The sequence below is a fragment of the Manihot esculenta genome, chromosome 10 (genome assembly GCF_001659605.2).
Source record: "Manihot esculenta cultivar AM560-2 chromosome 10, M.esculenta_v8, whole genome shotgun sequence".
In the NCBI taxonomy this organism is placed as follows: domain Eukaryota; kingdom Viridiplantae; phylum Streptophyta; class Magnoliopsida; order Malpighiales; family Euphorbiaceae; genus Manihot; species Manihot esculenta.
Genome location: NC_035170.2, coordinates 29,169,049 through 29,312,021, shown reverse-complemented (window position 1 = coordinate 29,312,021; position 142,973 = coordinate 29,169,049). Strand labels below are relative to the sequence as shown.

The 142,973-nt window shown below is 38.6% G+C and overlaps 11 protein-coding genes and 1 pseudogene across 13 annotated transcripts; 2 read left to right on the top strand and 10 right to left on the bottom strand.

The window, feature by feature from the left end:
* Positions 1-4,894: 4,894 nt before the first annotated feature.
* Positions 4,895-7,124, bottom strand: LOC110624321 (ankyrin repeat-containing protein BDA1). The gene is made up of 3 exons (XM_021769420.2): positions 6,631-7,124; positions 5,918-6,104; positions 4,895-5,841 (listed from the first exon to the last, which is right to left on the bottom strand). The coding sequence occupies exons 1-3, from the start codon at positions 6,999-7,001 to the stop codon at positions 5,059-5,061; spliced, it is 1,341 nt and encodes a 446-aa protein (XP_021625112.1). The 5' UTR covers positions 7,002-7,124; the 3' UTR covers positions 4,895-5,058.
* A 1,679-nt stretch (positions 7,125-8,803) lies between these two features.
* Positions 8,804-13,260, top strand: LOC122724842 (MAP7 domain-containing protein 1-like). Its single transcript, XM_043960731.1, has 6 exons — positions 8,804-9,030; positions 11,215-11,273; positions 11,361-12,274; positions 12,334-12,459; positions 12,529-13,066; positions 13,121-13,260. The coding sequence occupies exons 1-6, from the start codon at positions 8,804-8,806 to the stop codon at positions 13,258-13,260; spliced, it is 2,004 nt and encodes a 667-aa protein (XP_043816666.1).
* A 19,491-nt stretch (positions 13,261-32,751) lies between these two features.
* On the bottom strand, positions 32,752-34,312 carry LOC110624320 (ankyrin repeat-containing protein BDA1). The gene is made up of 2 exons (XM_021769418.2): positions 33,706-34,312; positions 32,752-33,628 (listed from the first exon to the last, which is right to left on the bottom strand). The coding sequence occupies exons 1-2, from the start codon at positions 34,306-34,308 to the stop codon at positions 32,843-32,845; spliced, it is 1,389 nt and encodes a 462-aa protein (XP_021625110.1). The 5' UTR covers positions 34,309-34,312; the 3' UTR covers positions 32,752-32,842.
* Positions 34,313-39,613: 5,301 nt separating this feature from the next.
* LOC110625282 (disease resistance protein RPV1) lies at positions 39,614-43,413 on the bottom strand. Its single transcript, XM_043960730.1, has 7 exons — positions 42,862-43,413; positions 41,622-42,717; positions 41,211-41,510; positions 40,303-41,121; positions 40,045-40,195; positions 39,968-40,001; positions 39,614-39,863 (listed from the first exon to the last, which is right to left on the bottom strand). The coding sequence occupies exons 1-7, from the start codon at positions 43,341-43,343 to the stop codon at positions 39,614-39,616; spliced, it is 3,132 nt and encodes a 1,043-aa protein (XP_043816665.1). The 5' UTR covers positions 43,344-43,413.
* A 480-nt stretch (positions 43,414-43,893) lies between these two features.
* Positions 43,894-46,165, top strand: LOC110625283 (pentatricopeptide repeat-containing protein At1g33350). The gene has a single exon (XM_021770892.2). It carries the CDS (start codon positions 43,961-43,963, stop codon positions 45,569-45,571), a length of 1,611 nt encoding a protein of 536 aa, XP_021626584.1. The 5' UTR covers positions 43,894-43,960; the 3' UTR covers positions 45,572-46,165.
* A 311-nt stretch (positions 46,166-46,476) lies between these two features.
* LOC110625284 (ankyrin repeat-containing protein BDA1-like) lies at positions 46,477-47,908 on the bottom strand. Its single transcript, XM_021770893.2, has 2 exons — positions 47,294-47,908; positions 46,477-47,216 (listed from the first exon to the last, which is right to left on the bottom strand). The coding sequence occupies exons 1-2, from the start codon at positions 47,891-47,893 to the stop codon at positions 47,028-47,030; spliced, it is 789 nt and encodes a 262-aa protein (XP_021626585.1). The 5' UTR covers positions 47,894-47,908; the 3' UTR covers positions 46,477-47,027.
* Positions 47,909-61,514: 13,606 nt separating this feature from the next.
* Positions 61,515-134,821, bottom strand: LOC110625231 (disease resistance protein RPV1). Its single transcript, XM_043961317.1, has 5 exons — positions 134,272-134,821; positions 133,033-134,128; positions 132,622-132,921; positions 131,714-132,532; positions 61,515-62,376 (listed from the first exon to the last, which is right to left on the bottom strand). The coding sequence occupies exons 1-5, from the start codon at positions 134,751-134,753 to the stop codon at positions 61,798-61,800; spliced, it is 3,276 nt and encodes a 1,091-aa protein (XP_043817252.1). The 5' UTR covers positions 134,754-134,821; the 3' UTR covers positions 61,515-61,797.
* Positions 62,385-65,174, bottom strand: LOC122724942 (disease resistance protein RPP2A-like). Of its 3 annotated transcripts, none has more exons than XM_043961320.1 (4): positions 65,042-65,174; positions 63,800-63,921; positions 63,389-63,688; positions 62,484-63,302 (listed from the first exon to the last, which is right to left on the bottom strand). In XM_043961320.1, the coding sequence occupies exons 2-4, from the start codon at positions 63,917-63,919 to the stop codon at positions 63,159-63,161; spliced, it is 564 nt and encodes a 187-aa protein (XP_043817255.1). In that variant the 5' UTR covers positions 63,920-63,921; positions 65,042-65,174; the 3' UTR covers positions 62,484-63,158. The 3 variants fall into 3 exon arrangements, with proteins under 3 accessions (XP_043817254.1, XP_043817255.1, XP_043817256.1); XM_043961321.1 differs by having other exon boundaries at positions 62,484-63,055; XM_043961319.1 differs by lacking the exons at positions 63,800-63,921; positions 65,042-65,174 and having other exon boundaries at positions 62,385-63,302; positions 63,389-63,559.
* On the bottom strand, positions 69,252-72,662 carry LOC122721268 (disease resistance protein TAO1-like). The gene is made up of 4 exons (XM_043961318.1): positions 71,742-72,662; positions 71,330-71,629; positions 70,137-71,240; positions 69,252-70,030 (listed from the first exon to the last, which is right to left on the bottom strand). The coding sequence occupies exons 1-4, from the start codon at positions 72,660-72,662 to the stop codon at positions 69,557-69,559; spliced, it is 2,799 nt and encodes a 932-aa protein (XP_043817253.1). The 3' UTR covers positions 69,252-69,556.
* LOC110625239 (disease resistance protein RPV1-like) lies at positions 72,577-73,535 on the bottom strand. The gene has a single exon (XM_021770843.2). The coding sequence runs from the start codon at positions 73,463-73,465 to the stop codon at positions 72,980-72,982; it is 486 nt and encodes a 161-aa protein (XP_021626535.1). The 5' UTR covers positions 73,466-73,535; the 3' UTR covers positions 72,577-72,979.
* Positions 134,822-137,460: 2,639 nt separating the features above from the next.
* On the bottom strand, positions 137,461-137,880 carry LOC110625245. Its single transcript, XM_021770849.2, has one exon. It carries the CDS (start codon positions 137,839-137,841, stop codon positions 137,476-137,478), a length of 366 nt encoding a protein of 121 aa, XP_021626541.1. The 5' UTR covers positions 137,842-137,880; the 3' UTR covers positions 137,461-137,475.
* A 1,702-nt stretch (positions 137,881-139,582) lies between these two features.
* LOC110625252 lies at positions 139,583-142,181 on the bottom strand (annotated as a pseudogene).
* Between the last annotated feature and the right edge of the window lie 792 nt (positions 142,182-142,973).

The window sequence follows — 142,973 nt, the reverse complement described above, 5'->3', positions numbered from 1 at the left end:
AAGAAATCAATGCTTTGGCTTAAGGTTTTGAGAGAGAGAGAATGAAAAATGCTGTAATCTCAATAAATATTTGCTTAGATGGTTGTTGTAACCTCACAACAACAAAAACAAGTTGTATTTATAGTCCTATCATAAATATGGCCGTTGGGGGTGCATTAAATGCAAATAAAGCCGTTTATGTTCAGAAATAACCGTTACACCGTGTTCAGAAAAATTCAGGTTCGGCGGCCTAAGCTTAGAGTTCGGCGGCCGAACCATTTGGGGCGAAGAAACTATTCCATTAAAACTGAACTTTCGGCGGCCTAAACCCAAGGTTCGGCGGCCGAACATGGTGGACTTTCGTTTCTGTTCCTCACTTTTGGAAGCCAAACTTCAGGCTTCGGAGGCAGAACCAAAGCATACTTTCGGCGGCCGAAAGTTAAATGTTCGGCGGCCAAAAGTGTGGGACTTTCGTCTCTGTCCCTCACTTTCGGAAGCCGAAGGTTACATTTTGGGGGCTGGTTGAAAAACCCACTTTCGGCGGCCGAAAGTCAATGTTCGGCGGCCGAACATATGGGACTTTCGTTTCTGTCCCTGACTTTCGGAAGCCGAAGGTTGAGTTTAGGGGGCAAAAATCCCTTTCTTTAAAACTTTGAAAAATCATAACTTAGGCTGTAAAAATCCTTTTTTCAAACCGTTTGAACTTTTGCAACCTATATTTTTAGATCTTTCATATTGATGAAAAATAATTTCAAAATCAGTTCTTTTGGAAAATTTCATTTTAGTCCCTGAAAGTCAAGTACTTCAAAAAATTGGCCATATTTAAAAAACTTTTAGAGATGAAAGAAACCTTGAGCCATCACAATCAATTACTTGAAATTCACAATGAATAGAATGACAAGCATAATAAATAAATTATTTTATGATCCCTTTCTTGTAGTATGCTTCCAAAGTTGGCACTTTTCGCAATATCATTTGTTTCAATAGGGGACCTGCAAGCTCAATACAAACACTCTTGGAAATAATTAGTAGCACACCAATTATTTATTAATCATCAAAATAAGGATTAGGATATTTAGGTCCAACAGTACTCAATGCCCGGCCTTTCTAGAGGCACCACAGGACTTCGTGACTCAGAGCTATTGCCCGGCCTTTCTAGAGGCACCACAGGACTTCGTGACTCAGAGGGCTAATGAATCATCCTATGTCCATCCACTATCATCTATCACAGCAATGCAATGCGTCATCTTCGTGAATACTAATGCAACAACCTAACATCACATGGCATTTATGATGCATGTCCTATGCTCATACCATTATTATCCTAATGCAACACCCTAATATCTCATGGCATTTATGATGCGTGTCTCATGCTCATACCTTTATCATCTTTAAACATCATTTTAAAACATGCATAGTTAGTCCCACTCACCTCTGGTTGACTTTGGACTGACTCTTGCAGGTTCTGTAGCAGTGCTCACTGCTGATCTCCCTGGTCTCTCTGGTCCGTTCCTACACAATTGGACTCAGATGAGGAACCAAACTAACTCCATAATATCTCTAGAAACTCCCCCAAAAACCCTTTAAGAGACCTTAGAACTATCACATAAAACATGCAAAAGCATGCTGAACAGGGCACTTTCGGCGGCAGGTTCGGCGGCAGGTTCGGCGGCCGAAACTCCCCTCCAGAGACGAAACTCGCCTACTTTCGGCGGCCGAACCTCTACTTTCGGCGGCCGAAAGTCACTTACTCTCCTTCGGGTGCACCTTCGGCGCCCGAAAGTCTCGTCCAGAGACGAAACTCAACCTTCGGCGGCACTTTCAGCGGCCGAACCTTGCCTCCAGAGACGAAAGTCCAAACTTTCGGAGGCAAGCTTTGGCAGCCGAAACTACCTCCACAAGGGGTTCGGCGGCCGAAACTCTACTTTCAGCGGCCGAACCTGGCTTATGCTCGTTGGGCAAAAGCCTGCTCTGCTTCATGCAAAGCTTCCCAAACTCCTCTCAACATGCACACACAACTCCTCAACATGCATATACACTTGTACATGCTCAAAGGGGTCCAAAACTAGCCTATAACCCCAACAAACACATCAAACAACACTTAAAACATGCTTAACACATCAATCATCAAAAACCTCCTATAAACCTAATCATGCATACTACCCCATAAACTTTCATAAAACCTTTAAAAATCATGTTAAAAACCTAGGATCTATCCCTTACCTCTTGGAAAACTTGAGGTTGGAGGACTCTAACGTGGAGTTGTGAAGAAATTCACTCTTCTAGCTCCAAGCTCCAAAACTCACTCTTTTTGCTCAAAACTTCAAAATAACCATAAAACCTTTTAAACTCATGGGAGATTTGAAGAAAAACTCAAAAATCTTCAAAGTCAACGTGGGAAGGGTTTTGCTCACCTTTGGCTGCTGGTGGGAGGAGAAATATCCTCCTCTCACCGACCCTCGGGCCTTTTATAGGTGGCTGGCCAGACCACCTTCGGCAGCCGAACGTGAAGCCGAAACCATGCAAGGTTCGGCGGCCGAAAGTGACCTTCGGCGGCCGAACATTAGCATTTCTCCCTTATTATTTCTCTTTCAAAAACTTACTTTCTCTAACCCTTAAAACCTTTATACTCATTTAAAACATACTTAAAACTCTTTAAAACACATGTATCACCCTTTTAGAGGATTCCGACACCCGAGATTCCACCGGACTACAGGAATTCCGATGCCAGACTCTAGCCAGGTATTACATAACCTGAGGTACTTCTTCTGTCCTCCAAATATCCAGTCCAATCACTGTCACTAAAACCAGATAGTCTAAAATCTGCAGCTTTATATACCACAACCCAAAATCAACAATACCAGCTATATAACATATGACTCTTTTTGCAGCTCCAAGATAATACTTTGAAGGATAGTGCATGAACCTGAAAATTACTCCAACTGAAAAGGCAATATCAGGTCTTGTATGCATCAAGTAAATTAGGCCACCAACCATACTTCTAAAATAGCTTGCATTAGCTAGTTCAGTTCCATCATCAATCTGCAACTTCTCATTTAAATTCATGGGGTAGTTGCAATTTTACAATTCAACATATTAAATCTCTTAAGCAAATCAATTGCATATTTCATTTGAGACACAAAAATTCTATATTCAATTTGTTTGACTTTCAATCCAAGGAAATAATGTAACAACTCCAAATCTGACATTTCAAACTTTTTATCCATGCACAACTTGAACTCATTAATTAGAGAAGAATAACCTATATATATCATATCATCAATATAAAGGCACACAATAAGAAGATTTTTTATACCTTGTCTCTTTAAGTAGAGTGTAGATTCATTCTTATTTCGTTCAAAATCATTCTACAGAAACTGCAGGATACGTGAGGGCAGCTGGTGATGCATGCAATTAGCAGAAATAAACTGATTAAAAACAAGGAATAGGGAGTGTAGAGGATGATTGAAACTGAGGGATGAGTAGGTGGCCTAATGCATAGACAACGTTTATTGACTAAAAAGACATTGCATTTTATAATGATTTGGGCAGGTGCCAGGTGGATAAATTTTCATAAACTTTTGTCTTTTTTACTTTACTATAGTGGCTAGACATTTCCGAGATGCAGATTGATGAATGATAAGATATATAAATCAAGTGATCGACTTTTGTCTTTCCTTGCACCTTCCTACTTCAATCTGCTTTTTCTCTCCGATTTTCTATTTTCTGGTTATGGATTTCACAATCATAGCATGATAATAAAAGGATCTGTTGCGTAGCCTGTCTAATTTTTCTTTTCCTAAAAAATATTAGGATTTTATTCGGATAAAAGGGAGTACAGCCCATAATAAACATACCAAAACCCTAGACCCAGCCATGCCCAAAAAGAATATGACAACTACAGGTTACTAAAACTCACAAGAAAAAAAGTCCCAAGAGACAACCAAATCCTAGCACCCCAGATCCATCTTGACTCGATCTAATCCAGCTGAAAGTAGACCACACCGCCGCTATCTCCGGAGAAGGACGTCAACCATCATTGTTGTCAGTACCAAACAAAAAGGAAAAAACTCTCTATAATAGTTGTGAAGGCCGTACAATGTTTAAAGAAGCATAGGAGAGGAAGAGAACCCACAAACCATCAACTTTGAATGCACGAACAGTCGGAGAAATGTGGTCGATAGCTGACAGAAGCACATGCAGAAATGAATCAAGACGTACAGAAGGAGGTCGGTTCTAAGAGAGAGGAGACGTCCTCAATCGCACCACCTTCTCACTGTCGGAGTCAAGGGAGAAAAACCCCTTAAAAACAGATATGCAAAAGAAGAAATAAAGGTATTCCGTTGAGTCGCCGCCCAACCAGTTCTTCATCGGCCCTCCCATGAAAACCCAGAAGGGGAAGATCTCAAAATCTATAAAACAAAGCAAAAACACAAAAAGAATAGAACCCAAAGAAACAATAGCCAAAATAGTCTCCAATGGGCCGCTGCCAATAATCCAAATAACAAAAGTAAAAAACTATCTACATCTCTCTGGGAGAGAAGCGAACCTACAGCCGGGCGAAAAGTGGATTCCTTTCATCTAAAGGACAGGGGAAACCTCCAATTGAGTCAAACAACCAACAAGACCTGAACTAATAGAGGCCAGAAACCTCAACGGAAGGTAAACTCTCTCCTCAAATGGGAGAGAGAGTCAAGTGCCTGTATTAGTTTAGCGATTGAAGTTATATGACTAGCTTGATAAACTTAGGGATCCGACTTTACCCCTGAATTAAATTCGTGAGTGCTTTTGAAGATATTCATTAACATTGAAAAGGGTCGAATACAAACCAAAGGTTTCCCGTTAAAGCTCTGAAATTTAATTCAATAGAAGGATATCCGGCTCCCTAAATTCATACAAATTAAAGGGAAATTTGAAAAAACAATAAAGAAGCAATGAAGAGATGTGATCGAAGAAAGCACCTTCAGGCCAAGATCGAGTCCACGCTCTCTTTTTCATGGAGTGCCTTTCATTGCATAAAGCTCAAAGGTTGCAATTAATAGAAATTATCTCTTAGCAAAAAAAAAAAAAAAAAAAACTTTAAAAACATAAACTCGATATTAATTTAGAAATACATCCATAGATCTTCTGAAACAGCCAGATCAAAAAGGAAGCAAAATGTATCAAAATAATAAAGCATAATAAAAAATAAATTATAGTGGGAATTATCAACAATGTTTTCTCTGCTAAAGTCCAACCATTTTCTCCCAGCCTCATGTTTGATGCCGCCGCAAAGAAATATGTCTGTGATATATATAGGATTGCGATGCACATGATAATTACTAGGAAAACTCCTAAAATCTTATTTTTAAAAGGAATTCCACTAAACATCAGCATAATAATAATAAGAGAGAGCATCAAAGAAACAGTGTTGCAATACCAGAAATTTGTTTCTGACCCCTGAAGGAGATCACCAATATAAGAAGGAGCTGAAGCTGTAGTTGCATTCTGGTCTTTATTAAATTGGGGTGGGTTTACCCCAGCTTGAAAAGCTATAGTTGCTGTTAGAGTAGCTGCTATCAGAATATTGCCTCGTGCCTCTTCGAATCTCTTGCCGACTTTCTTTAAGTAATTATTCCACCATTTACAGGTTCTGGCAGCTAGGCCTCTCTTTCTTTGTACTGTTGATGATCGAACTTTACTATTGCGCTCTTCGTTCCTCTGAGCATGGCATGCTTCAGCTTCTAGAAGAATGATCTTTATTTCCAGGCCTTTTGAGTCCATTGGACTGTGCTCTAGAGCATCCAGTGCTGTGAATCCATTCTTGTTCAAGGTATTTGCATTTTCTTTGATGCTAGTCTCCAAAAGTAAGTATTTTGTAATCTGTATAAGCGAAAAAGATCATCACTTTTGGGTCTATTTTCCCAGTTAATATGGCTAGCAGTGACGATCAACAAACCTGCACATGTTTGAGGATGGCTGCAAGGTGCAAAATGGTATTGCCATTATCATCCGCGGCACTGACAAATTCATCATCTCGTACCGTTTCCACCAACAATTTCAAAGCCTCCAACCGATTATATTTAACACATAAGTGCAAGATTGTCTCTCCATTATCCATCTTCTCTCTTATTGACTCAGGATTCCTTTACAACTGCAACTCTTGTCCGATATTTAACAAATTATTTCAAAAGAATCATAAAAATATTTTGAAATAAGTTATAGATTTTAAGTTTGAAAAAAAATATTTTTTTTCACTTTAAAATTATTTTAATCTTTATCCTAACTAAACTAGATTATTTATTTGATTTTGTGGATATCTTAAATCTTTATCTTAACTGAATAATATTTTTATCTTATATTGTGGATTTAAATAATGTTAAGCACTATAAATAGCAGTGCATTTATGTTATTCTGGATCACACACAAAAACTAAATACTTCTCTTTTTTCTCTACTTCTCTATTGCTTCTTCTCTATTTCTGGGTAATTAATAATTGATGCTGTTCTTGCTCCTGGGTTACTTGTAATTCAGAAGACTTGTTGAATCGCAGCCGTAGGCGAATTATCGACAGTGATTATTATCACGCCTCAAGCAATATTCTGCTCATATTTAATTTATTTTCTATATCTTTTTTAACCATTTTCCAACAACTCTTCCTTTCATGGTAGCCAAGTGAAGTGGGATTCTTCCATCTTGATATCACGTGCCCAGCAAGCATCAGGATTCACAGTTACCAACTCTTTAACAATATGGGAGTAGCCTTCTGCAGAAGCCAAGTGAAGAGGCAAGCGGCAAAGAGAGTCTAACTCCTCGGCTAGTTTGGGCTTCAGATTGAGGAGTGCTTGAGCAAACTGAAGGTGACCTCGCATGGCTGCAATGTGTAAGGGAGTTTCATGAAAGGAAGAAACAGTGACTCTATCAAGAATGAGCTCATCTTGTTGAAGCAATGCATCTAATTCAGCTACATCCCCTCTCAGTGATACTTGATAAATGGTGAGCTGGTCATGCTCGATTGAGTTGTTGAGGTTCTCTATAGACATCCTAATATGCAGAAGGCGGTGGTGATGAGGGCTTTTGGTTAGAGGGCCTTTGCTTCTTTATGAAATTAATGACGGTGGTAATATATACAGAGAGTTGATGACCAATGTGGCCAATATTTGTCACCTATTAACTTCCATATATTTTCATATTATAAATTAAAATTGATATATTTTATCAATAACAGCGTAAATTTCATGTAACTTCTCATAAATTTATCGTGTATTCTTTTAAATTAGAAAAATAAAATCAAAACGTAATTTGATTGACCAAACGTGTCACTTCAAAGTCAACAAGTGCCGTGCTAGACAAGCCAACAGGACTCTTCCACGAAAATGATATCTAAATCGAAGTCGTCGCCTAGTTGGTCCGTAGAAACTTCAAGGAAAGAAACCCAAAACTTGCTATCTAGGCATGTTGCTACCTGACACTCTTCTTCTTCTCTTCGCCTCAACTTTGCCCTTGTCCACAATCAGCCGGCTTCCGTTTCTCTACCACAAATTTATATTTTTTTACATACATTGGGTCTACGATTTCCTATAATATCAGCCATGTTCGTTTGACTAGCAAGAAGTACTGTTGAAGAATAATAATAATTTTTTATTATTTTAATTTAACATTTAATCCTTCTATATCATTAAATAATAATGAGTTATTATAGATAATTATGTAGTTATTTTAAATTGGAGTTATATATCTTTGGATTTGCAAAATATTTATGATAATATTTGATGATCTGAGATCCAATAGAATAGGGTTTTACAAGGGTTTCTGTATTGAATCCCCAGACATACACTTTCAGAGGAGGGGACTCCCCTTTTATACATTGTCTCGCTTATTGGTGACGTGTAAAGGCCTCTCCATGATTGGGACACGCGTCTCTGACACACAGATTCGGGTGTACGAGGGTATCAGCCGCCTGCTTTATGCGTAACGGCCTCTGATTCTCCCATGCGTACGTCCGTGCAGATCTGCCAGGTTGTCTGAATTTGTCTCTATATACTAGACTGGGCCAATGGGCGGGCCGGACGCTGAGCCCAAGAGAAGAAGGCTTGCTGGGCGCGGGCTGGGCCGACCTGAATAGGAGAGCAGGGTGGAGCCCGGCCTTGAGGAGGCACGGGCCAGGCTTGACTCAAGTGTGTGGGCCTCCACTTGATGGGCTTTTGGCTGTGGCCGAGGCCTTGGTCCGGGGTGAAGAAATCCAGCGGTCATCAATTGCCCCTTCACCTTCTTGGCAGTTATTGCTCCAACTGCCGAGGGGGTGAACATCAAGAACCATTATGACCGCGTCTGTTCATGTTCAGATGCCTTTATAACATCCTTTCATCTTTCTGTTATCGCGCAGTTTTTGAATCTTGTCTGTCTTTTCCCTTTCGGGCTTTTCTTTATTCTCCGCGTTCTCTGCCATCTTTGCTTTCACGTCATCGTTGTCCGGACATGCTTTTTCTTTCCTTTTCCATGAATAGCTTTTAAAGCTCCTGACATCGTAGGCTGGGAGTCTGGTACAACCTTAACCTGCACAAAAATTCAAACTTTCGGATATATATTAGCGTTACCTCTTCTTTGTTCCCAGGCACTCTGTTGGAGCGAGGGAATTTTTTCTTCCGACATTTCTGCCAAGGCTCGGATTTTACGTCTGTGGAGGATCTGTCAATCGCCTCCTTCAAGCGAATAGAAGTAAACTTGGGATTTTATTATTTGATTACCCCAGAGGTTTGTTTCAATTCTGCCTTCATTGTCTTGACAAAAGGTTATTCTGGCTTATCTCTATTTTAGAAGCTTTTTTGCAGTACCTGAAACAAAAATGGGTCAGTTTAGTCCTCCCGGGAATTTGGTATTACCTGTAGGGGGTTTGACTGTTGCTTCGGAGGCTGTCCTGGTAAGGCGGTCGATGGGCGGAATCATTCGGCAAGTTGCTGGAACTACCTCGCCCAGGTCTTCTGGCCGACCTCCCCCCCTGTTGTCTTCTTTTGGTATAAATGGAGGTGGCGAAAGTGCTCGGCTCATTGTTCCCTTTGGTGTGAAGTACCAGTATTATTATTCCCTTTAATGTGAAGTACCAGTATTATGCGAGACTGAGATCTGCTGCACTCAGTCAAGCTTCTACTGGTTCTTGTTGCCCGAAGACTTATGTTTTTTATGCGTGATATTCGAACAGCTCATAATATCTGAGCTTGTTCGGATGTACCGTGAATCACATTTGGGCAACAGAATACCGGCCTGCAGGAGAACAGTAAGAAATGCTTATGGGAATCAACTTGTTCAGTTCTCCTATAATAACGAGACAGAGCTCGGCCTTTCCTCCGGACTCCCACTTTGGCTTTTCTGCCAAACTCACATATCGAGCTGCGAGAGTTCCTCCGAACTGAAGACTAGAATATTGAGGTCGGTGACAACGATGTGATCGTAGATGATAAAGTGTCCTGTAAATCTTTTAAGGATAGTCTTCCATTCTGTAATGTAGGTCCGGACATGTAATTCCTTTAAGGATAGTCTTCCATTCTGTAATATTCTTTTCCTTTAATGAAATTCTTATTTTTGTTCGTGCTTGAGCTCTTCTTTCTTTGTCATGGATGAAGTACTGAGATTGCCTTCTTCGTAGCTTCAGCTGACTAAACTTTGTTTTACTTTATCCGGACTGGCCGTACTCGTGAACTCTTGCTCTTAGTTAATGAACCGGACTCCGGACCTAGCCCACTGGGAGGCCAGTTTGCCTTTCCGAGCTGGGTTAACCGTTCTGCTTTTAATGTGCTGACCTTTGAATCTCAAGTCGGCTGAGTTTTTGAGCTGCGTTTTCCGAGCCTGACTGACCGATCTGTGAGCTCTACTTTTCCCGGGCTAGAATACCGACCTTTGAGTTCGGTCTCTTCTTGGATTTTGAGCCTCCTTAGCCAGCTGAGCTCTCAGGTTATATATTCCGAGCTGGACTATCCGAACTGTGCACCCGGTCTCAGTATACTTTTTCTGGAGTGGCGGCCTGTGGGCTCTACTTTTCCCGAGCTTGAATACCGACCTTTGAGTTCGGTCTCTACTTGGGTTTTGAGTTCTCAACTTTGTACGGCTCCGAGGTGCCTTATTTGCTTTTTTCTGATCTCGTAATCCCTGTTTAATAACAGCAAGTAAAAAACTTACAACTTTTTAAGTGATAAGCAGGTCTGACCTTTAGTCGTGCCCCTATTTGCTTGTACTCTTGAGTCTTCTCACGACTTGTACTTTTAAATTGCTCTGGTGGGTTGGGCTTGTGCTATGCAGGCGATAAATGGGCTTTCGAATGATGGGCTGTTGTTGTGGACCTGGCCTTTGGTGGACGTGGAGAAACCCAGCGGTCATCTTTTTGCCCCTTTACCTTCTCTCCGGTTATTACCTAACCGTTGAGAGGGTAAACTTCGAGAGTAATTAATGATCGCGCCGCTCCAGGACAAAACTGTTCAGATCCACGTTCCGTCTCATTATTGCCTTTTCATTTCGAATTCCTTCTGTTTTCTGAAGAAAACTAATTCTCTTCTGCTCTCTGTCTTCCTGCAACTTCTTCTGCCTTTTTTACCCCATAGTTTTCTCAGGTACGCTTTTCTGCTCTTCCATGGCGATTTTAGAACTTCCTGATGTTGTTAACATTGAGTCCCACATTACCCCTTCAAACATAACTAAATACATTTGTCGGAGGCTTTTAGATACTCCTCTGTATCTGATTCGAGTGCCTCTTCAAAATGAGAGGATAGTCCTTCCTTATCCTCCCCCTCCGGGTTTGGTGGATCCCCAAGAGGATCGTAGTATAGTGTTTTTCTTGAAACAGAGAGAGTTTGGTCTACCACTTCCCTTTACCCCTTTCTTTGTTGAGGTTTTTGATTACTTCATGGTAACTCCTCGGATGTTATCCCCGAATTCCATTTTGTTCATGTCTTGTTTCGAGTCTATCTGCCTGAGTTGGGGTTTTACACCCACGGCCTGCTTGTTCGTTACCTTTTTCCGCTTGGTAAAGGCAGTTCAAAACTTCTATTACTTTTCCCCCCTTAGGGGGTTATCTCTTCTCACGGGCTACAAGGATTCCATAAAGGGATGGGTAGAGAATTTCCTTGTGGCAGAGCTAAAATCAGATTCTGCCCGTACATGGGAAGTGGATCTGAGTTGGGGAGAGGTTTATCCGGGTTGCAACGACCTACCCGATTTGAGTATTATTGAGCAAGTGGGGTTGCTCCGACTGACTTCCGTTGATAGGAAGTATGACGTCGAGAAGTGTTTGTACGTGTCCAATCGTAGGGATGTCCGGGCCATGGGTATAGCACTTCGTCCAGTTATTATGTTTCTTCTTTGCTCGTAGTATCAGTATGTATGCTAACTTTCACGATTTTGTGTTTTTGTAGCTTCCGAAGTTAAAATGGACAAAATCAATTTTCCCAAAAACTTTGTCCTATCTCGGGACAATATTCATGCAATCTACGACGCCTTTTCAGCTGGTCGTTCAGTATCTGAGGCTGCTGCGGAAGTGGTTCAAGCTACTTCTTCCAAGAAGGTTAGCCGACCTCCCGCCCAGGCTTCCCCTCAAGCTTCAAAGCCGAGCTCTCGTAGTACCAAGTCGAGTTCTCGCAGTACTGGCACCAAGACGAGCTCAACTTCGAGGCCTGCTGAGGGGTCCAGGTCTGCTCCAACTTTCTCAGAGGTCGTGAAGGAGACCCCTTTAGCTGTTGTGGAGCAGACCCAAAGTGCTGATCAAGTAGAGCAGGGTGCTGCCCACTCTCCTGAAAGGGTATCCGGGGGAAAGTCTAAGTCCCCTGTGAATAAAAACCAGGAGGCCTCTGGGACAGGGCAGGAGATTGTCCTTATAGAGGATCCAAGTCCGGAGGTTCTTACCCAAGATGCCTCTGCCCCTGTGAGGACCGAACCTGAAGGCTTTGAGGGCGTTCCTCCGAAGACCGGGGACAAGCGCCCAGCCCCTTCCGGAGAATCTGCCCCGTCTCCTGCTCGGAAGAAGTCCAGATCTGCCACAGGATCTTCCCCGGCTCTTCCTCCCATTGGGAAAGGGAAAGGTGTTGCTGCCGAGCCTCCGTTGCCTTCTTTTGGCAACGTTCTGAAAGCGTCGGACATTACCTCTGAATCTCCTGCCAATGCTGTTGCTGACCTTCTCAGAGAACAGATGTTCGGTGGGGTTACACATGCTTCGGATCCTCGTCTGATTGCCCTGACTGGTCTCTTGGCCAGTTCCACTAAGGAGCAAGCATCTTTTCGATCCCGCTCTCATGAGGAGCTCGGATCTTTGATCAGGGAGATGCTTCTGATGGTGAGTCATTCCTCCCCCTTTTTTTTTTTTTTTTTTTGACGGTTGCTTTTTTATGTTAGGTGACGGGCCTCTTCATGGAGGTGGATGCTCGTAATCGTTCCCTCCGGGAGTCTGTAGACCGCCGGATTGAAGAGGCACGTCTGGAAGAGAATATATCTGCAACCAATGACGCGAGAGGCAATCTGGTAGCTGCTCGGGAGCAGATCCAGTCCCTCCAGGTGGAATTGCATTCTGCGCTGGAGGCCCTCAAAAAGGCTGAGGAGAAAGAAGCTGAGGCAGCAAAGCGTACCTCGTTTTTAGAAGATGAGCTGTCTCGGACTCGCAATGTTCTCAAAGAGTCTGGTGAGAGGGCAGCTCCCTTGGAGATTCGCTGCGAAGAAGTTTTGAAGCAGTTGTCTTCTATGATGGAGGCCCTTCGAGAGAGGGACGAGGCTGTGAGCCAAAAGGCTGAAGCCCAGCGCCAATATGATGCCTTAAAGGCAGATTTTGAAGGACTTCAGACTCGTCTGAAGGAAGTGGAATCTCAAAGAGAGACGGCCCTAGCTCGGGTACAGGTCCTTGAGCAGGAGTTGAGCACAAGTTCTGATCGTATCAGAGATCTGGCTTCTTCGGCTGAAAAATTCAAATTTCATTACAATCAACTTAGCCAGGAAGTCAGGGCTTTGGAACGTAAGTGTTTAGCCTTGTTCGAGGTAATAAAGCATTCTGAAAGCAAGGCTCAGCTGGTACGTGAGCAATGTATAGCGGAGTACCAGGAGTCTGCTGAGATGAAGGTTAAAATTGAACAGGCCTGTGAAGTTCATCTTCAGGACTACAAAGACTCTTCTGAGTTTAAGGAATTTGTAGCTGAGGCCTGTGAAGCGCATCTTGATAGATATTTAGCTTCTGATGAAATGAAGTCGACTATTGTCAATAAAGCCCTTCGTTATTACTCATCCGGCTATAATCGTGGTTTAAGAGAAGCTAGGCAGGCTCCTGATACCTGATAAGCGGTTGTCGAAGCCGTAAAAAATAAACCTATTATCAATCAACAAATAAATTTGCAGATAGTGGCAATAGGGTCGAATCCACAGGGAATTGATACTTACTTATTTTCCTAGTCAAGACCAAGTAAATAAATAGACAATAAAAGTAAATTGGGGGGTTTTGGAGGTGATGACTAAACTAGCAATAAAGTAAAGCAGATAATTAATTGAAGGAAATTCAATAATGAGAAAGGCCTAGTTGAAGAGTTGGATCCACTTTAGTTATTGGGATTGATCATTGACACTTATATTCTTTTATTTGACTCAATAAATTAGTTATGGAGGTGGAAGACGCTTCTCACCTACCATATCCCTCCTTAAGTATAAGTTAATTAGGGAACGTCCTCTAATTAACCACTAATCAACAAGTTGCCAAGGAACGTCCTTGGGCCTTAGGCATCTAACAACTGTTAATTGCATTAAGAAATAGAGAGACCTAATTCTAGCTACCCAAACGTATGGTGATATTGCTAGATTATGCAATTTCCTAGGTTTTTACACCAAGGGTTACTTGTGTTTGAATAATTCAAGCAATTACGGACTTCAAACTATCCAAACTAACAAATAATTACTTTGCAATCAAGAATCAAGTGGCCAATTTGATCAAAACAACAAAGCAACAATGAATTAAGCACAAAATTGCATAAATACTGATTAATAAAAGAATAACATGAAGGTTCAGATCTCCCAATCCATAAACAACCAAAGTTTCACCTTATTCTTCAACTAGAAAAAGGGTTTCAGCCACTCATGGCTGAAACTAACATAAAAGAAAAGAAAGAAAGCAAAAAGAGATGGAGAAGGGCTGGCGCAAGGGGTGCGCAGCTGCTGGAGTGGTCCTGCCGAGGATGAGTTGATCCCAAGATGATTCAAGAGATAATTGATCTACTGGTTTGCATGCCCTTTTATAGCTGGAGAGGCTGCCCTAGGGTTTCCTTGTTGAGTTGGGACTCCTTTTCTCAATTGGAGTTGAATTCTTGGAAGGTAATTGTATTTTGATGAGATTTGCCTTCCTAAATATGTGGGATTGAGTGCTGAGGTGTCTTTAGGGTTTGCTGAGCTGTCCACACGTGTTTGGGAGGGAAAACACTTCTTGAGCATTTGAATTTTGGTTTTCCCGCAATTTACTGTCTGCTGGTTGCTGGTGTTGTTTGCCCGGGTTGTTTGGGCAAACAGCTCGGGCAAACAGTCTATTTTCCCTGTTGCCTGCGCACTGCTGGCCTGTTTGCCCAGTCTGTTTGGGCAAACAGTCTGGTTTTCCTGTTGTTTGTGCTCTGCTTCTGCCCTGTTGATCTGTTTGCCCAGTCTGTTTGGGCAAACAGTCTGGTCAAACAGCAGATTGTTCCTCTTCCATTTCAGCTTCAACTTTGGTTTGGGCAAACAATTTGGGCAAACCATGCTTGTGCAATTTTGCTCTCTTTTGGGCAGATTTAAGGCCATTTTTGCCAAATTACCATTTTACTCCATTTTCTGTAAAATAAGGTTAAAACCACAAAATTAGGTAGAAAATGTGTAAATTAACATAAATATCAATATGGAAAATGGGTCTAAATTTGGCTCTATCAAATACCCCCACACCTAACCCTTTGCTTGTCCTCAAGCAAATAGACCTAGTGAAACAAGCTTTCTTTACTACTTGATCCTTATTTCCACTTTAGCTCTTACTCTAGACCCCTACTTTGAAGCATTGTAGTGAAGAGTGTATGCACCAAGGTTACTTTCCTCTTTTCCTTGTCTCTTTTTTACCTACCATGGTTAGGATTTATTTTCCTCAAGAGAGACCATGCATGCATATATTCTTGTTTATTTAGACTTTTTCTAGCTTTCGGAGTGATTTGCCCTTTACTTGAAGCACTTTACTTTTTATTCAGCTTTTTGCACTTTTATTCTTGCTTGAAAAATTCACCAACCTTTTTACGCGAAGGTGCATATGGGTGATACACCCCCGGTTACTCAGTTAGTCACTTGTTCAAGTGGCTACTAGCTCTGTTCATAGTCTAGACCATCGAAACTTATTTTTGCCTGAAAAAGTCACTAACCTTTTTACGCGATTGTGTACATGGGTGATACACCCCCGGTTACTCAGTTAGTCACTTGTTCAGGTGGCTTTTGGGCTCAGTTCATAGTCTAGACCATCGGAACAATTTTATGATTTGTGCTTTTGAGGTCTTTGCCTTTTGCTGAATTTTCTTTCTCTCAATGATTTGGGCAAATCAACACCAATTGCTAAAACAAGTCATGTTAAGTTCATTCACACAACTTTTAATTCATTCTCTTCAATTGAGGGTCATCAATATATTTTTCACCATGGCAGGCTTAAAGATTCAATTCAAAAAGAAATTCCCAAAAATGAATACAACTTACTACAAGTGATGCAACTTAGGTTTAAAGAGTTATCACATCAATGGGGTCATGGAAAGAAAGCTCATTCACCATAGCCTATGTGTTTGAGTAAAGCATGTCAAAACAGAAAAACTGTGGCTAAATGTGTGTGAAGACTGTGGCTATGTGAAGGTGTGTGTGAGTGTGAATTGAAAAATAACTAAAAATGAAAAAAAAAATTTAACCTAATGTGTGCTAATTGAAAATTAAAGCTTAAAAGAAATTAAGAGGAATCAAAAAGTATGCATGAAGCATCAAAATTCAGAGATATGCACCCCACACCTAGCTCAAGCATTGTCCTCAATGTATGGAAAAATTAAAGTTCAAGTGAAAAACTGATACTTCCCTGGTATGGTTGTTTGCCCAGTTTTGTTTGGGCAAACAGCCGGCTTTAGGTGCGTCTGTGTGCAGATGTGTGCTGGTTGCTGGTACTGATTGCTGCACTGGTGGTTGGCCTGCTGGCTGGTAGGCCTGCTGGTCTTATCTGCTGGTAGGCCTGCTGATATAGGCTGCCCACTGATCTGCTGCAGTTGTTTGCCCAGCTTGCGTGGGCAAACAACTTAGTATGCTGCTGATTGGCCCGCTGGTGTTGTTTGTGTGATGCCCAAACATGCTGTCATGCAGTGGGACAGCAGAAAAATGTGAAAGGTGCTACCCATTTGTGCAGCAATGAGAAGTTTTGAGAAGAAGAAGAGTTGTCATGGAAAGGGCATAATAGAATATTGAATAGAGATGAAGAAGGTACTGCCCTGTTTAAGATTTCTTCCTTGTCACTTCTGCTGCCTTGGGTGTTTGCCCAGCCTATTTGGGCAAACAGCTTGGTCGAACAGTGATCTGGGGTGTGGTCTGCTGATGTGGTGGACTGCTGTGGTTGTTTGCCCAGCTTGCGTGGGCGAACAGTGTGCCCTGGTAGTCTTCTCTGCTGTTTGCCCAGTGTGTTTGGGCAAACAATTTGATCATCCAGCCTTTACCTACAAAACAGCTAAAATCTGGAAGTGGGTTAACTCTGGTTCCTGCATCTCTGGTTGTTTGCCCATGCTGTTTGGGCAAACAGTCACATATCTCTTTTTTTTTTTTTTTTTTTTTTTTTCGTCTGGAAAATCTTCCTTGATTGGGCATGTCTCCGCTGGGTTGCCTCCCAGTAGCGCCTTAGTTTAAAGTCGCGGGCTAGACTTTCTTGACTTGATCAAGGCTTAAGTAATTGGAGGAGGGAAAATGGTTCCAACTGCATTAAGTAAAAAGTGTAGCGTGCCTTTTGATTTAGTCACAACCCATCCTATTTCTTTCATGCACTCATAAAGTAACATGATTAGCTTCTCCTCTTTCATATGAGGTGTGCCTCTAGTCCTTATGTGTGCATATTTGAGATGATTGGGCAGCACTTTGAACTCCAATTCATATTTCTCCATAGGTGGCTGCAATTTGATATTGAATTCGGGCAAAACAAATTCTACCTTACCTTGCTGTTTGGGCAAACAGCAATCTTCTTGTACAATCTGCATAGCTTGTTTGGGCAAACAAGTTTCTGCCTTGGCTTGCTGTTTGGAAAAGCTGGATTCTCCTTCTCCCTGCTGTTTGGGCAAACAGCAACTTTCCTCATGCTCCTTTGCTGGCTGCTGTTCGGGCAAACAAGATTCTACCTTCTTTTCCTCTGCTGGTTTTTCAGGTGAACAGTGTTCTGCTGGAGCTGTTTGCCCAACTGGTTTGGGCAAACTGAGTTCTTCTTGCTGGAGTGATTTGGGCAGTCTGCCATTAGTCTCATCTGGTTGCTGAACCTGTTTGGGCAAACAGGGGCTTGCCTGTTCTGCCTTTGCTGGCTGTTTGGGCAGACAGCAGTCTGCCTGTTCTGCCTTCTGTCTGCTTGTTTGCCCAGGCTGTTTGGGCAAACAACAATCTGTCCTCTGCATGCAGCAGTCCATTGCTGTCCGTTTCAGCTCTACTTGGCTTTTTGCATCTTCTTGGCTGTCCTCCCTACAAAATTCATCGGTTAGCATATCATTTTGATTTATATCAAAAATTTCTTGGCTCAAATAATCAATGATGTCTAAACTATCAACAGGTTTTGATTCAGTTGGGGCACTTCCAGCAGTTGCTGGTTTATGGACAGCAGCAGGGGATGTAACAGGTACTTCGGCTGGTGCTAATTTGCGGGCAGCAGTGGTTGTGGCAGTTTGACAGCAGTTGCTGTCTCTGTTTTCAGCAACTTGGACAGCAACAAATTCTGTAATTTCTGGTGTAATTTTGGCAGTTTCAGCAAGTGCAGCAACTTCTGGTTCAGTTGGGGCAATTTCTGAGGTTGCTGATTTTTGGACAGCCGGTGCTGTTTTTGCTGCAGGAGCTTCGGTTGGTGCTGATTTTTGGACAGCAGCAGGTTCTATTTCAAGTGCAGTGGTGACTTGTGCAGCAGACTCAACAGCTCGTTCTGTTTCTTGAGAACTTTCGTCATCGTCCCATAGATCTTGAAGCTCTTCCTCTCTTCTTAATATGTGCGCGTTCACTGAGTTGACCGCTTGATCCACTTGCTGTTGGAGAATTTGCCCAGAAACTTCCAGCCTTCTCACCATCTCTTCAAGTTCCATATTGGAGTTTTGAGGTGTTGCTTGGGCTTGATAGTTTCGGTAGTAGTTAGCCCTTGTATAGTCATAATTCGGGTGGTCCCTCCAACATGGATTATAGGTATCAAGGTAGGGATCACATCTTGGCTGGCTATTGAATCCTTCAAAGGCATGTACTTGCTGGTAATCCTCATAAAGTGTAGGACATCGATCAGTTGGGTGTCCTACATATGCGCAAATCCCACATGGCCGAGACTGCTGAAGTTGTTGAGCTTGACCTATGACATAACTTCTCAAAACAGAGGTTAGTTCAGAAAGTTGAGCAGTGAGAATAGATGTACTTACCTCATCCATGAATCAGTTTCTTGAGTCCAGATCTGGTCATGAAAGAAAAACAAATAAGTTAAATCAATTCCCCGGCAACGGCGCCAATTTTTGATAAGCGGTTGTCGAAGCCGTCAAAAATAAACCTATTATCAATCAACAAATAAATTTGCAGATAGTGGCAATAGGGTCGAATCCACAGGGAATTGATACTTACTTATTTTCCTAGTCAAGACCAAGTAAATAAATAGACAATAAAAGTAAATTGGGGGGTTTTGGAGGTGATGACTAAACTAGCAATAAAGTAAAGCAGATAATTAATTGAAGGAAATTCAATAATGAGAAAGGCCTAGTTGAAGAGTTGGATCCACTTTAGTTATTGGGATTGATCATTGACACTTATATTCTTTTATTTGACTCAATAAATTAGTTATGGAGGTGGAAGACGCTTCTCACCTACCATATCCCTCCTTAAGTATAAGTTAATTAGGGAACGTCCTCTAATTAACCACTAATCAACAAGTTGCCAAGGAACGTCCTTGGGCCTTAGGCATCTAACAACTGTTAATTGCATTAAGAAATAGAGAGACCTAATTCTAGCTACCCAAACGTATGGTGATATTGCTAGATTATGCAATTTCCTAGGTTTTTACACCAAGGGTTACTTGTGTTTGAATAATTCAAGCAATTACGGACTTCAAACTATCCAAACTAACAAATAATTACTTTGCAATCAAGAATCAAGTGGCCAATTTGATCAAAACAACAAAGCAACAATGAATTAAGCACAAAATTGCATAAATACTGATTAATAAAAGAATAACATGAAGGTTCAGATCTCCCAATCCATAAACAACCAAAGTTTCACCTTATTCTTCAACTAGAAAAAGGGTTTCAGCCACTCATGGCTGAAACTAACATAAAAGAAAAGAAAGAAAGCAAAAAGAGATGGAGAAGGGCTGGCGCAAGGGGTGCGCAGCTGCTGGAGTGGTCCTGCCGAGGATGAGTTGATCCCAAGATGATTCAAGAGATAATTGATCTACTGGTTTGCATGCCCTTTTATAGCTGGAGAGGCTGCCCTAGGGTTTCCTTGTTGAGTTGGGACTCCTTTTCTCAATTGGAGTTGAATTCTTGGAAGGTAATTGTATTTTGATGAGATTTGCCTTCCTAAATATGTGGGATTGAGTGCTGAGGTGTCTTTAGGGTTTGCTGAGCTGTCCACACGTGTTTGGGAGGGAAAACACTTCTTGAGCATTTGAATTTTGGTTTTCCCGCAATTTACTGTCTGCTGGTTGCTGGTGTTGTTTGCCCGGGTTGTTTGGGCAAACAGCTCGGGCAAACAGTCTGTTTTCCCTGTTGCCTGCGCACTGCTGGCCTGTTTGCCCAGTCTGTTTGGGCAAACAGTCTGGTTTTCCTGTTGTTTGTGCTCTGCTTCTGCCCTGTTGATCTGTTTGCCCAGTCTGTTTGGGCAAACAGTCTGGTCAAACAGCAGATTGTTCCTCTTCCATTTCAGCTTCAACTTTGGTTTGAGCAAACAATTTGGGCAAACCATGCTTGTGCAATTTTGCTCTCTTTTGGGCAGATTTAAGGCCATTTTTGCCAAATTACCATTTTACTCCATTTTCTGCAAAATAAGGTTAAAACCACAAAATTAGGTAGAAAATGTGTAAATTAACATAAATATCAATATGGAAAATGGGTCTAAATTTGGCTCTATCAATACCCCTTTGGCAGAGCTTCGCAAGCGTGAAATAGATTCAGATGGTGAGTCAGTGCTATACGGGGAAGATGATTTCCCTTTGCCCCGAGGAGATTCTCGGAGGATCATAGACCGGCCAGCTGAGTCTTCTTCAGAGGGATCCGAGCAGGGGTCGGAGGAAGATGACTCTAATTATAAAAAAGAAAGCCTCCGCTCTGGGTCAGAGGTTGCCCCTACTATTGATGTTGAGAGCTCTGACCCAAGGGACACCGAACTTCCTTCAGAGGTGGTTGTAAATAGGGATAATGCAGGCGAGGAGGTTACTGATGTAAGTCCTTTAAGGACTATTTATCCTCCTACTTCGCCAGAGAGATAAATTGTAATATTTGTTTCAATGAAATATCAGTTTTCTTTTTCTCGAACTACTCTGATTTTTTCATTTGTCTTTTATCTCTACTCCTCGTATTTGTGATGTAAGCTACATATTTTAATTCATAAGCTCTGAATTAATCTTAAGTTGCTAGCTCAGCTTTTAGCTGATAGTCTGAGAGGTCAAATCTCATACCTCTTAAGGGTATTTAGTGTAACGACCTGGAAACCGGTACCCCTCTGTAACGGCCCGAACCGCCCGGCACTAGGATTCAGATCGGCTTAAGGCCGCCTAAATCCGTAGTAAGCCTGCTATGGACTCTGTGTACCTGATAAAATCCCATACATGATCCGACAACTGTAAAACTTTTCTTTAAAAACCTACCAGACTTAACCTTTAAAACACTCTGTAGGTCCAATCACATGAACCAATGCTCAGATATACTAGTCTGAGCTACCCCTCAGGGGCTAACCAGCGACGCTCTACCAAGTAACCTCCATGCACTATGCGCACTGCAGCATAGAACCCACTCTGTAAGGGTCAGCATATCATAAGTAAACTTGGCTACCACAGGGTCACAGGAATCAAACCCGGTCTTCCCTAATGGCCTCTCTGTGGATCACAGGAATCAAACCTGGTCTTTCCTCTGTATATACTGTATGTCACTGGGTTTTCGAAACACAACATCTATTAAGTCTGGTCTGACTCATTTCTCATCAAGAAACTTTAAAAACAGGATACATGTATACACCAAGGATAAAACATACACTATAGGCAAAAGCACATTCTATCTCAAATACAACTCAACTGACTATCTATTACATCTTTTACAATATCTCTTTAATATACATCATGTCCACTATTCTATTACACATGCAATACCATAGCTGATACTCTCTGTTACTTTTCACTTCCCAGCTACTCTGAACCTGCAAAACTGGGATTAAGGGAAAGGGATGAGCTATAAAGCCCAGTGAGTAGAAATACTGAAAACAGTCCATTCATACGCATTTTATATGAGAATGCATCACAACTCAAACATTCCACATCTTGGATTAGACATGACCTCAAAACTCCCTCTAAGGGCTATTGATGTCGCCTTGGTCCAATCCTCACTATCAATGAATAATGCAATGCAACAACTTTGTGATTCTAATGCAATCACCCTATATAAATCATAGCATCCATGATGCATGAACTATGCTGACAAGCAATCTGTATCTTTAAATAAAAAGATTAAGTTTAGTTCTACTCACCTCTGCTCCTCTGGCAGAAACTGTACTGACTCTGAAACCTCTAACTCTGATGACCTCCTCGATCTGTCGGGTCCAACCCTATACAAATGGACTCGAATGAGGTGTCAAACATACTCTATCATAACTCTTAAACAAACCCCTATAATCCCCTCTGAACCTCTGAAAACAGTCACATAAACATGCAAAAGATAAGCTGGACAGAACACATTCGGCGGCAGGTTCGGCGGCCGAATGTCCTGAACAGAGCCGAAACTGGCATACCTTCGGCGGCCGAATCCTTCTTCGGCTACCGAACCTGAGTTCATCAGGAACTCAGCTTCATGCACAGCCTCTCTCCTTCATCCTCTCCTCCTCTCTACACATGCATAACTCAACTCCTCAGCTAACATATACTCTGGTATATGTACACAGGGGTCCAAACTACTAACAACCCCACACAAACAACAATCATAACACATATACATGTTTACACCATTAAACATCAAAATTAACTTAAAAACCTAAGCATGCATCTCTACCCTTACCCACTTTAAAAGTTGTTAAAAACCAACCAAAAGAAACTTCAGATCTTCACTTACCTCTTGATTCAAGAAGCTGAAGACTCTGAACACAGCAACTCCTCCTCCAAGCTTCAAACCTCACAACTCTTCTTTTTCTCTCAAAACCCTCAAAACCTCTCACAAACGATCAACCCTCTGCATAAGCTGATTAAAAGCTTGCAGATGAGTCAAGGGAGACGTGGCCTAACCTCTGGTCATGAACTGGAGGCGAACACCTGGCCAAATCACGGACTGAGGAGCGTGCACCACTTAGCCGACCATCCCAGCTTCGGCTGCCGAAACTGCATGCAAAACCATGCAACTTTCGGGGGCCGAACTTAACCTTCGGAAGCCGAACATTGGGCACTTTCGGCGGCCGAACTTAACATTCGGGGGCCGAACCTGGCCTTTGTCTCCAAAACCTTTCCTCTCCAAAACTCAACTCTAAAGCACTCTAAACTTTGAAAACACTTTAAAACGTTTAAGATCTTTTAGAAAACCTTCACTCTACCCTTCTAGAAACTTCTGGCATCCTCGAATCCCACCGGACGGTAAGAATTCCGATGCCTGATCTAGCCGGGTATTACATTTAGTATATCTGCTTTTTTTGTTTTTAGCCCTTTCTTCATGGTTGTGAATTTGGATGCTCGTCCCGGTCAAACTGATTTGGGCTCGGAACATAACCCTTTTTCTTCTATCCTTCTGAAGGTTTCTTCGTTTTATGAGTCTTCTTTTTCGTAATGAGCTTAGGCCTTTTTTCTTTGGCCTTCATACTTTTAAGCTTTTGGGGATGTAAGTCTATCTGGTTTGGGAGCTCGGTTTTTTGTTCTTAGCCAAACTTTTAGCATTAGTATCTGTTCTAAGGTCGGCGTTCCTTAGCCATTGCACTTCGAACCTCGTTAGGAGGTCGGAATCTGATTTTACTGGTAGCTCCGAGCTCTTCATTTTTGATTTAGCCTCTATTTTGAGGTCGGTACTCATTAACCATTGTGTCCCGAGCCTCTTTATGAGGTCGGAACCTGATTTTACTGGTGGCTCCGAACTCTTTGTTCTTTTATGAGATCGGAACGGTATATTATAAGTTGTCCCTGCATGGGAAAATTCTTTTATTTTTGGGAAGCTTTTAAGGCCTTCACCTTCCGTTCTTGTTTTGTTTTTCCGGGAGTTCTGAGGGTTCCTGGTCTTTTGGTTTACCCGGGAGGTCTTGGGAGTCCCGGTCTTTATCTTTTTCCCAGGAGATCTTGGGGATTCCGGTCTTTTTGTCCATCCAGGAGATCTTGGGGATCCTGGTCTTTTTTATTTTTCCGGGAGATCTTGGGGATCCCAGTCTTTTGGTTACCCAGGAGATCTTGGGGATCCTATTTTTTTTTTTTTTTTGGTTACCCAGGAGATCTTGGGGATCCTGGTATTTTTTGTTCACCCAGGAGATCTTGGGGATCCTGGTATTTTCCGGGAGATCTTGGGGATCCCGGTCTTTTTATTTTCCGGGAGATCTTGGGGATCCCGGTCCTTTTCTTTTACCCGGGAGATCTTGGGGATCCCGGTCTTTTTGTTTACCCGGGATATCTTGATGATCCCGGTGTTTTTCGTTTTCCCGGGAGATCTTGGGGATCCCGGTCTTTTTTGTTCACCCAGGAGATCTTGGGGATCCTGGTATTTTTTGTTCACCCAGGAGATCTTGGGGATCCTGGTATTTTTTGTTCACCCAGGAGATCTTGGGGATCCTGGTATTTTCCGGGAGATCTTGGGGATCCCGGTCCTCTTTGTTTTTCCGGGAGATCTTGGGGATCCCGGTATTTTTACCCTGGGAGGTATCTTTAAAATCCTCGTCATCTCGGCTTGGATTTGGAGGCCTAACCGAGGTATGGATCTTTTCTGAGCCCTGTTCTTCTTTGTGGGAGAATATTATTCATAAAGATAATCATATTGTGTAGACGATTTTATTTACTCATATTTTATAAGAATACAATGTTTACAAATATTTCAAGGGAAATACCTCTTTAGGTGTTGGATGTTCCAAGCGTGGGGCTCAGGGTTTCCTTGCATGTCTTCAATTCGGTATACCCCTGGCTTGACCATTTTTGTTACTTTGAAAGGTCCTTCCCAGGTCGGTGCTAACTTTCCTGCGGCTGCTCTTTTGCCTGTGGCTTCCAGGTTTCTTAAAGTCAAGTCTCCCACCTTCAAGCTTCTCTCTCTAACCTTTTGATTATAATATCTTGCTGCTCGTTGCTGGTAAGCAGCAGTCCGGACTTGGGCTTCTTCCCTAACTTCTTCAAGGGCATCTAGATTACTTCTGAGCTTGTCCTCGTTAGTATTCTCACTAACGAACTGGACTCGATGGGTTGGAATTTGTAGCTCGACTGGAACCACAGCCTCTGTGCCATATGCAAGTGCAAACGGCGTTTCTTTAGTGGGCGTTCGGGGAGTGGTCCGAAGTGCCCATAGGATACTATTGAGTTCTTCTGCCCAACTTTCTTTCGCGCCATCCAGCCGTTTCTTTAACCCTTGGAGGATAGCTCTGTTAGTGACTTCAGTTTGACCGTTAGTCTGAGGGTGAGCCACAGATGAGAACTTATGCCATATGCCCATGTTCGTTGTGAAGGCTCTGAAAGTATTGCAATCAAACTGCCTGCCGTTATCTGAAATGAGCACTCTAGGTATGCCGAACCTGCAGATGATATGTCCCCATACAAAATCTATCATCTTACGGGCTGTGATGGTGGCTATTGCTTCTGCCTCTGGCCATTTCGAGAAGTACTCCACAGCCACTACTACAAATTTCCTTTGCCCCGTAGTTTTGGGGAAAGGTCCCAGGATGTCGATCTCCCATTGTGAAAAAGGCCATGGACTTGATATGCTTGCCTGAGGAGTGGCAGGGGTCCTGATGGCATTAGCAAATCTCTGGCATACGTCACACCTCCGGACAAATTCTTCTGCTTCTTTTTTGACCGTGGGCCAATAGTATCCTTGCCTGAATATTTTATTGGCTAGCGTCCCTACTCCTTCATGGGCTCCACATAGACCTCTATGTATTTCTTCCATTACTTTTATAGCTTCTTCCGGGCTCACACATCGGAGCCATGGGCTGGACTTGCCTTTTCTGTATAAGGTTCCCCTTATCACTTGGTAATTGGCGGCTCGAGCTACTATCTTTCTGGCTTCGTTTTTATCTTCAGGAAGCTCGCCCTTTTCCAAGTATTTTAGATATGGAGTCATCCAGTTCGGGCTCTGTTCTACCTGCAGTATCATGTTTGTATTTTCAAAAGCAGGTGTATGAACATGTTGTATGTATACTTCATCAGGGAGCTGCTCCAGTTCTTCTTTGGACAGCCGACTGAGCAGATCTGCCTCCTCGTTTTCATCCTGAGGTATCCTTTGAAATCTGACAACAACTCCTCGATTCGTGAGCTCGGCTTCCAAAGCTTTCGCTTTGTCGAGGTAGCCCTGCATGACGGGGTCTCGGGCTTGATATACTCCTGTCACCTGGTTGATCACCAGTTGGGAGTCACTGTTTACCTCGAGGTCGGTTGCCCCTACCTCCAAAGCTACCAACATTCCGTTCACCAGAGCTTCATATTCAGCTACATTGTTGGAAGCCTTGAACTCTAGCCGTAAGGCATAGCATACTTTAAAGCCATCCGGCCCTTTAAGCACTATCCCAGCGCCACTGCCCTCAGAGCCTGATGCTCCGTCTACATATAGCTTCCAGCTGAATTTTTGGGAAGGCTCTTCTTCTCCTTCCTTTCTCGGTATCTCTGAGAATGATCCCTCCTTCTCCTTATTAAATGCGCACTCTGCTATGAAGTCAGCCAGCGCTTGAGATTTTATAGCCGTCCGAGGTCGATACTCCAAGCAGTAAGGGCTGATTTCTACGGACCATGCCAACATCCGTCCTGACGTTTCCGGCCTGCGTAGAATCTTCTTCAGGGGTTGATCTGTCATCACGACTCCTTGGTGGCCTTCTAAATAAACTTTGAATTTCCGGACTGCCAACAACAGTGCATAGGCTATTTTTTCAATGTTTGAGTATCTGACTTCAGCATCTCTAAGTACCTTGCTGACGTAGAAAACAGGTTTTTGTTCCCCTTCTTCCACCCTTACTAACACTGCACTGACTGCTTGTTCTGAGGCCGCCAAGTATATCAGAAGTTCTTCTCCTCTTACGGGGCTGCTGAGCACGTGGGGGGAGCTGAGATATTTCTTAAGCTCTATGAAAGCTTTTTGGCAATCTTCCGTCCATTCGAAGTTTGGTACCTTCCTCAGTTTTTTGAAAAATGGCAGGCACTTTTCGGCCGACCTTGACATGAATCGGTTGAGCGCTACCACTCTCCCGGTTAGTCTCTGGACGTCCCTTACACAGGTCGGCTCTGGCATATTCAATATGGCTTCTATTTTCTCCGGATTGGGCTCAATGCCTTTTCCGCTCACCATGTATCCCAAGAACTTTCCTCCTCTGATAAAGAAGGCACATTTCGCTGGATTTAACTTCATTCTGTATTGATCCAGGACCCCAAACACCTCCCTCAAATCTGCTATGTGTTGTTGGAAAGTTGAACTTTTGACCACCATATCATCCACATATACTTCCACATTCCTGCCGATCTGGTTTTTGAAGATTTTATTCATCAACCTCTGATAAGTTGCCCCGGCATTTCTCAATCCGAATGGCATGGCTCTATAACAGTAAGTCCCATCTTCAGTTATAAACGAGGTCTTTTCCTCATCCGACCTTTCCATTGGGATTTGGTGATAACCAGACATGGCATCCAAAGAAGACATATAATCAAATCCGGCCGTTGAGTCGACCATTTTATTAATATCGGGGAGAGGGTAACAATCTTTAGGACAGGCCTTGTTTAGGTCGGTAAAATCTATGCACATCCTATATTTGCCATTGGCTTTTTTAACTAACACAGGATTCGCCAACCACTGTGGGTATATAACCTCCCTAATGAAGCCTGCCTCTTCTAACTTCTGCACTTCTTCCCGGGTGGCCTGTTGCTTTTCTTTTCCCATTACTCTCTTCTTCTGTTTCACTGGCTTAGCTTCAGGGACGACATTCAGTTTGTGCGTCGTCACCTCAGGGTCAATTCCCGGCATGTCAGAGGGCTTCCATGCGAAGGTCGGCGAGTGACTTCGGATCAAGGCCATTACCTCAACCTTCTGTTCCTTGGTGAGGCCGGCGTTGAGGTTGAAGACTTTACTTGCCTCTGCTTCTGACAAGGAGAAGGTCTCTAGTTCTCCCACGGGCTTTGTCCGAGCTTCTTTTGTCTCATCCCTGACCTCCAAAACCTCCGAGTCGAGCGTTTCTCCGGTTGGGCTTGGTTCTGACACCGTGGCCAAATATACTGCTCTAGCCTCCTCCTGGCTGCCTCGGACTATTCCCACTCCTCCTTCTGTTGGGAACTTGAGTGCCAAATACCGGATGCTAGTGACAGCTTCGAAATCGAACAGCGCCGGCCTCCCCAAGATCACATTGTAGTACAATGGGAGTTTGACCACCACAAATACCTCGTGATGAGTACGAGCTCTAGGCGCTTCTCCCAAGGTGACAGCCAGCTTCACCTTTCCTTCAACGAGCACCGGAGCACCTCCGATCCCTTTAATTGGTGACTGGTCTCGAACCAGCTGTTCTTCCGGAATCCCCATCTGCTGGAAAACCCGGTATGGCAGTAAGTTGACTTTACTACCGTCATCTATCAGAACCTTCTTCACCCGAAAATTATTAATGACAGCCTCAATGACTAACGCGTCATCATGGGGCATCTGAATGCCCTGTGCGTCTTCCGGGGAGAAAGCGATGGTCATGAGAGAATGTTCCATGATCTGCATAACTTCACCATTGCTGGTCTCCCCTTCCCTGTTTCTCTTCTTCCCTCGACGGCTCATCCGTCCTCCCGTTCCTCCAACAATCATGTTGATGGTCCCACTGGATCCATCGTTCACGGGCCCAGCTCCTGTTCTCCTCGGCATCTGTGCTGCCGGACTGGTTTGGGGTCTCTGTCCCTCCGGTTTTTTCACAAAATTTTTGAGATGCCCCCTCTTTATCAGCCTTTCAATCTCTGCAATCAACTGAAAACAGTTGTTTGTATCATGGCCATGTGTCCGGTGATACTGACAGTACTTGTCAGGGTTTCTTTGGTCTGCTTCCGATCTTAGGGGTTTCGGCCACTGGAGAAACTCCTTATCCTGGACCGCTATGAGCACCTCGGCTCTGAAGGCGTCGAGAGGAGTTGGTTTTTCAGGCACCCAAGGGGGGAGCGTTCTGGGCTCAAGAGCCCGAGGAGGTGGGGGAGGCCTTTGATCCCTTTTCTCCCAGGCCTGCTTATACGGTTCTGTCCTCTTCCCATGTTTCTTTTCATGTCTCTCTGGCCTTCTCTCCTCCAGGGCTTTCTCTTTTCCTGTCATCCCTTTGGCAAATCGACTTGTTACTAGGGCATCATCCTGCCTTATGTACTTCTCCGCCCTCTTCATTAACTCAGCCAACGAGGTCGGAGGTTTCCTGCTCAGGGAGCCAAAGAACTCGGCAGAGGTTGTCCCCTTCTGCATGGCCTCTACTGCTCTCCCTTCGTCGAGCTCAGGGATCTGCAGGGCCTCCGTGTTGAAACGGGCGACATATTCTCTGAGTGATTCTCCCGCTTTCTGTCTCACCGTTTCCAGATAGCTTATTTTCCTATCTGCTGGCACCCCGGCTATGAATCGGCTGATGAAACGAGTGGCGAGATCCCCAAAGCTTTTAATGCTTCCGGCCTCCAAGCTATTGAACCACGCTCGTGCTGGTCCCGAGAGCGTCGTTGGGAATACCTTACACATTAAGGCATCTGACAGAGTTTGCAACTCCATGAAGGTCTTATAGTTCATGACGTGCTCCCTCGGGTTACCAGCTCCATCATAGGCCGCCGTTGACGGCATCATGAACTTCTTAGGGACGGTCTCCTGCTGTACCACCTTTGAGAAAGGAGTAGAAGTAGGCAAGGAAGTTAGGCTTTGGTCTTTCTTACCTAGCTCGGCTAAAAGCTGCTCTTTCAACTCTTTCAGTTTTTGGCTCATCTTTTCATCCTCCAGGCTGTACTCCTCCTCTTCCTCTGCTTTCGTTTCCGTCTCCATGGTTGTTTCAGCGGCATAGTTATCCGCCTCATCGTTTTCTATCATTTCTCTCGCCCGTCTCCCATGGATTCGGGCCTGTGGTTCTTCTTCTTCCCTGTTTTCGTGGCTGTTAGTTTGGGGGCGGTCGGAGGTGGGTCGGGGCTCATTGGTTCTGGGTTCCTCCACTACTGGGATTGCACTTACTGGGGTGCTAAGGCCCCTCTGTTGCATTATCTGCCCCAACCAGTGAGCAGTAGTCTGTAGCTGGAGAGCCATGTTTTGGATGTCCTGGTTGGACAGGGTCATAGTGGGAGTATTCCCTGCCAAGCTTGGCGAGGGATTAAGGGGAACAGGTGTTTGGTTATTCAACGTTGTAGGGCTAGAAAAAGAGAACTGCTGCCCTTCTTGGGCAGAGCTCAAGTCATTTGGAATGTTAAGGTTACTGTCTTGGTGATTTGCCATCGTGGATCTCAGTGGGTTTTGAAAGTGGAAACTCCGGTGATGAAAAGATCTCCTTCGTTTCCCACAGACGACGCCACTTGATGATCTGAGATCCAATAGAATAGGGTTTTACAAGGGTTTCTGTATTGAATCCCCAGACATACACTTTCAGAGGAGGGGACTCCCCTTTTATACATTGTCTCGCTTATTGGTGACGTGTAAAGGCCTCTCCATGATTGGGACACGCGTCTCTGACACACAGATTCGGGTGTACGAGGGTATCAGCCGCCTGCTCTATGCGTAACGGCCTCTGATTCTCCCATGCGTACGTCCGTGCAGATCTGCCAGGTTGTCTGAATTTGTCTCTATATACTGGACTGGGCCAATGGGCGGGCCGGACGCTGAGCCCAAGAGAAGAAGGCTTGCTGGGCGCGGGCTGGGCCGACCTGAATAGGAGAGCAGGGTGGAGCCCGGCCTTGAGGAGGCACGGGCCAGGCTTGACTCAAGTGTGTGGGCCTCCACTTGATGGGCTTTTGGCTGTGGTCGAGGCCTTGGTCCGGGGTGAAGAAATCCAGCGGTCATCAATATTTATTTTGATATTTTCAAAATTCATTATATATAATTTTTGTGTAAAAACATTTAGATTTTTATGAAAAATAAGATAGATAATTTGAGTTTTTTTTTTTTTAATTTTCTAACGGACTTGTAATGGTGAATATTTTTTAAGTGAATTTTTTATTTTTAAATTTGAAAAATAGAATAACAAAAAATATTGTCTATTAATAATTTTATGGGAACGGTCCTCTATTATAATGGATAAAATTATTATATTTGGATAATCAAAATGAGATTTTATTTAGAGTTTTTGAGTCTGTGGGATGTTGCTGAAACCGAACAGATCCATATGCCCTTAGTCCTAATCCAACTTTAAACCAAATTAAAATCATGAAGAATTGAAGGCAAGAAAGCCAATAGCTTTTACGTGTTTGCATACTAGTTTGACAGAAATAATTTTTAATAGATAATAAAATGAATTATTTTTCTAATTAATGATCGACCGTCAAATCTCTAAATTTGATTATCTTGAGCTGAATTTTAATTTAATTATTTGTTTCTCAATTTTAATTGCATTGTTTATTTTTTCTTTTAAGTCTATTTTTCTTGATTTGCCCAAGACAAGATCAATTTCAACAAAAACTCTTTTTTTTTTTATTTTTTGTATTAAACTACTCTTCTATTTTAACTAGTCATTTAAATTAAATAGAAGTAAGATCTATGTGGGATCCATACTCACTTATCATATCTACAACTTCTAAGTGAAGTAAATTTTAAATTGACAGATTCAACATCTAGTTAAATTTTGGCGACAGTTTGTTTTTGTGTTTATAACCAGATCCAGAAATAACATAATTCAATTTGATTCAAAAATCGAAAAGACTGCAAAAAGGTTGAGAAAAGCAACCAAGTTGCAAAAACGGGCTAATTCAGGAGCCTCTCAATCATCTGCCCAATCACCTTTGCACACCAAAGACACCTCATCTTCAACACCAACCGAGCATCCAATTGATACTAACCGAGGAGACACTATGGCCGCAGTTATTGCAGCTGAAAAACAAACCCCTGTGCATCACATACCCAGTATTGAATGCACTTTTGGAATTGCGAACACATATAATTCATATGTTACCAAAATTCCAAAGTTTGGAGAATAAAGACCCCATCGTCATCATTTTATGTGGTTTGTTCAAGCATGAGACTACAAGTTATAACTGACGAACAAATAAGGTTAGTAGCTTTTCCTTTCACTTTAATTAAATTTGCTAAGGATTGACTCTACTATTTGCCATCAAGTTCAATCATTACTTGAGTGCAAATTAAAGACTTATTCTTAAAATGATTTTTTTCAGTAATCAAAACATCTTCAATACGAAAGGAAATAAGTGGAATTAAACAAAGAAAAAATAAAATTTTACATAAATATTATAAACGATATAAAAAATTAATTGCTAGTTATCCAAAACATGAAATCACTCTAAAACAGTTTAACCTTAACTTCTACAAAGGGCTTTTGCCATTAAAATGAACGATGATAGATGTTGTTAGTGAATGTGCTATTTCAGAAATGAAACCTGAAAAAAGTAAAATTTTAATTTAAAAAATGGCCACTAATTCTAGACAGTAATAATTATAAAATATTGTAGATATCATATTGAGGTCTCCAAGAAAAAAAAACTGAAAAGAAAAATTAAAAAACAGTTGTGAGCAACTTAGAAAAAAAAAAAAAAAACAATCCATGCATATAAAGCACAACAATCAAATCAAAGATAAACAATTTGCCTTTTGATTGGATCATCTCTTGATTGGGAAGTTGAATTTTCTGATATAGAGCAAGAGAAAATAAGGCTAAGCATTTCCAATTTGCCTTTTGCTTATGTGGTTGCTTTGATCTCCAAAAACTAGCACTTGATTAAGTTCAGAGGTCTTGAATGAAACTGCCAATAAAACACAATCAAATCAAAGATAAACAAGAAATCAAATTTGATGGGTTTAAGGCAATTTAATGACTGCAATAAAATTTGAGAATTCTAAGTTTTTCTGCATGTAATTGCTAGAATTAATTTAAAAAGCAGTAATTTTTTTCCTTGAAAGATTTTTCATGGTCAATAATGAAATTAAACAAGATTTTGTTACAATGATTGTAGGAAGATATAAAATACATAAAAGTTATGACTTTTGATCCATTGAAATTCTCTATTTCGTGGTCTAGAATAATATCTAATTATACGCATTATAAGAAATATTAAAGCTAACCAGAAACTTCATTGCATAAAGCTCAAAAGTTACAATTAATAGAAATTATCTCTTAGCAAAAAAAAAAAAAAAAAAAAACTTTATAAACATAAACTCGATATTAATTTAGAAATACATCGGTAGATCTTCTGAAACAGCCAGATCACAAAGGAAGCAAAATGTATCAAAATAATAAACCACAATAAAAAACGAATTATAGTGGGAATTAACAACACTGTTTTCACTGCCAAAGTCCAACCATTTTCTCCCAGCCTCATGTTTGACGCCGCCGCAAAGAAATATGCTTGTGATATATATAGGATTGCGCTGCACATGATAATTACTAGGAAAACTCCTAAAATCTTATTTTTGAAAGGAATTCCGCTAAACATCAGCATAATAATAATAAGAGAGAGCATCAAAGAAACAGTGTTGCAATACCAGAAATATGTTTCTGAATTACCAAGATAAGAATCAAGATAAAAAGAAGAAGTTGAAACTACAGTTGCATTCTGGTCTTTATTAAATTGGGGTGGGTTTACCCCAGCTTGAAAAGCTATAGTTGCTGTTAGAGTAGCCGCTATCAGAATATTGCCTCGTGCCTCTTCGAATCTCTTGCCTACGTTCTTTAAGTAATTATTCCACCATTTACAGGTTCTGGCAGCTAGGCCTCTCTTTCTTTGTACTGTTGATGATCGAACTTTACTATTGCGCTCTTCGTTCCTCTGAGCATGGCCTGCTTCAGCTTCTAGAAGAATGATCTTTATTTCCAGGCCATTTGAGTCCACTGGAGTGTGCTCTAGAGCTTCCAGTGCTGTGAATCCATTCTTGTTCAAGGTATTTGCATTTTCTTTGATGCTAGTCTCCAAAAGTAAGTATTTTGTAATCTGCATAAGCAAAAAGATCATCACTTTTGGGTTTATTTTTCCAGTTAATGTGGCTAGCAGTGACGAGATCAACAAACCTGCACATGTTTGAGGATGGCTGCAAGGTGCAAAATGGTATTGCCATTATCATCCGGGGCACTGACAAATTCATCATCTCGTACCGTTTCTACCAACAATTTCAAAACCTCCAACCGATTATATTTAACACATAAGTGCAAGATTGTCTCTCCAGTATCCATCTTCTCTCTTATTGACTCAGGACAAACGCTGACTAATTCCTTTACAACTGCAACTCTTCCTTTCATGGTAGCCAAGTGAAGTGGGATTCTTCCATCTTGATCACGTGCCCAGCAAGCATCAGGATTCACAGTTACCAACTCTTTAACAATATGGGAGTAGCCTTCTGCAGAAGCCAAGTGAAGTGGCAAGCGGCAAAGAGAGTCTAACTCCTCGGCTAGTTTGGGCTTCAGATTGAGGAGTGCTTGAGCAAACTGAAGGTGACCTCGCATGGCTGCAATGTGTAAGGGAGTTTCATGGAAGGAAGAAACAGTGACTCTATCAAGAATGAGCTCATCTTGTTGAAGTAATGCATCTAATTCAGCTACATCCCCTCTCAGTGATACTTGATAAATGGTGAGCTGGTCATGCTCGATTGAGTTGTTGAGGTTCTCTATAGACATCCTAATACACAGAAGCCGGTGGTGATGAGGGCTTTTGTTTAGAGGGCCTTTGCTTCTTTATGAAATTAATGACGGTGGTAATATATACAGAGAGTTGATGACCAATGTGGCCAATATTTATCACCTATTGTCTTCCATATATTTTCATATTATAAATTAAAATTGATATATTTTATCAATAACAGCGTAAATTTCATGTAACTTCTCATAAATTTACCGTGTATTCTTTTAAATTAGAAAAATAAAATCAAACGTAATTTGGTTGGCCAAACGTGTCACTTCAAAGTCAATAAGTGCCGTGCTAGACAAACCAACAGGACTCTTCCTGGAAAATGATATCTAAATCGAAGTCGTCACCTAGTGGTCCGCTTTCCGTAGAAACTTCAAGGAAAGAAACCCAAAACTTGCTATCCAGGCATGTAGCTATCTGACACTCTTCTTCTTCTTTTCGACTCAACTTTGCCCCTGTCCACAATCAGCCGGCTTCAGTTTCTCTACCACAAATTTATATTTTTTTACATACATTTGGGTCTATGATTTCCAATAATATCAGCCATGTTCGTTTGACTAGCAAGAAGTGCTGTTGAAGAATAATACTTTTCTTTTTATTTTAATTTATGTTTTAATCTTTCTATATCATTAAATAATAAATTATTATAAAAAATTATATAGTCATTTTAAATTGGCAATTTGTGAGATATTTATGATAATATTTATTTTGATACTTTTAAAAATTATTATATGTAATTTTTGTGTACAAAAAGATTTCAGATATTCATGAAAAGTAAGAGAAATAATTTGAGTTTTTTTCTTTTGTAATTTTCTAACGAACTTGTGAGGATGATTTTTTTTTCTTTCTTTTGCTAGTGAATTTCTGATTTTTGGATCTGAAAAATAGAGCAACAGAAAATGAATGTTGTTTAATAACAATTTTATGGGATTGGGTCCTCCATTTTTTAATGGATAAAATTATCATATTTGGGTAATCATTATTTAGAGTTTTTAAATTTGTGGGATGTAGCTAAAACCGAGCAGATCCACCTGGCATTGGTCCTAATCCAACTCTAAACCAAATCAAGAATCATGAAGAATTGAAGAAGAGAAAACTGAGACCTTTGACGTGTTTGCATGCTAGTTTGACGGATATGATTTTTACTAGAATTATGAATTGTGAAACTCTAAAGGAAGTATGGAATAAGCGCAAGGAAGAGTTTGAAGAAAGCGATAGAATAAACACACCGTTAAGCTTCTCACTCTAAAAAGACAATATGAGATGCTTCAGATGAAATAAGGTGAAATGGTAAAAGAATATGCTGCAAAGTTGATGGATTTGATGAACAAGATCAGATTGTTCGGGGAGTAATTTTTATATTTTAAAGTTGTGGAGAAAATGCTAATTAGTTTGCCATTTAGGTTTGAGCCGAAAGTGTCCGCTATTGAAGAATCCTGTGATCGGACTAAGATGTGGTGAACTTAGCAAATTACAAGCTAGGAGCAGAGGTCTAATTTGAGGGAGGATGAAAGCAGTGAAAGGACTTTTCAAGCCAAACAGTATTTTGATCGAAATAAGAACACTATTCCAGATCAGCAATCAAAAAAGGTTCTAACAATGAGGGAAGGAGGAAAAGGCAAGTTTCTGCCTTGTTTTTTTTCCCCGAAAACTAATCATTTGGTAAATGATGGTTGGGCTAAAGACAGATCTAAAGTTCAATGTAGATTTTGCAAGATGTATGGCCATTTTGAGAAATTTTTCATGATAAAGCAGAATCAGTTCACTGTTCAGAATATAAATTAAAATTCTAGTTAGCAGGCTAACTAAGTATGATCTTGTTCTTAACATGTTCATAACTCTCACTCAATCCCATTAGGAATTCAATGAGCTTATTATCATTGTCAAAATCAGTTAAGGCCATTACCATCCTGCAGTTATAGTTATGCTAAAACTGACTGATTTTGAAAATGATAATAAGCTCGTTAAATTCTTAATGGGATTGAGTGAGAAAGAAATAGAGAAAAAAAGTAAGAAAAGATAACTTAATGGAACAACATATCGTTTCATTCTATTCTGTCGTTTGTTCTTGATAATACTGTGACATTTTTCCTTGAGTATAATCTTCCACAAGCCTTCTGCAGAAGCCAAGTGAAGAGGCAAGCGGCAAAGAGAGTCTAACTCCTCGGCTAGTTTGGGCTTCCGCTTGAGGAGTGCTTGTGCAAATTGAAGGTGACCTCGCATGGCTGCGATGTGCAAGGGAGTTTCATGATAGGAAGTAATGGTGACCCTATCAAGAATGAGTTCATCTCGTTGAAGCAATGCATCTAATTCAGAAAAAATATTTTTCAACTAGATAATTTAATTTTTATTATTCAATTTAATTTAAAAAATAAAATTTATTAATAAATTTATATATAAATTTTAATAATAATCTCAAGATATATGAAAAATAAATTTTTATTTTCAAAAGTCAGAAAAATACTTTTCTTAAATATCAGAAAATATAAAAAAATATTTTGAAAGCATTTTCCGTGAAAAATAAAAAAACATAGCCTTATTTTTGAAAGGGATTCCACTAACCATCAGCATAACAATAATGAGAGAGAGCATCAGAGAAACAGTGTTGTAAACCCAGAAATCTGCAGCTGACCGGAGATAATCAAGATAAGAAGGAGAAGGAGAAGGAGTTGAAGCTATATTTCCATTCTGGTCTTTTTCAAATTGAGGTAGATTTACCCCAGCTTGAAAAGCTATAGATGCTGTTACAGTAGCAGCTATCAGAATATTGCCCCGTGCTTCTTGGAATCTCTTGCCGACGTTCTTTAAGTAGTTATTCCAGCATTTACAGGTTCTAATAGCTAGGCCTTTCTTTGTTTGTACTGTTGATGATGGAAATTCTCTAATGTCCTCTTTGTCTCCTCTGAGCATGGCCTGCTGCAGCTTCAAGAAGGACGATGAGCTGTATTTTCAGGCCTTTTGAATCCCTTGGACTGTGCTCTAAAGCATCCAGTGCGCTGTAAATCCATTCTTGTTCAAGGTATTGGCATTTTCTTTGATGCTTGTCTCCGAAAGTAAGTATTTTTTGTAATTTGCATAAGCAAAAAGATCATCAAATATTTTTTTAATAAATATATTTTTGAAGTTATACATGGTTAGATAATATGAAGCCTTCGGTTGTTTTATGAAAATTTTGATAATTTTATTAATATTTTTATATATAAATTTTTTAATTTCATTATTTTTTAAATTATAATTAAAGAATGCAAAATTATAATTAACTAAGATTCTTTCTATCATATTGTCGTATGATATTTTACACACAAATTAACTTATTTATTTATATTGTTTTTACTATATATTTATTCTATTTTTATTTTTTAACTGTCATTATTTTTATTATCATTTTAATTTTTATATTTAAATAATATTTTTTCGTTAATAATTTTTACCAAAATTTATGATTATATAATTTATTTTTTACTAAAGATATAAATAATTATTTCTCTCCTTTTATTTCTCTCCTTGTCTGTTAGTGACGCATAATAACCTTTCTTTTACAGTATCACCTGTCTCTGTCATATAGATTCGCATGTACGAAAACGTCAGACGCCCTATCAATATCTACATACGAAAACGTCAGACGCCTTATCCACACCAGACGACCATTTAATTCCCTTCCGCGTACTTGCGGACAGAGTTGTGAAGTAACCGGATTTGCTGTTCTTTTTCAAATCACGTCATCGGACTGAGCTTTTACTTACTGGATCTGGGCATGTGAATGATCTAGCTCGCTCCATGTATTTAGATCAGAACTGAGGGTGTTGGGCCGATCGGTCGGGGGAGTCTCATAGGCTTTGGATCAATACTGCCAAATTAGGGCTGAACTCTTCCCGATGATGAAGCCTAGCAATCATCAATTTGCATAAATATATTAAAAATATAATATGAGAAATATAAAGAGGAAAAGTTTTATAAATTCTATTAAGTAAAAAATATTAATTTTAAATAATTTAGATCAACATTAGTTTGATGGGCTATAATTAAAATAATATTTTAAAATTTAAACACTAAAAAGGTGTTAAAAATATATTTTTTATAAAAAATTAAATTATTTTTGAAGAAAAATAATTTATTTTTAGATTTTGAGAATTTTTTAACACTATTAATTAATATTTTTATTTTTTAAATGATAATTACAGAACACATAATAAATTGATTTTTAAAAATTATTAAAAATATTTTTCGTATCTAAATTATTTTCTGTGGTAATGATTGATTGGACAGATCACTAAAGCTATGGTAAAGGCAATTTATTAAATTGGAATTAATTAAAAAAAATCTTTTTCTTTAGCATATGAATAGATTAATTTACAGATTTTAAATGTTGGATCAATTTTTTTTAAAGGCAAAAAAATTATATTTTCAAAATTATTAAAGTAGCAAAATTATAAAAGAGATTATTTTAAAAAAATAAATTCAAACTCCACAGTTTAATTATCGTATTTATTCAAATTCATAATATTCTAAACATAATGATATTATTAAAAAAGTAAATAAATTTCTTGACTTTTCAATCCCTCCGCAAGTCATAATATTTTTTTTTAAAAAAAATCATAAAATTTTTCGTTTTAATAATTTTATCATAATTTTTTTCATAATAAATTTATTATAAATTATGCTTACATACTTAATTTAAAAGTTAATGCTAACTAGAATTTAATCTAAGTCTAAGATTTCTTTAGATGTGAAAATAATTTATATTTAAAAATATTTTAATAAAATAACTCATTTTTAATTTTTTAATTTTAATTTAAAAATAAAATATTTTAATAAATTTATACATATATTAAAAAAAGTCTTTTTTCCTGAAATAATTTATTTTTTTTATAAAAAATATTTTTCATTAATTAATTTTTTAAAAATATTTTAAATATAAAAATAATTTTAATAAAACAATCGAAACCTAAATAATGAATAAGCGTTGATGTGACACTAGAGCGATGTTTAAGAAAAGTAATTAACAGTATAGCATACAATTAATTCAATTAAACTAAATTTGTTAATGGAAAATTAGAAAACATTATTAAAAAATACACAAAAATACTAATTCAGCGTCGATCATATCTCATCCCTTGAAGGTAGATGAGTAGTAGTTTTTCATGCAAAAAGCAAAGCAAAACTGTCTTGGTTTGCAATTATTGGCTTGTATTGCTTTGTCAATTGCCATACATTTGAGAATTTTTACAATGCAACCGCTGTATAGATAATAATTTCATAGTAGTAATTGATCATAATGAATTTCATGTAGTTTGATCAATGGTCAACATCAAGACAAAGTTCCTCTTCCTGTTCCTGATGATTTATCGTGCGAATGCGAAGGTTCTCGGTCTTGTTTTTCAATCTTTGAAGAGAAGGTTCATCTTCCTTATCTTCTTCAATTCTGCTTCTCTTTTTATCTCTGGAAAGACGATCCTCTCGAAATATAGGATGCACTCCACACATTATTATAGAATCGTAATCACGATCCAGACGACATGTTGGCTTGAATGAGTGCCTGGCAATGCTGAATTGAAAGGAAGCTTCAAGGAAACTCTCTTCCATGTCCAACAGTTTATTCCAAAGGAACACGTGTTCTGAATAAAAAGGATGATGTAAAGAAAACAGGACCTCGCAAATGAAAATTTCACTGCTATGTCCAGATTTATTGATGAAGTTGGCTGTGCAACAATTGAATATAATATGATCATGAGAATAATTTTTTGGATCAAAAACAGCACATAAAGAAAAACCAGTCAAATTTCCCTGATCTAGTCTGAATGAAAGAGAAGATCCACTTTTGTTCTTATATCTCATCGTTTCAGGCACTTCAACCCCCGCTATGCATAACTTAACAATCTGTACCATGGAAATTATAAATTATTTTATGAAAACTAATAATAATAAACAAAAATTGTACACTCAAAAGGGTTGATTCTTGTAAGACCAGAGAAAGTAAGGCATACCTTGTGTTTTAACAGATGCGTCTTCAATACATCCTCCATTACTTTATCATGTACGTTCTTATCCAAATTGATGCAATTACGAAACTCAAGTCGTTTTGCTTCTTTTTCATCATCATGTTCTAAGAAAAGGAATGAAGTTGATGCAGATTCCAAAGATGTGCATTCTGATGCATCTAAATCTTTTAAGCATGACGGAAGCTCTGGTAAACATTTAAGTCTCTTGCAACCTTTTAATAAAAGCTCCTTCAACTCAGTTAGATGTTTAATGCTTGCAGGTGTCGTCTTGAAATTGTTTCCACCTAAATGTAACTCTTCCAATGACACTAAAAACCAAAGACTCTGGGGAATTTCTAATATACCACAGTCACTTAAATCAATTTCCCTTACACAGGACAGTCCTGTCAAAGGAGGCAATGTCAAACCTTTACATCCCACACATCTTAACTCTTCCAATCTTCTCAATTGATTGATGGAGGATGGCAATGTTTTTATTCCACTTCCACATGTATAAAGGTTCTTCAGCAATTCTAGATCCCCCATGTTCTCTGGCAATGCTTTGACATTCCTACAGCCTGTGATATCAAGGCGTGTAAGAGATTTCGAATTGCAGATGCTTTGTGGAATACTATGCAGTTTTGAGCAGCATACGAGATCAATTTCTTTTAGACATTTACACTCGCCAACGCTGCTAGGAATCTCAATCAAGTTGCTACATCCTATCAAACATAAAACCTCAAGATTCGGGGCACTAGACAAGTCTGGAACTTTAGTTAACTCAAAAGAGCAGCTGAGGTCTAAAAATTTCAAACTTTCAAGAGCCTGTAATCAAAACGTCAATAAAATTAGAAGAAGCTAATTAACTTTGCACAATGTAGCTAAATTTTATAAAGCAGCATAATAACTCTAACCTTCTCTTGATTCCAGAGTTGGATGAGGTTGCTGTGTGGCATGCGAAGTTCTACAAGATTTCTCGGGCAAAAATTTATTGGCAAGGATTTCAAAGGGTACCCTTCCCAATGAAGATATCTTAGCTCCTTTGGTAGAAATTCAAGGCCACTAGGCAGAAGCACTCGTCCTGGTCCGGATGTAGAAACATTGAAGAATTTGAGGAATCTAAGATTGCACATGTTCATGAAAGCTGTGGGACTTAGCTCCAAATATCCATTTCCATACGTATCAAGTAATATGCCTTCAATATTTTCAGTTCCCTAAGAAAATAACAACAAACATTATAGGCACCGCACTTAATTCTTAAAACTGCATATAAATAATATGTATGTATAATTAAGAATATGCACATTAATTCTTTTGGTCCATACCTTGTCTCTTGTCAATACATGACAAATATCCTTATATTTCCACAACCTGCTGCGTGTCCCAAGTTGTTTGGACTCCTCACAAACAACATCCTTGCCCATTTGTTGTAGCAAGTCATGCATGCCTACCTTACCATTTGAAACAGTTATGAGAGATTTATCAATTAAACGGCTTATTGCTCTTCTTGGAAAGAAACCACAACCTTCAAATATTCTTTCAACACGATCTTTAGGCTCGCCTTTAAGGAAACATGCAATATCAAGAAATATGCTCTTTTCATGACGTTCTAGTCCATCATAACTTATTCTCAAAACTGCCTGAATATTCATATCAGGAATTTCTTTCAATTTTTCCAACTCACTTTCCCATTCTTCAATCCCCTTATCATACAAATTAGAGCCTAAAATTACAAGAGCCAACGGAATACCTTGAGCATATGTTATCAACTTCTTTGATATTTCCACATATCCTTTCTTGGGATGAAGTTGTTTGAAGGTATACAAGCTAAAGAGACAAAGAGCTTCATCATCAGTTAATTTTTCAACCTCGTATATGTATCCCTCAGAACAAACATTTTTAAGTACTTGTCTATCTCTGCTTGTTACAATGATTCTACTACCATTGTGGTACAAAGCACACTCTCCTGCTAAAAGCTTTAGATGGTTTGGATCATCCACATCATCAAAAACAATGACAACCTTTTTACTCTGAAGTCTTCTCCTAGTGGAAGGGGGTAGCAGAGATGTGCTTACACGTAAATCCTTTTCTCCTAACAATTGGTTAATGATTTCATCTAAAAAAACATGTGTTTGTTTTCTCATCTTCTCTCTGACATTATCAACAAAATAGTGCCCATCAAATTTATCCATAATTCGATTCAATACTTGAAGAGCAATAGTTGTCTTGCCAATACCTCCCATCCCCCAAATTCCTATTACTCTTCTATCATATTTCGATTCAATACATAACAAGGATTCCACTTTCTTCAGACGTGATTCAATCCCAACAAAGTTGTCATTGTAAGAATCACTTGAGGAGATGAGACTTAATTTCTTGCAAACATCATTGGCAATTTCCTCAACTAGTTTGGATTCAGACCTAATATATATGAAGAACAAATGCTAGTAAGTCAAAGCAAACCACCCTTAGATGCTTAGACTCGCTTCTAAGTAAATTGATAATACACGATTACATATACATGCAAACAAAAACAAGAATAGTAAAAAAAATCAACAGAATTACTTGATTTTCTTTGAATCCCATCCTGATAAATTGCTTATTTCCATCAGAGCACGACGCCACTTATCCACCTTGTCTAAACAACCTTTGAATTCTTCTCCATGCTCAGCAACCGCAAATGCCTCGCCGAAATTCCCAATGAGATCTTGAATATCAGTTGGATCTACATGGTAAAAAATTGGTAGGACTAATTGTCCTAAAATTTCCTTGCATTCAAGTATCTTCACAAGCTCATCCAAGCACCATGGAGAATCTGCATAATTTTGAGAGAAAACAACAATTGAGACATAAGAATCTTGAATTGTTTCCAAGAGAGCAGGTGAGATCTCTTCTCCTTTACGAAGGTTTTCATCCATGAAAGGATTGATTTGTTTTCGCTGCAAAGCATCAAAGAGATGGGAAAGAAAACCCCCACGAATATCTTTGCCTCTAAAGCTAATAAAAACATCATATTTGCAAGGAGGGGTTGAAGAAGTAGCCTCCATAGATAAGTGATGAAAGAATGCTTGTGTAACTGCAACTGAGCTTGAAGAAGTTAAAGAGAGCAGAACGCGTTAGATTAGTATTTCGTTGCCTATTCTGAGACAAAAAGACGCGTCTGACAATGAATTTGGAGGTAAAAAAAAAAAAAAATTTAAAGTAATATTTAGATATGACACGTATGGAATTTTAAATTTTATAGCCGATTTTCTCGTAAGATTATTGTAACTTAAAAAAAAAAGTAAGATTATTATAAAGATATACAAACTATAAACAAATAATTTTTTTTCATTTTATAATTTTTATTTTTTTATTATTTTAAATTATAATAATATATAAATTAATTATTATAATTTTATTTTATTTTTAAGAATTTTTAAAATATTCTTTAATATTTAATGAAATTTAATGTATTTAAAATAAATATAATTAAATAAATTATTTTTTTAACATGCGTAAATAAAATATTATTATATGTTTATACATATATTTTATTAATATTATTAATTTATTTAATACTTAGTAATTTTTAAAATTACCACAATTAAGAAAATAAATTTGTCATTTCAATACTCTGAATCTCCTCCCGCGAACAAGGAGTTTCAAACAATGCACAAGCAGAATGGAGTCCAACCATATTTTGAATCCACCAAATAAGAATCTAAATCAGTTAGTCTTAGCAATCCTTTCCAAATGCAATCATCTCAATCATCTCAAACAACTCCAATCTTTTCTCACTGTTCTCGGCCACTCGCAAACCCAATTCTACGTCTTCAAGCTCCTCCGCTTTTCTATTCTCAAAATCTCCAATCTTAGCTATGCTCGCTATGTTTTCGATCATGTCTGCTTTCCCAATATCTATCTCTACACTGCCATGGTTACTGCTTATGCCTCCAAGCTGGATTACCTTTCTGCCTTTGAATTTTATCGCAACATGGTTCGTAGAGGACACCCTAAACCCAATCATTTTATCTTCCCCCACGTCTTGAAATCCTATCAGACTACGCAATTGGTGCATGCCCAGATAGCTAAATGGGGTTTTGTCCAATACCCAGTTGTTCAAACTGCTCTTGTTGATTCGTATTCCAGGTCTTCATCTGATATTGGAGTTGCAAGGCAATTGTTTGATGAAATGTCTGAGAAGAATGTTGTGTCTTGGACTGCTATGATTTCTGGATATACTAGAGTTGGCCAGGTTGGAAATGCTATTTCTCTTTTTGACCAAATGCCTGAGAGAGATGTTCCGTCTTGGAATGCTGTTATTGCTGGATGTACACAAAATGGGTTGTTTTCAGAGGCTATTTCGCTATTTAGAAAGATGATGCAACACCGTCATAACAGGCCCAATCAGGTTACAGTTGTGTGTGCTCTCTCTGCTTGTGGCCATACTGGCATGCTTCAGCTTGGAAAATCGATCCATGGATACGTGTATAGATATAGCCTTGGTTTTGATTCGTTTATGTCCAACGCCCTGGTGGATATGTATGGGAAGTGTGGAAGTTTAAAAGAGGCCAAAAGGGTTTTTGATATGACGTCGAAGAAAAGCTTGACCACTTGGAATTCCATGATAAACTGTTTTGCTCTTCATGGACATGGCGAGAGTGCGATAGGAATATTCGAGGAGATGATACAACATGGAGAGGATGTAAGACCAGATGAGGTTACTTTTGTTGGTTTGTTGAATGCTTGTACCCATGGAGGGCTGGTTGAAAAAGGACATTATTATTTCCTAATGATGACTCAGGATTATGGGATTGAACCTCAGATTGAACATTATGGGTGCTTGATAGATATTCTTGGCCGGGCTGGAAGGTTTGAAGAGGCCTTGGAAGTTGTGAGGGGAATGAAGATTGAACCTGATGAAGTTGTTTGGGGTTCTCTGCTTAATGGATGTAAAGTACATGGTCAAATAGATTTGGCAGAATTTGCTGTTAAAAAGCTTATAGAAATTGACCCGAAAAATGGAGGCTATGGTATAATGTTAGCAAATTTATATGGCGAGTTAGGGAAGTGGGATGAGTCTCGCATGGTAAGAAAAATGTTAAAACAACATAATGCTTACAAGACTCCAGGTTGCAGTTGGATTGAGGTTGATAATGAAGTTTATCAGTTCTACTCTGCTGACAAAACACATCCTAGATCCGAAGAGATATATAAGATCTTGGGAGCTTTGTTGGGCTTGAGCTTGAGGTTATGGTATTCTCCATATATTGACTGCAGCACACAATTATAGATGCGTTCTCAAATATGGATTGCTGTCACTTTCCAAATAAGAAAACACATATGAAGAGTGAAGAGTGAAGTGCATCATTTTGTTGTGGGAGTTGGTGTTTCAAAGCTTTGCTACTTCCAATTACAAAACTCCACTGTGTTTTTTGAACTGCCTGCAACTCTCAATTTCTACCAAACATGGAAGGCAAGTTTTATTTTTGACATCCATGGTAACGCGTGAATAAGAATATCGAAAGAGTGGCCAGAGGCAGGGTAACTTTTGTTGGATAATGATGCCCAGATGATATTAAAAGTCAGACACTTGAAATTAACCTCTGATAAATAGGTGAACCTGCATCTAAATATGTCAATGGATCCGATCTTTGAATCCAAGTCCAAGTAGTTTGCTCATAGGTGAGGTTGGGCGCACAAGTTTTGTAATTCGGGAATGGTCTATGAGGATAGGAAATGGACGAAGTTGTTCATTTTTTTGGCTGAGAAGGAAAACATTGGACCTCTCAGGTTTGCAGCTTATGGAAGGCATTAAGTCTGTCATGTAAGACTTTCTTGTTAGTCTTAATTGAATTAATGTACCATTTATTTTATGATTTCATTTGTTTTATAGTATATACAGTAATTTTATCATTGATCTCAAAGTAAATATTTAGTTTGATTCATGCGATGCTTCGGTGACTGGAAATCGAATGTAAAATGTCTGAAATTTAATTCGATAGAAGGATCCGGCTCCCTAAATTCATACAAATTAAAGAGAAATTTGAAAAAACAATAAAGAAGCAATGAAGAGATGTGATCGAAGAAAGCACCTTCAGGCCAAGATCGAGTCCACGCTCTCTTTTTCATGGAGTGCCTTTCATTGCATAAAGCTCAAAGGTTGCAATTAATAGAAATTATCTCTTAGCAAAAAAAAAAAAAAAAACTTTATAAACATAAACTCGATATTAATTTAGAAATGCATCGGTAGATCTTCTGAAACAGCCAGATCAAAAAGGAAGCAAAATGTATCAAAATAATAAACCACAATAAAAAACGAATTATAGTGGGAATTATCAACAATGTTTTCCCTGCCAAAGTCCAACCATTTTCTCCCAGCCTCATGTTTGATGCCGCCGCATAGAAATATGTATGTGATATATATAGGATTGCGATGCACATGATAATTACTAGGAAAACTCCTAAAATCTTATTTTTAAAAGGAATTCCACTAAACATCAGCATAATAATAATAAGAGAGAGCATCAAAGAAACAGTGTTGCAATACCAGAACTTTGTTTCTGACCCCTGAAGGAGAATACCAAGATAAGAATCAAGATAAGAAGAAGCAGCTGAAGCTGTAGTTGCATTCTGGTCTTTATTAAATTGGGGTGGGTTTACCCCAGCTTAAAAAGCTATAGTTGCTGTTAGAGTAGCCGCTATCAGAATATTGCCTCGTGCCTCTTCGAATCTCTTGCCTACGTTCTTTAAGTAATTATTCCACCATTTACAGGTTCTCGCAGCAAGGCCTCTCTTTCTAGAAGAATGATCTTTATTTCCAGGCCTTTTGAGTCCATTGGACTGTGCTCTAGAGCATCCAGTGCTGTGAATCCATTCTTGTTCAAGGTATTTGCATTTTCTTTGATGCTAGTCTCCAAAAGTAAGTATTTTGTAATCTGCATAAGCAAAAAGATCATCACTTTTGGGTTTATTTTTCCAGTTAATGTGGCTAGCAGTGACGAGATCAACAAACCTGCACATGTTTGAGGATGGCTGCAAGGTGCAAAATGGTATTGCCATTATCATCCGCGGCACTGACAAATTCATCATCTCGTACCGTTTCCACCAACAATTTCAAAGCCTCCAACCGATTATATTTAACACATAAGTGCAAGATTGTCTCTCCATTATCCATCTTCTCTCTTATTGACTCAGGACAAACGCTGACTAATTCCTTCACAACTGCAACTCTTCCTTTCATGGTAGCCAAGTGAAGTGGGATTCTTCCATCTTGATCACGTGCCCAGCAAGCATCAGGATTCACAGTTACCAACTCTTTAACAATATGGGAGTAGCCTTCTGCAGAAGCCAAGTGAAGAGGCAAGCGGCAAAGAGAGTCTAACTCCTCGGCTAGTTTGGGCTTCAGATTGAGGAGTGCTTGAGCAAACTGAAGGTGACCTCGCATGGCTGCAATGTGTAAGGGAGTTTCATGGAAGGAAGAAACAGTGACTCTATCAAGAATGAGCTCATCTTGTTGAAGTAATGCATCTAATTCAGCTACATCCCCTCTCACTACTTGATAAATGGTGAGCTGGTCATGCTCGATTGAGTTGTTGAGGTTCTCTATAGACATCCTAATACACAGAAGGCGGTGGTGATGAGGGCTTTTGGTTAGAGGGCCTTTGCTTCTTTATGAAATTAATGACGGTGGTAATATATACAGAGAGTTGATGACCAATGTGGCCAATATTTGTCACCTATTAACTTCCATATATTTTATTTTTTTTAAATAAAAATTAAAAATTAAAAAGCATAATATTAAATTTTTTAAATTTATTTAAATATATTTATCGATAAATTAAATATGTAAATATTATATTTTTATATTATAAATTAAAATTAATATATTTTATTAATAACAGCGTAAAACTCATGTAATTTCTCATAAATTTTTTTTTTTTGAAATGAGAATTAGAAATCAGTGGAAAAGCTCTCAGATTTACTCATAAATTTTAATTTCTCATAAATTTACCGTGTATTTTTTTAAATTAAAAAAATAAAATCAAAACGTAATTTGGTTGACCAAACGTGTCACTTCAAAGTCAACAAGTGCCGTGCTAGACAAGCCAACAGGACTCTTCCTCGAAAATGATATCTAAATCGAAGTCGTCGCCTAGTTGGTCCGTAGAAACTTCAAGGAAAGAAACCCAAAACTTGCTATCTAGGTATGTTGCTACCTGATCCTCTTCTTCTCTTCGCCTCAACTTTGCCCTTGTCCACAATCAGCCGGCTTCAGTTTCTCTACCACAAATTTATATTTTTTACATACATTGGGTCTATGATTTCCAATAATATCAGCCATGTTCGTTTGACTAGCAAGAAGTACTGTTGAAGAATAATAATATTTTTTTATTATTTTAATTTAACATTTAATCCTTCTGTATCATTAAATAATAATGAGTTATTAAAGATAATTATGTAGTTATTTTAAATTGGAGTTATATATCTTTTGAATTTGCAAGATATTTATGATAATATTTATTTTGATATTTTTAAAATTCATTACATATAATTTTTGAGTAAAAAAAATTTAGATTTTTATGAAAGGCAAGAGAGATAATTTGAGTTTTTTATTTTATTTTCTAACGGACTTGTGATGGTGAATTTTTTTTTAAGTGAATTTTTTATTTTTAAATCTGAAAAATAGAGCAACAAAAAATGTTGTCTAGTAATTATTTTATGGGAACGGGTCCTCTATTGTAATGGAGAAAATTATTATATTTAGGTAATCAAAATGAAGTCTTATTTAGAGTTTTTGAGTTTGTGGGAGGTTGTTGAAACCAAGCATATTCATCTGGCCTTGGTCTTAATCCAATTTTAAACCAAATAAAAAATCATGAAGAATTAAAGACAAAAAAGTCAAGAGTTTTGATGTATTTGCATATTAGTTTGACGGATATAAATGGAAGAGGAAAAAGTCAAGAGTTTTGACGTGTTTGCATATTAGTTTGACGGATATGATTTTTATTAGAATTATGAATTGTGAAATTCCAATAAGAATGAGCTTAAAGGGAGCAAGATTAGAGTAATTTGAAATGCTTCTCACTCTAAAAAGGTAATTTGAGATGCTTCAGATGAAAGAAGGTAAAACGATAACAGAATATGCCGCAAAATTGATGGATTTAGTAAGTAAGATTAGAGTAATTTTCATATTTTAAAGTTGTGGAGAAAATGCTAATTAATTTACCATTAAAATTTAAACTAAAGGTGCCCGCTATTGAAAAATCTTGTGATGTGACTAAAATATGGTGAACTTATCGGTAAATTATAAGTCCAGAAGCAGAGGTCTAATTTGAAGGAGGATGAAAGCAGTGAAGGAGCTTTTCAAGCCAAATAGATCAAAAAACAGTATTTTGATCGAAATCAAAATACTATTTCAGATCAGCGATAAAAGAAAAAAAAGGAAATCTGTTCTGACAATGTTGGAAGAAGGAAAAGGCAAGTTTTCACCTTGTTTTTTATTTTGAATAAAAATTAATCATTTGATAAAGGATTCTTAGGCTATAAACAGATTTAAAAATATATAGTTTGACACTTAAAAAAAGAAAATATTTAATTTATAATATAAAAGTTATAGTGGGGAAAAATTATCAAATATTTTTTTATAAATATATTTTTGAAGTTATGCATGGTTAGATTATCATATGAACCCTTCGGTTGTTTTATGAAAATAATTTTTCAGGTAAATATTGTTTCCTCTTTTACGATTCATGCACTAAAAAATGTTAACGAAAAATATATTTTTAGTTAAAGAAAAGTAAAGTTATTTTTAAAAAATAATTTTATTTTTTTAAAATAGAATGTAATTTTTTAAATTTTGATAATTTTATTAATATTTTTATATATAAATTTTTTAATTTCATTATTTTTTAAATTATAATTAAATAAAATTATTTCTATCATATTCTCGTATGATATTTTACACACAAATTAACTTATTTATTTATATTATTTTTACTATATATTTATTCTATTTTTATTTTTTAACTGTCATTATTTTTATTATCATTTTAAATTTTATATATAAATAATATTTTTTCGTTAATAATTTTTACCAGAAATTATGATTACATTATTTGTTTTTACTAAAGATATAAATAATTGTTCTTCCTTTGATACTCATGTAAATCTTATTTACTGCAGTAAGCACAAGTATATTTATTTCATAAATAATTTGTAATATTTTGAGATTTAGAAAATAGGATTTATGATTGTGTAAGTTTGTTTAAAGAGGAGGGTGTTTCTCTCTTTTTATTTCTTCCCCTTTATCTTCTAATAACGCATAATGACCTCTTTTCAATAGTGCAATCTGTCTATGTTATGCAGGTTTATACGTACGAAAACATAGACACCCTCTTCACATTAGACGATCGTTTAATTTCTTTTGGTGCGCTTGCAGACAGGGTTGCGAAGTGACCGGATCTGTTGTTCTTTTTCAAGCCACATCACTGAACTGAATTTGGGCCTATGAACGATCCGGTCCGCTTTGTGTATTCAGATCAGGGCCGAGAGTACTGGGTTGATCGGGAGAGTTTCATGAACTTTGGGAAAATACTATTTTTTTAAATTTAGTTTTTTCTTGGAGGGGTGAAGCCTAGCAGTTATTAATTTGCATAAATATATTAAAAATATAATATGAGAAATATAAAGAGGAAAAGTTTTATAAATTCTATTAAGTAAAAAATATTAATTTTAAATAATTTAGATCAGCATTAGTTCGATGGGCTATAATTAAAATAATATTTTAAAATTTAAACACTAAAAAGGTGTTAAAAATATATTTTTTATAAAAAATTAAATTATTTTTGAAGAAAAATAATTTATTTTTAGATTTTGAGAATTTTTTAACACTATTAATTAATATTTTTATTTTTTAAATGATAATTACAGAACACACAATAAATTGATTTTTTAAAAAATATTAAAAATATTTTTCGTATTTAAATTATTTTATGTGGTATTGATTGATTGGACAGATCACTAAAGCTATGGTAAAGGCATTTTATTAAATTGGAATTAATTTTTAAAAAAAATCTTTTTCGTAAGCATATGAATAGATTAATTTACAGATTTTAAATGTTGGATCAATTTTTTTTAAAGGTAAAAAAAATTATATTTTCAAAATTATTAAAGTAGCAAAATTATAAAAGAGATTATTTTAAAAAAATAAATTCAAACTCTACAGTTTAATTATCGTATTTATTCAAATTCATAATATTCTAAACATAATGATATTATTAAAAAAAAAATAAATTTCTTGACTTTTCAATCCCTCCGAAAGTCATAATATTTTTTTTTTAAAAAATCATAAATTTTTTCGTTTTAATAATTTTATCCTAATTTTTTTTCATAATAAATTTATTATAAATTATGCTGACATACTTAATTTAAAAGTTAATGCTAACTAGAATTTAATTTAAGTCTAAGATTTCTTTAGATGTGAAAATAATTTATATTTAAAATTATTTTAATAAAATAACTCATTTTTAATTTTTTAATTTAAAAATAAATTATTTTAATAAATTTATATATATATTAAAAAAGTCTTTTTTTTTCCTGAAATAATTTAATTTTTTTATAAAAAATATTTTTCATTAATTAATTTTTTAAAAATATTTTAAATATAAAAATAATTTTAATAAAACAATCGAAACCTAAATAATGAATAAGGGTTGAGGGAGCGATGTTTAAGAAAAGTAATTAACAGTATAGCATACAATTAATTCAATTAAACTAAATTTGTTAATGGAAAATTAGAAAACATTATTAAAAAATAGACAAAAATACTAATTAGATCGTATGGTATAAGTAAATTTTTTGAAATCAGTGTCACATCTCATCCCTTGAAGGTAGATGAGTAGCAGTTTTTCATGCAAAAATCAAAGCAACACTGTCTTGGTTTGCAATTAATGGCTTGTATTCCTTTTTCTATTGCCATACATTTGAGAATTTTTACAATGCAACCGCTGTATAGATAATAATTTCATAGTAGTAATTGATTATAATGAATTTCATGTAGATCCCACTTTGATCAATGGTCAACATCTAGACAAAGTTCATCTTCCTGTTCCTGATGATTTATCCTGCGAATGCGAAGGTTCTCGGTCTTGTTTTTCAATCTTTAAAGAGAAGGTTCATCTTCCTTATCCTCTTCAATTCTGCTTCTCTTTTTATCTCTGGAAAGACGATCCTCTCGAAATATAGGATGCACTCCACACATTATTATAGAATCGTAATCACGATCCACATGATATGTTGGCACGAATGAGTGCCTGGCAATGCAGAATTGAAAGGAAGCTTCAAGGAAACTCTCTTCCATGTCCAACAGTTTATTCCAAAGGAATATATGTTGAAAATCTTCGGACAGTGTGTCTTCCAAAGGATCTTCTACAAAACACATGTTCTGAAGAGAAGGTTCATTTTCACTGCTATGTCCAGTTTTATCGATGAAGTTAGCTATGCAAGTAATGCCTGTAATTGGACCATGAGAAAAACTTTCTGGATCAAAAACAGCACATAAAGAAAAACCAATCAAATTCGCCTGATCTAGTCTGAATGAAAGAGAAGATCCACTTTTGTTCTTATATCTCATCGTTTCAGGCACTTCAACCCCCGGTATGTATAACTTAACAATCTGTACCATGGAAATTATAAATTTTTTAAGAAAACTAATAATAACAAACAAAAATTGTACACTCAAAAGGGTTGATTCTTGTAAGACCAGAGAAAGTAAGGCATACCTTGTGTTTTAACAGATGCGTCTTCAATACATCCTCCATTACTTTATCATGTACGTTCTTATCCAAATTGATGCAATTACGAAACTCAAGGTGTTTTTCTTCTTTTTCATCATCATGTTCTAAGAAAAGGAATGGAGTTGATGCAGATTCCAAAGATGTGCAATCTGATGCATCTAAAACTTCTAAGCATGACGGAAGCTCTGGTAAACATTTAAGTCTCTTGCAACCTATTAAAAAAAGCTTCTTCAACTCAATTAGATGTTTAATGCTTGCAGGTGTCGTCTCGAAATTGTTTCCACCTAAATGTAACTCTTCCAATGACTCTAAAAACCAAAGACTCTGGGGAATTTCTAATATACCACAGTCACTTAAATCAATTTCCCTTACACAGGACAGTCCTGTCAAAGGAGGCAATGTCAAACCTTCACATCCCCCACATCTTAACTCTTCCAATCTTCCCAATTGATTGATGGAGGATGGCAATGTTTTTATTCCACTTCCACATGTATAAAGGTTCTTCAGCAATTCTAGATCCCCCATGTTCTCTGGCAATGCTTTGACATTCCTACAGCCTGTGATATCAAGGCATGTAAGAGATTTCGAATTGCAGATGCTTTGTGGAATACTATGCAGTTTTGAGCAGTATCCGAGATCAATTTCTTTTAGACATTTAGACTCGCCAATGCTGCTAGGAATCTCAATCAAGTTTCCACATTCTATCAAACGTAAAACCTCAAGATTTGGGGCACTAGACAAGTCTGGAACTTTAGTTAACTCAAAAGAGTAGCTGAGGTCTAAAAATTTCAAAAATTTCAAACATGACAGGAAGTAATGGTGAGCCTATCAAGAATGAGTTCATCTTGTTGAAGCAATGCATCTAATTCAGCTACATCCCCTTTCAATGATGATTGATAAATGATAAGCTGATCATGCTCGATTGAGGGGTTGAGGTTCTCTATAGACATCCTATGCAAAAAGGAGTGGTAATAGGGTTCTGGTTAGAGGATGTTTGCTTTTTAACGAGAATAAAGACGACGGTAATATATATAAATGATTTTACAATAAAGCTGATGACCAATTTACGTGGTTAGAATTGATTTTGGCCAATATTTGGCACCTGTTATTATCAGAAATGCCTCGTAATATCTTGAAATTTCAAGACATCTCATGACATGTTAGAACTTTGAAGACATCCATAACATCCTTATTTCATTATCATTAGTCATTATTAATTCTTCATCTATAGCTGAAAGGAAGTAAAACGTGTTTAGGGGTGACATCAAAGTGAAATTACAATAAAGGTCGTCACTAAGAAACACCTTTATAACAAAATATATGGAGAATTACTTTTAATTTTGTAAAAAAGTAATTAATTCATTTTTATTTTAAAATCACTCGATTAAATATTTTTATTTCAACGAGATAATTTATTTTTAATTATTCAGTTTTAATTTAAAAAATAAAATTTATTAATAAATTTATATGTAAAATTTTAATTTCATTATTTTTTAAATTATAATTAAAGAATGCAAAATTATAATTAACTAAAATTCTTTCTATCATATTGTCGTATGATATTTTACACACAAATTAACTTATTTATTTATATTGTTTTTACTATATATTTATTCTATTTTTATTTTTTAACTGTCATTATTTTTATTACTATTTTAATTTTTATATTTAAATAATATTTTTTTCGTTAATAATTTTCACCAAAATTTATGATTATATTATTTATTTTTACTAAAGATATAAATAATTCTTCTTATTTACTGCAGTAAGCACACGTATATTTGTTTCATAAATAATTTGCATAAATATATTAAAAATATAATATGAGAAATATAAAGAGGAAAAGTTTTATAAATTCTAGGGAGATTTACAATTTAGTTCATGTGTATTGTCATTATTAACAAGTCAGTTTCTGCATTTTCAGAAACTTATTAAAACGTCCTTACATAATCAAACCATTAACAAATCAGTCCTTCCATCCACTGTTATCCTTTTTTCCGTTAAAAATAAAATGAAAAGACCAAAATAACCTTAGTGTAACTTTTCCCTAAATCGATAATCTCTCTCCTCTAATCCCTAACCTCTCTCTTCTCCCAAAAATGAAAACATCTCTTCTCAAATCCCTAATTTCTCTCTTCTTCCCTAATCGATAACCTCTCTCTTCCTAAATCCCTAACTTAATGTCTTCTCCCAAGTCGATAACTTCTCTTCTCAAATCTCTAACTTCTCTCTTCTTCCCTAAATCCTCTATTCTCCATTTTGGTGGTTTTTGTTGAAGAGAAATTAGTTTCTGTCGAAGTGAAGTTGTGGGGAGATTTTGTTGGTTTCTGTCGAACAAGTGGGGAAAGATAACTTTTTGTGCTTTCTTTTGTTTGTTTTCTATGGATGTGTGACCATAAAGTTTGTATTATAGTAAAGCATGTGGGTACCACTTACTGTTACTGATAGTTTTAGTGTATTTTTTTTTTTGGAGATTTTATATAATTAAAGAATGTATGATTTATATGTGCAGGTCTGAAGACATGGCTGTGGAAGAGAGATTTACTGTGGTGTTGACATATGAAAATAAAACTGATTCCATATATAATGTCCCCATTGGAAGGTATTCTTACATATCCTTATTGTCTGATGTTTATAAGATGTTTAACATAGCTGCATCATTTGTTACGTTTGTTGTTGGTAATGGGATGAGCGTAGAAAATGATGATGATTTAATGTTGGCTTTTGAGTTGTACAAACCTAGTCATAGATTGCCTGTGACTGTACAAGTAAAAGGGGTCCCTCTTAACACTAAGATGCCTGATGATGACGATGATGATGATGATGTTAGTATTATTGGTGAGGGCAGTAATACTGGTGAGGGCATTAACCTTAGTGAGGGTGGTAATATTAATTGTTGAGGATATTAACCTTGATGATGCCTTAGGTAGAAACACTCCCCCATTAAGTAGGGATGGGTCCACAAGAGGTAGGGGCAGGAGTGTGCCATTAAGAGGAAAGGGAGGAAGAAGCAGTTTTACTAGAGGTAGAGGAATAAGACAGGAAAGGGTTAGTGAAAGTGGGCAGTTAGGGGAAAAGGCCAATGAATCACCACAAAGTGATTCTGAAAGTGATGTATCATTCAATGACAGTGAGGTTGGAGATGATTTACCTGAAGAAGTTGTATTTGACAATGAAATTAGTATTGAGGAGTCAGATGGGTTATCAGATTATGCTAGTGACAATGACAAAGAGATTGAAGATAGTGAGAATGAGTCTTATGATCCAAATAAGAGGAAGAAAAAATATATTGATCCTTATCATGGCATATATGATGATCCCTTCCAACACAATGAAGGAGAAGGGATTTTGTTTAAAGAGGGCCAAGTTTTTAATGACATTGCAACTTTGAGAAATGCGATGAGAGATTATGCTATTAAGGGGGATATGATATTACAAGAGTTAAAAATGACTCTACTAGATTAACAGCTAAGTGTTCCAGTACAGGATGTCCCTAGAGGTTTCATGCATCAGTTCTGTCTGACCAAGTCACTTTCATGGCTAAGACTCTGCATGATGAGCACACATGCATAAGACCATTAAGAAATGAAAATTTGAATTCAAACACTAAGTAGATAGTAGAAAAACTAAGGGGAAAACTGAGGGCAGACCCTGACATGAGTTATGAACTCATGCAGTATGAGTTGATGGAAAAATGGAGTGTGGAAGTTCCTGTGTGGCAATTATATGGAGCCAGGTGCAAGGCTAGAGATGAGAATATAGGCATGCATTGTGAAAGTTTCAAAAAACTTAAGAAATATGTCCATTATTTGCAAACATATAACTCAGGTACAGTTGTAAAAATTCAGCCAGCTCCAAGGGTTAATGAAGATGATCCTTTTATTTTTCAAAGAATATGGATTATGTTTGATGTTATAAAGTTTGGATTTGAGAATGGTTGCATACCCTTTATAGGATTAGATAGTTGTCACTTGAAGGGTCCATATGGAGGGATTTTCCTAGTTGCAATCATACTTGATGGAAATAGAGGTGTGCTACCTCTTGCAGTTTCTATAGTTGAAGCAGAATGTAGTGATAGCTGGACTTTTTTCCTAGAGAATCTTTATTCTTGCATTGGTGGAGGAACTGATGATAGGCCTTTAACTATTATGTCAGATAAGCAAAAGGTATGAATTAATATTCACTTTTTTTTTTAAATTTAGCATATTGAATTATATGCTATTAATTTAAGTTACTAACTATTTTTTTGGTTGTAGGGACTCGTTGATGCTGTCAAAAATATATTTCCCAATGCATCTCATACCGTTTGTTGTAGGCATTTATACATGAATTTCAAGAAAGAGTTCCCTGGACTCATGCTCAGAGATGATTTTTGGAATGCTGCAAAGAGTACTCATTCTTATGAGTTTTGGCTTCACATGAAGAATTTGAAGCCCAAGCGAGATCAAAAGCCATATCACTGGTTGTGATCAACATACCCTTCAGTCAATGGAATAGACATGCATTCTGGCCTAAAGCTAAGTGTGACAATTACACTAACGAATCATTCAATGCATGGATAGTGAAATTGAGAGGTTTGCCTATTATCAATATTATTGAATCAATTAGGCAGAAACGTATGGTTAGGTTGCATAAAAGATTTGTTAAAGCTCGACCATGAGAAGAGATAATTACACCAAGAATAAAGAAAGTATTGAATAAAATCATTACTGCCAATAGGTTTCTTAAGTTGCTCCCTGGTAGAAATGAAGAGTATGAGGTTCATGAGGGTCCATGTAGGTTTGCTATAAGTTTAGCTAAAAGGACATGCAGTTGTGAATGGTGGGATATAAGTGGTTTACCATGCAAGCATGCTGCCAGAGCAATTGCATATGTTAGGAGTAATATTGAAGAGTTTTGCCATGAATATTACACTGTGCAGTGCTATTCAAGAGTTTATGCAGGTGCCATACATCCTATTCCTCAAACTGAGCTTGAACCTGATAATGAACACCCATCAATGTTGCCACCTCCTTTGAGGAGGCGACCAGGAAGGCCAAGAAAGGTTAGAAAGAGAGATGAGAGTGAACCACCAGCAAGAGGAAGGAGGACAGCAACTGTCACTTGTGTTAGGTGCTTACGAACAGGCCACAATAAGAGAACTTGTCAATATGTTGCTGTTGGGGTAACTATATATTTGTTTGCTTGCATATAATGAATCTATTTTAACCTTTTTAACCTTTTTATGTATTTTTCTAATTGCAGGCATGGCTGCAAGTCAAAAGAAGAGGAAACACACTACTGCATTAGGTACAGGGACTTCAAGAGTGGTTAATACTAATCAAGTGGGATCAAGTGGTGGACCAACAACCTAAAGGAGCCTTTGAAATATCAAATTATCTTTTTGAGAATTTTGTTAGTTGATGGGATATGGTTTATACATTTTGGAAAAACATGTTTTTTGGGACATTGGATTGTAAATCTGAGAATATTGTAAATCTGTGCACAGATTCTTTTTTGGGGGAGTTTATCATAGATATTGGTACAGTGTTACAGATATTGGCCTTACTTGACCATTAAAATGGCAGTAATAGATGTATGACATTGTAATGATCAAGTCTGATTTTGTAATACATATTTAAACAAAACGGACATATTAATGAAGTTATGCTTTTAATTTCATTTGCTCAGCTCCAATTTTATTCATTGTGCATTTATAAGATTTATTTGTACTTGATATTAAGTTACAGTTGGATAAATGTAACAGTATCACTCTTCTATTACTTTTAATTTTACAACTTTTTAGTTCATCTATTTAAATATTTAAAATTTCTCAGTCCTTTAAGTTTTAAAATTTATAATTTTTCAGTCCTTATATATTAAATTTAGAAACTATTACGTCCTCCAGTTTTGAATCATTACAACTGTTTGGTCCTTCATTTTAACCATTCACTTACAAGAAACTAATATGCTAAAATTCCAATCATCCAACTTAGAAAAACAGTACAAAATTCATTTATACATAAAGAACATACTACAATCTGGTTGAAAATAACTTCTAACTTCTGCAGCTTTATATATTGCATCTAAACAACTTTTTAAAGTGTTTTTACAGCAAACACGATCAAGAGTAACAACATAATTATCATACAATTCTTCATCTGGTTCAAAATAGCTTCAATCTTCTGCAGCTTTACATATAATTTTTTTGTCTCTTCATTAATCTTCATCAACTCTTCTTTAGTCTCTGCAATCGTCCTTGATAAGTTGGCCTTGAATATCTCTAACCCTTCACCTATACTGTTTGATGTTGGAGAGTTCACATTTATTGGAATGCACCACCCAAGAAATGACACACATTTGTTATCTCGACAGTAATAATACAACTTGTTTGGATTACTAATAGATTCAGATATGCGAACCCCCGCTCTTTTTCCACAACAACAATTCACATTCATGTAATCACCATCCCAGCTTCCCATCGATTCGCTGATGCCAGATATTCTCGTGAAGATAGAATGAATCCTTTAGGTGCTTGATCGTCGGCTATTAGGAACAGAGGTAGAATCCTTTTAGTGCTTGGTCGATGTTGAAGATAGTCCCTCACAGAGAGTGTGCTGAAGCTCGTCGAGGGTGAGAGAGTAAATGGAGGATTGCCTACCGAGAGATGACGAGAGGTTGCTTTTAAGGTTGTGATCGGACTGTTATGGCAAATCTAACCATACATTTCTACCTAATAAGGATTGAAAAGGGTAAAATTGGATTTTTAAAATATTCTCTCTCCTTTTCATCTTATTTTTAATGGAAAAGATGGTAACAGTGGATGAAAGGATTGATTTGTTAATGGTTTGATTATGTAAGGACGTTTTAGTAGGTTTCTAAAAATGCAGGGACTGACTTGTTAATAATGGCAATATCCAGAGACTAAATTGTAAATCTTCCTAAATTCTATTAAGTAAAAAATATTAATTTTAAATAATTTAGATCAACATTAGTTCGATGGGCTATAATTAAAATAATATTTTAAAATTTAAACACTAAAAAGTATTAAAAAGATTTTTTTTATAAAAATTAAATTATTTTTAAAGAAAAATAATTTATTTTTTCAAAAGATAATTTATTTTTAGATTTTGAGAATTTTTTAACACTATTATATATAATTTTATAAGTATTTTTATTTTTTAAATGATAATTACAAAATACATAATAAATTCGATGTGAGTTTTTCTCTGTGGTCTTTTTGTAACTTGATATTTTCGCATTTTCCTCTTCTTAAACCTAATTTCTTCTTTCTCATTTCCTATAAAAGACGATCTGCATTGATTGACTATCAATGAAAAAGAAAATATTATTATGTAGAGATTTAAACATATATTTGAAGAATATTTTTGTCAAATTATTTCATGTATGGATTTGATTTTGAATAATTGTAAATATTTGTTAGATTACTGCTCATATTTTGGTTAAAAAATCTATTAGATATAATAATCTCTTTATTTAGGATGATATCTCCATTTATTTGATGGAATTTCGTTAATACAATTAGTAATTTTATTTTTTTTAAAAAAACACGTAATAAATTTTTTTTTTAAAAAAATTATTAAAAATGTTTTTCATATTTAAATTATTTTCTGTGGTGTAAATAAATCTATTTGAACCGAATAAAAGTTAATTAAAATTTTAAATGGCAGATATAATGATTGATTGGACAGATCATTAAAGCAATGGTAAAGGCATTTTATTAAATTGGAATTAATTTTAAAAAAAAAAATCTTTTTCGTAAGCATATGAATAGATTAATTTACACATTTTAAATGTTGGATCAGTTTTTTTTAACGGAAAAAAAATTCGTATTTTCAAAATTATTAAAGTAGCAAAATTATAAAAAAAATTATAAATTATATAAATTTTAAAAAATTAATTTAAAAAAAATAAATTCAAACGACACAATTTAATTATAATATTTATTTAACTTCGTAATATTTCAAACATAATAATATTTTTTCAATCCCTCCACAAGTCATAATATTTTTTAAAAAAACAATCATAAAATTTTTCGTTTTAATAATTTTATCATAATTTTTTTTCATAATAAATTTATTATAAATTATGCTGACATACTTAATTTAAAAGTTAATGCTAACTAGAATTTAATCTAAGTCTAAGATTTCTTTAGATGTGAAAATAATTTATATTTAAAAATATTTTAATAAAATAACTCATTTTTAATTTTTTAATTTTAATTTAAAAATAAAATATTTTAATAAATTTATACAAATATTAAAAAAAGTCTTTTTTCCTGAAATAATTTATTTTTTTTATAAAAAATATTTTTCATTAATTAATTTTTAAAAAATATTTTAAATATAAAAATAATTTTAATAAAACAATCGAAACCTAAATAATGAATAAGGGTTGATGTGACACTAGAGCGATGTTTAAGAAAAGTAATTAACAGTATAGCATACAATTAATTCAATTAAACTAAATTTGTTAATGGAAAATTAGAAAACATTATTAAAAAATAGACAAAAATACTAATTCAGCGTCGATCATATCTCATCCCTTGAAGGTAGATGAGTAGTAGTTTTTCATGCAAAAAGCAAAGCAAGACTGTCTTGGTTTGCAATTATTGGCTTGTATTGCTTTGTCAATTGCCATACATTTGAGAATTTTTACAGTGCAACCGCTAGAAAATAATTTCATAGTAGTAATTGATTATAATGAATTTCATGTAGTTTGATCAATGGTCAACATCAAGACAAAGTTCCTCTTCCTGTTCCTGATGATTTATCCTGCGAATGCGAAGGTTCTCGGTCTTGTTTTTCAATCTTTGAAGAGAAGGTTCATCTTCCTTATCTTCTTCAATTCTGCTTCTCTTTTTATCTCTGGAAAGACGATCCTCTCGAAATATAGGATGCACTCCACACATTATTATAGAATCGTAATCACGATCGCATGACCAACCGGAAATGAAGAATTGAAAGGAAACTTCAAGGAAACTCTCTTCCATGTTCAACAGTTTATTCCCCAACAGTTTATTCCAAAGGAACACATGTTCTGAATATAAGGGATCAAGTACAAAATTCAGGGCCTCGAAAATGAAATTTTCACTGCTATGTCCAGATTTTCCGACGAAGTTAGCTATGCAACTAATGTCTATAATACGATCATGAGAATAATTTTTTGGATAAAAAACAGCACATAAAGAAAAACCAGTCAAATTTGCCTGATCTAGTCTGAATGAAAGAGAAGATCCACTTTTGTTCTTATATCTCATCGTTTCAGGCACTTCAACCCCCGCTATGTATAACTTAACAATCTGTACCATGGAAATTACAAATTATTTCATGAAAACTAATAATAATAAACAAAAATTGTACACTCAAGAGGGTTGATTCTTGTAAGACCAGAGAAAGTAAGGCATAGCTTGTGTTTTAACAGATGCGACTTCAATACATCCTCCATTACATTATCATTTACGTTCTTATCCAAATTGATGCAATTACGAAACTCAAGTCGTTTTTCTTCTTCTTCATCATGATGTTCTAAGAAAAGGAATGGAGTTGATGCAGATTCCAAAGATGTGCAATCTGACGCATCTAACTCTTCTAAGCATGACGGAAGCTCTGGTAAACATTTAAGTCTCTTGCAACCTTTTAATCCAAGCCAATTCAACTCAATTAGATGTTTAATGCTTGCAGGTGTCGCCTTGAAATTGTTTCCACCTAAATCTAACTCTTCCAATGACACTAAAAACCAAAGACTCAGGGGAATTTCTAATATACCACAGTCACTTAAATCAATTTCCCTCACACAGGACAGTCCTGTCAAAGGAGGCAATGTCAAACCTTCACATCTCGCACATCTTAACTCTTCCAATCTTCTCAATTGATTGATGGAGGATGGTAATGTTTTTATTCCACTTCCAGATATATAAAGTTTCTTCAGCAATTCTAGATCCCCCATGTTCTCTGGCAATGCTTTGACATTCAAACAGCCTGAGATATAAAGGTGTGTAAGAGATTTCAAATTGCAGATGCTTTGTGGAATACTATGCAGTTTTGAGCAGTATTCGAGATCAATTTCTTTTAGACATTTAGACTAGCCAACGCTGCTAGGAATCTCAATCAAGTTGCTACATCCTCTCAAACATAAAACCTCAAGATTCGGGGCACTTGACAAGTCTGGAACTTTAGTTAACTCAAAAGAGTAGCTGAGGTCTAAAAATTTCAAACTTTCAAGAGCCTGTAATCAAAACGTCAATAAAATTAGCAGAAGCTAATCTTTGCACAATGTAGCTAAATTTTATAAAGCAGCATGATAACTCTAACCTTCTCTTGATTCCAGAGTTGGATGAGGTTGCTCCGTGGCATGTGAAGCTCTACAAGATTTCTCGGGCAAAAATTTATTGGCAAGGATTTCAAAGGGTACCCTTCCCAATGATGATACCTTAGCTCCTTTGGTAGAAATTCAAGGCCACTAGGTAGAAGCACTCGTCCTGGTCTGGATGTAGAAACATTGAAGAATTTGAGGAATCTAAGATTGCACATGTTCATGAAAGCTGTGGGACTTAGCTCCAAATATCCATTTCCAGACATATCAAGTAATATGCCTTCAATATTTTCAGTTCCCTAAGAAAATAACAACAAACATTATAGGCACTGCACTTAATTCTTAAAACTGCATATAAATAATATGTATATATAATTAAGAATATGCACATTAATTCTTCTGGTCCATACCTTGTCTCTTGTCAATACATGACAAATATCCTTATATTTCCACAACCTGCTGCGTGTACCAAGTTGTTTGGACTCCTCACAAACAACATCCTTGCCCATTTGTTGTAGCAAGTCATGCATGCCTAGCTTACCATTTGAAACAGTTATGAGAGATTTATCAATTAAACGGCTTATCGCTCTTCTTGGAAAGAAACCACAACCTTCAAATATTCTTTCAACACGATCTTTAGGCTCGCCCTTAAGGAAACATGCAATATCAAGAAATATGCTCTTTTCATGACGTTCTAGTCCATCATAACTTATTCTCAAAACTGCCTGAATATTCATATCAGGAATTTCTTTCAATTTTTCCAACTCACCTTCCCATTCTTCAATCACCTTATCATACAAATTAGAGCCTAAAATTACAAGAGCCAATGGAATACCTTGAGCATATGTTATCAACTTCTTTGATATTTCCACATATCCTTTCTTGGGATGATTCTGTTTGAAGGTATACAAGCTAAAGAGACAAAGAGCTTCATCATCAGTTAATTTTTCAACCTCGTATATGTATCCCTCAGAACAAACATTTTTAAGTACTTGTCTATCTCTGCTTGTTACAATGATTCTACTACCATTGTGGTACAAAGCACATTCTCCTGCTAAAAGCTTTAGATGGTTTGGATCATCCACATCATCAAAAACAATGACAACCTTTTTACTCTGAAGTCTTCTCCTAATGAAAGGGGGTAGCCGAGGTGTGCTTACATGTAAATTCTTTTCTCCTAACAATTGGTTAATGATTTTATCTAATAAAACAACAGGTGTTTGTTTTCTCATCTCCTCTCTGACATTAACAACAAAACAGTGCCCATCAAATTTATCCATAATTCGATTAAATACTTCACCAGCAATAGTTGTCTTGCCAATACCTCCCATCCCCCAAATTCCTATTACTCTTCTATCATTTATTGATTCAATACATAACAAGGATTCCACTTTCTTCAGACGTGATTCCATCCCAACTAAGTTGTCATTGTAGGAATCACTTGAGGAGATGAGACTTAATTTCTTCCAAACATCATTGGCAATTTCCTCAACTAGTTTGGATTCAGACCTAATATATATGAAGAACAAATGCTAGTAAGTCAAAGCAAACCACCCTTAGAGGCTTAGACTCGCTTCTAAGTAAATTGATAATACGCGATTACATATACATGCAAACAAAAACAAGAATAGTAAAAAAATCAACAGAATTACTTGATATTCCGTGAATCCCATCCTGATAAATTGCTTATTTCCATCAGAGCACGACGCCACTTATCCACCTTGTCTAAACAACCTTTGACTTCTTCTCCATGCTTAGCAACCGCAAATGCCTCGCCGAAATTCCCAATGAGATCTTGAACATCAGTTGGATCTACATGGTAAAAAATTGATAGGACTAATTGTCCTAAAATTTCCTTGCATTCAAGTATCTTCACAAGCTCATCCAAGCACCATGGAGAATCTGCATAATTTTGAGAGAAAACAACAATTGAGACATAAGAATCTTGAATTGTTTCCAAGAGAGCAGGTGAGATCTCTTCTCCTTTACGAAGGTTTTCATCCATGAAAGGATTGATTTGTTTTCGCTGCAAAGCATCAAAGAGATGGGAGAGAAAACCCCCACGAATATCTTTCCCTCTAAAGCTAATAAAAACATCATATTTGCAAGAAGGGGTTGAAGAAGTAGCATCCATAGATGAGTGATGAAAGAATGCTTGTGTAACTCCAACTGAGCTTGAAGAAGTTAAAGAGAGCAGAACGCGTTAGATTAGTATTTCGTTGACTATTCTGACACAAAAAGACGCGTTTGACAATGAGTTTGGAGGTAAAAAATAAAAAATAAAAATAAAAGTAATATTTTAGATATTATTAAAAAAATAAATTTAAAAAATTATTTTATTTTTAAATTTTATTATCATTTAAATAGAAAGTTTTTATTAAAATTATCCTTAATAAAATAAAAAATAACCATATCACCCACATTTGATTCAAAAAATCTAACATTCTAACTCAACAGCTCTATTTTTCTTTTAAATATTTTATCAAACATAATACATGCATCTCTCAATATACTCTCTTTTTCTCTACCCATACATTTTATCAATTCTCAATGCCACCAAATCTAATTTCTACCTCGATATTATTGCTATAAAAATTACAGCAAATATCCCTATCACATGCATCTCCAAAATGGATATTGAAAGCTCCTCATCGCTACACACTATCCCTCGGCCTGTGAAGAATTTGACTTGCACGCTGCTGGAAATTACTATTTATTTATATGTGATGAAATTTGTGGAAGCTTTTTCAACTTGAAAGCAAAATTTCCATATCAAAAGAGTTGCAAAGGCATTATGGAGCACAAAGTAGAATACGAAGTCACATATCAAAATCAATAAATTTATACATACCCTATTTCACTTCTGCAATCACATGTATTTTACCCTAATTGCAACTCCTCCTAGATCATATACTTATGAAGAAAATTTGTAATGAATTATTATAGAAAGAATTCACTTGTTGAGCATTAGTATATATATGCCTTGGTGATCCATGAAGAAGTTGAAGATGGTGGAAAAGTATAAAAGGGTACTTTTAAAAATAAAAATTATTCTCTGTTTTTTCATCAACTTTTAAATAATTAAACTACTGATGCGAGAAGTATTTATAGTTTGAATGGTAGTAAAATTACGGAACCGAAAAATAAATTTCTTTAATTTTTTAGAATTAAAATTAAAATTGAATTTTGATATAATTTTAATATGATTTTATGTGTTTTTATTTTGGTTTGATTTTTATTTTAATTTAATTTAAATATTTTTATTTTTATAATAAAATTTAAATTTAAATAAAATAATTAAATACTTCTAACATTATATTAACATTATTTATATTAAATTAACAAATCTATCATTTAAACTTTAAAATAATATTAAATATTTACGATATTATATAATATTTTTATTTAAAATATATCAAGATATTAAGTAACTAAACATAATATAATATTATTTTTATAATTTTTAAACTCTTAAAAAAGATAAAAAAAAATTCTTAATAGAACTTTCAAAAATTTTATTACAATATTTTCATAAAAAATAAACTCCAACTTAACGATATTTTTTTAATTTTTATAATACATTGCAAATTTATTTAATTTTCTTTATTTTTTTATAGTAAAATTATCATATTTAAAACTACATAATATCTAAAATTATATAATTTAACTAAATAATATTTTTTAAATAATCACAATTATTTTAATTTATTTTTAATTTTATTAAATTATATTTATTAATATATATGAACAATAATAATAAGTATATATACATGTATGTGATTTTAATAATTTATATTCTATTAATATAAAAATAGTATATAATATAATCTATTTAAATAGAATAAAATGTAATTAATGAATTAAATTAATTAAATTATATTTTTATAAATTTTTAATAATTAATTAGTGATTAAAACACATAATAATTATATATATATAATTACTAATAACAACTATAAATATACATACATATATTGATTTATATATAATTATTTTAATAATTTATATTTTATTAATATTGAGATAGTTTATACACATAAAATAAATTTTAATGAATGAATGAACTTAATTAAATTATACTATTATAAATATTTGATATATTAAAAAAATAATTTTATATTATTATTATATATGTAGATAATAATAATAATTACAAATATATATACAATATATATAATTATTTTAATAATTTATATTTTAATAGTATAATTCTAGTATTATATATATTATATATATAATTTATTTAAATAGAATAAATTATAATCCACTAAATAAAATGATAAAAATATTTAATAATTAAATACTATTATAATTATATATATAATTTTATTGAAATTATATGATATATAAAATATATTATTAAAATTATATATTTTTGAATTATAATATCACTATAAATTATATATATATATTAATTTTTTAATATAATTTCAGCATAATTATTGATATAAAATTAAAATTAAATATTTAAATAAATTCGATTTACTTTGAATTACATATTAATTTATTTTGATTCAGTTCGATATAATTATTTCATTTGAAATACTTAAAAATTATATAATTTTAAATAAAATATAAAAGTATAGAGGGGTCTTCTTTCTGGTTCCGGGCTGGACCGGAAGATAGGAATAAAACTCAGCCCAGAAGGGGTCGGCTTGAGAAACAGTGAAGGCTGGGCTTGGCAGGTCTGGTTGAAAAATTCAGAGGGGCTCGGTATCAAAGCCCAAACAGGCTGGACCTGTTTCGTGTAGAAGACGTGTGGGCCTCCGAATGCCGAGTCATGGTCGTGGGCTTGGCTCCTGACCGGGTTGGAGAAATCCAGCGGTCATCAAGATCAGCATTAGTTCGATGGGCTATAATTAAAATAATATTTTAAAATTTAAACACTAAAAAGGTGTTAAAAATATATTTTTTATAAAAAATTAAATTATTTTTAAAGAAAAATAATTTATTTTTAGATTTTGAGAATTTTTTAACACTATTAAATATAATTTTATTAATATTTTTATTTTTTAAATGATAATTACAGAACACATAATAAATTGATTTTTAAAAATTATTAAAAATATTTTTCGTATTTAAATTATTTTCTGTGGTAATGATTGATTGGACAGATCACTAAAGCTATGGTAAAGGCATTTTATTAAATTGGAATTAATTAAAAAAAAAAATCTTTTTCGTAAGCATATGAATAGATTAATTTACAGATTTTAAATGTTGGATCAATTTTTTTTTTAAAGGTAAAAAAAATTATATTTTCAAAATTATTAAAGTAGCAAAATTATAAGAGATTATTTTAAAAAAATAAATTCAAACTCCACAGTTTAATTATCGTATTTATTCAAATTCATAATATTCTAAACATAATGATATTATTAAAAAAAATAATAATAAATTTCTTGACTTTTCAATCCCTCCGGAAGTCATAATATTTTTCTCTGAGCTCTCTAAACACAGTTATAAATGCAATGAACTAATTTTTTAATTTTTTATTGAGTTTGCATTTGGCTATGCGTTTGTGTGTGCAGGTGGAATTTTCGCCTTTCAGCTGCTTACAATTGAAAGGAGCATCGGGCTTGCTTTTAAAGGCCAATACCACCTGGAGATATTTTTGGCACTACTCATTCTCAGTTCCCATTCTCTCGCAAGGCAAAAGTGCTTAAGGTGCTCTACTTGCCACGTGACTAGTAGTTTATATACTCACTTTGCACTAAGAAAATAGGATAAAATGCTCCTTTACAAGTTTTAAAAGTACGTCTAACTTGAAAATACTAATTAAGAGAAAAGAAATTCTAATTAAGAGAAAAGAAATCAGCGTTGATCATATCTCATCCCTTGAAGGTAGATGAGTAGTAGTTTTTCATGCAAAAAGCAAAGCAACACTGTCTTGGTTTGCAATTAATGGCTTGTATTGCTTTGTCTATTGCCATACATTTGAGAATTTTTACAATGCAACCGCTGTATAGATAATCATTTCATAGTAGTAATTGATTATAATAAATTTCATGTAGATCCCACTTTGATCAATGGTCCGCATCTAGACAAAGTTCCTCTTCCTGTTCCTGATTATTTATCCAGCGAATGCGAAGGTTCTCGGTCTTGTTTTTCAATCTTTGAAGAGAAGGTTCATCTTCTTTATCTTCTTCAATGCTGCTTCTCTTTTTATCTCAGGGAAGACAATCCTCTCGAAATATAGGATGCACTCCACACATTATTACAGAATCGTAATCACGATACTCATAATATGGTGGCTTGAATGAGAGCCTGGAAAAGCAGAATTGAAAGGAAGCTTCAAGGAAACTCTCTTCCATGTCCAACAGTTTATTCCAAGGGAACAGATGTTCTGAATATAAGGACAGTGTATTCCAAAGGAACACATGTTCTGAATAAAAAGGATCATCTGCAAAATACAGGGTCGTGAAAATATTTTCACTGCTATGTCCAGTTTTATCGATGAAGTTCGCTACGCAACTAAAGCCTATAATACGATCATGAGAATAATTTTTTGGATCAAAAACAGCACATAAAGAAAAACCAGTCAAATTTGCCTGATCTAGTCTGAATGAAAGAGAAGATCCACTTTTGTTCTTATATCTCATCGTTTCAGGCACTTCAACCCCCGGTATGTATAACTCAACAATCTGTACCATGGAAATTATAAATTTTTTAAGAAAACTAATAATAATAAACAAAAATTGTACACTCAAAAGGGTTGATTCTTGTAAGACCAGAGAAAGTAAGGCATACCTTGTGTTTTAACAGATGCGTCTTCAATACATCCTCCATTACTTTATCATGTACGTTCTTATCCAAATTGATGCAATTACGAAACTCAAGTCGTTTTTGTTCTCCTTCATCATCATGTTTTAAGAAAAGGAATGAAGTTGATGCAGATTCCAAAGATGTGCAATCTGATGCATCTAAATCTTCTAAGCATGACGGAAGCTCTGGTAAACATTTAAGTCTCTTGCAACCTATTAAAAAAAGCTTCTTCAACTCAATTAGATGTTTAATGCTTGCAGGTGTCGTCTCGAAATTGTTTCCACCTAAATGTAACTCTTCCAATGACACTAAAAACCAAAGACTCTGGGGAATTTCTAATATACCACAGTCACTTAAATCAATTTCCCTTACACAGGACAGTCCTGTCAAAGGAGGCAATGTCAAACCTTCACATCTCGCACATCTTAACTCTTCCAATCTTCTCAATTGATTGATGGAGGATGGTAATGTTTGTATTCCACTTCCAGATATAGAAAGTCTCTTCAGCAATTCTAGATCCCCCATGTTCTCTGGCAATGCTTTGACATTCAAACAGCCTGAGATATAAAGGTGTGTAAGAGATTTCAAATTGCAGATGCTTTGTGGAATACTATGCAGTTTTAAGCAGTGTCCAAGATTAATTTTTTTTAGACATTTAGACTCGCCAATGCTGCTAGGAATCTCAATCAAATTTTCACATCTCGCACAGCTTAACTCTTCCAATCTTCTCAATTGATTGATGGAGGATGGTAATGTTTTTATTCCACTTCCAGTTATAGAAAGCTTCTTCAGCAATTCTAGATCCCCCATGTTCTCTGGCAATGCTTTGACATTCAAACAGCCTGAGATATCAATGCGTGTAAGAGATTTCAAATTGCAGATGCTTCGTGGAATACTATGCAGTTTTGAGCAGTATCCGAGATCAATTTCTTTTAGACATTTAGACTCGCCAATGCTACTAGGAATCTCAATCAAGTTTCTACATCCTATCAAACGTAAAACCTCAAGATTCGGGGCACTAGACAAGTCTGGAACTTTAGTTAACTCAAAAGAGAAGCTGAGGTCTAAAAATTTCAAACTTTCAAGAGCCTGTAATCAAAACGTCAATAAAATTAGCAGAAGCTAATTAACTTTGCACAATGTAGCTAAATTTTATAAAGCAGCATAATAACTCTAACCTTCTCTTGATTCCAGAGTTGGATGAGGTTGCTGTGTGGCATGTGAAGTTCTACAAGATTTCTCGGGCAAAAATTTATTGGCAAGGATTTCAAAGGGTACCTTTCCCAATGAAGATATCTTAGCTCCTTTGGTAGAAATTCAAGGCCACTAGGCAGAAGCACTCGTCCTCGTCCGGATATAGAAACATTGAAGAATTTGAGGAATCTAAGATTGCACATGTTCATGAAAGCTGTGGGACTTAGCTCCAAATATCCATTTCCAGACATATCAAGTAATATGCCTTCAATATTTTCAGTTCCCTAAGAAAATAACAACAAACATTATAGGCACTGCACTTAATTCTTAAAACTGCATATAAATAATATGTATGTATAATTAAAGAATATGCACATTAATTCTTTTGGTCCATACCTTGTCTCTTGTCAATACATGACAAATATCCTTATATTTCCACAACCTGCTGCGTGTCCCAAGTTGTTTGGACTCCTCACAAACAACATCCTTGCCCATTTGTTGTAGCAAGTCATGCATGCCTACCTTACCATTTGAAACACTTATGAGAGCTTTATCAATTAAACGGCTTATCGCTCTTCTTGGAAAGAAACCACAACCTTCAAATATTCTTTCAACACGATCTTTAGGCTCGCCTTTAAGGAAACATGCAATATCAAGAAATATGCTCTTTTGATGACGTTCTAGTCCATCATAACTTATTCTCAAAACTGCCTGAATATTCATATCAGGAATTTCTTTCAATTTTTCCAACTCACTTTCCCATTCTTCAATCCCCTTATCATACAAATTAGAGCCTAAAATTACAAGAGCCAATGGAATACCTTGAGCATATGTTATCAACTTCTTTGATATTTCCACAAATCCTTTCTTGGGATGATTTTGTTTGAAGGCATACGAGCTAAAGAGACAAAGAGCTTCATCATCAGTTAATTGATTAACCTCGTATATGTATCCCTCAGAACAAACATTTTTAAGTACTTGTCTATCTCTGCTTGTTACAATGATTCTACTACCATTGCAGTACAAATCACGCTCTCCTGCTAAAAGCTTTAGATGGTTTGGATCATCCACATCATCAAAAACAATGACAACCTTTTGACTCTCAAGTCTTCTCCTAGTGGAAGGGGGTAGCGGAGTTCTGCTTACATGTAAATCCTTTTCTCCTAACAATTGGTTAATGATTTTATCTAATAAAACAGCAGGTGTTTGTTTTCTCATCTCCTCTCTGACATTATCAACAAAATAGTGCCCATCAAATTTATCCATAATTCGATTCAATACTTGACGAGCAATAGTTGTCTTGCCAATACCTCCCATCCCCCAAATTCCTATTACTCTTCTATCATTTTTCGATTCAATACATAACAAGGATTCCACTTTCTTCAGACGTGATTCGATCCCAACAAAGTTGTCATTGTAAGAATCACTTGAGGAGATGAGACTTAATTTCTCCCAAACATCATTGGCAATTTCCTCAACTAGTTTGGATTCAGACGTAATATATATGAAGAACAAATGCTAGTAAGTCAAAGCAAACCACCCTTAGAGGCTTAGACTCGCTTCTAAGTAAATTGATAATACACGATTACATATACATGCAAACAAAAACAAGAATAGTAAAAAAATCAACAGAATTACTTGATTTTCTTTGAATCCCATCCTGATAAATTGCTTATTTCCATCAGAGCACGACGCCACTTATCCGCCTTGTCTAAACAACCTTTGACTTCTTCTCCATGCTTAGCAACCGCAAACGCCTCGCCGAAATTCCCAATGAGATCTTGAACATCAGTTGGATCTACATGGTAAAAAATTGGTAGGACTAATTGTCCTAAAATTTCCTTGCATTCAAGTATCTTCACAAGCTCATCCAAGCACCATGGAGAATCTGCATAATTTTGAGAGAAAACAACAATTGAGACATAAGAATCTTGAATTGTTTCCAAGAGAGCAGGTGAGATCTCTTCTCCTTTACGAAGGTTTTCATCCATGAAAGGATTGATTTGTTTTCGCTGCAAAGCATCAAAGAGATGGGAGAGAAAACCCCCACGAATATCTTTGCCTCTAAAGCTAATAAAAACATCATATTTGCAAGGAGGGGTTGAAGAAGTAGCATCCATAGATGAGTGATGAAAGAATGCTTGTGTAACTCCAACTGAGCTTGAAGAATTTAAAGAGAGCAGAACGCGTGACTTCAAAGTCAACAAGTGCCGTGCTAGACAAGCCAACAGTACTCTTCCTGGAAAATGATATCCAAATCGAAGTCGTGACCTAGTGGTCCGTAGAAACTTCATGGAAAGAAACCAAAACTTGCTATCTAGGCATGTTGCTATCTGACACTCTTCTTCTTCTTTTCGCCTCAACTTTGCCCTTGTCCACAATCAGCCGGCTTCAGTTTCTCTACCACAAATTTATATTTTTTTACATACATTGGGTCTATGATTTCCAATAATATCAGCCATGTTAGTTTGACTAGCAAGAAGTGCTATTGAAGAATAATAATTTTTATTATTTTAATTTATCTTTTAATCTTTCTATATCATTAAATAATAAATTATTATGAAAAATTATATAATCATTTTGGAAATTTGTGAGATAATTTATGATAATATTTATTTTGATATTTTTAAAAATTATTATATTTAATTTTTGTATATAAAAAAATTTTATATGTTCGTGAAAAATAAAGGAGATAATTTGAGTTTTTTTCGTATGTGATTTTCTAATGAACTCGTGAAGGTGAATTTTTTTTTTTTTGCGAGAGAATTTCTGATTTTTTAGTCTTAAAAATAGAGCAGTCTAGTAACAATTTTATGGGAATGGGTCCTCTATTTTTTAATGTAAAAAATTATCATATTTGGATAATCAAAATGAAATCTTATTTAGAGTTTGTGGGATATTGTTCAAATCGAGCATATCCACTTGGCATTAGTTTTGATCCAATTCTAAACCAAATCAAAAATTATAAAAAATTAAAGAAGAGAAAGCCGAGAATTTTGACGTGTTTACATGGTAGTTTGAAGGATATAATTTTTATTAGAATTATGAATTGTGAAATTCTAAAGGAAGTATGGAATAAGCCCAAGGAGGAGTTTGAAGGGAGCGATAGAGTAAGACCGTTGAGCTTGTCACTCTAAAAAGGCAATATAAGAGAGAAAAAAGCAAGAAAAAATGTAATACCAGGCTAGATCCCAGCACCGGAATTCCTACCTTCTGGTAAAATCTCCGTTGGAATCTGGAATTTCTCGGATGTCGGAAGCCTTCTAAAAGGGTAAAATAATGATTTTCTAAAATGTTTTTACATGTTTTTATAGTTTGATCAAGAAAGAAAATTGAGTTTTGAAAGAAAAGAAAGTTTTGAAGGGAAATGTCAGGTTCGGCCGCCGAAGGTGGCTCCCTTTTGTTGCCGCCGAATTTCAAGTTCGGCTGCCGAACATGGTGGAGTTATGGAAGCACCTTTGGCCTCCGAATGTGGTCTGACCAGCCACCTATAAAAGGCTCCATGTCCGGAAATGGGCGAGTTTTATCTCTCCATTGTTGGGCAAAGGTGAGTTCTTGACCCTCCATGGTTGATTTTATGTTTTCATTCAAATCTCCCATAGTTTTTATGAGTTTTTACTATGTTTTGAAGATTTTAAGCTAAGATCAAGGTTTTGAAGTTTGGAGACCCCCGTAGCTCTTTTCCTCCTAATTTCCAAGTTTGGATCGCCTTCTCTCGATCTTCAAGAGGTAAGGGTAGATCCTCACCCTCTCTTATGTTTTAAGTATGTTTTGAGGGGTTTAAGGGTATATGATGCATGTTTTAGAGTACATCTAGAATGTTAGGGTTTATGTTAGTTTTATGCTTAATGTGATGCAATGTGATGTTTGTTGGGGTATAGGCTAGTTTTATGCCCCTATATGTTTGAATAAGTGTTTATGCATGTTTTAGAATAGTTGAATGCATGTTAGGAAGTTGGGATGGTTGAATGTGGGATGGTAGAATCGGGTTCTGCCACTCAGAAGGATCCAGGTTCGGCCGCCGAAGCAAGGTTTGGCCGCCGAACTTGCCAGGGAAGGCAGTTTACGCCGCCTAAACTCGCCCCCGAAAGTTTGGACTTTCGGCTCTGGAGGGGAGTTTTGGCCGCCAAACCTGCCCCTGAAAGTGGGTGACTTTCGGCTCTGAAAGGACTTTCGGCCGCCGAACCCTGCCTCCGAAAGTGCCTGACTTTTGGGTTTGGAGAGACTTTCGGCCGCCGAACCTGCCGCCGAAAGTACCCTGTCCAGCCTTCCTTTGCATGTTTTCTATGAATGTTTTGTAATGTTTTAGGAGGGTTTTGGGGAGATGTTTAGAGTTATGTTAGAGTATGTTTGGTCCATCATTTGAGTCCACCTGTGTAGGATCGAACCTGAGAGACCGAGGAGGTCAGCAGTGAGCTAGCTGCTACAGAGTCAGTAAAGCGTCAGCCAGAGGTGAGTAGAACACAATTCTTTTATTTTAAAGCAAATAAACTTTTAAGCATGTTCATGCATCATGATTGCCATGTTTATAGGTTGTTGCATTAGAATCCACGAATATGACGCATTGCATTATTCATTGTTGATGTGGATGGATATTGGATGATCCATTAGCCCTCGATGTGATATGATATGATATGAGATGGAAAGACCAGGTGTGGCTGTATCGCCCCTGGCAATATGTTATATGTAAGAGAAGACCAAGCGTGGCCGTATCGCCCCTGGCACAGTTGGACATGTTATGATATGTATATGTAAGAGAAGACCAGGTGTGGCCTAATCGCCCCTGGCACAGTTGGATATTGTTATGTTATGTTAAGAGGAAGTCCTGAGGAGCTCCGTCGAGGGCCGGCATTTATTGGATATGTAGAGCGCTATTGGTGACAATACCATCTGAAGGTGATTTATTTGTGTTGTGATGCATTTCATGATGGCATATCTTTATAAACTGTTTTATTGTTCTGCTCACTGGGCTTTAGTAGCTCACCCCCTTCTCCTAACCCCCAGGGTTGCAGGTTCAGGAGAGGTAGCAAGAAGTCAGCAAGGGTAATGGTTATGTCATGTAATAGAGTTTTAGTGGACATGTCATGTAATGAAATGTAAAATGATGTAATGAATTGTAAAGTAATGTAATGAGGATTAGTATTGTGCTTGGCCCTAGTGTTTATTGTAAATTCCTGTTGTACATGATATTAATGTAAATGTTTAATGATAAGAAATGATAAACCAAGCTTGATGTATGAGATGTTGATCCAACTAGAGCATTTGATGAGGGCTCCAGTAAGGGATTTTATGTTTACAGTTATGGTGCATGCACAGGTCAAGCTTGGTACATGTGAAAAGTTTAAAGCTTTATGAAAATGTATGATCATGTATGGGATTTATCAGAGGTACAGGATGTATAGTAGGCTTGCTACGGGTTCCGTCGATCTGGACGTTAGAGCCGGTAGCGGTCCAGTTTTCGTGTCGTTACAGAGTGGTATTAGAGCCCTAGGTTCATATGGTCGGACCTAGAGTGTGTTGGGCTCATAGAGGTCATAGAAGGGCAAGCACAATAGGAAAAATCATGTCTACTAGGATAGGATATAGAGTCATGTCTTGATGATGATGTGAAATGCCATGATTATATGCATGTGCATTAATGTTTATGTGATGTGTGATGTTTTTCAGAAGCAGGATGCGAGGTACTCGTCGATCTGCACAATTGACTGGAGTCCCACCAGAGAATGAGGAAATGGATGCCCGTCCTCCTGCATTGCCAAGGGCAATATCTAGCAGGTCTAGCAGAGAAGGAACATCAAGGGACCCTAGAAGGTCTTTTGATGTGAGTAGGAGGAGATTTAATCAGGGTGGAAGGTCAGTTGATGTGAGGGGATCAGAGGAGGATGATCAGAGAAGAGACAGTAGTCTGGGCATGAGTGTGTCAGAAGAGGATATGGGAGAGTCCCAAAGAGGCGCTCAGGCCTCGGGGTTTATTCCATCTCAGTATCCACCCTACCCACAGGGGCCAGGGTATCCGATGGGAGGTACATCAGATTTCTCTAGCTACAACCCATATCCCACCTTTATGCCCTATCCTCCCTTTTACCCACCATATCCACAGTATCCTATGTTTCCACCCTCACCCTCTTATCCATTCACAGCAAACCCTAACCCAGGGAATGCTACACCTCCTCCTCCACCAGCAGAACCTATAGTCTCGGATGTCCAAACATCCAAACCTAGCTCATCAGTTGGGAGCAAGGTAAAGATGACCGACTATTTGAAGTTGGATGCTCCCAAGTTTAAAACAGGAGATGGCCCGTTTGAGTACCTCAAGACGGTGAAAATGATAACGGATGAGCTAGGAGCCAATGACAGTAGAGCCATTCAGATGGCAGGGTTCACATTGAAATGCAATAAAGCAAGAGAATGGTACAAAAATTATGTGGACCCAAGGTTGGAAAGCTTATCCTGGGAGCAGTTTGCTAATGAGTTTGCAGGATGGGCTTTCCCAGACAGTTCAAGGGAGCTAAAGGTTGTTGAGTTTGAGCAGTTAAGGCAGACGGAGGATATGAGTGTAGATGAGTACACAGACAAGTTCCTTGAGTTGCTTTAGTATGTGGGGCAAGCATATGATACAGATCAGAAGAAGGCTATGAGGTATACCATGAGACTTCACTCTAGGTATTCCTCCCTGATCCTTACAGCAGAGAGGAAGAGCTTCCACACCATTGTGGATGCAGCATGGAAGATGGAGGCTAGTGCCATCATTGAGGGGTCAGTTAAGCAATAGGTGGCACAATCTTCGGGTTCCGGAATCCCGGGGACAGGGAATATTAATCTCTCCTCTCTGAGCGAGGCTACCACGAAGAGTAAAAAGGGAGACAAAGGCCTCAGAAGATCGAAGAAGAACAAGTTTTGGAATCGGTTAAGGTCTGATCTAGGTTTAGGCGATGGTTCGAGCTCTGGTTCGGATGGCTCCGGATGTAAGAGATGCGGTAGGCCGCACAAGGGAGTCTGTCGAATTGGGACAACAGCATGTTTCAGGTGTGGGCAGGAGGGACACATGGCACGTGAGTGTCCCACTGCGACCTTATTGGCACAGTCCCAGCAGACAGCTTCAGGTAGTGTGGCTCAGCCAGTAGCTCCAGCCATGGCGTAGGTCAGTGGTCGAGGCAGAGGAAGGGGGACAACTCCTTCTTCAGTAGGTTTCCGCGGAGAAGGTCCATCAGCTCCAGCTCGGATTTTCTCCATGACCCAGCAGGAGGCTGACGCATCGGACATGGTGATGACAGGTCCCAGCAGGAGGCTGACGCATCGGACATGGTGATGACAGGTAATCTCACTCTTGTATGTTTCTGATGTGTATGCTTTAATAAACCCTGATGTTTTTCTCTTTCTTTGTTTGCTCCGAGAGCCGTAGATAGATTGGGTTTGATGGCTTCTGGGATAGAGTGTCCCCTTTGGGTCAGTAGATCCAAGTGTGATCCATCTGTGGCAGAGTCAGTCTGCCGGTATAGTTCAGAGTATGTTGAGGGTAGATGCCTTCCAGCCGACCTAGTGGTTCTAGATTTGACTGATTTTTTACGTCATTATAGGGATGGATTGGCTTTCTACTCATGGTGCTACCTTGGATAGCAGAGACAAGGTAGTCAGGTTTAGAGTTCAGGATGGATCAGAGGTAGTCTTTAGAGGGGACAGGGTAAGGATACCTAGAGGTTTGACATCAGCCCTACTGGCTCGTGAGTTGTTCGGGAGAGGTTGTCAGGGGTTTCTTGCTCATGTTAGAGAGCATAGCAGTTAGGTCAGGGAGCCCGCCTCAGTGCCCGTAGTCAGAGAGTTTTTTAGATATTTTCCCAGACGAGCTGCCAGGTTTACCACCTGCTAGGGAGATAGAGTTTGAAATTGAAGTGATGATGGAACCAGACCCATCTCTACCCCTCCCTGCAGGATGGCACCTGCAGAGTAAAAGGAGTTGAAGAGCAGTTGCAAGAGTTGGTAGACAAGGGTTTCATCCGACCGAGTACCTCACCTTGGGGTGCTCTAGAGTTGTTTATGAGAATAAAGGATGGATCCTTAAAGCTTTGTATCGACTACAGGCAGTTGAACAAAGTCACTACCAAGAGCAAATATCTGTTATCTTGGATCGACTGTAATACCCGGCTAGACCCCGGTATCGGAATTCCTACTTTCTGGCGGAAGTCTCCGTCGGAATCCGGGACTCGAGGATGTCGGAGCCTTCCAGAAGGGTAAGATAGAGGTTTTTCAAAATGTTTTTGCATGTTTTCATAGTTTTAAGTGAAAAGGAAATGAGTTTTGAAAAGAAAAAGGCCAAGGAGGCTTTGGCAAGGTTCGGCCGCCGAAGTAAAGTTCGGCCGCAGAAAGTGCCTTAAGTTTGGCTCCCGAAACTCCAAGTTCGGCCGCCGAACGTTGCATGGTTTTGCATGCAGGTTTGGCCGCCGAAGGAGAGGCAGTTGGCCACCTATAAAAGCCCATTTGACCGGAAAAGGAGGGTGTTGGAAGCTCTCTTTTTTGTCAAAGGTAGGTTCTTGCTCTCCTTGGATGTTTTCATAAGATTTCTTCAAATCTTCCAAGGTTTTCATGAGTTTTACCCTTGTTTTGAAGAGTTTTGAGTTTTGAGCAAAGTTTTAGAGCTTGGAGGCTTTGGAGCTTGGATTCTCCATATCTCTAAGTTTGGATCGCACCAACTCTCGTTCTTCAAGAGGTAAGTGTAGATCATTAGCTTTTATGTTGTTTTAAGTGAGTTTTATGAAGAGAAGGGGTTAAGTTGCATGAGTTTTTCATAAGTTGTGCATGTGAGGGTTTATGGACCCTTTATGCCTTTGTATGCTATATGAGTTGTTTTGGGGTTTTGAGCTTGTTCTAAGCCCCTATGTGTTAGTAGAAGTATTTAAAGCATGTTATAGAGGTTCTATGGGAGTTTCATGGTAGAGATGCATGTTTAGGTTAGGTTGAGGTTTTTGGTGATTATGTGTAAAAGCATGTTATGTGTTGAGTTTGATATGTGTGTTGGGGTATTAAGTTAGTTTTGGACCCCTTTGTGCATATACTTGGGTATATGCTTGTTGATGAGAAGTGGTTTGCATGTTAGAGTGAAGTTTGGAGGAGTTGTGTATGAGTTGAGCAAGGTTCTGCCTAACTGGAGAACCCAGCTTCGGCCGCCGAATGTGTTGAGGAGGTGGTTTCGGCTGCCTAAACCTGCCCCCGAAGGATTGGACTTTCGTCTCTGGAGGGGAGGTTCGGCCGCCGAAAGTGCCGCCGAAGGTTGAGTTTCGTCTTTGGACGAGACTTTTGGCTGCCGAAGGTGCCGCCGAACATGCATGAGTTTCGTCTCTGGAGGGGGGTTTCGGCCGCCGAACCTGCCGCCAAAAGTGCCCTATCCAGCTTTCTTTTGCATGTCTTATGTGATTGTTTTGGGATGTTTTAGAGGGGTTTTGGGGAGATGTTTAGAGTTATGTTAGAGTATGTTTGGTCCTCATTTGAGTCCACCTGTGTAGGTGCTGACCCGAGGAACCTAGGAGGCCCCCAGAGTTAGAGTCACAGAGGCTGCTCAACAGTTGTCAGAGGTGAGTGGAACAGAACTATATTTTTAAATTGTTAAATGTTTTAGCATGATCCATGTAATACCCGGCTAGAGTCCGGCATCGGAATTCCTATAGTCCGATGGAATCTCGGGTGTCGGAATCCTCTGGAATGGGTAATACATATGTTTTAAAGTGTTTTAAGTTGGTTTTAATGTTTTAAGAGTTAAAAGAGATGAGTTTTTGAATGAAAAGCAACAAGGGAGAAATGCAAAGGTTCGACCGCCGAAGGTCACTTTCGGCCGCCGAACATTGCATGGTTTCGGCTTCACGTTCGGCTGCCGAAGGTGGTCTGGCCAGCCACCTATAAAAGGGCCAAAGGTCGGTGAGAGGAGGTTATTTCTCCTTCATTTGCAGCCAAAGGTGAGCCAAGACCCCCTCATGTTGACTTTGATGGTTTTCATGATTTTTCACCAAATCTTCCAAAGTTTTAAGAGTTTTGGGATGTTTTGAAGGTTTTTAACAAAAAGAGCAAAGTTTGGAAGCTTGGAGCTTTGGGAGAGATTTTCTTCATAACTCCACGTTAGGATCCTTCAACCTTGAGTTTTTCAAGAGGTAAGTGAAGATCCTAAGCTTCTAGTATGGTTTTTAAAGGTTTTAAGAAGTTTGTATGGGTAGTATGCATGATTAGGTTTAAGGGAGGTTTTGGTGATCTTGGTTGTTCAAGTATGTTTAAGTGTTATTTGTGATGTTTGTTGAGGTTATAGGTTAGTTTTGGACCTCTTTATGCATGTTTTATGGTATGTGATAGTTGGGAGTATTTGATATGCATGTTAGACAAGTTTGGGGAAAAGTTTGCATGAAGCAGAGCAAGTCTCTGCCCTTTTGGCAAAGCCAGGCTCGGCCGCCGAAGGAATGTTCGGCCGTCGAACCCCTTGTGGAGGCAGTTTCGGCTGCCAAAGCTTGCTTCCGAAAGTTTGGACTTTCGTCTCTGGAGGCAAGGTTCGGCCGCCGAAAGTGCCGCCGAAGGTTGAGTTTCGTCTCTGGACGAGACATTCGGCTGCCAAAGGTGCCCCCGAAGGTTAGTAAGAGGACTTTCGGCCGCCGAAGGTAGAGGATTCGGCCGCCGAAAGTATGTGAGTTTCGTCTCTGGACAGGACTTTCGGCCGCCGAACCTGCCGCCGAAAGTGCCCTGTCCAGCCTTCCTTTGCATACTATATGTGTTTGTTTTAGGAGCTTTTAGAGGGCTTTTGGGGGAGTTTATGGAGATATTCTAGAGTTAGTTTGGTCCCTCATATGTGTCCATCTGTGTAGGAACAGATCAGAGGAACTAGAGTGGTCAGCAGTGAGCACTACTACAGAACCTGCAGAGTTTATACAGAGTCAGCTAGAGGTGAGTGGAACTAAACTTAACTATTTTAAGATGGTAAATCAAATACTTTCAGCATGTTGCACGCATCATGATGTACTTAGGTTATTGCATTAGAATTCACGAAGATGACGCATTGCATTATTCTATGTTGATGATCAATCCGTGAGAGGAAGGACGCTTGCGTGAACTCTCTGGGGAAGGACGCTTGCGTGAACCCATACGGGTCTGAGTAACAGACGATGAAATACTTGTGCTATGATGCATTTCCATGAGAGCATTTTTATCACCTGTTTTATAGTTCTGCTCACTGGGCTAGTATAGCTCATCCCTCTCCCTTAACCCCAGTTTTGCAGGTTCAGAGTCCAGAGAAGGGTGTCAGCAGGGTACAGAAAAAGAGAAGAGTTATGTAATAGTTTAGCTGGACATGTAAATGTAAAGAGATAGCTTATGATGTATAGTGTTTAGAATTGTGCTTGACTATTATAAGGAGTTGTAACACTTTTGGGTACATGATCTTTTTATGCAAATGATTTTATTGTATATGCATGAAAAACCAGGCTTAACATTATTTGAGATGACCCGCCTAGAGCATAGATGAGAGCTCTAGCAGGGGTTTTACAGTATAGAAATAGTGTATGCACAGGTTAAGTCTTGGAATAAGGAAAGTTTTTAATTTTTACAGAAAATGTATGATCATGTACAGGATTTCACAGGTTCACAGAGGTCACTGCAGGCTTACTACGGGTCTAGGCGGCCTTAAGCCGATCTGGATCCTAGTGCCGGTAGCAGTTCGGTTTCCGGACTGTTACAGAGTGGTATCAGAGCAGTTAGGTTCACATGGTCGGACCTATATAGATAGAGATGGGCTCATAGAGTTCTTAGAAGGTCAAGCACAATAGGGAAAACATGTCCACTAGGATAGGATGTCAGTCCTGTCTATATGATGTTGTGAAATGCCATGATTAAAGCATGTGCATTGTTTTATTATGTGATGTATGCTGACATGTTGCTGATGTGTTGTGCTATATGTTGTTTTCCAGAAAGTAATCATGAGAGGAACTCGTCGATCCACTAGATTGACTAGAGTCCCATCAGAAAGAGAAGGTACAGCTGCTCGTCCTCCTGCATTGCCAAGGGAAAGGGCACACAGGTCAGGCAGGGAAGGAACATCAAGAGACCCTAGAAGGTCTTCTGACGAGAGCAGAATGGGAGTGAACAGAGGAGGAAGATTAGAGGAAGTAAGAGAAGCTATGGAGGTGGAGCAGGGAAGAGATGAGGGTATGGGTGTGGAAAGGCCGGAAGAAGGTATGGGGGAGTCCCAGGGAGGAGCACAAGGCTACGGGTATCCGATGGAGGGTACGTCGGACTACTCTAGCTATGCCCCATATCCACTATATATGCCCTACATGCCTTATCCTACCTTTTATCCACCCTATCACATGTATCCACCCTCACCTTTTCATCAAAGTCCAGCACACCCTGAACCTCAAGAAACAACACCTCCACCACCACCACCTGAACCAGCAGTCCCTGCTGTGGAAGTACAGCAACCCAGTTCTTCAGGGGGGAGTAAGGTAAAGATGACAGAGTACTTGAAACTGGATGCTCCTAAATTCAATACGGGAGACGATCCATTTGAGTATCTTGGTGCGGTCAGAATGATCACAATTGAGCTGGGAGCAGATGATTGTAGAGCCATTGAGATGGCAGGGTTTACCCTAAAGTGTAAGAAGGCCAAGGAATGGTTTAAGAGTTATGTAGAGCCCAGGATAGACAGTATGTCTTGGGAAGTGTTTGCTAATGAGTTCGCCGGTTGGGCGTTTCCAGACAGTTCCAGGGAAATGAAAGTGGTTGAGTTTGAGCAGCTCAGGCAAACAGAGGAGATGACCGTGGATGAGTATACGGATAAATTCCTGGATCTGTTGCGGTATGTGGGTCAGGCATATGATACTGACCAGAAGAAGGCGAGGAGATATGCCTCAAGGCTCCATCCCAGGTATTTCTCCTTGATTCTTCCAGCGAAGAAGGAGAGTTTCCACTCTATAGTGGATGATGCTAGAAAGATGGAGGCGAGTGCCATTATTCAAGGAATAGTTAAACAGCCCAAGGCACAGTCTTCAGGTTCCAAGATGGAAACTTCCTCTCAGAGTACAGCAGTCATAGGCAAGAAGAGATGGGACAAAGCAAAAGGAAGAAGGGGAAAGTTCTGGAGCAGAGTTAAATCAGGTCTGGGAATGGGTAGTAGTTCAAGTTCAGATGCAAGCAGTGCAGCGTGCAAGAGATGTGGAAAAATGCATAGAGGAGCTTGTTTGTTGGGATCTACAGCTTGCTATAAGTGTGGGCAAGAAGGGCATTATGCACGAGAATGTCCTCATGCGACTTTGGTTGCACCATCCCAGCAGGTGACATCTGGCAGTGTTGCATAGCCAGCAGCTCCAACAGTACCCTAGAGTAGTGGCAGAGGAAGAGGAAGAGGATCAGCCTCTTCATCAGGGATGGGTTCCCGAGGTGCAGGTCCATCAGCCCCAGCACGGATTTTCACCATGACTCAACAGGAGGCAGACACTTCGAACATAGTGGTGTCAGGTAAACTCATCATTGGGTGTTCAGAGGTGTATGCTTTGATGGACCCCGGTGCTTCTCACTCTTTTATTTCTTTGAGAGCCGCAGAGAGATTGGGTTTGATAGTCTCTGAGCTAGAGTGTCCTCTTTGGGTTAGTGGACCCAGATGTGACCCATCATTGGCAGAATCAGTCTGTCGGTTCAGTCCAGTCTGTATAGAGAGTAGATACCTTCCAGCTGACCTGGTGGTTCTAGAGTTGACAGATTTTGATGTCATTCTAGGGATGGATTGGTTATCTACGTATAATGCTACCTTGAACTGTAGAGACAAGGTAGTGAGTTTCAGAGACCAGGATGGGTTCGAGTGTGTTTTCAGAGGAGATAGGAGGGGGACACCTAAAGGGATGATATCAGCCCTGCAGGCTCGTAGGTTGTTGAGGAGAGGATGTCAGGGGTTCCTAGCTCATGTGAGAGAGCTAGATAGTCGGGTTAGGGAACCGTCCTCAGTACCAGTGGTTAGAGAGTTCCCAGACATGTTTCCTGAATATCTTCCAGGACTACCACCTGATAGGGAAATAGAGTTCGAGATTGAGTTGATACCTGGTACCAGACCGATCTCTATTCCTCCCTACAGGATGGCACCAGCAGAGCTGAGAGAGCTGAAAGAACAGTTACAGGAGTTGGTAGACAAGGGTTTCATCCGCCCGAGTACCTCACCCTGGGGTGCTCCAGTATTGTTTGTCAGGAAGAAGGATGGATCTCTTAGACTTTATTTCGACTATAGACAGTTGAACAAAGTTACTACCAAGAATAAGTATCCTTTACCCAGGATCGATGATCTATTCGACCAGCTGGCAGGAGCAGGTTGTTTCTCTAAGATAGATCTGAGGTCTGGGTACCATCAGTTAAAGATCAGGGAAGAGGATGTACCGAAGACTGCTTTCAGGACTAGATATGGGCACTATGAGTTCTTGGTAATGCCGTTCGGGTTGACTAACGCCCCTGCAGCATTTATGGACCTCATGAACAGGGTTTTCAGAGAGTACCTGGATCACTTTGTGATTGTCTTCATAGATGATATTTTAGTGTACTCCAAGAATGCAGAGGAACATGCCCAGCATCTGAGAATAGTCCTGCAGACTTTGAGAGAGCATGGTTTGTATGCCAAGTTCTCTAAGTGCGAGTTCTGGCTGAGGAGCATTTCCTTTTTGGGGCATGTAGTATCAGATGAAGGTATAGCAGTGGACCCCAAAAAGGTAGAGGCAGTAGCCAACTGGCCTACACCCACTACAGTGACTGAGATTAAGAGTTTTCTGGGTTTGGCAGGTTACTATCGGAGGTTCGTACAGGACTTCTCGAAGATAGCTGCTCCTATGACCAGACTGACCAGAAAGAATCAGAAGTTCTTATGGTCTGAAGAATGTGATGAGAGTTTTAAGGAGTTGAAGAGACGGTTGACTTCGGCACCGGTACTAGCTCTGCCAACCAGTGATGAGGACTTCACAGTGTTCTGTGATGAATTCCGAGTGGGATTGGGTTGTGTGTTAATGCAGAAAGACAGAGTGATAGTTTATGCTTCTAGACAGCTGAAGAAGCACGAGCTGAACTACCCGACACACGATCTGGAGATGGCAACTGTTATCTTTGCACTTAAGATGTGGAGGCATTACCTCTATGGGGTGAAATGTGAGATCTTCACGGATCATAAGAGCCTGCAGCACATCTTGAGTCAGAAAGAGTTAAATCTGCGGCAGAGACGGTGGGTGGAATTGCTTAGTGATTATGATTGCAAGATTCAGTACCATCCGGGTAAGGCTAATGTTGTAGCTGATGCCTTAAGCCGAAAGTCACTTGGCAGTTTATCCCACATTTCAGCAGAGAGAAGGCCGGTGGTGAAGGACTTCTACAAGCTCTTAGATGAAGGGCTACAGCTAGAGTTATCTGGTACAGGTGCATTGATTGCACAGATGAGAGTTACACCCGTGTTTCTAGAGCAGGTGGCTCTGAAACAGCACGAGGACCCTGAGTTAGTAAAGATTGACAGGACTGTTTAGTCAGGCAATAGTACAGAGTTCAGATTTGACAGTGAGGGGATTCTTCGGCACGAGAAGAGGTTATGTGTACCAGATGACAGTGAGTTGAAGGAAGACATTATGAGGGAAGCTCATAATGCCAGGTATAGCGTTCACCCTGGAGCCACCAAGATGTATCAAGATCTAAGAAGAGTATATTGGTGGCCAGCAATGAAGAGAGAAGTGGCATAGTATGTGTCAGCCTGCGAAACATGTCAAAGGGTAAAGCTAGAGCACCAGAAGCCGGCTGGAATGCTTAACCCACTGCCGATTCCAGAGTGGAAATGGGAGAACATAGCTATGGATTTTGTAGTGGGGTTACCGGCGATGTCTAACAGACTAGACTCTATCTGGGTGATTGTGGATAGACTGACTAAATCTGCTCACTTCATTCCAGTCAGGAGTAACTATTCTGTGGACAAGTTAGCGCAGGTGTATATGGAGGAGATAGTGAGATTGCATGGAGTTCCAGTGTCGATAGTTTCTGATAGAGGACCACAGTTCACCTCCAGGTTTTGGCAGAGTCTGCAAGCTGAAATGGGCACAAGATTGGATTTCAGCACAGCTTTCCATCCACAGATGGACGGTCAGTCAGAGAGGACCATCCAAACCATAGAAGATATGCTGAGAATGTGTGTGTTAGACTTTGGCGGTTCTTGGAGGCAGCATCTACCTCTGGTGGAGTTTGCCTACAATAACATTCATCATGCTAGCATAGGGATGGCTCCTTACGAAGCTCTGTATGGAAGGAAGTGCAGAACACCAGTTTGTTGGGAAGAAGTAGGGGAGAAGGCTCTTGCAGGGCCAGAGATTGTAGAGATTACCAGCAGACTAGTGCCTATCATCAAAGAGAGGATCAGAACAGCCGTCAGCAGACAGAAGAGTTATGCAGACATCCGTAGGAAACAGATAGAATTCCAGGAGGGGGATATGGTATTGCTGAAGGTGTCTCCAATGAAGGGAGTGGTTCGTTTTGGAAGGAAGGGTAAGCTAGCTCCACGATACATTGGTCCTTTTGAGATCTTGCAAAAGATCGAAAATGTATCGTATAAGCTGGATTTACCTGCTTCTATGGAAAGGATCCATCCGGTGTTCCATGTTTCTATGCTACGGAGGTTTGTGTCAGATCCGGGTAAGGTTCTCAGTGAGCCTGATGTGGAGATCCTAGGAGATCTCACCTATGTAGAACAGCCAGTACGGATCATCGACACCCAGATCAGAAGGTTAAGGAACAAGGAGATACCGATGGTAAAAGTCTTGTGGAACCACCACAATCTAGAGGAGTGCACCTGGGAGACACGGGAGTCTATGCTTCAGCAATATCCCTATCTGTTTTGAGGTTGGTTAGCTTTCCCCTTTTCTATGTGTTATATGTTTTTATGTTGTGTTAGGAACATTTGGGGATGAATGTTCTTAAGGGGGGGAGAATGTAATACCCGGCTAGAGTCCGGCATCGGAATTCCTGTAGTCCGGTGGAATCTCGGGTGTCGGAATCCTCTGGAATGGGTAATACATATGTTTTAAAGTGTTTTAAGTTGGTTTTAATGTTTTAAGAGTTAAAAGAGATGAATTTTTGAATGAAAAGCAACAAGGGAGAAATGCAAAGGTTCGGCCGCCGAAGGTCACTTTCGGCCGCCGAACATCGCATGGTTTCGGCTTCACGTTCGGCTGCCGAAGGTGGTCTGGCCAGCCACCTATAAAAGGGCCAAAGGTCGGTGAGAGGAGGTTGTTTCTCCTTCATTTGCAGCCAAAGGTGAGCCAAGACCCCCTCATGTTGACTTTGATGGTTTTCATGATTTTTCACCAAATCTTCCAAAGTTTTAAGAGTTTTGGGATGTTTTGAAGGTTTTTAGCAAAAAGAGCAAAGTTTGGAAGCTTGGAGCTTTGGGAGAGATTTTCTTCATAACTCCACGTTAGGATCCTTCAACCTTGAGTTTTTCAAGAGTTAAGTGAAGATCCTAAGCTTCTAGTATGGTTTTTAAAGGTTTTAAGAAGTTTGTATGGGTAGTATGCATGATTAGGTTTAAGGGAGGTTTTGGTGATCTTAGTTGTTCAAGTATGTTTAAGTGTTATTTGTGATGTTTGTTGAGGTTATAGGTTAGTTTTGGACCTCTTTATGCATGTTTTATGGTATGTGATAGTTGGGAGTATTTGATATGCATGTTAGACAAGTTTGGGGGAAAGTTTGCATGAAGCAGAGCAAGTCTCTGCCCTTTTGGCAAAGCCAGGTTCGGCCGCCGAAGGAATGTTCGGCCGCCGAACCCCTTGTGGAGGCAGTTTCGGCTGCCAAAGCTTGCTTCCGAAAGTTTGGACTTTCGTCTCTGGAGGCAAGGTTCGGCCGCCGAAAGTGCCACCGAAGGTTGAGTTTCGTCTCTGGACGAGACATTCGGCTGCCAAAGGTGCCCCCGAAGGTTAGTAAGAGGACTTTCGGCCGCCGAAAGTATGTGAGTTTCGTCTCTGGACAGGACTTTCGGCCGCCGAACCTGCCGCCGAAAGTGCCCTGTCCAGCCTTCCTTTGCATGCTATATGTGTTTGTTTTAGGAGCTTTTAGAGGGCTTTTGGGGGAGTTTATGGAGATATTCTAGAGTTAGTTTGGTCCCTCATATGTGTCCATCTGTGTAGGAACAGATCAGAGGAACCAGAGTGGTCAGCAGTGAGCACTGCTACAGAACCTGCAGAGTTTATACAGAGTCAGCCAGAGGTGAGTGGAACTAAACTTAACTATTTTAAGATGGTAAATCAAATACTTTCAGCATGTTGCACGCATCATGATGTACTTAGGTTATTGCATTAGAATTCACGAAGATGACGTATTGCATTATTCTATATTGATGATCAATCCGTGAGAGGAAGGACGCTTGCGTGAACTCTCTGGGGAAGGACGCTTGCGTGAACCCATACGGATCTGAGTAACAGACGATGAAATACTTGTGCTATGATGCATTTCCATGAGAGCATTTTTATCACCTGTTTTATAGTTCTGCTCACTGAGCTAGTATAGCTCATCCCTCTCCCTTAACCCCAGTTTTGCAGGTTCAGAGTCCAGAGAAGGGTGTCAGCAGGGTACAGAAAAAGAGAAGAGTTATGTAATAGTTTAGCTGGACATGTAAATGTAAAGAGATAGCTTATGATGTATAGTGTTTAGAATTGTGCTTGACTATTATAAGGAGTTGTAACACTTTTGGGTACATGATCTTTTTATGCAAATGATTTTATTGTATATGCATGAAAAACCAGGCTTAACATTATTTGAGATGACCCGCCTAGAGCATAGATGAGAGCTCTAGCAGGGGTTTTACAGTATAGAAATAGTGTATGCACAGGTTAAGTCTTGGAATAAGGAAAGTTTTTAATTTTTACAGAAAATGTATGATCATGTACAGGATTTCACAGGTTCACAGAGGTCACTGCAGGCTTACTATGGGTCTAGGCAGCCTGAAGCCGATCTGGATCCTAGTGCCGGTAGCAGTTCGGTTTCCGGGCTGTTACAATCCATGCATCATAAATGCCATGTTTATGTACGATGTATTGCATTAGCAATCACGAAGATGTTGCATTGTGTAACAGCCCGGAAACCGAACTGCTACCGGCGCTAGGATCCAGATCGGCTTAAGGCCGCCGGGACCCGTAGCTAGCCTGCTGTGAACTCTGTGTACCTGCGAAATCCCATACATGATCATACATTTTCTGTAAAAATTAAAAACTTTTCTCTATATCAAGGCTCAACCTGTGCACACTCTAACTCTGAACTGTAAAACCCTCTGCTAGAGCTCTCATCTTTGCTCTAGTCGGGTCATAACCTGTTGAGCCTGGTTTTTCATACATAAACAATGAACATTTACATAAAACCGATCATGTATAAACAAAGGGTTAACAACTTATAATAGTCAAGCACAAATCTATACACTATACATTACAACTATCTCTTTACAAATACATGTCCACACTATACTTATTACAAAACTCTATACTCTTCTTGTACCCTGTAAACTTCCCTTCGAACTCTGAACCTGCAAAACTGGGTTAGGGGAGAGGGATGAGCTATACTAGCCCAGTGAGTGGTACATATAAAACATGTGAATAAAACATGATCTCATGAAATGCATCACATCACAAGTAATCATCTTCCGGACGGACTGAATCAAAAACTCCTTTTCTCTGTGCCCGGCCCTCAATGGGGCTCCTCAGGACTTGATAAACATACACTTGCCCGGCCCTTCGGGCTCCTCAGGACTTTATGAACATACAATGCCCGGCCCTTCGGGCTCCTCAGGACTTGATAAAGAGCGTAAGGCTAATGATTCAACCCTGTGTCCGTCCGCACATACAACCAATTATGCAATGCACATCTTAGTGAGTTCTAATGCAATCACCCTACTACATAACATGATGCATGGCACATGGTAAAACATTATTTTCTCATGTTAAAATGAGTTTAAGTTCAGATCCACTCACCTCTGACTGACTCTGCAGGTTCTGAAACAATGCTCACTGCTGACCTCCCTGATTCCTCTGGTCCGTTCCTACACAGGTGGACTCAAATGAGGGACCAAAGTAACTCAAGAACAACTCTAAAAACTCCCCCAAAAGCCCTCTAAAAGATCCTAAAACAATCACATAAAACATGCAAAAGAAGGCTGGACAGGGCACTTTCGGCGGCAGGTTCGGCGGCCGAAACCCCCCTCCAGAGATGAAACTCATGCATGTTCGGCGGCACCTTCGGCGGTCGAAAGTCTTGTCCAGAGACGAAACTCAACCTTCGGCAGCACTTTCGGCGGCCGAACCTTGCCTCCATAGACGAAAGTCCAAACTTTCGGAGGCAAGCTTTGGCAGCCGAAACTGCCTCCACAAGGGGTTCGGCGGCCGAACCTTCCTTCGGCGGCCGAACCTTCCTTCGCTCGAAGGACAGAGACTTGCTCTGCTTCATGCAAAACTCACCCAAAACTTACCCAACATGCATAACAACTACTCCCAACTAGCACATACCATATATCATGCATAAAGAGGTCCAAAACTATCCTAAACCCTCAAACAAACACATCAAACAACACTTAAGCATGCTTATACACAAAAATCTTCAAAAACCTCACCTAAACCTAATCATGCATAACTTTCACAAAACTTCCATAAAACCTTTAAAAATCAAGAAAGGAAGTTCAGGATCTTCACTTACCTCTTCCAAACAAGAGAATAAACGATCCCAACGTGGAGATATGGGAAAACCCTCTCTCAAAATCTCCAAGCTTCCAAACTTTTCTCTTTTTGCTCAAAACTTCAAAACCACAAGAAAATCCATCAAAACCAATGAAAGATTTGAGAAAACACATAAATCACCCAAGGAAGATCAAGTCTCACCTCAGCTCGTGCAAATGGAAAGAAAATCTTATCCATTTGACCGACCTAGGGCCTTTTATAGTTGGCTGGCCAGACCAACTACGGCGGCCGAAGGAGAACCCGAATGCCATGCACGTTCGGCGGCCGAAAGTGACCTTCGGCGGCCGAACCTTGGCATTTCTCCCTTGTTACTTTTCCTTCAAAAACTCATTTCCTTTAACACTTTAACACATTAAAACTCTTAAAAACATGTAAAAACATAACCCGAACCCTTCTAGGGCATTCCGACATCAGAAATCCCTCAGACTACATGAATTTCGATGCTGGACTCTAGCCGGGTATTACACATTGCATATTATTATATGTTGATGAGGACAGACACAGTATGAACCCTTTAGCCCTCTGAGTTTTATGTTGCAAAGTCCTGCGGTGCTCTCTTTAGGGCCGGGCAATTAGCTGATGTCGCAAAGTCCTGCGGTGCTCTCTAGAGGGTCGGGCAAACAGCTAGAGTCGCAGAGTCCTACGGTGCCCTTTTTAGGGCCGGGCAATGAGTTGAGGGATTTTTGGGTCTGTCCGTCCATGATGTGGATTGTTTGTGCTGTGATGCATTCCATGATAGCATGTATTAAATGTTTTTAGTGTTCTGCTCACTGGGCTCTAGTAGCTCACCCCTCTCCCTAACCCCATGTTTTCAGGGCCTCAGAAGATAGACAGGGACAACAAGGGTAAAGGCATATGTAATAGCTAGAGTTGTGGACATGATTTATTGTGTAGAGATAATGTAAGGTATTGAGATGATGTAATAGTTATGTAATATATAGATGAGAAATGTTATGTAATGGATAGAGTTGTGCTATGCCCAGGTGTATGATTAGTCCTTTGTACTTGATCCTGTTTTACGTTTCTTGATGAGAAATGTGTCAAACCAAGCTTAACGTATAGTTTGTTTTATGAGGTTCCAGTGGCTAGAGTTGGGTAAAGGCATATGTAATAGCTAGAGTTGTGGACATGATTTATTGTGTAGAGATAATGTAAGGTATTGAGATGATGTAATAGTTATGTAATATATAGATGAGAAATGTTATGTAATGGATAGAGTTGTGCTATGCCCAGGTGTATGATTAGTCCTTTGTACTTGATCCTGTTTTACGTTTCTTGATGAGAAATGTGTCAAACCAAGCTTAACGTATAGTTTGTTTTATGAGGTTCCAGTGGCTTAGGGAAGAAAGGGTTTCAATCCCTTGACCCAAAGTAGATAGTACCCACTGGTATGCGCCCTGAGGGCTGTTTCAGATTAGTATATGCTTAGGTTAAGCCTGGTAGATAGAAGAAAGTTTTATAGTTTTATGCTTATGTTGGATCATGTATGGGATTTTATTAGGTACACAGTATTTCAGTAGGCTTACTACGGGTCCCGGCGGCCTTAAGCCGATCTGGATCCTAGTGTCGGTGGCGGTCCGGTTACCGGACTGTTACATCGACGATCTATTTTAGACCAGCTAGCAGGAGCCGGTTGTTTCTCCAAGATAGATCTGAAATCCGGGTATCACCAGCTAAGAATCAAGAAAGAAGATGTGCCGAAGACGGCATTCAGGACCAGATATGGGCACTATGAGTTCCTAGTGATGCCGTTCGGGTTAGCCAATGCCCCTGCAACATTCATGGACCTCATAAGCAGAGTTTTCAGTCAGTTTCTGGATCACTTTGTTATTGTCTTCATTGACGATATCTTAGTGTATTCTTGACACGCAGAGGAGCATGCCCATTATCTGAGGACAGGGTTGCAGACCCTGAGAGAACATGGCTTGGATGCCTAGTTCTCCAAATGTGAGTTCCGGTTAAGGAGCATATCTTTCTTGGGTCAGGATATGTCAGAAAAAGGATTTTGAGGTAGACCCCAAGAAGTTGAAGCTGTAGCTAACTAGCCCAGACCCACTACAGTAATGTAGATTAATAGCTTTTTGGGTTTGGCAGGTTACTACGGGAGGTTCATCCAGAACTTCTCCAGAGTTGCGGCTCCTATGACCGGGTTGACCAAAAAGGAATTAGAGGTTGGTTTGGTCAGAATAGTGTGAAGAAAGCTCTGAAAAGCCAAAGAGAAGGTTGACGTCAGCACCGGTGTTAGCTCTGCCCCCAGTAATGAAGACTTCACAGTGTTCTGTGATGCGTCCCGTGTGGGGCTAGATTGTGTGTTGATGCAGTATAAGAGGGTAATTGCTTATGCTTCTAGGCGATTGAAGGAGCATGAGTTGAATTACCCTACACATGATCTAGAAATGACAGTTGTGATCTTTGCGCTCAAGATGTGGAGGCATTACCTGTATGGGGTAAGATGTGAGATCTTTACGGATCATAAAAGTCCACATTACATCTTGAGTCAGAAAGAGCTGAACTTGAGGCAGAGAAAATGGGTAGAACTGCTTAGTGACTATGGTTACAAGTTGCAGTATCATCCGGGTGAGGCAAATGCTTTGGCGGATGCCCTCAGCCGGAAATCACTCGGCAGTTATCCCATATTACAGCATGGAGAAGGCCGGTGGTCAGAGAAAGAATCAGAATGGCTGTGAGCCGGCAGGAGTGTTAAGCAGATGTCCGTAGGAAGCTTGTAGTGTTTCAGGAGGGAGATATGGTGTTGCTCAAGGCGTCTCCTATGAGAGGGGTGGTTAATTTAGGGAAGAAAGGTAAGCTAGCTCCACGATACATCGGACCCTTCGAGGTCTTGCAAAAAAGGTTGGGAATGTATCGTACAAGTTAGACTTACCTGCTTCCAAGTAGAGAATCCATCCAGTTTTTCCTGGTTTCCATGTTATGAAAGTTCGTGTCAGATCCGGGCAAGGTTCTTAATGAGCCAGATGTAGCGATCCTAGGAGATCTCACCTATGTTGAGCAGCCAGTACGGATCATAGACACTCAGATCAGAAAGCTGAGGAACAAGGAAATCCCGATGGCGAAAGTCCTTTGGAATCACCACAAAATGGAAAAGTGTACCTGGGAGACTCGGGAGTTCATGCTCCAGCAATATCCTTGTCTCTTCTAGAGTGAGTGTTATAGGTTTTATGTGCTTCTCATGTTGCTATGCTTGTTTGTTGAACATTTGGGGATGAATGTTCTTAAAGGGGGGAAGAATGTAATACCCGACTAGACCCCGACACCAGAATTCCTACCTTCCGGCGGAATCTCCGTTGGAATCTGGAATTTCTCGGATGTCGGAATCCTTCTAGAAGAGTAAAATAATGATTTTCTAAAATGTTTTTACATGTTTTTATGGTTTGATCAAGAAAGAAAATTGAGTTTTGAAAGAAAAGAAAGTTTTGAAGGGAAATGCCAGGTTCGGCCGCCGAACCTCATGTTCGGTCGCCGAAAGTGGCTCCCTTTTGTTGCCGCCGAATTCCAAGTTCGGCCGCCGAACATGGTGGAGTTGTGGAAGCACTTTTGACCTCCGAAGGTAGTCTGGCCAGCATCCTATAAAAGGCCCCATGTCCGAAAATGGGCGAGTTTTCTCTCTCCATTGTCGGGCAAAGGTCAGTTCTTGACCCTCCATGGTTGATTTTATGTTTTCCTTCATATCTCCAGAGTTTTTATGAGTTTTTACTATGTTTTGAAAATTTTAAGCTAAGATCAAGGTTTTGAAGCTTGGAGATCCCCGGAGCTCTTTTCCTCCTAATCTCCAAGTTTGGATCGCCTCTCCTCTCGATCTTCAAGAGGTAAGGGTAGATCCTCACCCTCTCTTATGTTTTAAGTATGTTTTGAGGGGTTTAAGGGTATATGATGCATGTTTTAGAGTAGATCTAAAATATTAGGGTTTATGTTAGTTTTATGCTTAATGTGATGCAATGTGATGTTTGTTGGGGTATAGGCTAGTTTTATGCCCCTATATGCTTGAATAAGTGTTTATGCATGTTTTAGAATAGTTGAATGTATATTAGGAAGTTGGGATGGCAGAATCGGGTTCTGCCACTCAGAAGGATCCAGGTTCGGCCGCCGAAGCAAGGTTCGGCCGCCGAACCTGCCACGGAAGGCAGTTTAGGTCGCCTAAACTCGCCCCCGAAAGTTTGGACTTTCGGCCGCCGAACCTGCCCCCGAAAGTGGGTGACTTTCGGCTCTGGAAGGACTTTCGGCCGCCGAACCCTACCCCCGAAAGTGCCTGACTTTCGACTCTGGAGGGACTTTCGGCCGCCGAACCTGCCGCCGAAAGTGCCCTGTCCAGCCTTCCTTTGCATGTTTTCTATGAATGTTTTGTGATGTTTTAGGGGGTTTTTGGGGAGATGTTTAGAGTTATGTTAGAGTATGTTTGGTCCCTCATTTGAGTCTACCTGTGTAGGATCGGACCTGAGAGACCGAGGAGGTTAGCAGTGAGCTAGCTGCTACAGAATCAGTAAACCGTCAGCCAGAGGTGAGTAGAACACAATTCTTTTATTTTAAAGCAAATAAACTTTTAAGCATGTTCATGCATCATGATTGCCATGTTTATAGGTTGTTGCATTAGAATCCACGAATATGACGCATTGCATTATTCATTATTGATGTGGATGGATATTGGATAATCCATTAGCCCTCGATGTGATATGATATGATATGAGATGGAAATACCAAGTGTGGCCGTATCGCCCCTGGCAATATATTATATGTAAGAGAAGACCAAGCGTGGCCGTATCGCCCCTGGCACAGTTGGACATGTTATGATATGTATATGTAAGAGAAGACCAGGTGTGGCCTTGTAACGACCCGAAAACCGGACCGCTACCGACGCTAGGATCTAGATCGGCTTAAGGACGCCGGGACCCGTAGCAAGCCTGCTATACTCTCTGCATACCTGTAAAATTCCATACATGATCAAACCAAACCTGTAAAAAATTTTCTTTTATTCCATAGCTCAACCTGTGCATGCACTAACTTTGTATCCTGTGCACAGACCCCCTGACCAGAGCACTCATCAAAGCTCTAGTTGTGTCCACACAATATAAGTTAAGCCTGGTTTTTCAAACTCATACATAAAACGTATACATAAACAGATCATGTGAACAAAAGGGATTTACAAACAACTAGGTCAAGCACAATTCTATACATCATTCCTACTATTCTATCACATCTCCTTTACAATATGTACATGTCCACTCTAGGCTATTACATACTCTTCCTGTACTCTTTCTGATCCCCTCTGAACCTCTTCTGCACACTGAGCCTGCAAGACTGGGGTTAAGGGAGTGGGATGAGCTACTATAGCCCAGTGAGCAGAACTAGTAAAAACATATTATAAAACATGCTCTCATGAAATGCATCACATCACAGACAAGCCACATAATTTCAGGTGAACATGTCACCACTAGTCCCAGCATACCTTACCGTTACCAGGGCGTAGTCAAAGGCTCCTAGATTTCCTCATATACCATCACATAACATAACTTACCGTTGTGCCAGGGCGTAGTCAAAGGCTCCTGGACTTCCATATACCTGCCAGGGCGTAGTCAAAGGCTCCTGGACTTCCTCAGTGTAATACCCGGCTAGACCCCGGTATCGGAATTCCTACGTTCCGGCGGATTTTCCGTTGGAAGTCGGGATTCGAGGATGTCGGAGCTTGCCCTAAGGGTATAAGAAAGGTTTTTAAGATGTTTTTAAGTGTTTTTATCATGTTTGCATGTTTTGAGTTAAGAACATTGAGTTTTGAAATGAAAAGGCCAAGGGGACAAAAGCCAGGTTCGGCCGCCGAAGGTGAAGTTCGGCCGCCGAAAGTTGCATGGTTTCGCATGCACGTTAGGCCGCCGAAGGAAGAGTCGGTTGGCCACTACAAAAGCCCTTTTTCCCGAGACTTGAGTGTGAAACACTCTGTTTTTGGGTCAAAGGTAGGTTCAAGCTCTCCTTGGTGTGATTTCTCATGTTTTTCTCAAATCTTGCATGTTTTAACTTGATTTGAGCTATGTTTTAGAGTTTTGAGCAAAAGGAAGCAAAGTTGAGTACTTGGAGATTTTGAGTGAGTTTTCCCCCATCTCCAAGCTTGGATCATCAATCCTCTAGTTCTTCAAGAGGTAAGCATGGATCCTCACCTCCCCTTATGTTTAAAGCAAGTTTTAGAAGTTTTGGAGAGGTTTATGGCATGTTTTGGGGTATAAGCATGAGTTTGAGCATATGTTAATCATATGAGTTCGTATGAGTTTTGTTGTTGTTTTTGGGGTTTGAGCTAGTTTTTAGGCCCCTATATGCATGAGATATGTTGTGTGTTAGTTGAGAAGTGTTGGTATGCATGTTATGGGTGTTTGATAGGATTTTGGAGGCTGAGAGCATGAGTTGTGCTCGGATTCTGCCTTTCTGGAGAATCCAGGTTCGGCCGCCGAAGCAAGGTTCGGCCGCCGAACCCCTTGTGGGGGCAGTTTCGGCTGCCAAACCTTGCCCCCGAAAGCTAGGCTTTTGGGTGAGAAAGGGACTTTCGGCCGCCGAAAGAGGGCGTTCGGCCGCCGAAAGTGCATGAGTTTCGTCTCTGGACGAGGCTTTCGGCCGCCGAAGGTGCCGCCGAACATGCATGAGTTTCGTCTCTGGAGAGGGGTTTCGGCCGCCGAAAGTGCCGCCGAAGGTGCTCTGTCCAGCCTTCTTTTGCCCATTGTTCCATGCATGCCTATGATGTTTTAGAGGGGTTTTGGGGAGATATTAAGAATTCTGTTTAAGTCAGTTTGGTCCTCATTTGAGTCCACCTGTGTAGGTACGGACCCGAGAGACCAAGGAGGCCCACAGAGTTAGAGTTACAGAGACTGCCCAGCAGTTGACAGAGGTGAGTGGAACAGAACTTTATTTTAAAAGTTAAGAACTGTTTTAGCATGATTCATGCATCATGAATGCCACGTTTATGTAGGATGCTTTGCATTAGTATTCATCAAGTTGATGCATTGCATTATTACTTGTATATGTGGATTGGACCGAGGCGATCTCAATAGCCCATAAGTCTGTCATTATTGTATGTCCTGTGTGAGCTCCTTTGGGGCCGGGCATTTACCTTGGATGAGTCCTGTGAGAGCCCTTATAGGGTCGGGCACCATGAGTAGTTAGTGAAAGACCTGTGTGAGCTCCTTTGGGAGCCGGGCACTGACAGAGGGAGTTTTGGGATCATGTCCAATCCGAGATGTGAAATGTTTGTGCAGTGATGCATCATATGATAGCATGTTTTAAATGTGATTTTTTATAGATTCCGCTCACTGGGCTTTAGCAGCTCATCCCTCTCCCTAACCCCATTTTTCAGGGCCTCAGAGAAGAGAAAGAGAAAGAGAAAGCAAGGGTAAACGCATATGTACTAGTATAGAATAGTGGACATGATAATGATGTACAGTACAGTGTTTATGTAATGTATAGAAAGGATGTAATAACCAGTTATGTATTGAGTTAGAGAATTGTGCTTGGCCCTAGTGTATGTTTATCCCTTTGCACATGATCATTGTATGTTTGAGATAATGTTGTTATGATGCGCTAGGCTTGGTGCATGGTAGTCTTTCTATCTCTGTAGTTACTGTATGGTACCATAGCAGGTATCACTCTTCGAGTGCATACAGACAGAGCATGCATAGTCCAGGCTTAGTGGATGAGAAAAGTTTCAAGAAAAGAAAGGATAGTCAAGCAAAGAAAGAAAGAAAACAAAAAAAAAAAAAGAGAGAGAAGAGTAAGTAACAGTTTTAAGTTTAAGTGTGATCATGTATGGGATTTATCAGGTACACAGAGTTGACAGTAGGCTTACTACGGGTCCCGGCGGCCTTAAGCCGATCTGGATCCTAGTGCCGGTGATGGTCCGGTAAGCGGGCTGTTACAGATTGGTATCAGAGCATAGGGCCTCTAGAGTACGGTGTGCTGAGCTAAGATGCTCAGGGATTAGAGATATCTCACATCGGAAAGAGGTTGTGTTAGAGGGCAAGCACAATAGGAAGATCATGTCCACTAGGATAGGATGTTGAGTCCTGTCTTGATGTGTAATGCCATGATGTTATGCATGTGCATTTAAATGCTATGATATGCTATGCTATGAGTTGAGGGTTCATGTTGTTACATGGATCATATGATGCTAAAGTTTATGTTATGTTTTCAGAAGCTAAGATGAGAGGAACCCGTCGATCAGCTAGATTGACTGGAGCTCCGCCCGAGAATGAGGGTATGGAAGGGCGTCCCCCTGCTTTGCCAAGAGCTATGTCCCAAAGGGCAGGCAGAGAAAGATCATCAAGGGACCCTAGAAGGTCTTTTGATGAAAGCAGGAGGGAGACAGAACAGAGAAGAAGATCTAGTGATACAAGGGAAGAGATGGATGTGGATCCAAGAAGGGATGGAGGGTTAGGTGTTGGCACTACAGAGGAGGATGTGGGATCATCACAGGGAGGCGGTCAGGCCTCGGGGTATGGTTATCCACCCCATTATCAGCCCTACCCACAGGGCCCAGGATATTCGATGGGAGGTACATCGGATCATCCTAGTTTTCACCCATATCCCACATATATGCCTTATCCACCGTATTACCCCCCATATCCACCATATCCCATGTATCCACCCTCACCTTTTTACCCCAGTCCAGCATACTCTACACCAGAAAGTTCTGCACCTCCCCCACCACCACCAGTGGTACAACCAGAAGCCCCAGTTATCCAAACACCTCAACCTGGCCCATCTGTGAGGAGCAAGGTAAAGATGACTGATTACCTAAAGTTAGATGCTCCTAAGTATCAATCCGGAGATGATCCGTTTGAGTACATTAAAGCAGTCAAGATGATAGCAGATGAGCTAGGGGCAGATGATACCAGAGCCATTCAGATGGCAGGGTTCACTTTAAAATGTAAGAAGGCGAAGGAATGGTTTGGCGTCTATGTGGACCCTAGGTTGGATAACATGTCTTGGGAGGAGTTTGCTAATGAGTTTGCCGGATGGGCATTCCCAGATAGTTCGAAAGAGCTAAAGATGATAGAGTTTGAGCAGCTCAAGCAGACTGAGGATATGAGTATTGATGAGTTTACTGACAGGTTTCTGGAGTTGCTGCGGTATGCAGGACAGGCCTATGATACGGAACAGAAAAAGGCTAGGAGGTATGCTATGAAATTGCATTCCAGGTATTCCTCTTTGATCCATGCAGCCGAGAGGGAGAGTTTCCACACCGTGGTGGATTTAGCACGGAGGATGGAGGCTAGTGCCATTATACAGGGTACAGTGAAACAGCAGCCGGCACAGTCTTCAGGTTCTCAGACCCCAGGTAGGGGTAAGTCAGATCCCTCTTCACAGGGTGCAGCAACTTCCAGTGGTAAGAAGTGGAGTGTTTCCACGCAGAAGTCGAGGAAGAATAAGTTCTGGAACAAGATTAAAGCAGGTCTGGGATTGGGCAGTGGCATGAGTTCAGGTTCAGAGGTTCCAGTGTGTAGTAGGTGCGGTAAAGCGCACAGAGGAGTTTGTCGCTTTGGGATTACAGGATGTTACAGGTGCGGCCAGGAGGGACACATGGCTCGTGAGTGCCCTCAGGCAGCTTTCACGGCACCATCCCAGCAGACAGCTCCAGCTAGCATGCCACAGCCACCAGTTTCAGTTATGACGCAGGGCAGAGGCAGAGGGAGAGGGTCAGCCTCTTCATCTGCAGGTCCCAGAGGTGGAGGTCCGTCAGCTCCGGCGCGGATTTTCACGATGACACAGCAGGAGGCAAACACTTCTAACACCGTGGTGTCAGGTAACCTTCTCATTGGGTGTTCTGAGGTGTATGCTTTGTTAGACCCTGGTGCTTCGCATTCCTTTGTTGCTCCCAGAGCCATAGAGAGAGTGGGTTTGATGACGTCTGGGTTAGAGTGTCCCCTATGGGTCAGTGGCCCTAAGTGTGATCCATCGTTGGCAGAGACAGTCTGTCGACATAGTCCAGTGTTTATAGATGGTAGATGCCTTCCAGCTGACCTTGTGGTTCTAGAGTTGACAGATTTTGACGTCATTCTAGGGATGGATTGGCTATCTGCATATGGTGCTACCTTGGACTGTAGAGACAAGGTAGTTAAGTTCAGGGATGAGGATGGATCTGAGTTTGTCTTCAGAGGAGACAGGAGGGGCACGCCTAGAGGTCTGATATCAGCCCTACAGGCTCGTAGGTTGCTCAGGAGGGGATGTCAGGGGTATCTAGCTCATGTGAGAGAGCTAGACAGTCAGGTTAGGGACCCCAGTTCAGTGCCCGTGGTCAGAGAGTTCCCAGATGTGTTTCCAGATGAGCTTCCAGGACTACCACCTGTGAGGGAAATAGAGTTCGAGATAGAGTTAGTGCCTGGTACCAGACCGATCTCTATTCCTCCCTACAGGATGGCACCAGCAGAGCTGAAAGAGTTGAAAGAGCAGCTACAGGAGTTGGTAGATAAGGGTTTCATCCGTCCAAGTACCTCACCCTGGGGTGCTCCAGTGTTGTTTGTCAAGAAGAAGGATGGATCCCTTAGACTTTGTATCGACTACAGGCAGTTGAACAAAGTCACTACCAAGAATAAGTATCCTCTACCCAGGATCGATGATCTATTCGACCAGCTAGCAGGAGCAGGTTGTTTTTCTAAGATAGATCTGAGATCGGGCTATCATCAGCTGAGAATCAGGGAAGAGGATGTACCTAAGACAGCTTTCAGGACCAGATATGGGCATTATGAGTTCTTAGTGATGCCGTTCGGGTTAACTAACGCCCCTGCAGCATTCATGGATCTCATGAACCGAGTGTTCAGAGAGTACCTGGATCACTTTGTTATTGTCTTCATAGATGATATCTTGGTGTATTCCAGGAATGCAGAGGAGCATGCCCATCATCTGAGGATAGTCCTGCAGACCTTGAGAGAGCATGGTTTATATGCCAAGTTCTCCAAGTGTGAGTTCTGGCTAAGGAGCATTTCATTCTTGGGGCATGTAGTGTCAGATCAAGGTATAGCAGTGGACCCCAAGAAGATAGAAGCTGTAGCCAACTGGCCTAGACCCACCACAGTGACAGAGGTTAAAAGTTTCTTGGGTTTGGCAGGCTACTACAGGAGGTTCGTTCAGGACTTCTCCAAGATAGCGGCTCCTATGACCAGATTAACCAGAAAGAACCAGAGATTCACATGGTCTGACCAATGTGAAGAGAGTTTCGAAGAGTTAAAGAGAAGATTAACTTCAGCCCCGGTGTTAGCTCTGCCTACTAGTGATGAAGACTTCACAGTGTTCTGTGATGCGTCCCGAGTGGGATTAGGTTGTGTGTTAATGCAGAATGACAGAGTAATAGCTTATGCTTCTAGACAGCTGAAGAAGCACGAGCTGAACTATCCAACACACGATCTTGAGATGGCAGCTGTTATCTTTGCACTCAAGATGTGGAGGCATTACCTCTATGGGGTGAAATGTGAGATCTTTACAGATCATAAGAGCCTACAGCACATCCTGAGTCAGAGAGAGTTAAATTTGAGGCAGAGACGGTGGGTGGAATTGCTTAGTGATTATGATTGCAGAATCCAGTATCATCCGGGAAAGGCAAATGTTGTAGCCGATGCCTTAAGCCGGAAATCACTAGGTAGTTTATCTCACATTACAGCAGAGAGGAGGCCGGTGGTGAAGGACTTCTACAGGTTAGTTGAGGAAGGGCTACAGTTAGAGGTAACTGGTACAGGTGCTTTGATTGCACAGATGAGAGTTACACCCGTGTTTCTGGAGCAGGTGGCTCAGAAACAACATGAGGATCCAGTGTTGGTCAAGATTGCCAGGACTGTTCAGTCAGGCAAGAGCGAAGAGTTCAGATTCGACGACCAAGGGATTCTCCGCTACGGGCATAGACTATGTGTACCAGACGACATCAGTTTGAAAGGAGACATTATGAGAGAAGCTCATAATGCGAGATATAGCATTCACCCTGGAGCCACCAAGATGTATCAAGATCTGAAGAAAGTTTATTGGTGGCCAGCAATGAAGAGAGAAGTGGCACAGTTTGTGTCAGCCTGCGAGATATGTCAAAGGGTGAAGCTAGAGCACCAGAAGCCGGCTGGAATGCTTAACCCACTGCCGATTCCAGAATGGAAATGGGAGAACATAGCGATGGATTTTGTAGTGGGGTTACCGGCGACGTCCAACAGACTAGACTCCATATGGGTGATTGTGGATAGACTGACTAAATCTGCTCACTTCATTCCTGTCAGGAGTGGCTACTCTGTGGACAAGCTAGCGCAGGTGTATCTTGAGGAAGTTGTGAGGTTGCATGGGGCGCCTATTTCTATAGTGTCTGACAGAGGACCCCAGTTTACCTCCAGGTTTTGGCGAAGTCTGCAAGAGGCTATGGGCACAAGATTAGACTTTAGCACTGCTTTCCATCCACAGACTGACGGACAGTCAGAGAGGACCATCCAAACCATAGAAGATATGCTTCGAATGTGTGTGCTAGATTTTGGCGGATCTTGGAGGCAGCATCTACCCTTAGTGGAGTTTGCCTACAACAATAGTCATCATGCTAGCATAGGGATGGCCCCATATGAAGCTCTGTATGGGAGGAAGTGCAGGTCACCAGTTTGTTGGGAAGAGGTTGGAGAAAGGTCCCTAGCAGGGCCTGAGTTAGTAGAGATCACGAACAGGGTGGTGCCCATTATCAGAGAGAGGCTCAAGACTGCTGTTAGTCGGCAGAAGAGCTATGCAGACGTTCGCAGAAAGCACATAGAGTTTGAGGAGGGGGATCTGGTCTTGTTGAAGGTGTCTCCAATGAAAGGGGTGGTTCGTTTTGGGAGGAAAGGTAAGTTGGCTCCGCGGTACATTGGACCTTTTGAGATTTTGCAGAAGGTCGGAAATGTGTCGTATAAGCTTGATTTGCCTATGTCTATGGAAAGAATCCATCCAGTCTTCCATGTTTCGATGCTAAGGAAGTTTGTGTCAGATCCGAATAAGGTTCTCAGCGAACCAGATGTGGAGATCCTAGGTGATCTCACGTATGTAGAACAACCAGTGCGGATCATTGACACCCAGATCAGAAAGCTAAGGAACAAGGAGATCCCGATGGTGAAAGTCCTCTGGAACCACCATAACATAGAAGAGTGCACCTGGGAGACACGGGAGTCTATGCTCCAACAGTACCCCCATCTCTTTTGAGGTTAGTGTTAGCTTCTTTTGTTCTTTATGTGCTTTATGTTATGTTTTTCTTCTGTTTTGCGTTAGAGAGGAACATTCGGGGACGAATGTTCTTAAGGGGGGGAGAATGTAATACCCGGCTAGACCCCGGTATCGGAATTCCTACGTTCCGGCGGATTTTCCGTTGGAAGTCGGGATTCGAGGATGTCGGAGCTTGCCCTAAGGGTATAAGAAAGGTTTTTAAGATGTTTTTAAGTGTTTTTATCATGTTTGCATGTTTTGAGTTAAGAACATTGAGTTTTGAAATGAAAAGGCCAAGGGGACAAAAGCCAGGTTCGGCCGCCGAAGGTGAAGTTCGGCCGCCGAAAGTTGCATGGTTTCGCATGCACGTTAGGCCGCCGAAGGAAGAGTCGGTTGGCCACTACAAAAGCCCTTTTTCCCGAGACTTGAGTGTGAAACACTCTGTTTTTGGGTCAAAGGTAGGTTCAAGCTCTCCTTGGTGTGATTTCTCATGTTTTTCTCAAATCTTGCATGTTTTAACTTGATTTGAGCTATGTTTTAGAGTTTTGAGCAAAAGGAAGCAAAGTTGAGTACTTGGAGATTTTGAGTGAGTTTTCCCCCATCTCCAAGCTTGGATCATCAATCCTCTAGTTCTTCAAGAGGTAAGCATGGATCCTCACCTCCCCTTATGTTTAAAGCAAGTTTTAGAAGTTTTGGAGAGGTTTATGGCATGTTTTGGGGTATAAGCATGAGTTTGAGCATATGTTAATCATATGAGTTCGTATGAGTTTTGTTGTTGTTTTTGGGGTTTGAGCTAGTTTTTAGGCCCCTATATGCATGAGATATGTTGTGTGTTAGTTGAGAAGTGTTGGTATGCATGTTATGGGTGTTTGATAGGATTTTGGAGGCTGAGAGCATGAGTTGTGCTCGGATTCTGCCTTTCTGGAGAATCCAGGTTCGGCCGCCGAAGCAAGGTTCGGCCGCCGAACCCCTTGTGGGGGCAGTTTCGGCTGCCAAACCTTGCCCCCGAAAGCTAGGCTTTTGGGTGAGAAAGGGACTTTCGGCCGCCGAAAGAGGGCGTTCGGCCGCCGAAAGTGCATGAGTTTCGTCTCTGGACGAGGCTTTCGGCCGCCGAAGGTGCCGCCGAACATGCATGAGTTTCGTCTCTGGAGAGGGGTTTCGGCCGCCGAAAGTGCCGCCGAAGGTGCTCTGTCCAGCCTTCTTTTGCCCATTGTTCCATGCATGCCTATGATGTTTTAGAGGGGTTTTGGGGAGATATTAAGAATTCTGTTTAAGTCAGTTTGGTCCTCATTTGAGTCCACCTGTGTAGGTACGGACCCGAGAGACCAAGGAGGCCCACAGAGTTAGAGTTACAGAGACTGCCCAGCAGTTGACAGAGGTGAGTGGAACAGAACTTTATTTTATGATCATTGTATGTTTGAGATAATGTTGTTATGATGCGCTAGGCTTGGTGCATGGTAGTCTTTCTATCTCTGTAGTTACTGTATGGTACCATAGCAGGTATCACTCTTCGAGTGCATACAGACAGAGCATGCATAGTCCAGGCTTAGTGGATGAGAAAAGTTTCAAGAAAAGAAAGGATAGTCAAGCAAAGAAAGAAAGAAAACAAAAAAAAAAAAAGAGAGAGAAGAGTAAGTAACAGTTTTAAGTTTAAGTGTGATCATGTATGGGATTTATCAGGTACACAGAGTTGACAGTAGGCTTACTACGGGTCCCGGCGGCCTTAAGCCGATCTGGATCCTAGTGCCGGTGATGGTCCGGTAAGCGGGCTGTTACACTCAGGGACTAATGGATCATTCATCATTCACCCGCACCAACAACAATAGAATGCAATGCAACATATTCGTGGACTAATGCAATCAACCTATTGCATATTCATGATGCATGAAACATGCTAAAAGCATTTGATCCTTCCATTAAAACAATTCAGTTTAGTTCCACTCACCTCAGACTGACTCTGTACTAACTCAGAAGCAGTGATCACTGCTGGTCTCTTTGGTTCCTCTGGTCTGTTCCTACACAGATGGACTCAAATGAGGGACCAAACAAGCTCAAGAACATCTCTATAAAACTCCCCAAAACCCCCTTAAAACATCCTAAAACAATCACATATAGCATGCAAAAGAAGGCTAGACAGGGCACTTTCAGCGGCAGGTTTGGCGGCCGAAAGTCCCCTCCAGAGACGAAACTCGGGTACCTTCGGCGGCCGAACCTTACTTTCGGCGGCCAAAAGTCCCTCCTTAGCCCGAAAGCCTTACTTTCGGGTGTAACAGCCCGGAAACCGAACTGCTACCGGCACTAAGATCCAGATCGGCTTAAGGCCGCCTAGACCCGTAGTAAGCCTGACATACCCTCTGTGTACCTGTGAAAACCTGTACATGATCATACATTTTCTGTAAAAAATTTAAAACTTTTCCTCTTCCAAGGCTTAACCTGTGCATGCATCATCTCTATGCCATAATCCCAGCCAGAGTTCTCATCAATACTCAAGGCGGGTCAATCTCATACTATGTTAAGCCTGGTTTTTCATTCATCTACAATAAAATCATTTGCATAAAAAGATCATGTACACAAAGTGTCACAACACTCTATAATAGTCAAGCACAATTCTATACATCATAAACTATCTCTTTTACAATACATGTCCAACTAATCTATTACATAACTCTTCTTTTTCTCTGTACCCTGCTGACACCCTTCTCTTGAACTCTGAACCTGCAAAACTGGGGTTAAGGGAGAGGGATGAGCTATACTAGCCCAGTGAGCAGAACTATAAAACAGGTGATAAAAATGCTCTCATGGAAATGCATCATAGCACAAGTATATCATCGTCTGTTACTCTTATCCGTATGGGTTCACGTAAACGTCCTTCCTCAGAGAGTTCACGTAAACGTCCTTCCTCTCACGGATTTATCATCAACATAGAATAATGCAATGCATCACCTTCGTGAAGTCTAATGCATACAATCCTAAAAATAACATGATGCGTGCAATCATGCTAAAATCGTTTAATTTACCATATTAAAATAGTTAAGTTTAGTTTCACTCACCTCTGACTGTCTCTGTATAGACTCTGCAGGTTCTGTAGCAGTGCTCACTGCTAACCACTCTGGTTCCTCTGATCTGTTCCTACACAGATAGACACATATGAGGGACCAAACCAACTCTAGAACATTTCTATAAACTCCCCCAAAAGCCCTCTAAAAGACCCTAAAACAAACACACATAGCATGCATAAGAAGGCTGGACAGAGCACTTTCGGCGGCAGGTTCGGCGGCCGAAAGTCCTGTCCAGAGACGAAACTCGCCTACTTTTGGCGGCCGAATACTCTACCTTCAGCGGCCGAAAGTCCTCTTTCTAACCTTCGGGGGCACCTTTAGCAGCCGAAAGTCTCATCCAGAGACGAAACTCAATCCTTCGGCGACACTTTCGGCGGCCGAACCTTGCCTCCAGAGACAAAAGTCCCATCTTTCGGAAGCAAGCTTTGGCAGCCGAAACTGCCTCCACAAGGGGTTCGGCGGCCGAACCTTCCTTCGGCGGCCGAACCTGGCTTGGCCAGAAGGGCAGAGACTTACTCTGCTTCATGCAATTTTCCCCTAAACTTTCACCACATGCAAAGCAACTACTCCCAACTAGCATATACATATTTATATGCACAAAAGGGTCCAAAACTATCCTAAAACCCCTACAAACCTCACTCATAACACATAAACATACATAAACATATCAAAATCACCAAAACCCCCCATAACCTAAACATGCATACTACCCATACAAACTTCTTAAAACCTTCAAAAATCATGCTAGAAGCTTAGGATCTTCACTTACCTCTTGAAGAACTCAAGATTGAAGGATCCTAACGTGGAGTTATGAAGAAATCCACTTCCAAAGCTTCAAGCTTCCAAACTTTGCACTTTTTTGCTAAAAACCTTCAAAACATCCCAAAATCTTTAAAACCTTGGAAGATTTGATGAAAAACATCAAAAACATGAAAGTCAACTTGGAGAGGGTTGGGACTCACCTTTGGCTGCTGGTGAAGGAGAAAATATCTCCTCTCACCGACCTGTGGCTCTCTTATAGGTGGCTGATCAGACCACCTTCGGCAGCCGAACGTGCTCCCTAAACCATGCAAGGTTCGGCGGCCGAAAGTGACCTTCGGCGGCCGAACTTGCTATTTTCTCCCTTGTTGCTTTTCACTCAAAACTCATCTCTTTTAACTCTTAAAACATTAAAATCATCTTAAAACACTTTAAAACATCTGTATTACCCTTCTAGAGGGTTCCGACACCCGAGATTCCACCGGACTACAGGAATTCCGATGCCGGACTCTAGCCGGGTATTACATTCTCCCCCCCTTAAGAACATTCATCCCCGAATGTTCCTAACATAACATAAACACATAAGCACATAGAAAAGGGGAAAGCCAATTAACCTTAAAACAGATAGGGATATTGCTGAAGCATGGATTCTCGTGTCTCCCAGGTGCACTCCTCAAGATTGTGGTGGTTCCACAAAACTTTTACCATCGGTATCTCCTTGTTCCTTAACCTTCTAATCTGAGTGTCGATGATCCGTACTGGCTGCTCTACATAGGTGAGATCTCCTAGGATCTCTACATCAGGCTCACTGAGAACCTTACCCGGATCTGACACGAACCTCCGTAGCATAGAAACATGGAATACCGGATGGATCCTTTCCATAGAAGTAGGTAAATCTAGTCTATATGATACATTTCCGATCTTCTGCAAGATCTCAAAAGGACCAATGTATCGTGGAGCTAGCTTACCCTTCCTTCCAAAGCGAACCACTCCCTTCATCGGAGACACCTTCAGCAATACCATATCCCCCTCCTGGAATTCTATCTGTTTCCTCCGGACGTCTGCATAACTTTTCTGTCTGCTGACAGCTGTTCTGATCCTCTCTCTGATGATAGGCACTAGTCTGCTGGTCATCTCTACAATCTCTGGCCCTGTAAGAGCCTTCTCTCCTACCTCTTCCCAACAAACTGGTGTTCTGCACTTCCTTCCATACAGAGCTTCATAAGGAGCCATCCCTATGCTAGCATGATGGCTGTTATTGTAGGCAAACTCCACCAGGGGTAGATGCTGCCTCCAAGAACCGCCAAAGTCTAACACACACATTCTTAACATATCCTCTATGGTCTGGATGGTCCTCTCTGACTGACCGTCCGTCTGTGGATGGAAAGCTGTGCTGAAATCTAATCTTGTGCCCATTTCAGCTTGTAGACTCCTCCAAAACCTGGAGGTGAACTGTGGTCCTCTATCCGAGACTATCGACACTGGAACTCCATGCAGTCTCACTATCTCCTCCACATAAACCTGCGCTAACTTGTCCACAGAATAGTTACTCCTGGCTGGTATGAAGTGAGCAGATTTCGTCAGTCTATCCACAATCACCCAAATGGAGTTTAGTCTGTTAGACGTCGTCGGTAACCCCACTACGAAATCCATAGCTATATTCTCCCATTTCCATTCTGGAATCGGCAGTGGGTTAAGCATTCCAGCCGGCTTCTGGTGCTCTAGCTTCACCCTTTGACATATTTCGCAGGCTGACACATACTGTGCCACTTCTCTCTTCATCGTTGGCCACCAATACACTCTTCTCAGATCTTGATACATCTTGGTGGCTCCAGGGTGAATGCTGTACCTCGCATTATGAGCTTCCCTCATAATGGCTTCCTTCAATTCACTGTCATCTGGTACACATAATCTCTTCCCGTGCCGAAGAATCCCTTCACTGTCAAATCTGAACTCTGTACTATTGCCCGACTGAACAGTCCTGGCAATCTTCACTAACTCAGGGTCCTCGTGCTGTTTCAGAGCCACTTGCTCTAGAAACACTGGGGTAACTCTCATTTGTGCAACTAGTGCACCTGTACCAGACAATTCTAGCTGTAACCCCTCATCCATAAGCCTGTAAAACTCCTTCACCACCGGCCTTCTTTCTACTGAAATGTGGGATAAACTGCCAAGTGACTTCCGGCTTAAGGCATCAGCTACAACATTAGCCTTACCCGGATGATACTGGATCTTGCAATCATAATCACTAAGCAATTCCACCCACCGTCTCTGCCGCAGGTTTAACTCTTTCTGACTCAAGATGTGTTGTAGGCTCTTATGATCCGTGAAGATCTCACATTTTACCCCATAGAGGTAATGCCTCCACATCTTAAGTGCAAAGATAATAGCTGCCATCTCCAGATCGTGTGTCGGGTAGTTCAGCTCGTGCTTCTTCAGCTGTCTAGAAGCATAAGCTATCGCTCTATCTTTCTGCATTAACACACAACCCAATCCCACTCGGGATGCATCACAGTACACTGTGAAGTCTTCATCACTGATCGGTAGAGCTAATACCGGTGCTGAAGTTAATCTTCTTTTCAACTCCTCAAAACTCTCATCACATTCTTCAGACCATAAGAACTTCTGACTCTTTCTGGTCAGTCTGGTCATAGGAGCAGCTATCTTCGAGAAGTCCTGTACAAACCTCCGATAGTAGCCTGCCAAACCCAGAAAACTCTTAATCTCTGTGACTGTAGTGGGTGTAGGCCAGTTGGCTACTGCCTCTACCTTCTTGGGGTCCACTGCTATACCTTCATCTGATACTACATGTCCCAAAAAGGAAATGCTCCTCAGCCAGAACTCGCACTTAGAGAACTTGGCATATAAACCATGCTCTCTCAAAGTCTGCAGGACTATTCTCAGGTGTTGAGCATGTTCCTCTGCATCCTTGGAGTACACTAAAATATCATCTATGAAGACAATCACAAAGTGATCCAGGTACTCTCTGAAAACCCTGTTCATGAGATCCATGAATGCTGCAGGGGCGTTAGTCAACCCGAACGGCATTACTAGGAACTCATAGTGCCCATATCTAGTCCTGAAAGCAGTCTTCGGTACATCTTCTTCCCTGATCTTTAACTGATGGTATCCGGACCTCAGATCTATCTTAGAAAAACAACCTGCTCCTGACAGCTGGTCGAATAGATCATTGATCCTGGGTAAGGGGTACTTATTCTTGGTAGTGACTTTGTTCAACTGCCTGTAGTCGATACAAAGTCTAAGAGATCCATCCTTCTTCCTTACAAACAGTACTGGAGCACCCCAGGGTGAGGTACTCGGACGGATGAAACCCTTGTCTACCAACTCCTGTAACTGCTCTTTCAGCTCTCTCAGCTCTGCTGGTGCCATCCTGTAGGGAGAAATAGAGATCGGTCTGGTACCAGGCATCAACTCAATCTCGAACTCTATTTCCCTATCAGGTGGTAGTCCTGGAAGATCTTCAGGAAACACGTCTGGAAACTCTCTTACTACTGGTACTGTGGACGGTTCTCTAACCCGACTGTCTAGCTCTCTCACATGAGCTAGGAACCCCTGACATCCTCGCCTCAACAGCCTACGAGCCTGAAGGGCTGATATCATCCCTTTGGGTGTCCCCCTCCTATCTCCTCTAAAGATGCACTCAAACCCATCCTGGTCTCTGAAACTAACTACCTTGTCTCTGCAATTCAAGGTAGCATCATACGTAGATAACCAATCCATCCCTAGAATGACATCAAAATCTGTCAACTCTAGAACCACCAGGTCAGCTGGAAGGTATCTACTCTCTATACAGACTGGACTGAACTGACAGACTGACTCTGCCAATGATGGGTCACATCTGGGTCCACTAACCCAAAGAGGACACTCTAGCTCAGAGACTATCAAACCCAACCTCTCTGCGGCTCTCAAAGAAATAAAAGAGTGAGAAGCACCGGGGTCCATCAAAGCATACACCTCTGAACACCCAATGATGAGTTTACCTGACACCACTGTGTTCGAAGTGTCTGCCTCCTGTTGAGTCATGGTCAAAATCCGTGCTGGAGCTGACGGACCTGCACCTCGGGAACCCATCCCTGACGAAGAGGCTGACCCTCTTCCTCTTCCTCTGCCACTACTCTAGGGTACTGTCGGAGCTGCTGGCTGTGCAACACTGCCAGATGTCATCTGCTGGGATGGTGCAACTAAAGTCGCATGAGGACATTCTCGTGAAAAATGCCCTTCTTGCCCACACTTGTAGCAAGCTGTAGATCCCAACAAACAAACTCCTCTATGCATTTTTCCACATCTCTTACATGCTGCACTACTAGCATCTGAACTTGAGCTACTCCCCATTCCCAGACCTGATTTAACCCTGCTCCAGAACTTTCCCCTCTTTCCTCTTCTATCCCAATTCTTCTTGCCCGTGGCTGCTGTACTCTGAGAAGAAGTTTCCATCTTAGAACCTGAAGACTGTGCCTTAGGCTGTTTAACTGTTCCTTGGATAATGGCACTCGCCTCCATTCTCCTGGCAGCATCCATTATGGAATGAAAACTCTCCTTCTCAGCTGGAAGAATCAAGGAGAAATACCTTGGATGAAGCCTTGAGGCATATCTCCTCGCCTTCTTCTGGTCAGTATCATATGCCTGACCCACATACCGCAACAGATCCAGGAATTTATCCGTGTACTCATCCACGGTCATCTCCTCAGTTTGCCTAAGTTGTTCAAACTCAACTACTTTCATCTCTCTAGAACTGTCTGGAAACGCCCAGCCGGCAAACTCATTAGCAAATACTTCCCAAGACATACCGTCTATCCTGGGCTCTACATAATTCTTGAACCATTCCCTAGCCTTTATACACTTTAGGGTAAACCCTGCCATCTCAATGGCTCTACAATCATCCGCTCCCAACTCACTTGTAATCATTCTGACCGCACTGAGATACTCAAATGGATCATCTCCCGTATTAAACTTAGGAGCATCCAATTTCAAGTACTCTGTCATCTTTACTTTTCTCCCTCCTGAAGAACTGGATGGCTGCGCCTCCACAACAGGGACTACTGGTTCAGGTGATGGTGGAGGTGCTGTTTCTTGAGGTTCAGGGGGTGCTGGACTTTGTTGATAAGGTGGGGGTGGATACATATGGTAGGGTGGATAAAAGGTAGGATAAGGCATGTAGGGCATATATGGTGGATATGGGGCATAGCTGGAGTAATCCGAAGTACCCTCCATCGGATACCCGTAGCCCTGTGCCCCTCCCTGGGACTCCCCCATACCTTCCTCTGCCCCTTCTACACCCATACCTTCTTCTCTTCCTTGCTCTACTTCCATAGCTTCTCTGGCTTCCTCTAGTCTTCCTCCTCTGTTCACTCCCATCCTGCTCTCGTCAGAAGACCTTCTAGGGTCTCTTGACGTTCCTTCTCCGCCTGACCTGTGTGCCCTTTCTCTTGGCATAGCAGGAGGACGAGCAGATGCACCTTCCCTTTCTGATGGTACTCTAGTCAATCTGGTGGATCGACGAGTTCCTCTCATGATTACTCTCTGAAACACAACATACAACATAGCACATCAGCAACATGTCAGCATACATCACATAATAAACAATGCACATGCATAAGTCATGGCATTTCACAGCATTATCAAGACAGGACTGACATCCTATCCTAGTGGACATGTTTTCCCTATTGTGCTTGACCTACTCAAAACTCTATGAGCCCATCTCTATCTATATAGGTCCGACCATGTGAACCTAACTGCTCTGATACCACTCTGTAACAGCCCGGAAACCGAACTGCTACCGGCACTAGGATCCAGATCGGCTTAAGGCCGCCTAGACCCGTAGTAAGCCTGACATACCCTCTGTGTACCTGTGAAAACCTGTACATGATCATACATTTTCTGTAAAAAATTTAAAACTTTTCCTCTTCCAAGGCTTAACCTGTGCATGCATCATCTCTATGCCATAATCCCAGCCAGAGTTCTCATCAATACTCAAGGCGGGTCAATCTCATACTATGTTAAGCCTGGTTTTTCATTCATCTACAATAAAATCATTTGCATAAAAAGATCATGTACACAAAGTGTCACAACACTCTATAATAGTCAAGCACAATTCTATACATCATAAACTATCTCTTTTACAATACATGTCCAACTAATCTATTACATAACTCTTCTTTTTCTCTGTACCCTGCTGACACCCTTCTCTTGAACTCTGAACCTGCAAAACTGGGGTTAAGGGAGAGGGATGAGCTATACTAGCCCAGTGAGCAGAACTATAAAACAGGTGATAAAAATGCTCTCATGGAAATGCATCATAGCACAAGTATATCATCGTCTGTTACTCTTATCCGTATGGGTTCACGTAAACGTCCTTCCCCAGAGAGTTCACGTAAACGTCCTTCCCCAGAGAGTTCACGTAAACGTCCTTCCTCTCACGGATTTATCATCAACATAGAATAATGCAATGCATCACCTTCGTGAAGTCTAATGCATACAATCCTAAAAATAACATGATGCGTGCAATCATGCTAAAATCGTTTAATTTACCATATTAAAATAGTTAAGTTTAGTTCCACTCACCTCTGACTGTCTCTGTATAGACTCTGCAGGTTCTGTAGCAGTGCTCACTGCTGACCACTCTGGTTCCTCTGATATGTTCCTACACAGATAGACACATATGAGGGACCAAACCAACTCTAGAACATTTCTATAAACTCCCCCAAAAGCCCTCTAAAAGACCCTAAAACAAACACACATAGCATGCATAAGAAGGCTGGACAGAGCACTTTCGGTGGCAGGTTCGGCGGCCGAAAGTCCTGTCCAGAGACGAAACTCGCCTACTTTCGGCGGCCGAATACTCTACCTTCGGCGGCCGAAAGTCCTCTTTCTAACCTTCGGGGGCACCTTTGGCAGCCGAAAGTCTCATCCAGAGACGAAACTCAATCCTTCGGCGACACTTTCGGCGGCCGAACCTTGCCTCCAGAGACGAAAGTCCCATCTTTCGGAAGCAAGCTTTGGCAGCCGAAACTGCCTCCACAAGGGGTTCGGCGGCCGAACCTGGCTTGGCCAGAGGGGCAGAGACTTACTCTGCTTCATGCAATTTTCCCCCAAACTTTCACCACATGCAAAGCAACTACTTCCAACTAGCATATGCATATTTATATGCACAAAGGGGTCCAAAACTATCCTAAAACCCCTACAAACCTCACTCATAACACATAAACATACATAAACATATCAAAATCACCAAAACCCCCCATAACCTAAACATGCATACTACCCATACAAACTTCTTAAAACCTTCAAAAATTACCTCTTGAAGAACTCAAGATTGAAGGATCCTAACGTGGAGTTATGAAGAAATCCACTTCCAAAGCTTCAAGCTTCCAAACTTTGCACTTTTTTGCTAAAAACCTTCAAAACATCCCAAAACCTTTAAAACCTTGGAAGATTTGATGAAAAACATCAAAAACATGAAAGTCAACTTGGAGAGGGTTGGGACTCACCTTTGGCTGCTGGTGAAGGAGAAAATATCTCCTCTCACCGACCTGTGGCTCTCTTATAGGTGGCTGATCAGACCACCTTCGGCAGCCGAACGTGCTCCCTAAACCATGCAAGGTTCGGCGGCCGAAAGTGACCTTCGGCGGCCGAACTTGCTATTTTCTCCCTTGTTGCTTTTCACTCAAAACTCATCTCTTTTAACTCTTAAAACATTAAAATCATCTTAAAACACTTTAAAACATCTGTATTACCCTTCTAGAGGGTTCCGACACCCGAGATTCCACCGGACTACAGGAATTCCGATGCCGGACTCTAGCCGGGTATTACATCGGGGGCGAGGTTCGGGGGCACATTGGCACTCCAGAGACGAAAGTCTCCCACCTTCGACGGCACTTTCGGCGGCCGAACCTTCCCTCCAGAGCCGAAAGTCCAAGCTTTCGGGGGCAAGGTTTGGCAGCCGAAACCACCTCCTTAGCACCTTCGGCGGCCGAACCTTCCTTCGGCGGCCGAAGCTGGGTTCTCTAGCTAGATAGAACCTTGCTCAACACATGCACAACTTCTCCCAAACTCACTCAAACTTGCATCAAACATCACCACATCCGCATATACTCAAATATATGCACAAAGGGGTCCAAAACTAACTTAAAAACCCCAACAAACACATCAACACAACACTTACACATACTTGTACACAAAACCCTCACAAAACTCACTTAACCTAAAACATGCATCTTTACCCATACAAACACCATAAAACCTTCAAAACTTATGAAAAGAAGCTCAGGATCTTCACTTACCTCTTCCAAACGAGAGAATACACGATCCTGTAACAGCCCGGAAATCGAACTACTACCGGCACTAGGATCCAGATCGGCTTAAGGCCGCCGAGACCCGTAATAAGCCTGCTGTGAACTCTGTGTACCTGTGAAATCCCATACATGATCATACATTTTCTGTATAAAATTTAAAACTTTTCTTGCTCCATGGCTTAACCTGTGTATACTCTATATCTGTACTGTAATCATCTGCCAGAGCTCTCATCTTTGCTCAAGGCAGCTCAACTCATACTATGTTAAGCCTGATTTTTCATACATAAAACATAAAACATATACATAAAAAGATCATGTACAAACAAAAGGGATAACAACTCTTATACATCAAGCACCGTCTATACACTGTACATTACACTATCTCTTTACAATTACATGTCCACACTAGCTATTACAAAACTCTATACTCTTCCTGTACCCTGCTGACTTCCCTCTGAACTTTGAACCTGCAAAACTGGGGTTAGGGGAGAGGGGTGAGCTACTATAGCCCAGTGAGTAGAATAGTAATAAATACAGGTGATAAAACATGCTCTCATGTAATGCATCACATCACAATTAAATCACATCATCTCAGCAGGACGGATCAAAACTCCCTCTATCTGTGTCCAGCCCACAAAGGAGCTCTTACGACTGCACATCATCTGGGGTACCGAAGTAGCGTGGCCTGGTCCCCGTAGGGCTATTCCAAGTCCACCCTATGAGGGCTATTGAATCCTTACTATGTCCATACCGTCATAGCAGCAATGTACAAGGAGTCATGCCAAGTACAAGGATAAATGCAATGCGCCATATTCGTGTACTCTAATGCACTCAACCTATAACATGTTCATGATGCGTGAAACATGATAAAAATATTCATTTCTCATATTAAAATATTAAAGTTAGTTCCACTCACCTCTGGTTGACTCTGAACTGACTCTGCAGGTTCTGAAGCAGTGCTCACTGCTGACCACTCTGGTTCCTCTGATCTATTCCTACATAGATAGACTCAAATGAGGGACCAAACTAACTCAAGAACATCTCTAAAAACTCCCCCAAAAGCCCTCTAAAAGATCCTAAAATAATCACATAAAGCATGCAAAAGAAGACTGGACAAGGCACTTTCGGCGGCAGGTTCGGCGGCCGAAAGTCCTGTCCAGAGACGAAACTCATATACTTTCGGCGGCCGAACCTCTACCTTCGGCGGCCGAAAGTCCTCTTACTAGCCTTCGGGGGCACCTTTGGCAGCCGAAAGTCTCGTCCAGAAATGAAACTCAACCTTCGGCAGCACTTTCGGCGGCCGAACCTTGCCTCTAGAGACGAAAGTCCAAATTTTTGGAAGCAAGCTTTGGCAGCCGAAACTGCCTCCACAAGGGGTTCGGCGGCCGAACATTCCTTCGGCGGCCGAACCTGGCTTTTGCCCGTTGGGCAGAAACTTGCTCTGCTTCATGCAAACTTACCCAAACTCCTCTCACATGCATATCAACTACTCCCAACTAGCATATACACATATATATGCACAAAGGGGTCTAAAACTATCCTAAAACCCCAAACAAACGTATCAAACAACACTTAAACATGCTTTTACACCAAGATCATTCACAAACCTCTTATAAACCTAATCATGCATACTACCCATAAACTTCCATAAAACCTTTAGAAAACATGCTAGAAGCTTAGGATCTACCCTTACCTCTTGAAGATCTTGAGGATAAGTGATCCTAACGTGGAGTTATGAAGAGATCCTCTCTCAAAGCTCCAAGCTTCCAAACTTGTTCTTTTTGCTCAAAACCTCAAAACAACTTCAAAACTCTTAAAACTCTTGCAAGATTTGGTGAAAAACATGAAAATCAAGAAAGTCAACTTGGGAATGGTTTGGAGACACCTCTGGCTGAAGATGGAAGCAAAATACCCTTCTTCCACCGACTTGGCGCCTTTTATAGGTGGCCGGCCAGACCACCTTCGGCGGCCAAATGTGCATCCGAACCCGAATGCCATGCAAGTTCGGCGGCCGAAAGTGACCTTCGGCGGCCGAACCTTGGCATTTCTCCCTTATTGCTTTTCTTTCAAAACTCAAATCTTTAAACACTCTAAAACATTCAAAACTCTTAAAAACACTCTAAAAACACATATAATACCCTCCTAGAGGGTTCCGACACCCGAGATTCCACCGGACTACAGGAATTCCGATGCCGGACTCTAGCCGGGTATTACAGATCCCAACGTGGAGATATGAAGAAACTCTCCCTCCAACTCTCCAAACTTCAAAACTTGGTTCTTTTGCTCAAAAACTTCAAAACAACATTAAACTCATCAAAACTTTGTAAGATTTGGAAGAAAACATGTAAATCTCCCAAGGAGGATCATAGCCTCACCTCTGGTGGCGAAAATGGAAGAAACCTATACAAATCACCGACCTTTGACCTTTTTATAGGTGGCTGGCCAGACCACCTTCGGCGGCCAAACGTGAAGCCGAATGCCATGCATGTTCGGCGGCCGAAACTCACCTTCGACGGCCGAACCTGACAAATCTTTCTTGGTTCTTTTCTTTCAAAAACTCATTTTCCTTTATACTTAAAATATGAAAACCATCTTAAAACACTTAGAAAACATACCTATTACCCTTCTAGAGGGTTCCGACACCCGAGATTCTATCGGACTACGGGAATTCCGATGCCGGACTCTAGCCGGGTATTACAGGCCTAATCGCCCCTGGCACAGTTGGACATTGTCATGTTATGTTAAGAGAAAGTCCTGAGGAGCTCCGTCGAGGGCCGGGCATTTATTGGATATGTAGAGGGCTATTGGTGACAATATCATCTTAAGGTGATTTACTTGTGTTGTGATGCATTTCATGATGGCATATCTTTATAAACTGTTTTATTGTTCTGCTCACTGGGCTTTAGTAGCTCACCCCCTTCCCCTAACCCCCAGGGTTGCAGGTTCAGGAGAGGTAGCAGGAAGTCAGCAAGGGTAATGGTTATGTCATGTAGTAGAGTTTTAGTGGACATGTCATGTAATGAAATGTAAAATGATGTAATGAATTGTAAAGTAATGTGATGAGGATTAGTATTGTACTTGACTCTAGTGTTTATTGTAAATCCCTGTTGTACATGATATTAATGTAAATGTTTAATGATAAGAAATGATGAACCAAGCTTGATATATGAGATGTTGACCCAACTGGAGCATTTGATGAGGGCTCCAGTAAGGGGTTTTATGTTTACAGTTATGGTGCATGCACAGGTCAAGCTTGGTACATGTGAAAAGTTTAAAGTTTTATGAAAATGTATGATCATGTATGAGATTTATCAGAGGTACAGGATGTATAGTAGACTTGCTACGGGTTCCAGCGACCTTAAGTCGATCTGGACCCTAACCCCGGTAGCGATCCGGGTGTCGTTACAAAAAATAACTTAATGGAAACAACATTGTTTCATTCTATTCTGTCGTTTGTTCTTGTTAATACTGTGCCATTTTTCCTTGAGTATAATCTTTCACAAGCCTTCTGCAGAAGCCAAGTGAAGAGGCAAGCGGCAAAGAGAGTCTAACTCCTCGGCTAGTTTGGGCTTCCGCTTGAGGAGTGCTTGTGCAAATTGAAGGTGACCTCGCATGGCTGCAATGTGCAAGGGAGTTTCATGACAGGAAGTAATGGTGAGCCTATCAAGAATGAGTTCATCTTGTTGAAGCAATGCATCTAATTCAGCTACATCCCCTTTGAGTGATGATTGATAAATGATAAGCTGATCATGCTCGATTGAGGGGTTGAGGTTCTCTATAGACATCCTATGCAAAAGGGGGTGGTAATAGGGTTCTGGTTAGAGGATGCTTGCTTTTTAAGGAGAATAAAGACGACAGTAATATATATAAATGATTTTACAATAAAGCTGATGACCAATTTACGTGGTTAGAATTGATTTTGGCCAATATTTGGCACCTGTTATTACCAGAAATGCCTCGTAATATCTTGAAGTTTCAAGACATCTCATGACATGTTAGAACTTTGAAGACATCCATAACATCCTTATTTCATTATCATTAGTCATTATTAATTCTTCATCTATAGCTGAAATGAAGTAAAACGTGTTTAGGGGTGACATCAAAGTGAAATTACAATAAAGGTCGTCACTAAGAAACACCTTTATAACAAAATATATGGAGAATTACTTTTAATTTTGTAAAAAATTAATTAATTTATTTTTATTTTAAAATCGCTCAATTAAATGTTTTCACGAAAAAAATAATTTATGTTTTATTATTCAATTTTAATTTAAAAAATAAAATTTATTAATAAATTTATATATAAATTTTTAATTTCATTATTTTTTAAATTATAATTAAAGAATGCAAAATTATAATTAACTAAAATTCTTTCTATCATATTGTCGTATGATATTTTACACACAAATTAACTTATTTATTTATATTGTTTTTACTATATATTTATTCTATTTTTATTTTTTAACTGTCATTATTTTTATTATCATTTTAATTTTTATATTTAAATAATATTTTTTCGTTAATAATTTTTACCAGAATTTATGATTACATTATTTGTTTTTACTAAAGATATAAATAATTGTTCTTCCTTTGATACTCATATACATCTTATTTACTGCAGTAAGCACACGTATATTTGTTTCATAAATAATTTGCATAAATATATTAAAAATATAATATGAGAAATATAATGAGGAAAAATTCTATAAATTCTAGGGAGATTTATAATTTAGTTCATGAGTATTGCCATTATTAACAAGTCAGTCTCTGCATTTTCAGAAACCTATTAAAACGTCCTTACATAATCAAACCGTTAACAAATCAGTCCTTCCATCCACTGTTATCCTCTTTTCCGTTAAAAATAAAATGAAAAGACCAAAATAACCTTAGTGTAACTTTTCCCTAAATCGATAATCTCTCTTCTCCGATCCCTAACCTCTCTCTTCTCCCAAAAATGAAAACCTCTCTTCCCAAATCCCTAATTTCTCTCTTCTTCCCTAATCGATAACCTCTCTCTTCCTAAATCCCTAACTTTATGTCTTCTCCCAAGTTGATAACTTCTCTTCTCTAATCTCTAACTTCTCTCTTCTTCCCTAAATCCTCTATTCTCCATTTTGTTGGTTTTTGTCGAAGAGAAATTAGTTTCTGTTGAAGTGAAGTTGTGGTCCCGATTTTGTTGGTTTCTGTCGAACAAGTGGGGAAAGATAACTTTTTGTGCTTTCTTTTGTTTGTTTTCTATGGATGTGTGACCATAAAGTTTGTATTATAGTAAAGCATGTGGGTACCACTTACTGTTACTGATAGTTTTAGTGTATTTTTTTTTGGGAGATTTTATATAATTAAAGAATGTGTGATTTATATGTGCAGGTCTGAAGACATGGTTGTGGAAGAGAGATTTACTTTAGTGTTAACATATGAAAATAAAATTGATTCCATATATAATGTCTCCATTGGAAGGTATTCGTACATATCCTTGTTGTCTGATGTTTATAAGATGTTTAACATAGCTGCATCATTTGTTACGTTTGTTGCTGGTAGTGGGATGAGCGTAGAAAATGATGATGATTTAATGTTGGCTTTTGAGTTATACAAACCTAGTCATAGATTGCCTTTGACTGTACAAGTAAAGGGGGTCCCTCTTAACACTAAGATGCCTGATGATGACGATGATGATGATGATGTTAGTATTATTGGTGAGGGCAGTAATACTGGTGAGGGCATTAACCTTAGTGAGGGTGGTAATACTGTTGAGGATATTAACCTTGATGATGCCTTAGGTAGAAATACTCCCCCATTAAGTAGGGATGGGTCCACAAGAGGTAGGGGCAGGAGTGTGCCATTAAGAGAAAAGGGAGGAAGAAGCAGTTTTACTAGAGGTAGAGGGATAAGACAGGAAAGGGTTAGTGAAAGTGGGCAGTTAGGGGAAGAGGCCAATGAATCACCACAAAGTGATTCTGAAAGTGATGTATCATTCAATGACAGTGAGGTTGGAGATGATTTACCTGAAGAAGTTGTATTTGACAATGAGATTAGTACTGAGGAGTCAGATGGGTTATCAGATTATGCTAGTGACAATGACAAAGAGATTGAAGATAGTGAGAATGAGTCTTATGATCCAAATAAGAGGAAGAAAAAATATATTGATCCTTATCATGGCATGTATGATGATCCCTTCCAACACAATGAAGGGGAAGGGATTTTGTTTAAAGAGGGCCAAGTTTTTAATGACATTGCAACTTTGAGGAATGCGATGAGAGATTATGCTATTAAGGGGGGATATGATATTACAAGAGTTAAAAATGACTCTACTAGATTAACAGCTAAGTGTTCCAGTACAGGATGTCCTTGGAGGTTTCATGCATCAGTTCTGTCTGACCAAGTCACTTTCATAGTTAAGACTCTGCATGATGAGCAAACATGCATAAGACCATTAAGAAATGAAAATTTGAATTCAAACACTAAGTGGATAGTAGAAAAACTAAGGGGAAAACTGAGGGCAGACCCTGACATGAGTTATGAACTCATGCAGCATGAGTTGATGGAAAAATGGAGTGTGGAAGTTCCTGTGTGGCAATTATATAGAGCCAGACGCAAGGCTATAGATGAGAATATGGGCATGCATTGTGAAAGTTTCAAAAAACTTAAGAAATATGTCCATTATTTGTAAATATATAACCCAGGTACAGTTGTAAAAATTCAGCCAGCTCCAAGGGTTAAAGAAGATGATCCTTTTGTTTTTCAAAGAATATGGATTATGTTTGATGCTATAAAGTTTGGATTTGAGAATGGTTGCAGAACCTTTATAGGATTAGATGGTTGTCACTTGAAGAGTCCATATGGAGGGATTTTCCTAGTTGCAGTCATACTGGATGGAAATAGAGGTGTGCTACCTCTTGCATTTTCTATAGTTGAAGCAGAATGTAGTGATAGCTGGACTTTTTTCCTAGAGAATCTTTATTCTTGCATTGGTGGAGGAACCGATGATAGGCCTTTAACTATTATGCCAAATAGGCAAAAAGTATGAATTAATATTCACTTTTTTTTAATTTAGCATATTGAATTATATGCTATTAATTTAAGTTACTAACTATTTTTTTGGTTTTAGGGACTGATGCTGTCAAAAATATATTTCCTAATGCATCTCATAGAGTTTGTTGCAGGCATTTATACATGAATTTCAAGAAAGAGTTCCCTGGACTCATGCTCAGAGATGATTTTTGGAATGCTGCAAAGAGTACTCATTCTTATGAGTTTTGGCTTCACATGAAGAATTTGAAGCCCAAGCGAGATCAAAAGCCATATGACTGGTTGATCAACATACCCTTCAGTCAATAGAGTAGACATGCATTCTGGCCTGAAGCTAAGTGTGACAATTACACTAACAACATGACCGAATTATTCAATGCATGGATAGTGAAATTGAGAGGTTTGCCTATTATCAATATCATTGAATCAATTAGGCAAAAACGTATGGTTAGGTTGCATAAAAGATCTGTTAAAGCTCAAACATGGAAAGAGATAGTTATACCAAGAGCAAAGAAAGTATTGAATAAAATCATTACTGCCAATAGGTTTTTTAAGTTGCTCCCTGGTAGAAATGAAGAGTATGAGGTTCATAAGGGTCCATGTAGGTTTGCTATAAGTTTAGCTAAAAGGACATGCAGTTGTGGATGGTGGAATATAAGTGGTTTACTATGCAAGTATGCTGCCAGAGCAATTGCATATGTTAGGGGTAATATTGAAGAGTTTTGCCATGAATATTACATTGTGCAGTGCTATTCAAGAGTTTATGCAGGTGCCATACATCCTATTCCTCAAATTGAGCTTGAACCTGATAATGAACACCCATCAATGTTGCCAGCTTCTTTGAGGAGGCAACCAGGAAGGCCAAGAAAGGCTAGAAAGAGAGATGAGAGTGAACCACCAGCAAGAGGAAGGAGGACAGCAACTGTCACTTGTGCTAGGTGCTTACAAATAGCCCACAATAAGAGAACTTGTCAATATGTTGCTGTTGGGGTAACTATACCTTTGTTTGCTTGCATATAATGAATCTATTTTAACCTTTTTAACCTTTTTATGTATTTTTCTAATTGCAGGCAAATATGGCTGCAAGTCAAAAGAAGAGGAAACACACTACTGCATCAGGTGCAGGGACTTCAAGAGTGGTTAATACTAATCAAGTGGGATTAAGTGGTGGACCAACAACCTAAAGGAGCCTTTGAAATATCAAATGATCTTTTTGAGAATTTTGTTAGTTGATGGGATATGGTTTGTACATTTTGGGAAAACATGTTTTTTGGGACATTGGATTGTAAATCTGAGAATATTATAAATCTGTGCACAGATTCTTTTTTGGGGGAGTTTATCATAGATATTGGTACAGTGCTACAGATATTGGCCTTACTTGACCATTAAAATGGCAGTAATATATGTATGACATTGTAATGATCAAGTCTGATTTTGTAATACATATTTAAACAAAAAGGACATATTAATGAAGTTATGCTTTTAATTTCATTTGCTCAGCTCCACTTTTATTCATTGTGCATTTATAAGATTTGTTTGTACTTGATATTAAGTTACAGTTGGATAAATATAACAGTATCACTCTTCTATTACTTTTAATTTTACAACTTTTTAGTTCATCTATTTAAATATTCCAAATTTCTCAGTCCTTTAAGTTTTAAAATTTACAATTTTTCAGTCCTTATATATTAAATTTAGAAACTATTACGTCCTCCAGTTTTGAATCATTACAACTGTTTGGTCATTCATTTTAATCATTCACTTACAAGAAACTAATATGCTAAAATTCCAGTCATCCAACTTAGATAAACAGTACATAATTCATTCATACACAAAGAACATACTACAATCTGGTTGAAAATAACTTCTAACTTCTGCAGCTTTATATATTGCATCTAAACAATTTTTTAAGGTGTTTTTACAGCAAACACTATCAAGAGTAACAACATAATTATCATACAATTCTTCATCTGGTTCAAAATAGCTTCAATCTTCTGTAGCTTTACATATAATTTTTTTATCTCTTCATTAATCTTCATCAACTCTTCTTTAGTCTCTGCAATCGTCCTTGATAAGTTGGCCTTGAATACCTCTAACCCTTCACCTATACTGTTTGATGTTGGAGAGTTCACATTTGTTGGAATGCACCACCCAAGAAATGACCCATATTTGTTATCTCGACAGTAATAATACAACTTGTTTGGATTACTAACAGATTCAGATATGCGAACCCCCGCTCTTTTTCCATAGCAGCAATTCACATTCATGTAACCACCATCCCAGCTTCCCATCGATTCGTTGATGCCAGACATTCTCGCGAAGATAGAATGAATCCTTTAGGTGCTTGATCGTCGGCTATTATGAACAGAGGTAGGATCCTTTCAATGCTTGATCGATGTTGAAGATAGTCCCTCACAGAGAGTATGCTGAAGCTCGTCGAGGGTGAGAGAGTAAATGGAGGATTGCCTGCCGAGAGATGACGAGAGGTTGCTTTTAAGATTGTGATCGGACTGTTATGGCAAACCTAACCATACATTTCTACCTAATAGGGATTGAAAAGGGTAAAATTGGATTTTCAAAATATTGTCTCTCCTTTTCCTCTTATTTTTAACGGAAAAGAGGGTAACAGTGGATGGAAGGACTAATTCGTTAATGGTTTGATTATGTAAGGACGTTTTAGTAGGTTTCTGAAAATGCAGGGACTGACTTGTTAATAATGACAATACCCAAGGACTAAATTGTAAATCTTCCTAAATTCTATTAAGTAAAAAATATTAATTTTAAATAATTTAGATCAACATTAGTTCGATGGGCTATAATTAAAATAATATTTTAAAATTTAAACACTAAAAAGTGTTAAAAAGATTTTTTTTTATAAAAATTAAATTATTTTTAAAGAAAAATAATTTATTTTTTCAAAAGATAATTTATTTTTAGATTTTGAGGATTTTTTTAACACTGTTATATATAATTTTATAAGTATTTTTATTTTTTAAATGATAATTACAGAATACATAATAAATTCGACGCAAGTTTTCCTCTGTGGTCCTTTTATAACTCGATACTCTCGCATTTTCCTTTTCTTAAACCTAACTTCTTCTTTTTCCTTTCCCATGAAAGACAATCTGCGTTAATTGACTATCGATGAAGAAGAAAATATTGTTACTCCTATTAAAAGTTCCAAAAATATTCCGATTATCACTTATGATTTCTGTATGGTGAGGAGGTTTCTCACATACAATCCAATACATTTTATTTTTGATGAAAACAAAAACTTTTAGTTCTCATATGAAATTTTTTCGTAATTTTTTATATTTTAATAGTTGTTTCTCAATCAATAGATAATAATTGGGAAGAAACCTTTCGTTAATGTGGAAGAGTGATGTGTCTTTTTCTGTGGTTGGTTTTTCTTTAAATTTTATGGGAGATTTACAATTTAGTCCCTGGGTATTGCCATTATTAACAAGTCAGTCCCTGTATTTTTAGAAACCTATTAAAACATCCTTATGTTTTCTCTCCGTTAACGAAATAGTTCTTCCGTCTATTTTTACCGTTAAAAATAGAGTAAAAGACTAAATTACCCCCCATTATTTTTCTCTTCCTCCTCCTCCTTTCTTTTCTTCTTCATCAATTCTTCTTCCTTTTGCTTCTTCTTCTTTTTCTTCTTCTTCTTCTGCTTCTGCTTCTTCTCCTTCTTCTCCTTCTTCTTCTTTTGCTTCTTTTTCTTCTTTTTCTTCTTTCTCTTGTTCTTCTTCTCATTCTTCTTCTTCTTCTTCTCATTCTTCTTCTTCTTCTTCTTTTTCTTCTTCTTCTTCTTCTTCGGAGGAGGAGGAGGAGGAGGAGGAGGAGGAGGAAAAAAATGATAGGGACTATTTCGTTGACAAAAAAAATGATAAGGACGTTTTAATAGATCTGAGAAAAGATAAAGACTATTTCATTGACAAAAAGAAACAATAAGGACGTTTTAATAGATTTCTAAAAATATAGAGAGGGACGATTTCGTTGACAGAAAGAAACGATGAGAAGGGACTATTTCGTTGACATAAAGAAACGATAATGATGTTTTAATAGATATGAGAAAAGATAGGGACTATTTCATTGACGGAAAAAAACGATAAGGACATTTTAATAGATATGAAAAAAGATAAAAATATTTTAATAGATTTTTGAAAATGTAAGGACTAACTTGTTAATAATTGCAATATACAAGGACTAAATAAATGGTTTTATTTGAGGGTAAAATTGAATTTTAAAAATTTTCTCTCTCCTCATTTATCTAATTTTAACGGAAAATATGACGGAAGGACTATTTCGTTGACGAAAATAAAACATAAGGACATTTTAATAGGTTTCTAAAAATACAGGGACTGACTTGTTAATAATGGCAATATCCAGGGACTAAATTGTAAATCTTCCAAATTTTATTGATTCAGTTGTTTCGGAAGATAATATTCAATGGAGATTTACTAGTTATTATGGGTTTCCGGAATCGCAACGACGACGTCAGTCTTGAAATTTTATTCGAATTTTATCTCGTAGAATCTCTTTTCCGTGACTTTGTTCGGGATACTTTAATGATTTATACTCGATATATGAGAAAGAAAGAGAAATATTTTTATCAAATTATCTTATGTAGGGGTTTAGACAGACACTTGAGGAGTATTTTTGTCAAATTATTTTATGTAGGGATTTAATTTTGAACGATTGTAAATTTTTGTTAGACTCTAAAACTGCTCATATTTTAACTAAAAAATTTATTAGGTATAATAATCTCTTTATTTGAAATGATATCCCTATTTATTTGATGAAATCTGATTAATATAATTAGTAATTTTATTTTTTTAAAAAAATACATAATAAATTATTAAAAATATTTTTTATATTTAAATTATTTTCTGTGGTGTAAATAAATCTATTTGAACCGAATAAAAGTTAATTAAAATTTTAAATGGCAGATATAATGATTGATTGGACAGATCATTAAAGCAATGGTAAAGGCATTTTATTAAATTGGAATTAATTTAAAAAAAAAAAATCTTTTTCGTAAAGCCATCTCCAATCCTATGCACTATTTTTTACACCATTTTGATGCTTTATATTAAAATAGTGCAATATTATCTCTAATTTTCTATACTAATTTTAACATCAAAAAGAATATTTTATTTATATTCTTCTTTTTCTTTAATATTATATTATTTATTTTACTTTAATTTTATTTATATATTTCATTCAAAAAATTCATATAATTTTATATATTTACTTTAAATATTTATATATTTTATATTTTCATTCAATATTCAAATATTTAATTATTTTATAAATAAACAAAAAAACATATTAATTATAAAATATATTAATTAAATAATAATTATAAAAAATTATGAGCCAAAAAAAACTAAACTTAATTAAAAATATATATAAATTTTTAATTATATTATAATTTAAAAAAAAATAGAAAAAAAAAATAAATTTTGAATTAAAAAAAAAGAAGAAAATAGCGCTGCTACAGTATAACGCCATATTTGGCGTGATACTGTAGCGAGCGCCAAAATTCCGTAGGATTTTGGCGCAGCTTTGGAGGACTATCTCCAACGCCAAAATGAAAATTGGCAAAGCGTTAGAGATGGCCTAAGCATATGAATAGATTAATTTACACATTTTAAATGTTGGATCAGTTTTTTTTAATGGCAAAAAATTCATATTTTCAAAATTATTAAAGTAGCAAAATTATAAAAAAAATTATAAATTATATAAATTTTAAAAAATTAATTTAAAAAAAATAAATTCAAACGACACAATTTAATTATAATATTTATTTAAATTCATAATATTTCAAACATAATAATATTACTAACAAATAAATTTCTTGATTTTTCAATCCCTCCACAAGTCATAATATTTTTTAAAAAAACAATCATAAATTTTTTCCGTTTAAATAATTTTATCCTAATTTTTTTTCATAATAAATTTATTATAAATTATGCTGACATACTTAATTTAAAAGTTAATGCTAACTAGAATTTAATTTAAGTCTAAGATTTCTTTAGATGTGAAAATAATTTATATTTAAAATTATTTTAATAAAATAACTCATTTTTAATTTTTTAATTTTTTAATTTAAAAATAAAATATTTTAATAAATTTATATATATATATTAAAAAAGTCTTTTTTTTCCTGAAATAATTTATTTTTTTATAAAAAATATTTTTCATTAATTAATTTTTTAAAAATATTTTAAATATAAAAATAATTTTAATAAAACAATCAAAACCTAAATAATGGATAAGGGTTGATGTGACACTAGAGCGATGTTTAAGAAAAGTAATTAACAGTATAGCATACAATTAATTCAATTAAACTAAATTTGTTAATGGAAAATTAAAAAATATTATTAAAAAATAGACAAAAATACTAATTCAGCGTCGATCATATCTCATCCCTTGAAGGTAGATGAGTAGTAGTTTTTCATGCAAAGAGCAAAGCAACACTGTCTTGGTTTGCAATTATTGGCTTGTATTGCTTTGTCTATTGCCATACATTTGAGAATTTTTACAATGCAACCGCTGTATAGATAATAATTTCATAGTAGTAATTGATTATAATGAATTTCATGTAGTTTGATCAATGGTCAACATCTAGACAAAGTTCCTCTTCCTGTTCCTGATGATTTATCCTGCGAATGCGAAGGTTTTCAGTCTTGTTTTTCAATCTTTAAAGAGAAGGTTCATCTTCCTTATCTTCTTCAATTCTGCTTCTCTTTTTATCTCTGGAAAGACTATCCTCTCGAAATATAGGATGCACTCCACACATTATTATAGAATCGTAATCACGACTGGAAATGAAGAATTGAAAGGAAACTTCAAGGAAACTCTCTTCCATGTCCAACAGTTTATTCCCCAACAGTTTATTCCAAAGGAACACATGTTCTGAATATAAGGGATCAACTACAAAATTCGGGGCCTCGAAAATGAAATTTTCACTGCTATGTCCAGATTTACGGACGAAGTTAGCTATGCAATCAATGAGTATATTACGATCATGAGGATAACTTTTTGGATCAAAAACAGCACATAAAGAAAAACCAGTCAAATTTGCCTGATCTAGTCTGAATGAAAGAGAAGATCCACTTTTGTTCTTATATCTCATCGTTTCAGGCACTTCAACCCCCGGTATGTATAACTGAACAAACTGTACCATGGAAATTATAAATTTTTTAAGAAAACTAATAATAATAAACAAAAATTGTACACTCAAAAGGGTTGATTCTTGTAAGACCAGAGAAAGTAAGGCATACCTTGTGTTTTAACAGATGCGTCTTCAATACATCCTCCATTACTTTATCATGTACGTTCTTATCCAAATTGATGCAATTACGAAACTGAAGTCGTTTTGCTTCTTTTTCATCATCATGTTCTAAGAAAAGGAATGAAGTTGATGCAGATTCCAAAGATGTGCAATCTGATGCATCTAAATCTTCTAAGCATGACGGAAGCTCTGGTAAACATTTAAGTCTCTTGCAACCATTTAAAAAAAGCCCCTTCAACTCAGTTAGATGTTTAATGCTTGCAGGTGTCGTCTTGAAATTGTTTCCACCTAAAAATAAGTATTCCAATGACACTAAAAACCAAAGACTCTGGGGAATTTCTAATATACCACAGTCACTTAAATTAATTCTCCTTACACAGGACAGTCCTGTCAAAGGAGGCAATGTCAAACCTTCACATCTCGCACATCTTAACACTTCCAATCTTCTCAATTGATTGATGGAGGATGGTAATGTTTTTATTCCACTTCCAGATATACAAAGGTTCTTCAGCAATTCTAGATCCCCCATGTTCTCTGGCAATGCTTTGACATTCAAACAGCCTGAGATATCAATGCGTGTAAGAGATTTCAAATTGCAGATGCTTCGTGGAATACTATGCAGTTTTGAGCAGTATCCGAGATCAATTTCTTTTAGACATTTAGACTCGCCAATGCTACTAGGAATCTCAATCAAGTTTCTACATCCTATCAAACATAAAACCTCAAGATTTGGGGCACTAGACAAGTCTAGAACTTTAGTTAACTCAAAAGAGTAGCTGAGGTCTAAAAATTTCAAACTTTCAAGAGCCTGTAATCAAAACGTCAATAAAATTAGCAGAAGCTAATTAACTTTGCACAATGTAGCTAAATTTTATAAAGCAGCATAATAACTCTAACCTTCTCTTGATTCCAGAGTTGGATGAGGTTGCTCCGTGGCATGTGAAGTTCTACAAGATTTCTTGGGCAAAAATTTATTGGCAAGGATTTCAAAGGGTAGTCTTCCCAATGATGATATCTTAGCTCCTCTGGTAGAAATTCAAGGCCACTAGGTAGAAGCACTCGTCCTGGTCTGGATGTAGGAACATTGAAGAATTTGAGGAATCTAAGATTGCACATGTTCATGAAAGCTGTGGGACTTGGCTCCAAATATCCATTTCCAGACATATCAAGTAATATGCCTTCAATATTTTCAGTTCCCTAAGAAAATAACAACAAACATTATAGGCACCGCACTTAATTCTTAAAACTGCATATAAATAATATGTATGTATAATTAAGAATATGCACATTAATTCTTCTGGTCCATACCTTGTCTCTTGTCAATACATGACAAATATCCTTATATTTCCACAACCTGCTGCGTGTCCCAAGTTGTTTGGACTCCTCACAAACAACATCCTTGCCCATTTGTTGTAGCAAGTCATGCATGCCTACCTTACCATTTGAAACAGTTATGAGAGATTTATCAATTAAACGGCTTATCGCTCTTCTTGGAAAGAAACCACAACCTTCAAATATTCTTTCAACACGATCTTTAGGCTCGCCTTTAAGGAAACATGCAATATCAAGAAATATGCTCTTTTCATGACGTTCTAGTCCATCATAACTTATTCTCAAAACTGCCTGAATATTCATATCAGGAATTTCTTTCAATTTTTCCAACTCACTTTCCCATTCTTCAATCCCCTTATCATACAAATTAGAGCCTAAAATTTCAAGAGCCAATGGAATACCTTGAGCATATGTTATCAACTTCTTTGATATTTTCACATATCCTTTCTTGGGATGATTTTGTTTGAAGGCATCCAAGCTAAAGAGACAAAGAGCTTCATCATCAGTTAATTTTTCAACCTCGTATATGTATCCCTCAGAACAAACATTTTTAAGTACTTGTCTATCTCTGCTTGTTACAATGATTCTACTACCTTTGCGGTACAAAGCACACTCTCCTGCTAAAAGCTTTAGATGTTTTGGATCATCCACATCATCAAAAACAATGACAACCTTTTGACTCTGAAGTCTTCTCCTAATCAAAGGGGATAGCAGAGTTGTGCTTACATGTAAATCCTTTTCTCCTAACAATTGGTTAATGATTTTATCTAATAAAACATGTGTTTGTTTTCTCATCTCCTCTCTGACATTATCAACAAAATAGTGCCCATCAAATTTATCCATAATTCGATTCAATACTTCACGAGCAATAGTTGTCTTGCCAATACCTCCCATCCCCCAAATTCCTATTACTCTTCTATCATTTTTCGATTCAATACATAACAAGGATTCCACTTTCTTCAGACGTGATTCAATCCCAACTAAGTTGTCATTGTAAGAATCACTAGAGGAGATGAGACTTAATTTCTCCCAAACATCATTGGCAATTTCCTCAACTAGTTTGGATTCAGACCTAATATATATGAAGAACAAATGCTAGTAAGTCAAAGCAAACCACCCTTAGAGGCTTAGACTCGCTTCTAAGTAAATTGATAATACACGATTACATATACATGCAAACAAAAACAAGAATAGTAAAAAAATCAACAGAATTACTTGATATTCCGTGAATCCCATCCTGCTAAAATGCTTATTTCCATCAGAGCACGACGCCACTTATCCACCTTGTCTAAACAACCTTTGACTTCTTCTCCATGCTTAGCAACCGCAAATGCCTCGCCGAAATTCCCAATGAGATCTTGAACATCAGTTGGATCTACATGGTAAAAAATTGGTAGGACTAATTGTCCTAAAATTTCCTTGCATTCAAGTATCTTCACAAGCTCATCCAAGCACCATGGAGAATCTGCATAATTTTGAGAGAAAACAACAATGGAGACATAAGAATATTGAATTGTTTCCAAGAGAGCAGGTGAGATCTCTTCTCCTTTACGAAGGTTTTCATCCATGAAAGGATTGATTTGTTTTCGCTGCAAAGCATCAAAGAGATGGGAGAGAAAACCCCCACGAATATCTTTGCCTCTAAAGCTAATAAAAACATCATATTTGCAAGGAGGGGTTGAAGAAGTAGCATCCATAGATGAGTGATGAAAGAATGCTTGTGTAACTCCAACTGAGCTTGAAGAATTTAAAGAGTGCAGAACGCGTTAGATTGAGTTCAAGGAAAGAAACCAAAACTTGCTATCTAGGCATGTTGCTATCTGACACTCTTCTTCTTCTTTTCGCCTCAACTTTTGCCCTTGTCCACAATCAGACGGCTTCAGTTTTTCTACCACATACATTGAGTCTATGATGTATAATTTTTATTTATTTTAATTTATCTTTTAATCTTTCTATATCATTAAATAATAAATTATTATGAAAAATTATATAATTATTTTAGAAATTTGTGAGATAATTTATGATAATATTTATTGTAATATTTTTAAAAATTATTATATGTAATTTTTGTATATAAAAAAATTTCATATGTTCGTGAAAAATAAAAGAGATAATTGTATTGTTTTTTGTATGTAATTTTGATAATTTTATTAATATTTTTATATATAAATTTTTAATTTCATTATTTTTAAATTATAATTAAAGAATGCAAAATTATAATTAACTAAAATTCTTTCTATCATATTGTAGAATGACATTTTACACACAAATTAACTTATTTATTTATATACTTTTTACTATATATTTATTCTATTTTTATTTTTTAACTGTCATTATTTTTATTATCATTTTAATTTTTATATTTAAATAATATTTTTTGGTTAATAATTTTTACCAAAATTTATGATTATATTATTTATTTTTACTAAAGATATAAATAATTGTTCTTTCTTTGATACTCATATACATCTTATTTACTGCGATAAATACATGTATATTCGTTTCATAAATAATTTGTGATGTTCGGAGATCCAAATAATAGAGTTTATTGTGTAAATTTGTTTCACTACTCCTGTCTAAGGCCAGACCCATGATGACAGTCCATGATCTGAAGGCTTCTAAGCCTCCCGCATAAGCTAGGTCCAGCTCATTCAGCCGAAGAATCGAGCCCCGCATGGGTTTCTCAATCAGGTCGGTCCAATTTATCCGGCCCAATGATCATACCTCCCCTAGGCTCAACCTTAATCTCATCATCCAGCCCACCCGCCTGGTGGGTCCATCCGCATGCATGCCAGAGGAGAATTAAATGGCCGTTACGCATGTAACAGGGATCTGATATTTTCGTACGTCCATATCTGTATAGCAGAGACACGTGCCCCAATGACAATGAGACTGTTATACGTCACTGACGGACAAAGGAAAAAAATAAAAGGAGAGGAGCATCCTTCTCTCGGACTAAGCTTACAGAACTCTTGTAAAACTCTATTTTCTGGATCTCAGATTATCATGTTCAATTCATCCCCATTTATTACTCATGAACCAAGTAATGTGTAAAACGAATCAAAATATAAAAGTTCCTATATAAGATTATTTATTAATTTTAAGTTAAAAGATCACTTAAACAATTATCATTTGAGTAATCCATAGACACAAGTTATTTTTCATATGGATTTCTCAGGCGGGTCAGTTTAGTGCACTTATTTATAAAAAATACTTACACATATATATCTCACATATCTCAACTTATGAGATTAGTTGTTTTCTTAAAAATATATATATATATAATATATACTAGTTTCAATAACTCTAATTATTGTTCAATCATAATAAGAATATCGAACAGAAATATTTAGAGACTTTACTTAAATACAATAAAAAACTCACAATTATAATCATATTATAATTTATTTTACACAATACTATAATCTCATATGGACTTTTATATTTATTCAAGATTTAATTAACATTAAAGATAAATAATAATTTTATATAGTGTATTTAAATATTTAAAATATATGAATAATAATATCCAATAATAATCAATAAATTGGCTGTATGGCATATTATTAACAATATTCACTTACTAATAGTCGGTAACAGGACCAGTTATAGAAGAACATCTATAAAAAGAAAATTCATAGGAAATATTACTTTGTGCATTAAAATGTAAATCGCTGTAGCTTACTCTTTGGAGCTGCTAAGAATTTCTGGACATTTTCCAAGACAAGAAACATTTAACTAAAACGACAGAGCTTTAAAGTAATTTAAAAAAAAAAAAAAAGAGATGTGAGGTTTAATATCCTAAAATTCAACTAATATATTTATCGCGGAAACAAGTCCGTGAGTGCTTTAAAATAAATATTAGGGAAAATTACTTTATAGTCCCTGAGGTTTAACGTAATTAACACTTCTGTCCCTCTATTTTGGCGACCCAACACTTAAGTCCCTCACTTTCTTTTCTATCCAAATTCATAGTCCTTCCGTCCAAAATAGCTGTTTGGGACACGTGAATTGACAAAATTAACCCTCTTCTTCTTCTTTCTCCTCTTCCTCTTCCTACCCTTTCTGCAACTTCTTCTTCTTCTTCCTTCTTGTGTAAGTTGTATAAAAAAGTAACTAATAACTGCGGAATTATGTGCAATTGATCTGAAAGATGAAATTCTACCCACTATCTTCAATCAGCCCTCGACATTAAAAGCATTTTTTAGTTTAGCCCAGATGTGTTGAGAAGCAGTTAAATGTTTTCCCTTTGTGGATGTTAATACAGCAGGCAACAAGAGATATGCCTGATAGCTGTAACAGATTCACAAATGAACACCAGTTTCATAGATCTAAGAATTACCCATTAAAAGCAATCAAACAAGAATTTGTAATCATTATCCCCAAACACGTCATCCAAATGAAAATATAATTGCAAAATCATGAAAAACATATACCTGCAGAGGAACCCACCAACAAAATCTTGTCAGTTGATAGATTTTCACAAACCCATTTGCAGACAGCGATGACATCCTTGACTTCAGAAAACCCAGTGAGAGAAGGCTTTCCTGTGGACCTCCCAGCACCTCTCATGTCAAAAGTGACAGCCGTGTAACCTTTCTGTGCCAACCCAATTGCAATTCCTTTTAGAAGAGCTTGACAACCACCCAAAACTGAATATGGGTGGACAAGAACAATAACCAATTTGTCTTTGATCTCATCTTCTTTGGGCTTGAAGACCCTTGTCTGGAGCTTCAATCCATCATTGGTTTCTACTGTGGAGGACTCAACTGTATGGCTTGACATCCTTCCAAGCAAAAAAGGATGCTCGGAAATGGCAATTTGATGGATGAAGGGAGAGAATTTTTAAAGACCAAGAAAATTTCTTCTTTCTTCTTTCTTCTTTCTTCTTTCTTCTTCTCTTCTTCTTCTTCCTTCTTCTGCAAGTTCTTCCTCTCCTCCTCCTTCTTCTTCTTCTTCTTTCTTCTTTCTTCTTTCTTCTTCCTTCTTCTTTCTTCTTCTTCTTCTTTCTTTTTCTTCTTTCTTCTTCTTCTTCTGGAATTTCACATGGAGAGAAGGGCATTTTTGGAAAAAATTATCACATCTCACCTTTGACTCTTTGACCAAACGGTTTAAATGGACGGAAGGACTATGAATTTGGACAGAAGAGAAAGTGAGGGACTTAAGTGTTGGGTCGCCAAAATAGAGGGACAGAAGTGTTAATTACGTTAAACCTCAGGGACTACAAAGTAATTTTCCCTAAATATTATAGGCTTTACAAGCTAAATCACTTATGTTTAGCTTAAATCAGTCCATGAAGAAACTGCAGGATACGTGAGGGCAGCTGGTGATGCATGCAATTAGCAGAAATAAACTGCTTAAAAACAAGGAAAAGGAAGTGTAGAGGATGATTGAAACTGAGGGATGAGTAGGTGGCCTAATGCATAGACAACGTTTATTGACTAAAAAGACATTGCATTTTATAATGATTTGGGCAGGTGCCAGGTGGATAAATTTTCATAAACTTTTGTCTTTTTTACCTTACTATAGTGGCTAGACATTTCCGAGATGGTGATTGATGAATGATAAGATATATAAATGAAGTGATAGAGCTCTCTCCTTGTACCTTCCTACTTCAATCTGCTTTTTCTCTCCGATTTTCTTTTTTCTGATTATGGATTTCACTATCATAGCATGATAATAAAAGGATCTGTTGCATAGCCTGTCTAATTTTTCTTTTCCTAAATAATATTAGGATTTTATTCATATAAAAGGGAGTACAGCCCATAATAAACATACCAAAACCCTAGACCCAGCCATGCCTAAAAAGAATATGACAACTACAGGTTACTAAAACTCACAAGAAAAAAAGTCCCAAGAGACAACCAAATCCTAGCACCCCTGATCCATCTTGACTCGATCTAATCCAGCTGAAAGTAGACTACACCGCCGCTATCTCTGGAGGACGTCAATCATCATGTTGGCAGTACCAAACAAAAAGGAAAAAACTCTCTATAATATTTGTGAAGGCCATACAATGTTTGAAGAAGCATAGGAGAGGAAGAGAACCCACAAACCATCAACTTTGAATGCAAGAACAGTCGGAGAAATGTGGTCGATAGCTGACAGAAGCACATGCAGAAATGGATCAAGACATACAGAAGGAGGTCGGTTCTAAGAGAGAGGAGACGTCCTCAATCGCACCACCTTCTCACTGTCCGAGTCAAGGGAGAAAAACTGTTAAATTTGGACCAGGCCTAACTCACCCCAAAAGCTAGCTATGACCAATATAAGGGGCACATTACCCCTTTTCATAACCGATGTGGGATTCAACACATCCCCTCATGCCCACTCAACATCGGATGGGGAGGTTCTGATACCATGTTAAATTTGGACCAGGCTTAACTCACCTCAAAACTCAAAAGCTAGCGGGGCACGTTACCCCTTTCCATAACCGATGTGGGATTCAACAAAAACCCCTTAAAAACAGATATGCAAAAGAAGAAATAAAGGTATTCCGTTGAGACGCCGCCCAACCAGTTCTTCATCAGCCCTCCCATGAAAACCCAGAAGGGGAAGATCTCAAAATCTATAAAACAAAGCAAAAACACAAAAAGAATAGAACCCAAAGAAACAACAGCCAAAATAGTCTCTAATGCGCCGCTGCCAATAATCCAAATAACAAAAGTAAAAAACTATCTACATCTCTCTGGGAGAGAAGCGAACCTACAGCCGGGCGAAAAGTGGATTCCTTTCATCTAAAGGACAGGGGAAACCTCCAATTGAGGCAAACAACCAACAAGACCTGAACTAATAGAGGCCAGAAACCTCAACGGAAGGTAAACTCTCTCCTCAAATGGGAGAGAGAGTCAAGTGCCTGTATTAGTTTAGCGATTGAAGTTATATGACTAGCTTGATAAACTTAGGGATCCGACTTTACCCCTGAATTAAATTCGTGAGTGCTTTTGAAGATATTCATTAACATTGAAAAGGGTCGAATACAAACCAAAGGTTTCCCGTTAAAGCTCTGAAATTTAATTCAATGGAAGGATCCGACTCTTTAAATTCAGACAAATTAAAGAGAAATTCAAAAAAACAATAAAAAAGCAATGAAGAGATCTCATCGAAGAAAGCACCTTCCGGCGAAGATCGAGTCCCACACTCTCTTTTTCATGGAATGCCTTTCTAAAATTTAAAATGCCATATGCATGATTAAAAAAATTAGCAAGAAGTGAAAAATAAATTACCTTTCTTATTTTTATATAAGATATAATAAATATGTGCAAGATAGACTCTCGATTGTATTAAAATTGTGAGATCATATTCGTTGGATTATCCAAGTCAAGCTTGCTTATTTGTACAAGTTTAGGAATATCCCATATAAGAAAACTTTACAAAAATTGAAATTATACGCATTATAAGAAATATTAAAGCTTGCTTTCAAAAACAAAAAAAGAAATATTAAAGCTAACAGAAACTTCATTGCATAAAGCTCAAAGGTGGCAATTAATAGAAATTATCTCTTAGCAAAAAAAAAAAAAAAAAAAACCTTTATAAACATAAACTCGATATTAATTTAGAAATACATCGGTAGATCTTCTGAAACAGCCAGATAAAAAAGGAAGCAAAATGTAACAAAATAATAAAGTACAATAATGACTTCAAAAAAAAAAAAGTACAATAAAAAAAGAATCAAAGTGGGAATTAACAATAATGTTTTCCCTGCCAAAGTCCAATCATTTTCTCCCAGCCTCATGTTTGATGCCGCCGCAAAGAAATATGCTTGTGATACATATAGGATTGCGATGCACATGATAATTACTAGGAAAACTCCTAAAATCTTATTTTTGAAAGGAATTCCACTAAACATCAACATAATAATAATAAGAGAGAGCATCAAAGAAACAGTGTTGTAATACCAGAAATTTGTTTCTGACTCTAGAAGGAGATTACGAAATAAGAACCAAGATAAAAAGAAGAAGTTGAAGCTATAGTTGCATTCTGGTCTTTATTAAATTGGGGTGGGTTTACCCCAGCTTGAAAAGCTACAGTTGCTGTTAGAGTAGCCGCTATCAGAATATTGCCTCGTGCCTCTTCGAATCTCTTGCCTACGTTCTTTAAGTAATTATTCCACCATTTACAGGTTCTGGCAGCTAGGCCTCTCTTTCTTTGTACTGTTGATGATCGAACTTTACTATTGCGCTCTTCGTTCCTCTGAGCATGGCCTGCTTCAGCTGCTAGAAGAATGATCTTTATTTCCAGGCCTTTTGAGTCCATTGGACTGTGCTCTAGAGCATCCAGTGCTGTGAATCCAATCTTGTTCAAGGTATTTGCATTTTCTTTGATGCTAGTCTCCAAAAGTAAGTATTTTGTAATCTGTATAAGCAAAAAGATCATCACTTTTGGGTTTATTTTTCCAGTTAATGTGGCTAGCAGTGACGAGATCAACAAACCTGCACATGTTTGAGGATGGCTGCAAGGTGCAAAATGGTATTGCCATTATCATCCGCGGCACTGACAAATTCATCATCTCGTACCGTTTCCACCAACAATTTCAAAGCCTCCAACCGATTATATTTAACACATAAGTGCAAGATTGTCTCTCCATTATCCATCTTCTCTCTTATTGACTCAGGACAAACGCTGACTAATTCCTTCACAACTGCAACTCTTCCTTTCATGGCAGCTAAGTGAAGTGGGATTCTTCCATCTTGATCACGTGCCCAGCAAGCATCAGGATTCACAGTTACCAACTCTTTAACAATATGGGATTAGCCTTCTGCAGAAGCCAAGTGAAGAGGCAAGCGGCAAAGAGAGTCTAACTCCTCGGCTAGTTTGGGCTTCAGATTGAGGAGTGCTTGAGCAAACGGAAGGTGACCTCGCATGGCTGCAATGTGCAAGGGAGTTTCATGATAGGAAGTAATGGTGACCCTATCAAGAAGGAGTTCATCTTGTTGAAGCAACGCATCTAATTCAGCTACATCCCCTTTCAGTGATGCTTGATAAATGATAAGCTGGTCATGCTCGATTGAGTTGTTGAGGTTCTCTATAGACATCCTAATACGCAGAAGGCGGTGGTGATGAGGGCTTTTGGTTAGAGGGCCTTTGCTTCTTTATGAAATTAATGACGGTGGTAATATATACAGAGAGTTGATGACCAAAGTGGCCAATATTTATCACCTATTATCTTCCATATATTTTCATATTATAAATTAAAATTGATATATTTTATCTCTAACAGCGTAAAATTCATGTAACTTTTTATAAATTTACCGTGTATTCTTTTAAATTAGAAAAATAAAATCAAAACGTAATTTGGTTGACCAAACGTGTCACTTCAAAGTCAACAAGTGCCGTGCTAGATAAGCCAACAGGACTCTTCCTGGAAAATGATACCTAAATCGAAGTCCGCACAAAGTGGAGTAGTGGTTCGGACCACCATAGAAACTTCAAGGAAAGAAACCCAAAACTTACTATCCAGGCATGTTGCTATCTGACACTCTTCTTCTTCTTTCCGCCTCAACTTTGCCCTTGTCCACAATCAGCCGGCTTCCGTTTCTCTACCACAAATTTATATTTGTCATATACATTGGGTCTATAATTTCCAATAATATTAGCCGTGTTCGTTTGACCAGCGAGAAGTGCTGTTGAGGAATAATAATTTCCTTTTTATTTTATCATTTAATTTTTCTACATTTTAAATAATGAGTTATTATGGAGAATTATATAATTATTTTAAATTGGAGTTATATGTCTTTTAAATTTATAAAATATTTATAATAATATTTATTTTGATACTTTCAAAAGTCATATGTAATTTTTGTGTACAAAAGTATTTCAGATCTTCATAAAAAGTAAAAGAGATAATTTGAATCTTTTTCTTCTTCAATTTTCTAACAGACTTATGAGTGTGAATTTTTTTTTATGAGTGAATTTCT

Excerpts from the sequence above, each read along its gene's own strand:
- LOC110624320 (XM_021769418.2), bottom strand. The coding sequence starts at position 34,308 with ATGTCTATAGAGAACCTCAACAACTCAATCGAGCATGACCAGCTCACC. Across the intron at positions 33,629-33,705 it reads CCATCCTCAAACATGTGCAG|ATTACAAAATACTTACTTTT; the intron begins GTTTGTTGATCT and ends TTGCTTATGCAG.
- LOC110624321 (XM_021769420.2), bottom strand. The coding sequence starts at position 7,001 with ATGTCTATAGAGAACCTCAACAACTCAATCGAGCATGACCAGCTCACC. Across the intron at positions 6,105-6,630 it reads GAAGAATCCCACTTCACTTG|GAATCCTGAGTCAATAAGAG; the intron begins GCTACCATGAAA and ends GCAGTTGTAAAG. Across the intron at positions 5,842-5,917 it reads CCATCCTCAAACATGTGCAG|ATTACAAAATACTTACTTTT; the intron begins GTTTGTTGATCG and ends TCGCTTATACAG.
- LOC110625231 (XM_043961317.1), bottom strand. The coding sequence starts at position 134,753 with ATGGATGCTACTTCTTCAACCCCTCCTTGCAAATATGATGTTTTTATT. Across the intron at positions 134,129-134,271 it reads TGGGATTCACGGAATATCAA|GTCTGAATCCAAACTAGTTG; the intron begins GTAATTCTGTTG and ends CATATATATTAG. Across the intron at positions 132,922-133,032 it reads ATGTATTGACAAGAGACAAG|GGAACTGAAAATATTGAAGG; the intron begins GTATGGACCAGA and ends TTATTTTCTTAG.
- LOC110625284 (XM_021770893.2), bottom strand. The coding sequence starts at position 47,893 with ATGTCTATAGAGAACCTCAACAACTCAATCGAGCATGACCAGCTCACC. Across the intron at positions 47,217-47,293 it reads CCATCCTCAAACATGTGCAG|ATTACAAAATACTTACTTTT; the intron begins GTTTGTTGATCT and ends TTGCTTATGCAG.
- LOC110625245 (XM_021770849.2), bottom strand. The coding sequence starts at position 137,841 with ATGTCAAGCCATACAGTTGAGTCCTCCACAGTAGAAACCAATGATGGA.
- LOC110625282 (XM_043960730.1), bottom strand. The coding sequence starts at position 43,343 with ATGGAGGCTACTTCTTCAACCCCTCCTTGCAAATATGATGTTTTTATT. Across the intron at positions 42,718-42,861 it reads TGGGATTCAAAGAAAATCAA|GTCTGAATCCAAACTAGTTG; the intron begins GTAATTCTGTTG and ends CATATATATTAG. Across the intron at positions 41,511-41,621 it reads ATGTATTGACAAGAGACAAG|GGAACTGAAAATATTGAAGG; the intron begins GTATGGACCAAA and ends TTATTTTCTTAG.
- LOC110625283 (XM_021770892.2), top strand. The coding sequence starts at position 43,961 with ATGGAGTCCAACCATATTTTGAATCCACCAAATAAGAATCTAAATCAG.
- LOC122721268 (XM_043961318.1), bottom strand. The coding sequence starts at position 72,662 with ATGGGAGGTATTGGCAAGACAACTATTGCTCGTCAAGTATTGAATCGA. Across the intron at positions 71,241-71,329 it reads AACTCTGGAATCAAGAGAAG|GCTCTTGAAAGTTTGAAATT; the intron begins GTTAGAGTTATT and ends TTTTGATTACAG. Across the intron at positions 70,031-70,136 it reads CGCATCTGTTAAAACACAAG|ATTGTTGAGTTATACATACC; the intron begins GTATGCCTTACT and ends TCCATGGTACAG.
- LOC110625239 (XM_021770843.2), bottom strand. The coding sequence starts at position 73,465 with ATGGATGCTACTTCTTCAACCCCTCCTTGCAAATATGATGTTTTTATT.
- LOC122724842 (XM_043960731.1), top strand. The coding sequence starts at position 8,804 with ATGGGTCAGTTTAGTCCTCCCGGGAATTTGGTATTACCTGTAGGGGGT. Across the intron at positions 11,274-11,360 it reads TAGGGATGTCCGGGCCATGG|CTTCCGAAGTTAAAATGGAC; the intron begins GTATAGCACTTC and ends GTGTTTTTGTAG. Across the intron at positions 12,275-12,333 it reads TCAGGGAGATGCTTCTGATG|GTGACGGGCCTCTTCATGGA; the intron begins GTGAGTCATTCC and ends TTTTTATGTTAG.
- LOC122724942 (XM_043961319.1), bottom strand. The coding sequence starts at position 63,023 with ATGGGGGATCTAGAATTGCTGAAGAAACTTTATATATCTGGAAGTGGA.